The 144179-nt window shown below is 41.5% G+C and overlaps 2 protein-coding genes across 13 annotated transcripts in view; one reads left to right on the top strand and one right to left on the bottom strand.

Annotated features, from left to right (window-relative positions):
* The window catches only part of LBHD2 (LBH domain containing 2), a 22150-nt gene extending 15960 nt beyond the window's left edge, over positions 1-6190 (bottom strand). Inside the window, exon 1 of one of the 2 annotated variants that reach the window (XM_058851216.1) lies at positions 6017-6190. The gene's annotated coding sequence lies outside the window, so the exon portion shown is untranslated. Of the gene's footprint in view, positions 1-5058; positions 5110-6016 lie in introns of those variants that run through there. The other variant, XM_058851223.1, reaches the window with a different exon arrangement.
* A 46260-nt stretch (positions 6191-52450) lies between these two features.
* CDC42BPB (CDC42 binding protein kinase beta) lies at positions 52451-143810 on the top strand. Of its 11 annotated transcripts, none has more exons than XM_058832850.1 (38): positions 52451-52902; positions 80918-81009; positions 93699-93782; positions 97356-97451; positions 101840-101988; positions 103925-104018; positions 105361-105561; positions 106423-106671; positions 107628-107707; positions 108661-108827; positions 108917-109036; positions 110859-110992; positions 112670-112912; positions 114468-114578; positions 115028-115272; positions 115459-115564; positions 116059-116183; positions 116939-117044; positions 118670-118818; positions 119458-119552; positions 119640-119719; positions 122294-122383; positions 122820-122894; positions 123290-123395; positions 125752-125888; positions 126469-126608; positions 128163-128244; positions 131355-131571; positions 131961-132023; positions 134285-134881; positions 137854-137951; positions 138063-138147; positions 138294-138414; positions 138517-138634; positions 139560-139598; positions 139728-139833; positions 139926-139996; positions 142076-143810. In XM_058832850.1, the coding sequence occupies exons 1-38, from the start codon at positions 52725-52727 to the stop codon at positions 142205-142207; spliced, it is 5181 nt and encodes a 1726-aa protein (XP_058688833.1). In that variant the 5' UTR covers positions 52451-52724; the 3' UTR covers positions 142208-143810. The 11 variants fall into 11 exon arrangements, 10 of the variants coding, with proteins under 10 accessions (XP_058688833.1, XP_058688822.1, XP_058688816.1 ...); XM_058832839.1 differs by having other exon boundaries at positions 122805-122894; positions 138297-138414; XM_058832833.1 differs by having other exon boundaries at positions 122805-122894.
* The last annotated feature ends 369 nt before the right edge of the window (positions 143811-144179 follow it).

Raw genomic sequence — 144179 nt, 5'->3', positions numbered from 1 at the left:
CTACACTTACAAATCTATCATTCTTCTGGCACGGCAGAAACAGGAGCCTTCCCCTCCGTATTTCAATGGGTCAATCCCAAGTGTTTTTCCAGACCTGTACTTAAATTGTGCTGTACAGACACCGCCCACGTGGCTCTGCAGGCTCAGCCTCGTGCACAGGAGCGCCGCAAGGTCGGAGCTCCAGGCGCAATCGCAGCACACGCGCAGCTCCCACCGCTTCAGACTCCACCGCAAACAAAGTTCAGCCTTGGGCATCCAGCCCCACCTCCTGCCTCACCCCACCACAGCCCCTGGATAAATGCAAACTTTTCTCCATTCAAGGGCTCGAGCCTTTGTGTGTGTGCTACAAAGAGAAACCCCTGCTATTGATTACAAGGAGAATTGGGACAGGCCGTGCATAAGAATGGTGTTAGGTGGGAGAAGCAATGGTCTGTTGCTTGCATTTTGCAGTGGAAAATTTCGATGGGTCACAGGAAACCTTGCTCAGCAAGTCCCAATAAACAAACAGGTCAAAGAAGATTTTTCCACCCAGAAGAAGAAAGGGTGCCTTATTCAGGCCATTCTGCTGCAGCAGAGCAGGCTGTCAGCTCAGCCACGGTGGAGGAGTGGGCAATCTATGACAGAGCTACAGCTGTCAGGTGGATGAAGCCATGAAGGGGCTGCTCACGCAGGTCCATGTCCCTGCAAGGAATGTCAGTTGGCGTTTTCCAAGGCCAGACACTTCTGTGGATCCAGTTCCTCTATATCTCAGTCTTCTGTTAGTCCTAGGAAGATGGAGCTATGGCTGAGAACCACACAGGTGGTCTGGGCCATCCACAGGCAGAATCATGCCCGGTACTGTATTAAGGGTGGGACAACAACCTCAACATCTTGGCACAACCCAAAACAAGCACTTACATCAGTGCCACCCCACAGCCTTGCTTCCCTGACTGCAACCCAGCTCAGCTTTTGGACACTGCCTGTAGGAACTTGGACAGGGTCTTTGTTTCCCCTGGTTGCATGTTTGTAATGAATGCACTTTATGAAGTGTTGTGGATTCCATGGGACTAGCAAAATGTAAATCACCGCATGGACCACAGAAGATAAATGTACGAACTCCTATTTAAACCTCCCACTTCTTTTTGGATGCAAATCTCTTTCCTAAGCAACTGAGAAAAGTGCGATATGTGTCAGAGTCTGGAGATTAGAGATCTGTTCTGTTCCCTCGTTTCAGAAGCTCTTGTCTTCGGCCACCCACGCAGTACTTGAGTTCTGCTCTCCGCAGGCCAAAGCTGCCTTCCTCTCCTCGGCAGCGTGTGCTCCACAGAAGATGTCGATCTCTCTCAGGAAGCAGCGAGATGAAACGACTCTCAAAGTGGAGGAGCTGAGGCATTTCAGCATGAGACACAGCACGTAGTTTGGGAGAGCGAAAAGGGGTAGGAGGCTGCTATTTCCAGACTGTGCTGCTTTTCATCACTAACTTCATGGCGAGCTGCAGTTCCTACTGCTCCTGCTCCAAAGAAACTGCTGGGGTAAATATCACCCTTGGGAGTTCCTCAGACACTCATCTGTGGACTCCCAACACTACAAAACACAGGCTTGCAAGGGGCCCTTGCTGGCAGACAACTCTAACTCAGCCTCCTCGACTCCTGGTGTTGCACAATCAGCCATTGCAGAGCCACTTTCCTTTGACATCCCCGCATCCTGGAGCGCCACGGCTAAGTACAAACCTCGACTTCCAGTTTGCTGTAGTTGCCCAAGTTCTTACTGGCCCTCTTGGCAAAAAGGAGCTAAAAACTAGATTCATAAATGGTCAAAGATGAAGTAAAAAAGACCTAAAATGTGCCTGTGTTTAACTATCACAATTTTTAAAGCAATCTCATGATTTGGGGATGATTCAACTCAAAGTTTTTTCAAATTGTTTTTGCTATGCTGCTTGCTATGGGTGCTTCCTTGGTGGACTCCTCCTTTTGCTTTTTCGTTTCTCCTGGCTGCTTTAAAGCAGCTCATTTATTTCAGCTCTTTGATCTCAGCACTAAACTACCTGAGCTTCCTCATGGAAGATGCCACAAGGGATAGGTACGGCAGGAGAGGCGGGGGGGCAGCCAGACAGGATGCTTGGGAGATAGGGAAGGGGAGCAGACAGCCAGGAAGCATGTGTAGAGCAGCGGAGGGAGGAAGAAGAGCAGATGGGAAGAATGACTAAGCCAGCTCCTCTGAATGCTGGTAGACCTCGATATCATGGAAATCTCCACAGAGCCCTCATGGAACCGTGTGCCAAGAGAAAGTTTGGATTTATTTTTTTAACATCAGATTCGGCAGCTAATTGATGTGAGAGGAACTCATTAGGAAAACACCTCATCAAAATTAGAGATAAGCCTCAACAAGCTGTTAAATGTTTTAGAGGTATCTCTTCTGGTACTTGCTGTGCAAATACTCTCATCTGAGAACTCGCTTTTGGGATCAGAAATGCCTGTATTGAGCAGAATGATTCTGCATAGGCTTTAATTTCCCATAACCTTATGAAGCCAGCACCTTACAAATAACCATACTGTTCCTTAAGCTCAGAGCAACCCTTACTAAAGGCTTTTAGAAAGAAATGGTTGTGTTTCTGGGATCTGCTCTGGAAAATGATGAGCCTCTAATCCCTAATATTTCACGCCACAGTTGTCCCTCACCTTGCAGCACCCATGGGAATCAGTGACAGATTAAAATTGGCTTCCTGTGCTTCTTTCTACCATTCCCTAGGTATTTTTGGATAGTTCTGAATTCAAGCAGGGGAGTGGGGGGAAAAACATCTTAGAGCATCAACATAGAGTACATGATTCTCAGATGGAAATGTCATGGGAAATGGGTTGCAAAATGTTTGATGTCTTTCTGGCACTGTGAAAGAATACTCTGGATAGATTATCACTGGGCTCATTTCTAGGCAACACAGTAGGGTAAGAGGTTAGGTGCAGTCAGATAGAACAGTATTTACTTACAAGACAGATTAGTTATTTCCTTGTAACTTTGGGAAAATTAGAATACAGTGCTGTCGGTGTTATAACCTGATACAATATTGAGCATTTAGCAGAGAATTTGGTAAGGCAAACAAAGCAAAAGTGGTTAAGATTTTTAAAAAACAAGCAAACAAGAACCCACCAGAGACTCCTAAGAGAACAAAGATAATGAAGTGGCTATTAATATTCCTTCTTGGCAATTAACAGCACAACCACAGGTGTCACAATATCATAACCTAACACCAGAAATGCAGCTGGTTTTGTCCACGAATTAAAACTCTGTCACCTCAATTGAATTTCCAAGCATGGGAAGCTGCCCTAGCCCAAGATGGAGGATATGAGAACACTGCGTCCTACTACAGAAAGAATGGGGAAGATGGAGGTTGAGGACAACACACAGCCAAAAATAAAGAAAACACTAAAAAAAAAAAAAATTCAGTGTGGCTTTTTTTAATGAGTCATTAACACTGAAAGCAGATATGCATTAACGAGGCTGTGAATCTTCCTGCCAACCAATTAACATTCACCTTCTGAATCTAGAGGTCTACTAGGTATTTGCACAGAGGCAGTTTATGTTGTGTGCATGTCAGAGACTGAACTCAGCTGAAAATTCAAATTACAACTTACACAAGCTGCAGTGGTCTCAAGAGAGGAGCTGGACTTGGACTATTTTCTCCTACTCCTATGGGCACATGGGTACCAGGGGGTAAAACACTGTGCGATCAGTCAATGCACACTGATGAGAAAAGGGGATTATCCTGCTGGACCAGAGCTTCTTCCAGCCCTGGCATCTGCTCTGCAGGAGACTGCTCTCTCCAAACCATGAAGGAAAGGTGGTCCCAGACCCTGAGGACTTACAGTCAAAGAGGGACAAAGGCTGAGATGAAAATTTAAGGACCTGTTGATACCAATCAGTCTACTTCATTCTATCTGGATGTTATTGACTGGCAGCTTTCCTGGGGTTTGCAATAACAATCTTCCTCTGAAGACAGAAAATTCAGGAAATTTATTATTTTACAGAATTTTCCAGAGAATGCCCATGTTTAGGAAGCAAAAGGGAAAGACTGTTGCTGAGGCAGATACTGGTCTCCTTGAAGTCCTAGCAGAGCTCTTCCTGCCTTGAATGGCATAGGATCAAGGCTTCTCTGACCAACTTCTCCAAAACAGAAATGGTTAAATGGGATCAAACACAGGGGCACAATTTCAGAAATGAGAAAGAGCAATTTTAGCCTGTGACACTCTGGGGTTGGTACCTGATCTATGCAAAAGCCTGTTGCTTAATACAAAGAGATTATTGTGAGAAGGGAGGGAAAGTAGTAACTATATTTGTACATTATTTCTTCTGCTAAAGCAATGTACTGAAGTTGTTGAAGGAAATTCCACCTGATTGACAAATTGTTAGGCTAGAACAGGAAAGCGACAAAACCAGGTCAAGTTATTCCCTGTTTGCTTGTTTTCTCTTTGTAATCATAATGTTGACTCTGAAAACATGTTTTTTAAATGGCGTATTAATTATTGAAATCCTGAGCTGTGAGCTGGATTCTTTTTCTGGGCAAAAAATTTGTTGCTCATTAAAACTAAGAGAAGGAAAACACTGGCTTGAGCCTGGTTGTGCGTAGGCAGAATTTCCCCGCTTCACCTTCCTTTACAGGCTACTCATAAGGAGGCATTGTGCTGTGAGACAGGCAGGCTACAGGGCAGGTGTGAACCCTGGATCCTTCAGTAAGATGTGAACCTAGCCAGGAGGGCTTCATTGCTGTACTGACTGCACAACTGCAGTAAAGATCTCAGTCAGGAAAAGACTAATGGAAACAAATTTCTCTCTGTGTATTGCTTATTGTGGCTGGAGGGGTTAATGCTACATCCAGGCTAACCCAACTCCCCTCCACAACTGTAGTCATATTCAGAGATGCACAAACACGGCTCTGTACCAGATGAAAAGAAAATTTTTGTGGTATGTACATTTGGCAGATGGAAAACTCACACCCCTTGCTCTGAGTGAAACATAGTCCTCATTTACAGAGCAAAGTAGGTTCTTTCATTCTCTAAAAGTGATCGTATGTGTGGTATTCGCTACCTGATGGGAAACGCAGGATTTCAGTTCTCAGTTCAGCTCGGCTGCAAGCAAAAGCATTATTGTCTTAAACTTGTGCTTTGTTAGTCGCTTCCTCGCCTCAAAAGTTGTCTTGGAAAAAAAAAAAAGGCATAAACGAATAGCTGAGGCGATCGAAGCCCACAAACCAACAACTCCCTCAGCGCTGTGCTCATTCATCAGGATTCCTTCACACAGCCCTTTCGGCTGCCGAACGAGTTGAGAGGTGTTTTTCTAAACGAGAACCCTTTTTCTCAGTGAATTCTCCGTAACACCCTTTACTCGAATAAACAGGCGTGTGGCGAAACAAGCCACGGCAGAGGCGCGCGTTCCGCCTCTCCCTCTTCCCCGTTATCCCGCAGCCGCCCGTGGGACTGGAGCGCTTTTCCCGCTCCGCGCTCCTCCCCGCTGCCGACCCGTCCCGCACGGCCCCGCAGCGCTCCGATCCGCGGCACCGTGCTCGGGGCTCCCGTGCCCCGCACAGACCCGGCCGGACCGCCACTGACCCGACCGGACCGGCAGCGCTCTGACCCGACCCGCACTGACCCGACCCGACCCGCACGGCACCGCACTGACCCGACCCGCACGGCACCGCACTGACCCGACCCGCACTGACCCGACCCGACCTGCACGGCACTGACCCCCATCGACCCGTCCCGCACTGCCCCGCAGCGCTCTGACCCGACCGGCACCGCACTGACCCGCACGGCACCGCACTGACCCGACCGGCACCGCACTGACCCGACCCGCCTTCCTGTGCCCAGCTCGGGTCGCCGGATCCGCCACGGGGGCGCTGCCCGCCCAGGTCCCGGGGAGCTGCTCCGGCCGCTGCGGGGCTGCGAGCGGGGCACTCACAGGTGGCAGCTCTCCCCCTCTCCGCACCCCGCCCCGCCAGCCGCACCCCCGAGCCCTGCGGAGACCCCCCGCTCCCGGCCCGGCTCACCGGCGCGGCAGGCGAGGCGAAGCGAGGCGAGGCGGCAGCCGCCCGCCGCCCATGCACGGCGGCAGAGGGGAGCCGGCAGCTCCGTCAGCGCGTCCGCATCCTCCCGGGCCGGGCGCTGGCACCGCCGCCGCGGCACCTCCCCGCCCGCAGACCGGCCCCGCCGCCGCCAGCGCGGGGAAACCACTCCCCCGGCAGCGCCGGCGGGGCGGCGCACACACGGCCCGGCCCGGCCCGGCCCGGCTCCCCGCGGGGAGGGGACGCTTTCCGCGGACACGTGTGGGACCGCACGGCCTCGGCCAGCCCCGACCCCCGCACGGTGCCGGTGTCACACAGCGCACACGGTGCACAGAGGTGCCGGAGGGGTCACTCTCCCGGAGCAGTTCCCTCTCTCCCCTTGCTTTCCTCATGGGTGTCCCGAGCCCGCCCTGCAGTCAGTCCTTGTTGAGAAAAGGGATGCGGGAAGCACAAACTTTTTGGGGTTCTTTTTGGAGGGGTTCTTTTTTTGCGGGGGCGGGTGTTCCACACCGGGATGTGTTTCCCGTCCGCATCCCCGACTCGTGGCAGGGACACGCTCTGCGCTGCGCAGCATCCCGCCACCTTGTCCCGAGGGGTTGCAGGGATGGGGCTGGCAGACAAGACTGTGCCAGGGCTGTGATAGGGGCTCCCCGCTGCTAGGGGCTCACTGGGCACAGGCTGTTAGGGGACATCTGCAGCTCTGCATGTGTCGGTGATGCTGGTGATGGAGGCAAAAAACACACACAGTGGCAGCAGTGGATGTGGATACACAAAGGAGCATGGTTCTCCCCACTGCTGGGCATCCCTCCGGGAAGCAGCTCAAACTCGGGTGCAGAGGGATGCGAGGGGGACCCAGACCTGCCTCCCTCCCTCTGCACATCCAGCAATGGCAGCTGTGGCTTCAGCCTGCAGACGTGCAGCCCCCTGGGGTCCCTTTGGCAGGCTCAAAGGAGGGACATGCACCGTGTCTGCTGGAACAGGCCTTTCCTTTAGTGCCTTTTTCCCGAGAGTGGCTCTTCCAGCACAAGCACACAGGAGCACGATGGAGCAGCAGGAACACTGAAAGGGAGATGGGTGTCAACCAGGGGAGACCCTTCCAGCATTTGTTTTGTGTGAGGTCCTGCAAAACGTGTGCCAGCACGTGTGGATGGCACAGGGTGCATGGAGCATCCAGGGGAGACGGCTGCAGGTGAAGAGGAAGCAGTGTGTAACTTCTGCTTCAATCTCCACTGCTCTAACACTGAACTGTCAGGAAATAAAGAGCTCAGCCTCCATTTCAGGGTCATGCATGCTTGGCTGGTGGGGGTGAAAATGTCAGCTGCTGCTGATTTAAGGGAAGAGACCGCCTGTTTCTGTGGGCAGTGGTGGAAGGTAATTCGTTGGGCAGTGGGACAGTGGTGGCACAGCTGCAGTCAGCTCTTCATGCACCCAGGAGGGTGGATGAGAGGGATCTGTGCCCATGCCCAGGAAACCCATTTAGGAGTGAAAGCAGCTCCTTCTAAAGGCTAGTATATATATATATACATATATGTACACTCTTCACACAGGGTGTGTATCTACTGAATTTTTTCCAGTGCTGGGGTTATGGGTATGAATTCCAACCCAACAGCCACCAAGAACCAGTTTATAGTCTCTCTTTGGAAGCTGCTCTTCAACAGTCAGCTTTTATGCAGTTTGTGCTTTTTAAACACACTTTCTGCAAGTGTGTATAAAACATAGCTATTGTTTTAATCCTATATATTCAATGTATAGCTTCACTGTATAGCTCAGTGTTCTGAGAATGAGCCCCACGTGGCAATGGGCTGGCCAATTGTTTCTGACAGTTTTGTTCCCAGACTCCTGAGTTATTCTTGCCTGAGGACAGAGCAGCTGCAAGGGGGGATTTATCCTGTGGAGACTAAAACCAACTCCCCAATGACACTGGGATTGCAGGAAATCTTTAAGTAGAAGGTGTTCCTGGCACCAGCACCCCAGGGAGATGCTAGGGTGCATGTGTACCCTATCAGTGAGGTATCCTATCAGGGAAGTACCCCTTGTGCAGTGCAGGTGCAGTGCAGGATCCAGACATGGGGCTGGACAAGCTGTTCACTGTTCCACTGTTCTCAGAGAAACTGCTGCTACTGCTTCTGCCACCTGTATCTTGCAGGGATGTGGGTGGGGAGAGTGCAATTCCTCCGAGGGACTTTTCCCCTGCTTTGACTTCTACTCGCCATGAGCAAGTTCCTGCTGGTGCATTTTCCCAAGCTGCTTCATCAGGAACTGCAAAAGGCAAGGTGGAGAGCAGAGACAGGCAGTGACTGCTGTCAAGGAAAACAATGGTTTAAAGCTATTTTGAGCTTTGTGGAAACAATTTATTTTGGTTTCGTGGCCCCAAGCAAGAGAAGAGCAAGCCTCTGTCCCCACCACAGGATCTGTTTTAGTCTTTGGTGGCAGATATGCCTCAGTGGCAGACAGAGGCTGCACCCAGCCCAGTGGGCACTGTGGGACATTCTGTCTTCTGTTGGCCCCTATGGTGACCTGCTGTGACCGTAGAGTGTTGTGGGGCTCAAGATGTGTCCGTGGCAGCTAAAGTAAACATTCAGAAGCAACTAACATCTGCCTGGTGCTCTCCAAGACAATTTTGGAGTTGTGTTTCCAACCTTTGAGGTCTCAAGTGGGGAATTCACTTTGCTCCATGGACAAATTGATCAGACCCCAGCTGGGAAAGCAGAGGATATGGGTGGGATATCCCCTTCATGGGCTCCTGGAAGGATGGTTTGTGAAGCCCACTGCAGTTTCTAAAAATAGGCTGTATGGCAAAGGCTCTCTTGATGAACAGGGTAAATGCCAGTCAACCAATGTTATTCCTGTGTAACTGATCTGAACACTACACAGACTGAATTTAATTTAATGATTCATTATGCCAGGAGACCACAAGTATTGGATAGGTGCCTTTGTTAAATTAATCATGGAAATAATTACTGGCTCCAAGAGAAGGGGGGTGCATTTTCAGATGCAGATAAGACCCCATGCATGTGCCACCTCTGGGATCTTGGGAAAAGGATCTGTGCAAGCCCCCAAGTGCTAGCACTGTTGCATAAGAGGTGCCCCTGCCTTGAGCCTCAGCCAAAATCTGACTTGTTATTACAGCCAAAGACACCCAGGCTGGACGTGCAATTTCCAGAGCTGGATGTCTGCAGAAGGACCTGCACACATTTTCTGTATTTGCCTGTAGATGCAGAAGAGATGCAGCTCTCACCTTGCTTCTTTGTGGCATGTGTCCCACTGTTTCCACATGCCTCAGCAAGTCAGTGTATCAGGTGAACAGAGACAACTGCCCATCTACATCTATACATCTATGCAATATGCATCTCTTACCATAAACCTTTCTTGCCATAGATTAAAAGGAAACCATTTCTTTCACCTCTGTTGTAGGGAAATGTCAGAAGCAGGGGCAGCTGGCTCAGCTGAAGTGAATGAATCAGATGAATATGCATGATGCTAAGGCATTGTTAACCTTGTGAATTTAATGTTGTAAATTTGACCTTTCTTCTCCCACCTCTCCATCCTTTGTGGGTCGCTGTCCCTCCTGGACACACCTCTTGTTGTGAATTGTGAGATGTCACACCTTGGTGTTCGCTGTGTGTGTCACCACGTGAGTACTCTGAGACAATTAATCACTCCAGTCCCGACTGAAAATTCTCAGTCCTTCAATTTTCTCGATGCATTTGCCTGAATAATGTCCTTGCAGAGACAGGGGAAAGAAGAGTTTCCAATTCATTTGCAGATATGTGGTTATTTTAAAAGCTGTTCTTGTGAAACATCTCATAATACATAAGGTTGCATGGCTCCATATCCTGAAGGAAAACCCAGGCAGCACAGCTCTTCAATCCAAACAGGCATAAACAAGCTGGCCAATGACAGGCTCAGCTCTCACACAAATCAGGCAGCAGCTAAAGGGATCAATTCTCACCTGATACAAGGGCATTTGGGTGAGAGAATCTGGTCATACTGGGGTTCTGTTTGAAGCAGGGAAGGTGAGGTGTACTAGGCTGCAGCAAGCATGGGAATCAAAGAGGCTTCAGGTGCCAGGGCTCTCTGGGCTTCAGGCTAGAGAAATAATAAAGAATCACACAAAGCATTCTGATATTAAAAAGCAAAAGCTTACTGGAAGGAGAAGAGTTACTTTTTATTAAAACACCTGCTGTTTCTTGGCTGCAGAGCTCCTAATTGCATGTTTTTCCCATCCTCCCTTGAGGAGGATATGCTTTCCCCCTCCTCAAGCTTCATTCCATGATCCACTTGCGAGGCCACACATCTTTGTTCCTTGCTGCTGTGCAGGGAATGTGGCCCTGCCTACCCCAATGTGGGCGTGCAACACTGCAGGGGTTGTTGGTGGGATAAGATCTGCAGAGATTGCTGTAACAGGAGGCCTCCCACTATAATACCAAATGTCCATTTAAATTTTTATGCTAAATGTTGGCTATCACCATGAGCTGCTATGTGTTACAGTATTGGCTTCTCTCAGTATTTTCCTTCTCTGAATTTGGCCTCTTCTGGTGTTGGAGCAAGGTTTTATCTGTCTGAATCACTGCATTGTCATCAGATGTGGTCTATAGGCACCAGACTGTCCTCCAACAGCCCATCTCCTCACCTGGAGGCTGTGGCTGAGGGTATGGTTGCTATGGTGGTGGCAAGACAAGTAAAATGGCTTTATAATCAGCTAAAGGTACTGACTGTTTCCAGGATACTGTATATCCTAATCAATATCAGATCCAACAGACCCTTGGAGCAAAACCAGATCCAATGACAGCAGTTGGTGGTGTTTAATGTTTTTCTTTCTCCTCCAGCCCCCTAAGGTTAGCTTTCCTGCATGGGTTTGTAGCTGCAGTTCAAGGTGAAGAAAAGCATCCATCCTTTCTGGCTATTGCATCTTTTGTTTGATTTGGGCCATGCAGCACACAAAATGTGTGAAGTTACCACCACTTCTTGACCTCCTGACCTGCCAGAAGCTGAACTGTCTTCTTTGCAAGGCCTGATGTGGGTGCTGCCCTTGTGATGAGTGCAGGGAATAAGGGATCTCTTTGTGGAAGGCTCCTCCTAACAGGCTGTGCTTCTCCCCTTGCCAGGCCATTCCCTGTGGGTGGTGGGGGCTGGAAGCAATATGTTGGAAGTCACACTGTATCCCAACAGCTTGGGATTCAGAGCTGTCAAGCAGTGGCTCATTGTTAGTACAACTTCTTCCAGAATGCCAGAAAAAGAAAAGGAGACTTGAAACTTTTTATGATCTGCTGACACATGAGTCTGGTAGGAAACTGACTGTGAATCTGGAAGTAGCAGAGGGGTTTGGAAATTTGCTGCTGCTGCTCATTACAGGGTTGTTTTTTCCTACAGGTAGCAGTGTGAGCCAGAGGGCTCCTCCAATTTACATCTGGTTGTTCCAGCTGGCTTACATGGGTCTACTTTGTGGTGTAGGTGCTGCCCTGTGCTTGGTCAGCACTTCATGGGAGTGTATAGTATTTTTGTGAGAGCTCTTTATATTTTTACCATGATTGAAGAACAAATGAATTCCCTTATTAGAGAGTTTCTGACCTAAATGAGCCCTGAGGTGACTGTATAGTCCCAGGTAGGAGGCTGGGCCAGCTGTGTCCTGCAAGTTGGGATGAGTTTGCAATGTGAGATTACAGGGTAGCCAAAATGACTGCTGCTGCTAAGAAAACTTAGCTCAGGGCTGCTCTGTGTGGCACTGGGCACTTCCCCAGTGTAGGTGCTACAGTGGGATTCAATTTCAGGGCTATTCTGCGTTTTGTGATGATACTGTCGAGCTCAGAGTTCTTAACTTTTTCTTGTATCCTCACACACAAGCTGAATTATTAAAGCCTCAACAACTATCAGCATTAAAATAAAATTAACTTGAATCTAACTTAGGTTTATGGCCCTACTTAGGCCTTCTAGAGTTGTGAATGCTGTTTTGGAAGCTGCAATGCCTTTGCAATCTATCTATCTATCTATCTATCTATCTATCTATCTATCTATCTATCTATCTATCTCACACCATCAATGATTGTAACACATTTGTTTTAGGTAATCAGACTCTGCACTAATCTCCTGAATTTCTAGCATGCCCATAGATTTTCTAGCTCTTCACTCTCTTTTGGGATTTACCTGATCCCTCCAGCTGGAAGAGTCTGCCAACAGCCTCCACTTCACAGAGGGGGCCTTCACCCAGGCCAACACTCCTGGCATCTGCTGAAACAACAGATTTGGAAGCAATAGCCTGTTCCATTAGTCTCCAGGTTAGAGGGTCAGTGAAAGTCCTCAAGGTATACCAGAAACCTTGTCTAGAGACTCTTTCTCCCTTAAGGAGCCTGCTGCCCTCAACACTTACTCAATGACCAAAGACAACACCTTGAAAAAGCCCTAATTTCCAAAGATAAGCAATGTAGCTGCGTAAATGAAAAGTTGTGGGTTTCCTTAAAGGCTCTGTTTGAACATATTTTTTCCATGACTCTCCTTTGACACCATTAGATCTTTCTGGCAGCTCATTTTGGATGATTTTGTTTCAAAATATGTTTAGAAGCTTAGTTTCTAACGAAGGATAATAATTACCCAGCTAACAATGAACTTAACCAACCACCCGAGGAGTTGGAATGATTTACAGCTTTCAAAGGAGCTGATGCTAGCTTGCCTTTTGTCTTTCTACTTAATGCCTTTCTAATATTCTTCTCTGGACACAATGCCTTTATGAACTGTTTTTTCTCCATCTTTTTTTTTTTTCTTCAATAGAATGCCAAGTCCCTCCACCACCTAATTCTCTGCATACAAAAGAAGATTTAATATCCTCTAAATGACTATAAAGAACAAACCTACCAGATGGCAGACTTCATTGCTCAAGGGGGATGCAGGCTGCTTCTCTTGGAGAAGCATTTCAATGTGGTTTTGAAAGAGAGTCATTAGATGTATTCATATTTCCCTTAGTGGGGTGCTGTGATGTAACTCAGGAAAGGTGCAAGAAGAGGGAAATACATTTTGTGATCCAACAGAGGAAACAAATGGAGCTGCATGAGACGCTATTTCACTAATTTCTTGAATCTCTCTGAGAAACATGTTGACTGTGACCTTGAGCATCTCTGCAGAACTTTCGAGATGTAGTGTCTTGAGGCTATGTATGATTTTACAAACTCAAAGAAAGGTTTAAGAAAGCTACTAGCATTCAAAGACACCTTCTCCAGATTTAAAACAAGGATGTTGCTGACATATAATCAATGCTCCTCAGGAAGAAACTGTTCTGCTTCATTCTCTTTCCATTTTTCCTATGTCAGAAGCTGACAAGATTAGTTGATTAAAAGGATTTCTCTAAGAACAAATGTGTGCATCTCACTTATTTTCCAAGTATTTGGCTGAATAATTCATCTGACACATAGCTAAATCATTTATCTTTGTAGATTATCTGAGAAGAGATCACAATATTTATGTATGGACCTATTGCTCAGACTTATTTGCTAAATAATTTATTGGAATAATCTGTGCTTTGTGTCTCATTTGTGGCCAGTTCTTTGGGACATGTTGGTATTCTGATGATGTGATGTGTTTCTGTTCCCAAGTGGGTGAGTGTAACTTTCTGGAATTATTTTGTGATGTAAGTGGCTGTTATTATGAGTCTGAAATATGTTTTCACACTAAATTCACACTTGGTGAGTATTCCTTCCAGAAAATGTGTTCCCTAGGATAACTGTGGAAAGCAAACACAAAAAAAGGAAGGAACACAGTCAAAGCAAATCCATAAAAAGATTCAGATGCAGAGAAATGTGTTTGCAGGACACACTTATCTCTGCTGTGAAGCAATGCGATAAGGGAGACCTCAGATTTACAAGGCAGAGATGGTTATATGCCAACCAGCTACATATCCTGTATGGACAACTTGAGTGATGATCTGCAGCCAGACCTGCTACCAAACAAATATGACCCATAGTCACTTGTGTTCTCCTTGGGATGTAGGTTACACAGCAAATTACCAAGCAAAGCAAAGTGTAGCATTACATATCAAATGAAAGAGAAAAGATAAAAAGGGCATATTAATGGGGAGGCAACAATCTTGGTATTAAGGGTGAAGAAAATAGGGCATTTTACGTGTCTCCAAACTGACACAGTAGCCTGTCGTAATGGCCACTACCTGATATCTTGAAAGCAAGAGAAAAATTTCCATCATGATTTAGTGATCAGCTTTCACGCTGAATTTGGAGATCTGATCTCCTTATCTTTGCAAGTGCTACTGGGAGACCTGCTTGGTAACAAGAAAAGAATTCAACCTAACAACAGCCCATTCATCCTGGTGCTGTGTCAGGCAAAACCCAAGTCCTTATCTAGAATATTAATTCTCTACAGATCTTTGCTTCAAGTTGTGTTTGCTGTGCACCAGAATGTATTTTAACATAGCCAAAGAGAGGCCTTACTCTCACAGAAATTCAGTTGAACTATGTTTCTCCCCACCATGAAAAAGTAGATTCAAATAATGTACCTGTCACAATATAGTCATATAACTCCATGGGGAAAAACAACTATTCTGGATTTAATCCCAGCTACCAATAGGGAAGACATCTTGCAGTTTTCTCCCCATCTGGTACTCACATATATCCCTAGATTTTTAAGGATGTCTTTGGGCCATCTATAGAAAAGGCATTAACTTTTTTAGAGCTTTGGCCATGTCTATACAGGGATGGTGTTTTTCAGTACATAAATACATACATTGTACTCTCTACATCAAACTCCCGGTGCACCTGCTTATTTATCACAGTCTAATGTGCATCTCTTGACAGCCCTTGTGCATATGCTATTTTCTCGGTACTTGGGAGATATCCTGAGGTTCAGTGGTCCCTTCCTCTATTCTGTACTCTACAAATTTGCTGGCAGTAATTTGTGGGATGCCTTTCCAAAACTACAGGAATACTGGTCTGGAGGCGTAAGCATATTAAACCGCCGAACTCCCGTGATTCACATCCTTTCCTGACACCCATTAATGTTCCTGGCACCATTTTCAAATTACTATTTGGCAAATGGAGGACATGCTGCTAAGTGCTATGATTATGAGATTCATTAATATGGACAGAATTATGCACATGCATTTGTAGTTGGGCAGGCAAAAGAATTTGTATCTGAGGTTTCCAAAGACACTGGATACTGAGGTGATACACTGCAGGAAATGATACCAGAGGAAGATGAGATAAAATTTTGTGGAAAAGTTACATGAAGCAATTTTACTTGATGAAATTTTTGTTTTGGGGCTCACCTAGGCAGCAACAACTGGTGAGAACAGGTAATGGTTCAGAACTGGATGGTCATTGCCAGTGGCAAAGCTTTTGGATGACAAAGACCAATTAGATCCATGAGCAGAGCCCAGAGCTACAAGAAAGGAACATGAATGTGCCCATCCAAGTGTACAACCATGCCACCATTACCTCTGGCATCTTACTGCTGATCAGGAGCTCACCAGCTGGGATGGGACATCAGCTACAGCAAATGTCAGGGATTTGAAATGGGGAGATTTCTGCTCTGTCATGTCAAAAGCCTGGAAATGTGCAAGAGTTGGAGCTGGCTTTAATGACATACCCGGTCTTTCCCAGCAGGACCAGGTATTTTCCATGGGTTTTCAGAAGTTGACTGATCACTATAAATATTCACTGAGAGTAATTGGAAGTGGAAAGGTCTGTGATGCTGTCTTGCTGCAAAAACACAAGTCTGGGTGCTGGAATGGAGAGGGACTATTTGCTTCTAGAGATATGAACATTTAGTTCCTCCTCTTGTTCTGGGCATCTGGATTCAGTGTATGCTGCTTCCCTGGCCAAGGAGGCTCTTTGTTGGTGGTTTCAGCATGAAGGAAGAATTATTTAGCTTTGTGCAGAGTGGTTGCAGATGATCACTGGCATGTACTTCAGGAAGATGGATAGGAAGGAGGTGGTACTTCATGAGAAGGGTGGGTGTTTCTCATCATGATGTGCTTCATGTGATAAGTGCCTGCAGTTTTTTTGCACGTCCATAAGAAGATTTCCTGAAGGAAATGTTGGAGGAGGAATGTGAGTGGGAGCAAGAGGAAGAAATTTAATCTTTTAGGCAGATGGGGAAAGCAAAATGACCAAAATAATCATGACCACAACATATTGGATGTTTTATGTTTGATGTTTGATGTTTGAGGACAGAGTGATTTTTGGCCTATGAATGCATTGTGACCAGGGAAATGTCTTGCTCTTTGGAATATTGATAGTGTGTGGGCATGATCTGTCATTTAGGGGTTGAGCTGGATCTACATGACCTTTTCCAGTCAAATGCACCAAAATGAATTTGAATGATGAAAGTAATAAATGATGTGTTGAATAAAACCCCAAAGAATGCAGTGAGGAAGCACACAAACAGAACAGCTGCGAGTGAGATGCCTGGTTGGACTAAGGACATACAGGATCACAGAAAGGTGCCAAAGTGGGGCTGGCAGCAGTGAGAGCCCAAGAGTAGTGTGTGCCCTGGAGTTCCATGGGATTGTCCATGCCAAATCCTGTCTTCCCAGATGTTTGACTCTGCACTTCCCATCCTTCCAGGGTACCTCATTCTCATTCTTTGGCAGCACCTCAGGAAGTGCCATCTCCCTGCTGTCTCTGTAGCCCCTCTGCTGGGATGCATTCTGCTGGGACACCCTGGCACAGGTTCTCTCACATTTTTTTCCCATTTTGGTACCTGTCAGCTTCCCTGTACAGCATAATGCTTCTTTTCACACAGGTTGCATTCTACAAGTGCTAAGAGACATGATAAAACATCTAAGTGCTTATTGTCCATTCCCAGTTTCCATGGCAACCATGACAAAACATTTCTTTTCCCACGTTTCAGGAATGCCATTCACCTCCTTTCTTCCCACTCCTCAGTTCCCTTCAGGAGGAGACAATGCTCCCCCTGCTTCCTCAAGGACAGACAGCTGTGGCAAAGGCTTTGTGCTGCCCACACCTCCAGGACAGATGTTACAGGGCATGGGGCATCAGTGGGTAGCTGGTACATCGCCTTTCCCAAACTCTCTAGACCCAGACAGGTCTTGCTGAAGATGCAATGATCACTCTGGGACCACACCAGGAGCCAGCTTAGCTCTCCTTGAGCCTGCAGGTGTGGAAAGGGGGAGTCAGCTCTCTCACAGAGGAGCATCTTTGCCTTGCAGGGGTGTGCTGTGCCATCTGGGCTTTGATTTCCCCTACACAGGAGCTACAGAGCAGCACAAGTGCACTGCAAATTATCTGAGTTTCCCAGAGGTCTTCCTAAGCACTTCACAGCACCCTAAAATCTGCCTGCACCTTGGTCAGCCTGGGGAGCTCAGCTGCAGGAGCTCAGTGCTGACAGATCATCTTCTTAATCAGCTGAGTGAAATAATGAGTTGGAGGACCTTTCCTAGAGAGTTTTTCTGCCTGGGATGTATTACTGTTATACAAATGCTGGGTTTGCAGTGTGCTTCACTATTTAATCAATGTGTTGTTGGTGACTGAGCCCTGCATTGTGACAGCTGCTGCAGGTGTGCTGAGCTAACTGCTGGCAACATGGGAATGGGATGTGAGGGCAGCGAGCCTGGATAACAGCTGCAGGGGGGTGGTAGGAGGCAGAAAACCTGCAAGTCTTAGGTGACTTCATTTTGAGTTGTGCAATGCATTTGGTGTCTTCTCTTAGTTAACAAGTGAAAGGACAAGAGGAAGTAGCCTTAAGTTGCACCAGGAAGAGGTTTAGATTGGATGTTAGGAAACATTTCTCACTGAAAGGGTGGTCAAGCATTGGAATGGGCTGCCCAGCAAAGTGGTGGAGTGAATATCCCTGGAAGCGTTCAAAAAACATGGGATGTGGTACTTGGAGACATGGCTTAGTGGTGAACACAGCAGTGATGGGTTAATGGTAGGACCTGATGATCTTACAGGTCTTTTCCAACCTTAATGATTTGGCAATTCTATGTACAGGAGGAAAGAGTGTTGAATGTGAAGCAAATGAGGAGTCAATACCTGGAGAACAGAGGTTTTATATATTATCCTAGTATTTGAATACACATTATATAGTTCACATGTATTTATACTTATCTGCTACTGGAGGCTGTCTCTGTACCATGTTTGATGAAGCCGTTCTCAAGGCATTTGAGTGCATTGCTCAAATCTGGTAGGTCTCCACCTATGACTGGCTTCCTCTGCTGATGTTCACCTTGGCAGATCCTGGGGCACTTCTGAGGTGGAAAAAAAAATAAGATGCTGGGGGTAAATTTTGTCTTGTTCCTCACTGGCAACAGGGTGGTTCTGGGAAAAGAGTCTGTCACACCCCTGTTCTATCTGGCAGCATAATTTGTTCAGCACACTGATAATGTCAGGGAAGTTACCTGCAGAAATATAGTCCAGCCCCTCATAAGATGAATAAAGAGTGGGACCATTGCCTGCCCGCCGGCCTGCCAAAGTGGTCTTGCCTCCCTGCAGCACTTCACTGGCTCCAGGAGAGCCATCCCTTCCCTGTGGCTCTCCTTGTCCTGGAGGTGCTTCTCCAGATGGAGACTGAATGTGCAGCTCTGGAGAGGCAGCCTCCTCAGGCCCCTGCAGGGTCACAGGGCAGCTGTGCAGTGCTGCTAAACCTCTCTCTCTCTCTGCTCTCAAGCACTGGGAAATGACAGCACCAGAGAGCTGGCTCCTGGTCAAGGTGTCACTGAAGCTGTGGTGTGCTCACACAGTACCAAGGAGGTCAGTCCTGATAAGCAGCAATCACTTGGTTAATGTTCAGAAATGTAGCATAGGTGGCAACGTTAGTACCAGAGCTGGCTGAAGACCAGGAATTCTGGTTCACCACAAGGAACATTTTTCTTCCTTCTCCCTCCCTCTGAGTTTCAGGAAATTGGGGCCAGACCCTTAAACACAAGGCTTCTTAGCCCAGGAAAAGACTTTCCAAATACACCTTCCTGATTCCCCAGTTTGCAGTATCCCCAGCCCAGGGATGTTAGGGATCCAGAGAAAGGCACCCCAGAGCCTTGGCTGAACTTAACTCATTCTATACAAGACATCCAAGTCTTGAAGAAAGCAGCTGTTGACCTGGAACTTTGCTGGAAAGTTTCCAGCCAACCACAGTTTGAAATGAGCCTTCAGTGAAGCCAAATGGCTTCACTGGGAAGTCAACCAGCACCTGTTCATGGAGGTTTCTTATGGGTCTTTGGCATGGCAAACAAAAGGCCCCAGGTGCTGGCCATCATTTCTGCTCTTCAGTCATCGTCTTCCTCCCTGCCCCGGTGCCAGCTGCTGCCCTGGCATGGCATGGAGGGCAGGATGCACTGAGGGCTATTCCCAGATATGAGGCAGGGAAGAATAGACTGCACCACTTGCAGCACCATCCTCCCCACACAGTGCCATACATTTTCCATAGCCCGATTTTCACAGAAATAAAATATCACCCTGCTCAACTGTGATACTATTTCAGACACTTAGAAATCGGGGGGAAAAACTAAATAAAAAGATAATTTTAAGAACATAAAAATACTGTATTAAGGCCATAGGGACAGCACAGGTGGTCAGATGAGACACAGAATCAGATGTACTATGGACTGAAAATGGCTAATCTTGGCTAATCTCTGAAGCCACTTGGCTTCAGAGGAAGAGAATGGTCCCTGTTTTGATTTCTTTTTTTTATTTCAGGCCTAGACAGACAGCAAATTTGGTATGGACATGAGCAACATGAGAATATCAGGTACTTTTTGTGAAGCTGTCCGTCTGGTAGATCATCTCCTTAATAAAGGTTTTGTGGAAGGAACAGGAGGTACAGATGTGTTGTTTTGCTTGCATAACAGGCTCATAAGGGTGTTTAGGATGAAGTATGCTACAATAGATGTTCTTCATCAAATTGCCAAGATGACCAAAATCCTGAGAGCTGCACAGCCCTTCTGTACATATTGATGGTCATTTCAGTGGTGGTGTTATAGACAGTCTACAATTTGCCTGCTTCCTCACTGTGGGACATTTACTGCATGGTTTTATTCCCTAGATGTTCAGTGTACAGAGTGGGGAGTGGGAATGATCCAAGGTTGGAGGATATTAACAAACATTAGTTTGGATCTTCACTCCTATAGTTTACAAGTAGTTCTTTGGAAATGAGCCTGACGTCCTTAGGTTTATTGAAGGAAAGGTATTAGAAGAAGGATTTCCAAAGAAGGGCTAAAGAAGAGGTTGGTTACACAACTAATTCCACATCATAGCCATGAGCATCTAATCTATCTCCCAGCCATTCCTATTACATCTAAATAGACCTGTTGTAATGAAGCATTGAGAGGTGAAAGAGGGGGTTAATGTACTACTCTGTCACTGCTGAATGTATCATTTACAACTTGATGGAGGTCACACAGGAAAATAAGCATGGTTGTCTCAGTTGATTCTTCAGGGCATGTCCAATGCTGAATTTTCCTGAAATCTGCAGATTTTGCATTTGTTAAAAAGCTGCATAAATAATGCTGAGAGAAGAGATTGTAATGAACCTGTTATGTAGGCAAAACAACACATCTTGCTTTTATTTAACACTATACCCTTTTTACCTGGGGTTTACCTTTCTGGTGTGATCTGTTTTCCTCCTCTCAGCTAAAGCAAAGTAATAGCTACCCAGGGGCCAGTGAAATATATGAATGGGGCTGAGTTGGAAAGGGCAGCCCTACAGATATGCTGGATTGGGCCAAAGAACAAAGTGAGCAGATTAGGCTATATAAATACTTAAAGAGCTGTAATTAGGACTAACATGGCTTCACTCCCAAGATTCATTATTATACATTCACATTGCAGAAAAACAACTAATCATGATCTTTCTCCCCTTGCTTTTTCTTATGTTTTTGACAGAGTGTTTTTCACTCCCTAAGGTGTTCCTGGCTGGCACTGCTTCCCTGGGAGAGGACAGGAGATTTGTCATGGCTTTCTGTGAGACCAGGAAAAAATCCCAGAAAGCTTTCATATAAAAGCAAGGGAGAGATGTTTTCTCTGGCCCAGGCATCACCCTGTGGTGCTGGAATCTGGGGCAAGGAAGCAGAGGTTTTCCCTGCATGATGAAAGCTCTCATCCAAAGCCCAGCAGGACTTGAGGAGCCCTTGCAGAGGACACCGTGCATCCCAGTGTCACAGTCACACAAACTCCCTCCTCATGTTGGGATGACTCCAGCTCATCCTTGGCTTCAAGACCATGTATTTGTGCCTCCAAGGCTCAGCTGTTACAACTGCCCTCGAGGCTTGCAGTCTCACAAGCTAAAAACACTCCAGTTGATACAAAGCACAATATCCTCTTTGCTTTGCAGCACACATTTCTGTGAACACCTCACACCACAAGGCTCGCTGTTGCCTCAATGCTCTATAACAGAGCCTAATGCAAGGCTCCTGGGATGGAGGGAACAGTGACACAAGAACCAGTGGGACAGCCCGTGGGCCGGGCCACCAGGGCAGCCATCCTGGGGTTTGTGCTCCTTACAGTGCAGCTGGAGCTCACCACCTTGGTGTCAGCACCTCTTGGCAGGGAGAGCACAGCAGACCAGTCACTGAAGGAGTTGCCTTCTCCTCCAGGAGAGCACTGAGCTGTCTTCCCCAGAAGAAGAGGGTGAATGAGGGTCAGAGGTTTTTTCCAGATTGCCCACAAACAGACCCTGATGGAACACACCCATAAATTCTGTCTGCAGCATCCCATGAAGGGCTGGCCTTGGTGGGGACCAGCCACTGCAGGGCTGGTGGTGTGGGCTCAAGGCATACATGCGCACCACATTTTTAGACCTCCAGCTTTTCTAGACATAGCATTTTAATTATCTGTTTATGCCCCTTCCCATCATGCACAAAGATAAGTTTGGATGAGATTTCCATTGAGAAAGACTTACTGGTCATCTGACCCAAGAGAAGGACAGAAATAAGGTACACTGGCCAGCAGCCTGCACCCAGATACACTTCTCTGGATGTGGCCACAGAACAAGAAAATTCTCATACAAGCACAGGGGAGAAAAAAAAAATAGAAAAAAAATGGAAAAAAGTAAAAGGAAAACAATAGAGGAAAAAAGGTTGTTTGCTGCCCTACTCTTCCCTGTGGCTAAATTAATTGGGTCTTACCCCTGCTGTCTGTATGCCGGCAGTACTCCCACAGCACTGACTTTAATAGGAGTGCAGATTGCAGGATCAGGCCCACGGTGTCTTGGAAAAGATGAATAATAATCACTATGTGGAGAAATACTGCAGTTTGTAACTCAAAGAACACTTTAAATCTGCTTAGCAATTTGTAACGCCCACAGTAGCACACTGTGTAAAGCTGCAGTTATGAGACAAATCACTTTTCCATTAAGCACTGCTCCAGGACGTGCCTTATGGCAGCACACAGGGAGCAGAGAGAGATGGAGGGGAGGGGAACACTGTGCATGAGGTGGTGCAAGGAGCCAAGAGGTTTGCTTTTTCCAGCAGCAGCTGTGTTATCCCTTTACAGTTATTTTCTGGGCTTGCAGCAATTAATCCCCATACAGCCTGACTCCAATGTCCATCCATCTGCGGACCGTTGTGCCGCCTCTCACATCTAACCATCTCTCAGTACTGATGACTTTCCTTCAGCAGCGAGCCTGGAAACAGCAAATTATATGAATTTTTTCAAATTACAGTATTTTTCCCAAGTCCAGATCTCAGTGTTGTTTGATGAAGTCTGACCTGGCCACCCAATGTTCTGCCAGCAGTTATCTGACCTCACCTCTGCCTGAAATATCATTCTGCCAAGCCAAAACACAACAGCAGAGCTATGAAAGCTCATTTTGAGGGCCTTCCTCTTTCTTACTTAAGCCTTTGAAATCCTGCTGATCTTCTGGAGGCAGAGAACATCTCCAGATGCAATGTGTCCTCATTTGACTTGGGGCTGTTTCACACTAGCAAGAGGCACTGAGCTGCTTGGGACAGGAATAAGTTGGAGAAGGTCCCAGTGCTGACCACCACAGACTGGTTTAACTGGTGCATTTAACCCACCCTTGCCAGCTCTGACCCTTTTGTCCCCAAACTCCCCCACACTGTCCAGTTATAATTTGATGAGTACCAGATGATGACAAAAAGCACCAGCAGAGACAGCACCTGAACCACAACCATCAGTGGCAGGAGGCCACTTGCAGCAAATTCTTCACCGAAGGCTTGGGCAGGGCTGGGTCTGAAGTGCCATGAGAGCAGAGTGGCCTGCTGAGGACAGATCTCTACTGAGAAAAAAGACCTCAAACATACTGGAAGTAAAAGTGTGGTTTGAAATGCAGGGAGAAGGAGGACAGTGAGCTATCTTGAAGCATCTACACAAAAGTACAATGACATTTAAGCCTGTCGAGGCCAGTGGGTAGATCCAGCCAGACTGGGGAATTAGAAAAAACAGCCAGGGTCTCAGTGCAAGTTTTTATCTCATTCTTAGAGAAGGTGTTTGGAGACCTTGAATGAGAAAAAAGGGTAGCAAGATAAACAGAGCAGGCAGCTGAATCCCTGAAGAATTTAAAACAATGATCAAAGGAAAATGCAAATGAGGAACCTGCCCCCAGAAAGTCAGAGGAAAAAGATTCATAGCTCAGTGGTGGGAATCAGGTAATAGAAAAGGTATTTCAGCTTCTCCAGGGAATCCAGCCTGTCCCAGACCAGAAAAGCACATTTGTGCTGTAGGGAGAACACGGGCAAGGCTTAACAGATAGGCCAAGTGTCCTTCTGCCTAGGTGATGGGAAATGCTGCAGGTTCTAAGTGGTGGATCTAGGATGGCATGGGAGATATATGAAAAATAAGATATTATATGTAAAGGAAAAATTATTCTTGGCAAGGATGGTTAAATGATGAAACAGAAGTCAAACTTCCCCAGTTTTCTCTCAGACTGGGGGGATCTGTGCTGCCATTGTGAAAGTGAGGGGTTCTATCACCCTGAAACTAGAGCCTTCTGATTGTTCAGAACATTGTTTATTTTCCTTTTTGATTGTTTAAAATATTGTTAATTTCCTTTGTTCATTTTTCTTTTTTAAAGGAGAAAGGGTGAGATGTCGTCCTGAAACTTAAAGCCTTCTGATAATGTTTTCATAGTTTTAGTTACTTTCCCATGAAAGTTCTATAAACATCAGTTGTTTATCACATTCCTTCTAAGAAACGTCTTTTGATGGACGTTTTGCATGACCAGTGTACTTGGGAAGGTGGTAACTTAATTATCCAATCCCTGGTCATTGTTGAGCATCTATAAATACTGGAGTCAGAGAATAAAGTAGCCTTTTTCCTGTTCTAACACTGAGAGATGTTTGTGTGGATCATTTTGTGTCCTTTAGTGACAGGGTTTTACCAGCCGCTGGGCAATGCATCTCCACTTCCAACAGAGCAAAAGAACCTCACTACTTCTTGCAAGCAGTCAGATATTTTTACTTTACATCCCAGATCAAGACAAGTTTTACTGCTGGGTTTGGGTAGTGATGGAGAGAAGCAAGAGCATTTCATACACTCAAGGTCTCTCTCTCTTTGCAGACTTCATTCTGCCGGCCTCAGGAGACAGTGTCTGGCCACAATGTGTTTCAAGAGTGAGCCCCGGGTCATGAACCCTGTAGACCTGACTCAGAGAAGTTAGGGAAATAAAAATTAAAATAAACCCAAAAAATAAAAGTGGAAAAGAAAAATCACACACAGAATCACAGAATGACTAGGTTGCAAGAGACCTTCAAGATCATCGAGTCAAACGCAGCCCTAACACCTCAACTGAACCATGGCACTGAGTGCCACATCCAGTCTTTTTAAAAACATTCAGGGATGGTGACTCTTCCAGCCCACCCCAGACAGACCATTCCAGTACTAATTCCAGTAATCCCATGACACAGACTAGTCCTCAGTGACACCAAACATCTGATTTCAAACTGGTCACACCTTGCTTATTGAAGCATGGCCAGGGTGCCTTACCTTGAAGCAATCGGTCACTCAGGGCTAAATACTCCAAACACATCACATTTGATCATTATTTCTTCAGAAGTACCTTGATGTTTTCCCTGTGGGACAAAGATCCTACAGAACCAAATATCACGTGCACAAAATATACTTCCCTCCTCCTCTATCATCATAGTGAAATCTCCCATCTCTTTTCTCCCTTGACCCGCATTTTTGTAGCAGAGTGCGTACTTTCAAGTGAAGGAAAGAAAATGAGGAGCAGCTGTTTGATGGCTACTGAACAGCCTGGGATGGCAGTAGCAGCCTGGGCTGAGAAGGATTAATGGGCAGCATGCACATGAGGAGGTCAGAGGTGGCAAATAAATGCCATTTATCAGAGAGTTACAGAAATAAAGGAATGAATCACATTGCTCGCATCACTATAGATGAGGTATAAATAGAGTTAATCAGCACTGAAAGCACATTAACTCAAGGAGAATTATTCATGCACTGCAGGTGTTATCCCAATCTCTGTCCATGGAAGTAATGACTGAGAGAAGTAATTGGTGTCCAGCCCATCTCTAGCCAGCAGCTATTGCCCCTTCTGGACTGAATTAATCTTCCAAATTGCTATGCTGCTTTACAACACATATTTCAACATAATGATCTTTTACTTATTATTATTTTTGGTAGCTTGTGAGTTATAGAGATTGATAGCATCCTTTGCAAAAGAAATAATGAACCCAAGGAGAACTGATAATTCAATGAACTTTTGAACTGCCTCCGAGTCACCTCTCTGGGACTTGAAAATTATGATGTATTATTTATTCAGCCCTGACTGTGTCTCTCTCAGTGTGATAGGAAGCTTTGGGAGAGTAATAACAACACAGGCTCTGTATACTTTCCCTCAATGCTTGCTAGACAGAACCTGCTACTAATTTGCCTTTCAGTAGGGGCTGTATTTTACCTTTGTAGCCACTTTTTAAAACAGCAATTTCTGTGTGTCGGTTTCAGTGCATGCTCAAGGGCTCCTTTCTCTCTGGTGAGCTGAGCTGCTGCTTCCCAGCTGTGGCACAGGAGGGTTTCAGAGCCCTCACAGGGAGGCTCACAGGCACTGCTGTCCTTCCCTGCTCCCTGGGCCAGCATCACCTCTTACCAAAGACTTCAGCAACACAAGACCTCATCCCCAGATAAGTATCTCCTCTGGCTCCAGATCTCCCCTGAAAGGTGCTCAACTCTGTAACCAGACTCAGCAAAGTGCTTAAACAGAAGCTTAACACAAGCATGTGCTCACCTTCCTTGAGAGCTTAGAGCTCAAAGGATCACCCCTGGGTAATTCCAAGCCCCATTTATTTCCCAGTGAAGTTACGAGTTGAAGACTTCAGTGGGTGCTGAGAAAGCAGCTTTTACCCACACCATCAATGCTGATTTTTCTCATGCTCTCCTCCTCATCCTCCCTCCACGGTGTCAGGGAAGATGCCGGCTGTAGGGCGGTGACGAGACCGTCCCCAACCCTTTGTGCCCGGCACCGGGAGCGGGGCCATAGCGACGGGGCTGTGATGACACCACTTTGCGATGGCAAAGGCACATTTCTCTGAACATCTGAAGCAGAGCAGCAGGAGGAAGGGGGGCGAACACCAGCGGCGTCCACCTCTGCCCCTAATGTCGGGTTTAGCCTTTGACAGCCAGCAAAGGTTACCCACAGAATCTTTCCCTCGGGCACTATTATTATTACATTAAGGCGTGTAAACGTGTTGTTAACCCTTCGAGGGCCAGCCCCAGCTCCGGGCACCCCGCGGAGCCTCGGCGCCTCCCCGCGAGGGCCGGGCGGGACGCGGGGCTCCGCCGTTCCTTTGCTCCTGGCTCCCTCTCGTGGGCCTTCCCCGACAGCACAACTCCGGCCACCCCGCAGCCCCTGCCTCGGGACCCCGGGACCCCTCTGCCCTGCCGGCCGTCCTGCGGCCCCGGGTGGATGGGGTACACAACCGGAGTTCGGGCTGCCAGGAAAAAGGCAGCAGTTTGAGTTTTCCGGGCAGTGTTGGCTTCACAGCCGCCTTCATGTCCCCGGCAAGGGAAATTTAACGTTCTTGCCTTCATGACTTAGCACCAGTTTCAAGGACAGATATGCTTTCTCCCAAGGAAAAAGATCGTTCATGGTTGTCGCTTCTCTGTCCTTTCCTGCGTTTCCTCAAGCTGAAGTCTGCAGTAGCTGTATTGCTGGATGTGTTGCTACTGTTCATTTTGCTGCTGCTACCCTGTCCCATGGAATTGAGCCTGCTTGTCCCTGTGGCATCCTCCATCTACCCTGCAACCTGGTTTAAATCTTCATCTAAGTCTTCAGTTTGCAGCACTTTCAGAAAGCTGTCACCTTCCTCTTTGTTCCCAGCCTGTCTGCAAGCTCCTCTGCTCCTTCCTCACCCACTTCACCCCAGCTTTCACCTCCCTTTTCACCAGCCACAACCCTACGCCTGCTTGGCAGCCCTTTCCCCTCTCTTGCTTCTCTCTACACACCTTCCAAACTACCAGGGCACACTCAGCACTGCTGTCTGCTTCTGCCAGCTGACCCCCTCCTTTCATCCCTGTGAAGCCAAAACATCTGAAAATGTGCTCATTGTCCTTCACTCCTCTCTTTTATTCTTTCCCCTCATGTTTTCATGTTTCAGTCACAGCTGTGTTACTTACTCCATAACTCATTCTCAGACATGAAGAGTGACAAGCCCTGACACCCAAAGTATGGGTGAGCATCAGGATATCCCTGCAGCTCCAGGGCTGTGAATTAGGGTCTGATGCTTTGCTGTATGAACTCAGGAAGGTAACTGAACCTTCCCATACCTTTCTTTCCCCCTTTAATCCATTCTTTGTATTTCAAACATAAACTGCTCAGTGCAGGACAATTTATTAATCTCTTGGTGGTAAGGTGTCAGATTCAAAGAAGTCCTATTTTTGTAAAATTGAAATCTAAGACCTGATAAAATTTGAATCTAAGGCCTGATAACAACACAAATAATAATAATAATAATAGAGCATATAGCATTTCTGAAACAGTTCTTTGGCAAATGGATATTGTGGAATTGAAGTGATGCTTTCTAGTCTTTTAAACATTAAACACCCACAAGCCTGCAGCTGCCTCCAGGCCAATTTATTTCAATTCCACCTCATTTTCCTGGGAGATACTCCATGAGATTTAGTGACAGTATGTGACAAAGGAGCTAGAAAATGTTTTGGTGTAGAACAGCTACTGAGCCATCCAATATGCTTGATGTGCTTTATTCGGAGACATAAGTCACTAGGTACTGAAAATTAATGGAGAAATATACCATTTGGTGATGTGTCTGCCTTTCTCTTCTCACTGGTTTGGTTCCTTTGGGCTTACTAGAGCATTTAGCAAGGAGGAGCACGCCCTGCCAATTGATCCAGGAGCTCCTCTGCAGCATGGTACAAAGGGTGTAAGTGAAGTTGAAAACACATGTTCCTTCTCTGTGAGAATCACTGTTTACTTGTCACTTTCTCAGAAAATTTTGCAAGGATTGTGTGTGTTAGAAATGTCTGAAGGCTTTGGAAAACAAAGCAAAGCTAGTTTGAAATGGTATCATTCAGAATGGAGGGTTTCCCCATCATGATGGAACTTTATTACTAGATAGCAAGGTAGTTCACAGCTGACAGAGAAAATAAAGTTTGGTGTCCCTTTGGTCTGGTCATCCAAGTCTCAGTAACATCAACTGCACGTGAGCTGTCCTGGTATCATTCAATATTTTGGGTTGGGACTGTTAAAGGTCATCCAATCCAAGCCCCTGCAATGAGCAGGGACATCTTCAACTAGGTCAGGCTGCTCAGAGCCCTGTCCAACCTGACCCTGAATGTTTCCAGGGATGGGGCATCTACCACCTCTCTGGGCAACCTGTTCAATTGTTTCATCAACCTCACTGTAAAAAAGGAGACAATACAAGGTGCTGGACTGAGGGCAGCATAAACATGCCTTTCCAACCACCCTAATGAACAATCAAAGAAATGCAAGAGAGAGGTAAGATAGACAAACAGAAACACTCAGCTTTCTTTCATAGTCCCTTGGTACTAGGCCTTTTTCTCCAACAGATCCTTCCAAAGCACCACTGGCACCAGAGGAGAGCTGACCAGCGCAGCACCAGCCACTGCCCAGCTGCTGCCATGTGCAAACCCTTTCCACTTGAAGCAGAGCTGGGATCTCTCATGAGATGCCATCATGAGGTGTGAAAGAAGATGCTGCTCCTGCTGCCAGTGCCATGTGTGTGAGATATGTTCCCAGTGCTGATGGCATGGGGTCCAGCACAGAGCTGGCCATGTCAGGGGGCTCAGGCTTAAAGCAGAAGCTTGGCTCCCATGGAGTCCAGCCTCCAGATTCCCACTGCAGTCAGCAGACACTGGATTTGACCCTTGCTGGAATAAATGCACTGAGGCACAGACCCTTGCAAGGCCAGCAGCAGCCAAACCCCTTTCCTTGCTCTTGTTCCTGATGCTGACCATCCCCTATCAGAGCCCCATGTGTCTCAGACATAACAGAAGGTGTGTGACATTTGTTTGCCAGAGAGATCAGCTACTCATGTTGCTGCCACCTCCATCCTGGCAACCTGCAAGCCCCTTCCTGACACATTCTTTTATCAGAGGGTTAAATGCTGGACAGTGGTGTGGCCATTCAGTGCAGCTGAAGTTTGGGATGTGCTGCTAAATGAAACAGCATGTAACCTCTGTCTGCCAGTACCCATGTCCTTTGTCTTCAGTAGGAATTATTTACTGCCCAGGAGCAGCAATGAGGAGCTGGGTGTTGGTCTCACAGCTGGAGGAAGGCCTAGGCTGAGCTCTACCTTTTGATTCCTTTGCTGTTGGATCTATTTTTATTCCAGATGAGCAGATATTCTCTTGATGTATAATAGAAATGAGTGAAGACATAGTTCTTACTCTAGGATGAGTCTCTGTGGATTCAGGTTTTTGATCAGCAGATGAAGGGGCAGACAGGAGGCAAAGAAAGGGACATCACAGGACCATAAGGGTCCTGAGGAAGCCTTGCCCATCTTTGTGCTGTTTCCATCAGTGTAGGAAGGGGAGAGATTTTGATTCTGCTCATCAAAGATGAAGGCAAGTAAATTAAATTCATTCACTTCTCATTTGGGCAGTAAGTTTACTCATTCCCCACCAGTTGCCTGGAGCCCCAGGCAGGATAAAGTGCTCACTTTTATTCACCACGCTAGCACTGATCCTGGTTCAAAGACAGCTTACTTTACTAACAGAGGTTTTTTCTCTTTATTTTTCAACTTAATATTACATAAAACATCTGAACAAAGTTCTGTCTAGCCTCTGCCCTAAAGAGGACACCAGCTGTACTTCAGGGAGACACAAGCACATGCTTTCCTTGCCCCACAGCTGTGGGATTTTGTCTATGGCTGTGCACTGAGACCCTCCTTGGTGGCACCTCTGAACCTCCTGGTGTGCATGCCACCTTCACTGCATCTTGGGGGCTCCTTGGGGGGCTCCTTGGGGGGTCATGGGGGTGAAGTGCTGTGCAAACACCCTCCAAGGGACAGTCCCCTCCCACCCCAGGTGCTTCATGCTGAAGGACAGGACAGTGGAGTGCAATATGCAACAAAGCAAGAGGGCAGTATCAAAACCAGCCCTTTTGCTGCCCATGGTTGAATTCATTTCCATTTGTCCTCATTCACCGCAAAACCTCTGCTAGAAAATTTTTGAGATGATTTAAGAGAGACCCCTGCATTCAATAGGCAGATTTGGGAAGGGATTCCTAGTAGCTTCTGAGGGGGGAAAACAAAAGTGTAACCACAAGCAGCAGAAGACCACAAATCAGCAATCAATATTGCCTAACCACGGGAAGAAAAGTGGCCGGGGGAGACAAGGCAGGGTGAATGACTTCAAGACAGAGCCTGGGGTCTGGTTGGAGGAAGGCTTCTGAACCAAGAGGGAAAATGGCATGACCTTGATGTTATGCCAATCTTATGATGCAACACAAAAGTTACCTTTCCTTCCTTTTAAAACTTACGTTTTCTTATTTGCAAGGGTAAGGTAGGGAAAGTAAACTCTTTTGGCCTACATCTGGCAAGCTGTAAAGCTGAACCATCAAATCTATAAATGTGGGGCTACTTAGGGAAGCTGGTGGCTGCAAGCTGGTTGCCCTTCTCATCCCCACACCCAGGCTTGTGCTCACACTTCAGCTTGCACGAAACCAGGAGTGGCATCGTGACTTGGTCTGCAGCAAACCTGAGTGCTGGAAGCTCTGACACTCCCCAGGGACTCAGGGCTGCTGACTTAGAGCAACATTTGCTGTTAGTCAGATTGGAGAAGTCCAGTCACAGGCAGCAATGTGGCGTCTTATTGCTCAATTAATTCATCTTGTTTGTTAACTCTTACAGAGGGAGAAAGATCCTGGAACGACAGAGCCTCTGACAGGCAGGGAGCAGCCAGAAGCCCTGCCAACACTGTTCCTGCTGGTGCAGCTACAATGCAGGGCTGTGGTTAATATCCTTATCACAGTTAGAGGGCATGGTTATGGTCTTCTGCTGCAGCAAGCAGGATCTTCAGCATTAAAATTGGATTTAAGGGAGGGGAAAATGGCACTTTGGAAAGAGGGTTCTGGCTGGAAATTATGGAGAAATACTATTGCAAGCTCCTGTCCCCTCCCTGGGCTGCTGCTGCTGGGGTGATTTATGAGCTGGTTTATGGACTGAGACATGCAGGACTGATTGCCTGTTCCTCTGCAGTGCAACGCAGGCGGCAGCCAGCATCAGCTGAAGGGGGGGAAGCGCTGCTGTGCAGTCCCCATGGCTGGGAAGAGACAGGCCCCCACTCCTGACCCCCAAGAGACCCACCCTGGGGTCCTCCTCCAGGATAACATACAGTCACAGTAGTCATACCCTGGCTTCTCACAGGTAGTCAGGGCTTGAAAAATCATATTCACAAGACATCTGCAATATTCAAGGGGTCAGAACTGCTCCTTTGTAAATCAAGTGCAGCTACTAGCTACATCTTCCCAATCAGAGTTCCCAGGGAAAAAAAGGCTTTTTGTCTGGAATTAATGTTTGAGAGTTTGCTTTATAGTTCAAAGTCAATATCTTTAAATGCTTTGCAAAAGAGCAATGGGAGAGAAAAGCTCTGCAAACTGGCCATGCATATTAAAAGCCTCATCCTTCAGCAGTCTAAAGCCAAGTAATAATCCACTCAGCTCTCACTTATTTCAAGCTTTCATTGCTTTTAAAACAAAATCATCAGAATATTTGGAGGTATTAGACAGTCCAGTATCTCTGACTGAACAGGTCACAACCTGCAAACTTTCCCAAGGCTCCAAGTGTGGCTGGTGTGAACATCTCTCACCTTCTGTCGCTGTGCAGGGCAGTCTGTTGGGAGTGCAGCCTGTGTGGGCCAAGGACAGCTTATGGGATCAGATCAGTGGCATTTTGTTCTTGTCTTGCTTTGCCACAATAAACACAATCATTACAATCAGCATTATCACGCTAGCTATTTATTATTGTTATTTGATTTACAATGATAATTTGCATTATTGAATGAGAGCTTCTTTCTATTCCAAGCAGCCAGGCTGCCCATTTGAACCGATTCCCTCTTCCTAGCAATGGCAGTGCCGGTCCAGCTGCCTGCCTGCTGCAGACACCAGCAATTTCCTCAACTGTGTGTTTCCTCACTTCACTTACCCAGTAAATGGATTTTCACCAGGAAGCCAAGGAACAGGTAGGCTCCCACACAAGCCTGCTGCAGTTGCACAAATGTGAATGGAGAGACACAGCAAAGCCACGATAAAAAACAGGGAGTTGCCTGGGACAGGTACAGTCCCCAGGGAGGGGAGAGCCGGAGGAACAGAGATTTCTTCACCCTGGCTGTGTGCAGGGCTGGAGGAAGGGAGGGAGGCAGGGAGGGAAGGAAGGGAAGCCTGGCTCAGGGCAGTGGGCCTTGGCTCAGAGCCCTGTTGCTGTAGGGACAAGGGAAGAGGGCTGAGGTAAGATGTCACCATCCCCTCACTTACCTCATTTATTTGAAAGGGCAGCTGATGACAGAACTGCGAGGAACATTTGTCTATGACTTTATCACTGGTTTCCATGGAAAATATTGTGTCACGGGGGAGTTTATTAATTCAAGGCAGGAAAAAGCTATAGAACCAGAGAACCTGTGTAACAGGACTGGGAAAAGGCAGGTCAGGGACTGCGCCTGTACCTTTCCAGTGGGCTGTGCACATGGTCAGCGTGTTTGTACGCTGATACCCCAGGCTGCACGGCTGCCACAGACAAATAGGGTTTTCAGCAGGCTACAATGACAAGGCCACGGGTTATATTCATAAATCCTCACCCTTGCAACGCCTTTCCCCCCGATCAGCCCTCTGGGCTCGCAGCACCTCCCTCAGGCAGCCCCCGTTCCACAGCAGGCCGGCACGGCTCCGAGCCCGTGGCACTAGAGGGCACTCGGGTTATTTTTTCCACCAAGCCTTGCCTATTAATATTCATAACATGCGCCGCGCTCTTGGGGCGGGTTGGCAATATTCTCTTACGGCAGGAGAGGGTTTTTTCAGCTGTTTGCAGGGAGCGGGAGCGGTCACAAAGGCAGCTCCCGTTTCCCGCGGGGACGGCCCGGGGGCTGCCGGCGGCGCCGGGAATGGGCCGCGGCCGGTGTGGGCCGCAGCGGCCGGCACGCCTGGGACCTGCTGCACCTCCGAGGGGTACCCGGGGACCGGACGGCTCCTGGCGTGCTCAGTAAAGTGTAGACTCCCAGCCTGCCGGAGCTTCAAGTAAAATAAGAGCACTGACATATCTGAAGCTAGATGCCCAGTGAAGGATGAACTGGCAGCGTGGGGTTTTGTTTTCTGCCTCTGCAGCAGATTGCTAATGCAGCGGTGAATACATTTCTGCAGGGGGCTAGAAAGGATCCCTCAGAAAGAGAAGTCCGTGGTCCAAGGGGTTGCACTGTGTGCCTTGCTTGGACGGGCTTTTTCCCTCTATTTTGGCCTGACACTAAGGCTCCTGGTGTCCCGTCCTGACTCTGGTGTCCCCAGCGGAGCAGAGGATCCAGCCACTGCCCCACACGGGCATGGGGTACAGCTCCAGGGAGCAAGGCTGGGAGAGAGGAGGACAGAGAGGGTCACGGCTCCTGGGGTCACCCAGCTGATCGGATCCTCCCTGGCTCAGAGGATACACAACCTGTGGCAAATTCCCTGGTGCCTCCTCCATCTACGGCTCGAAGCAAAGCTTGTGCCTCCCCACCGGGTGCTGGAACTGGCACACTGCTGTCACAGGAGGTTGGTCTCACTGCAACCCTCGAGCCTTCCCCAGCAGCAAAACACATGCCTCTCCTCCGATGAAGCACATTTCTCTCACACAAACCGCATCTCATTACAGTCATTCTTTCTAAGCTGTAACTGGCATTCAAATCGAAGCTATTTCCCCATATTTACTGCCACTTTATTTGTGCTGGAGTAGCAGCTAGAGGCTCTGATTGGGACCCCCTCGTGCAAGACATAATGAAAAGATGGTCCCTGCCCCAAAGAGCTTCCGGTTTAATTACAGAATGAGCGACAACAGATGGATGCCCCATACAGACAGGGAGGAGCACAAGGTAACAGGGAGACAATTATGATTAGCTTAATAACCCATGGTCACAGTACAGCAGCTGCCTGCCATTGTCACTAATTGTCACTCCAATTGTTATGAAACAACTCTTTCAGTTTAATCTCAAATTGTTCTCTGTCTCCCAGGGGCAGAAAACCCAGATATTTTCCAACACCTTGTGCCTCATCTCTCTACAAAACTGTCCCACCAATCCTGAGAATGCAAGACAGGTTGCCCCAGCAGTGGTGCTTTTACAGGTTCCTCCCTGCCCGTCTTTGCTTCCCACATGTCCCTGAAACATGACAGCTGTTTCTGTCCCCTCCTCTCCTGTCCCTGCCTTGTCTTACCATAAAATGGATGGAGGAGCTACAAAGAACTGTGCTAGCGGGAGTGCAGAGGCATAGCACCATGCACCCAGCTCACACAGGAGAGAGCAGCAGGAGGAATCTTACTGCTGGAGGTCTGGCACTGTCCAACCACAGCCTGAGGGTCTAGCCCACCTTTCTAATTTTCCCTGTCTTTCTCACCACCGTGACTCAACTACATGTAAATTCTCACTCCCAGCATCCCTCCATGCTCTAACACTGTGACTATTGCAGTGTAAGACCAAATGGCTGGCCCTTTTGTTATTGAAGTAATCGTCACAATTTACATGGTATTTAATTGAAAACTACTACCCCTCTGTATCCTTCTTGACTGGGTATTTTCTGTATATTTCTGTGTACTTTCTTCTGTGTGTTTTTGTGTCTGCTTCCAGATTTTGACTGCTTGGATTTACATTTGAAATATTTCCAGGAATCTGGCTTGTCCATGTCACACGCAAATACATGTGCACATATCTCCATGCCTAAAGAGGAGGTGAAGTAGGGGGCACATCTGGCCACCCAAATTGGATTTCTGCTCTGACTGAGCCCTACTCAAGCAGAGGAAGACTCAGGAGACTGAGGCTGCTCTTAAGCCTTGGCCCACCAGGCACAGCTGTCCTGCCTCCTCGTTTCTACAGCCACCGACCATCATCCCTTTGTGTGCACAGGAAGGAATCCTCGCAAGGTGAGCTGGCCATGAGGTGCCTTGGATCGTCCCATCTCCCTTCTCCACATCTGTGTATCTTACCTCAGACTGGGATAAATGGCCTAGTGGGTTACACCTTGGCCCTCAAGGATCTCCTCTGGAGTGGGGTCATGAGCTCATGTGACCATGAGCTCTCAGTAGTGTCTCTAAGGAGCAGAGCTGTGAGCATTGCCCTTGCTGGCTGCAGTGGTCACTGTGTTACCGGGACCTCAACCCACGCTCTCCCCCTTCCAGGGGCTTGTTTTAAGCTTTGTTTTACTTTGCTGTTCTCCTCAGGCTGAAGTAAAAGACACCTAGGGCCTAGGGAGGGAGGATGCACTGGTGTGCACCACAGAGGGCATGGCCCCGAGCTCTCCAGGGCTCAACGGATTCCTGCAGCACCAAACCTGCTGCTGCAGTGTGGCAGTGACAGCCAGCAATGAGGAACAGAGGCTGGGCTGGCATCTCCTGCTTGTGCTCAGAGACTTCTCCAAAACAGGTCCATAAGGCTCTTTCAGCCAGCACAGCCCATGGGGAGACAGGAGAGGCTCTGGTGGCTGGGCCAGTCTGGACTCAGCCAGGTGAGCAGTGGGCTACAGCCCACCCCTGCATGCCAGCACAGTGTGGCAGCCACACACACCAGAATTTCTGGCTGCCATCACTATGCTCTGCCAGAGGCCTGGAGAGAAGGGGATTGACAATTTACCAGGCACAATGGAGCCTGGCCAGCTTTGAGGGAACTGATTGGAAGCACTTGCACTAAAGCAAAGGTTAAGCTCATGAGTGCTACAGGCAGCTGCTGGACAGGCCTGGCTGTGTCCTGCCTGTAAAAGCCATTTCAGGGTACTCCATCCACTTTGTGGTGTTCTAAAAGCAAGAAATAAGTTGCTTGGGCCTTCAAGTAACTCAGATCACTCTCTGTCCTTGGATACTCACATCAGGTCAAGCGTGAATAAATTGTACTTGCTGCTTTCCTAGATATATTGCTTTTATTGGAACAGCAAACTGCCAGGTTTACTAGCAAGCTGAAGAAAATCTCTGGGGTTTGGTTTATATTTTTATCCTGAGCATTAATAACTTGTTATTTATTCCACTATTATTAAAAAAAAAAAAAATATCCAAAGATTTTATGGCAGCTCCTGCTGAGTCATTTCAAAGTGGAAAAACTCCTTCAGTAAAAATGATCCCACGACATTTGTTAGCTGGGTTATCTGGGGTTGCATTCCTTTCCTTCTCCTACCTAGTAACTATTGACATGACAAGTTCAAGGAAGGTACAAGATAAGGGGTAAATGTAAATTTAAAATAAAGCCTTCTATGTTGAAAGGTGGGAACTGTATTGCAATCAATCCGCTGCTACTGTTTTCCTTCTGTTGAGGTGGATATAAGTCAGGGAAAAAGAAGATGCCACACAATGTGGTGATGTGCTCTCTGCAGCCCAGGCTGCTGAATGAGGTATCTCAGGGCCTTAAAGACCATGAGAGTTGGAAATGATTTGCTGGCTCATGTTTTGCACCATCTGTCCCAGCAGTTGAAGTACCTACAAAGTGTACTTAAGCCATGATATGTTGCCAGCACTAAGGCTGGTGTTCCTCAGCCTTTCAGCAACTCTACTGATGGAAAGGATTACAGAACCTGCAGAATCTGTTGGTTTTACTTTATGTTGGGAATGTGGAGCTGGTTGAACTTGCCAGCCAGCCTAGCAAAAAAGGTGAAAGGCATCAGAGGCAATAAAAGGCAAGTCAGTGTAGAACTTGCAGAGTTCAAAAATACTTGAACGAATCAGTGAGGCAATATTCCATAAATTGCAGTAAAAAAAAAAAATGCAGTCAAATAGAGCGGGGGTGGGGGAAACCCAACATAAACATGTATTAGGAAGAAAGTATTGTTGTTTCTGAAGAATGCAGTAATCTATTTGAGACAGGTCTTGGTAAATCTGTGCTTCAGTGCCTTATTTGCAATGATGAGACAGATGATGTGAAATGATAAGAAGTCTTGCATAACTAATTCACTGCAATATTTCAGAGCTGTTAGTGAGATGATAGTAAGAGAAAATAGAGAAGACATTTTGTGCCAAGATTTTTAAAAGCACTCCATAAAGAGAAAAGTTAAAGATTAATTGACTACTGGCTGTGGTATGATAATGCAGTAAAGCATTGAGTTAGATAGACAACTGGCTTAAAAGCAGCTTATGATGGGAGGATAGGATGTGAGCACCAGCAAGCATTTGATTTTAAGACTTTAATTATCTGTAATGTCTTGTATTTTTAAATGGCTGGGTTGGGATATTGAAATATTAGTTACAAAATTTTCTGGTTAAGACAACAGTTGGATTTAATAAGCAGGAGGGGAACTGGTATGTGTGCAATACAGCTCTGCTCTGAAAGGTGACTGTGAAAATTACATACTGGAATTTTTTAAACATGGTTATATTTCATGCAAAAAACAAATGATAGTTTCATAACCACCTACTCCACAAACTGAACGGGATATCCTTGAACGTCACTGGGAATATTTGCAGAGTTGGGTGCTTCTCAATGTGAATCAGGGCATCAGTCTCTAACCTGAAGCCAATAAAGGAGAGGTGGGTTTTAAAGTTGATGACTAATGTGAAACAATAAATCAGGGAGAAGTGCCAAGTTGCAAATAGCACTGTCATGCAATACACTGCCAAGTATTTCTGAGTCCTATTCAGAAAAGTTTTGAGCTCACCAGTGTTGCGTGTCACTGCAATAAAACTGGGAGAAACAATGCTGTTGCTGGGGGTACAGAATGCAGAATCCGTGCCATATGGCCTGTGGTAGGTGCCTTTTACTGAGACTACAGCACAAACCAAATGCAGTCGTTCCACAAATGCTGGTTTGGGACTGTGTTGAATCTCATAAGCTGTGGTAGGTTTCAATTCTGCTTTTCCATTTAAGGAATCTTTAAGATGGAATAAACATATACTTCACATAGGGGAGGCTGCTCAGGAATTCAGCTGTTCTGGGTAGTGTGGTTTTGTCTGGGTAGTGTTTGAGGCTGAGTGACAAGTGATGAGAGACAGAGAAGAAACTCACAAGCCATCCAGAAAAGACATAAGAAGATATATTAATAGCACAGCCTCAGCAGTCAGGGAGAGAGTACCCATCTTGTGTGTCCCTGTGTCTGTCCAGCCCGAATCCAGAGAGATGCTCATTCAGATCAGGGCACTGACTGAACAGCCTTCAGGGATGTCAACAGTATGGACTTGGACTATCTTGAGTCCTATGTTTGGGAAAGCTTTGGGAAAGCCTGGCTAGCACTCTGGCATGAGGGGTCTGACTCTCTTGAGCATCACAGTTATATTTTACAAGCCTTAAAGAGCAGCTTCTGATGTTCCCACACTCTTTTGTTTTCCTCCTTTCTCCAAACTGGGAATGCAATTCAGGTCACAGTCAACCCTTCTATTATTGTTTCAATCCCCCAAGCCAGTAAAAATAGCTTGTAAAGCCTTTAATGTTATCTCTACCACCCATTTTTCAGTAATTCTGCAGGAACACTCTGCGCCCTGCTCCCTTGTTGGGCCTGAGCCTTCCAAGTGTCTTTTGCATCTTGTTTTTTTTCCTTTTTTTTTTTTTTTTCAAAATCCTGCTGCAAACAGCTCAGCTATCTGGAAAATGGCCACTTACTCTTCACCTTTGCCCACTTCTCTGTTAAGAACCTCATTAAAGTGTTCCTCTGCCTTCCTGCAGTTGAATTCTTTAGAACTAAAAGCTTCCATTTTTCTTCTTTATTGGACTCACTCCCACTTCCTATCTTCCCTTCACTGCCACTTTTGTAAAATGCTCACATGCTGTTAGGACTCCTACTCTGCCCCATCATGTCCAGAAAGCCACAAAAGAAATATCTTTTGCTTCATCCTGTCGGCTTTTTGTACCCACTTTCAGCAATATCATATGGCTCTGCAAGAGGTTGAGCTGGATCTTGAATGCAAACAATCAGTCACACAGCACATTAAACCTCAGCTGCTTTTGTGTCATCCTCCCCATGTTGGGTATGTCTTGTAGATACCAGGATCTTTCACAGTTCTCATACAGCACTCTATCAAACCCGCAAATTCTTAGCATTTCTGTGATGTCCCTTTCTAGATCTGGGTTTCTCAAAGCCTCTGAGGTATTTCTATGGCTGTTCTGCATCTGCGTCTTCGTCATGCAGGTATTTATGCTATCAGCATTCTTACGAGTCACAGTCAGAACTCCTCAGGAGCCTGGCATTCTGGGTTTCTGATTTCCTTAGCAACTGTCTCCTGGTTATGTGTCTGGTGCTCTCCCTCCACCAGTACCTATGGAACCTGATTTCTACCAAATTTGGCAAAAGCATAGAAATGGCAAAGCTCATCCTGCAAGTTCTGTGTAGATGGGTGATTTCATAGAGGAGAGTGAGAAGCTGCACTTTTACCCTTCCAGAGAGAAAGGCAAGACTGCCTCCAGGCCTTACCTTCTAGGTCTGGCAGCCAGCACAGCCAGGATCCTTGTGGCACTCTGTTGGGAGCCCACAGGAGGTAGGTGGGAAACAGAAAGGGAGCTGGGAATACTGACATGAATTAGAAGGAAGTGGTAAACACTTCGGCATACTCCAGGGCTGGAGGACGGAGGCATGGGAAGCATGGGTGGGAAAATCAGGTACAGGACTGAATGCTGGACACAGAGCAGTTCTGGGGGTGCTGCTATGGAAACTACACAGAGAATGAGTAGAAGAACGATGGTTAGTACACAGAGCACAGATCCACTGGAAAAAGGTTCCTTAGTTCTGCAGCTCATGAATACTCTCCATCCTGGGTCACTACTGACAAAGGCATTGACATGGTAAACAGTGACCTGATCCCTGGAGTTCTGCGTCATATCTCTAGGTGTGGCACACGTAGCAGATCTCATTCCCTTGTAACTATTCACAGCCCCAGGACTCTTAAGATGTGATTGGTTTCTTCCTCTATTTTAGCACTTAGTTCTCTTGCCCATTTCTCATGACAAACTTGAGAAAACTAGCATGTATCTGTGCAGTTCTTAATGGGCTGTTCCTGTTTTTTCATCATTCACTTCTGCAGTTACTACTGACAAAGCAGATACCATGCTCCCTTTTTTATCCTGAAACAGCAAATTTATTCACTGAGGGCTTCCAAACTGGTGACTGCTAATAACCCAGGCTCATCATAATACATGCTCACACTGCATATCCAGCTGGCTTGCTTCTACTACAAAACAGTGGCTTTGCTCATTTTTAAATGAGAGTATTCCAGCTCTCTCAATTTTTGCATGGCTGTGATACTCCTCTGGTTGCAATGTCGTGTTTTGGGGGATGGCCTAACTACATAGGATCAAAATGTTCCACATTCCAAGATCCACTTGAACATATTGTTGTTAGGTGATTTCCCAATGTGTATTTGAATTTCATACCAATCAGGGCTTTTATAGGAGAGATGTTCAACATATGCCCAGCCTGCAGTCTAAAGAAGCAGGCTTCTTCACCTGACCACTCTCATTCAGAATGATGAGGAAAGGAGTTTGCAAACAAAAACTGTGGAAGGATTAACTGTGTGCCCATGGGAATACTAAAGCCCTTCTGCAGGGTCATACACTAGCTAAAAAGGGCCATTAAAACACCATTAATGCAAGCAGCATTAGAGCTCACACTTTGCGCTGAATGAGGCCCACAGCCCTGCCTTGGGGTAGTGAAAATGAAGCAAACCTTCACTGGAGCCTCAGGAGTTTTCTCAAGGGGAAAGGCAGCAGGCAGGAGGAGGTGCAGGCAGAACAGGACAAGCTGTAAACTTGCAGTGCATCTAGGTCTAACCTGAGCTGCAGCCTGGTGACTGCATGCCAACTGCATTAAAATCATAGAGGGATTTAGGCCGGAAAAGATCTTTCAGTTCATCAAGTCCAGTGGTAAACCTAGCACTGCCAAATCCACCACCAATGTCATGCCCTGTCCCACACACACAGGACAGCTACTCACAGCTAGAAGGGAGATGGCCACTCTGACCATGCTGTGTCTCACCAGCCAGGCACGTTAAATATATGAGCCTGCCTACATGCCATCAGGGACAAAATCCTGGAATAGCTGTCCACCCAGGGCTCAGAGTGGCTCAGACCTTGGGTTGCTGCCCCAAATTCCTGTGTGTGCCTCCAGCCACTGCTATCCTCATGCCATGGCAGGGGCCCAGCAGGACCCACAACAGGAGCTGCACACCACCTTGTTCAGCGGTGGCTCCTCCTTGAGGAGGCTTTCGTGGTAGTAAGACACCAGATGGTTTTGGGGCAAGATAGATGGGTGGACATGACTAGTGAGGACCTGAAGAGGTAAATCCATCACTTAGCATAGTGCACTCTTTGTCAGGCTCAGAGGAGAGACCCTGTCAGCTCTGCTGGGCAGCATCTCTGCAGGTTCCCTAACTGTGGGGCCTCGCTCTAGGGCTGATATCACCTCACTCCTGCCCAAAGCCCATTTGCCCCAGAAAAAAAGGCAATTACATAAATGAGCAATGCTTCCCTGTGGCACAGCAGGCCGAAGGTATCCTGGGCTGTGTTGGGAGGAGCATTGCCAGCAGGGAGAGGGAGGTGATCCCCTCTGCTCAGCCCTGGTGAAGCCCAGCCTGGAGGATTGTGTCTAGCTCTGGGCTCCTCAGAACAAGGCATACCTGGCCACAGAGGAAAGCGTCCGGTGAGGGAACCCTAAGACAATTAAGAGACTAGACCATCTCTCTTATGGGGAAAAGCTGGGAGCCTGTTCCACCTGGAAAAGAAAATGCTCAAGGGGATCTTACCAATGTGTGATAAAATAAATACCTGAAGTGAGAGTGTAAAGAGAATGGAGCCAGACTGTTTTCAGTGATGCCCACTGATAGGACAACAGGCAGTGGGCAGTGGGAAACCTGAGACTTTCCTCTGAACATCCAGAAACACTTTTGCTCCCTGAGGGTGACTGAGAACTGGCAAAGGTTGCCCAGGGAGATTGAGGAATCTCCACCCCTGGAAATATTTTCTCACCCCTATAAATACTGCCCTGGGCAACAGGCTCTAGTCCTGCTTGAGTGGGGGAGTGGGATGAGATGATCAGATGACCTCCAGAGGTCCCTTCCAACCCCAACCACTCTGTGATTCTTTTACAGAAACAGTGAAGAGCATGTGTAGCACCTGGACTTTTAAAAAAGGTGACTTCAGCTTTCTACTATGACAATGAGTGATTACATTTGGAAGCTGTCCCTGAGATTCTCTTGAGCTGAAGCCTGCTGTGAGTACTTTGCATTTACTCTTAGAAACTGCACCCAGGTGGATGGTTCAGAGAACAAATGTATTTAAATTAGGCATGTGGATTTGCATCTTAATCATGTTATCATGATTAAGTAGTACCTCAGCATTACCTGAGGCAACCATAGACTACACACCTAAACGAAACCTGAAATAGTCAAAGCCTTTCTGCTTTACATATGTCAGAGCAGATTTTCACATCTGCAGGGCAAATCATAGATTGGCAAGCAGCATTTTAATGATTGAAAGAGACAGCCTAGTCTGGGACGGGCCCCAATTAACTGCAGTAATGATGAATGCTTTGAAATAATGTATCCTGTTCCTGGACGATCACAAAATTAAATTTAGGTCTTGTCCTCCTCCTAACAATCAATAACAAAACCTCAGGGTCAGATGGACATCAGTGGATTTCAATGAAGTTATGACCGATTCTATCAGCCCTGGGGAGTTTAGTTATTGACAGAGTGAGTCTCTGCAGTTTGCTATTGACTCCAATGAAGTCATGGCAATTTACTGTAGCTGAGGATCTACTGTCCCCACCTCCTGCTTAATATCAAGAACAAAAGCAGTATCCATTTAGAATGGAATGGAATGGAATGGAATGGAATGGAATGGAATGGAATGGAATGGAATGGAATGGAATGGAATGGAATGGAATAGAATGGAATAGAATAGAATAGAATAGAATAGAATAGAATAGAATAGAATAGAATAGAATAGAATAGAATAGAATAGAATAGAATAGAATAGAATAGAATAGAATAGAATAGAATAGAATAGAATAGAATAGAATAGAATAGAATAGAATAGAATAGAATAGAATATTTCAGTCTTTTGGAAGGTACCCATAGTGATCATGCAGTCCAAGCCTGTTCCAGTGTTTGACCACCCTCTCAGTAAAGAAATGCTTCCTAATATTCAGTCTAAATGTACCTGATGTAGCTTTGAACCACTTGTGGTTGGTCACTGGATCTCAAAGAGTCGAATCCTGCATCTCCCTTTCCACTTCCCCTTCTCAGGAAGCTGTGGAAAGCAATGAGATCACCCCACAGTCTCCTTTTCTGCAAGCTAGACAAGTCCAAAGTTCTTAGCCACTCCTCATAGGACAATCCTTCCAGCCCTTTCACCAGCTTTGTTGCCCCCCTCTGGCTGCATTCAAAGACCTCACACCCTTCCCTTAAATTGTGGGGACCAGAATGGCACACAATATTCAAGGAGATCCTCTCAGAAAGAGGTCACAACTTCGTGTTCTTCTGCATTGCCCAGTCTGAGCCATTCAGCCTGTGGCAATGGCCACTGCAGAATCTTCAGGTTTAGAAAAGTCCCCATTTCTCCATCACAGCTAAGATTTAGAGCAAGTGATAACCACAGCAGCTGCCTCCTCATACTCCATACATCTGCTCTTATATCTCATGTTGGGGAAGCAGCTCTCAAACCCGAGGCTCCTTGGTGTTTTTCCCATGGTGCTTGCTGGTCAGAAGACCCCCTGAAATGGGACTATGGACTCCTAGTACCATGTGGTAATCACTGCCTAGTCTTTTGCCTCTGAAAACAGGGCTTTGATAAAACATTTGTGATGCCATAAAATGGATTTTTGACACTGTCACACACCCTAGCAGATGCAGCCTCTATCCCCCATGTTAGCAGGAATCTCACCCACACCTGCAACATGGTATTTGGTCTTGTCTGGGAAGCTGAAATCCCAACTGAAGCAGCTCATCGTAGATTGAATTTTCAGAATTTCAGGTTGCTTTAAAATATGAGGAACATTTCAACACTATATGGAGAAAGCTAAAAAGGGAAAAAGATTAAAGAGCTGGGGCTGCAGATAACTTTATGTTGCCAGGAGTGCTTGAGGGCTGGCAATTACAGAGCTGGCTGGAGACCTCTGTGGGACCAGCAGTTGTCCTTTCCTTCTTCACTGAAGCTGAAGAGCAAGCCTTGTTGCTACTCCTTCTGAAACCAGGGAATGCCCTACTAGGGGTATTGCCAGTCATCATACAGCCTCCATCCCCAAATTAGCTGGTGCATGTCCAACTCTTCAGGATCCTCCCTGGCCTTTTGTCTGCCCTTCTCCTTGATTCTGTAGACAGTATGAACTCCACAGACCTCTGAAAAGTCCAGGTGTGTGCCACTGGAGGATGAGTAACTCGTCACTCTTTGCAGAAAGAAGGGGATCAACATGGGGAATGTCAGAGAGCGGGCCCTCAGCAGAGATGCGGGAAGTGAGCAGATCAAATATTTCTGGTGGACTGGCAGTGTCTGGGAGCAGGGGAGTCAGACAGGGCATTCACCCTTTCCTGCAGTGCTGTGAAGTCCAGGTGTCTTCTGAAGTGGTGTCAGTGTTGTTACAAATCTTTATAATTGCTAAGGTGTGAGACAAGAGGAAGGGCTTTGGCACAGCTCTGTGCTGTGGTGGGGTAAGTCTGCAAATCCAGACTGAGTGCCTCTGGATGTGCAATGGTGCAGTCAAGATGAGCCTGAAGCTTGGCTGAAATCTTTATTTAGAGCAAATGAATAAGAACAAAATGTCTACTTCGCACATTGTCAGAAAAATCACTTTGTTTTTGGAAGAGGTTTCGTTGAACAGAAAAGTGAGAATTATTAGGAGCAGTCTTTCAGGATATTTGATGCTGATGCTGGTACAGTTATTTTTTCACCGTCCCAGGATACTCTGAATCAAAGCCATTTTGGTCCCACCAATGCCATTCTGAACAGTGCTCAGAAATTTGTAATAAAGAATTATCAGCTGGGAATGGCTTGCCAGGTCATTATTGCTGAAGAAGTAAAAACATTTTCCTGCATAGTGTCTCCTGCTGATTTTAGGGCAGTGTACAACTGCATTTTTCCTGCATGCTATTTATGTTCTGCCTGTATCTTAGAAAGAGATTGGAATATTTTCTGATTTCCACTTCTCATTACCACAAAATTATTATCTATGGATTGTCCATTGTAGAGAGGGAACCAGGGAAGAAAGTACAATAGAACTTGCTCTTTATTTTGATTATGCATTTTCTGAAAAATCAAAGAGCACTTTGTCAGAGAAGAATGAAGTATGTCTTAAAGTAACATTACTTAAAATGCAAAATATTTCATTCAAAGCAGATTAGTTCTATTCCTTTTAGAGAGATTTAGTTGTGCTTATCTCCATGGGAACACTACTATTAAAGTCAGTGACAGATTTTTAAAGGTTCAAGAGAGAAGATGGAAGTTTTATTTTTCATCTCCTATCATTCCTCTCAAGACATAAAAAAAATTAATAACATGCAGTATTAATTTAAAATGTGGTATGAATAACACTGCTACTCTCAGCAACCCAGGAGAACTAATCCTACAGATTAGCTAAGAAAAAGGAGGACATTTCTATCTATTTATTACACATCACCTAAAACTCCCCTTATTCTCTGCAGTGAAGAGTATGACTGTCAGCTTGGCTGAACCACAGTGCCAGAGCATCTAGCAAAATATAAAACAGCCCACAACACAAAACCAGATAATCCTAGTCTAGCGTCAACCCAGGCACAAAAAATTGCCTCCAGCAATGATGCTTTTCACACTTTGTACAAAGATTGATCTGACCAAGTCTGGCAGATGTGAAGTTGCAGTAACAAACACTATTAAATGACAAAATGGCAGCTATACAGAGAGCAAGACATGGTGCTGTGGCTTGCAAGATGTCATAATTGTTGACAAGTATTTGGGGTTTTTAACATCATCTCTGTACCACTGCTTCTACCTTCTTGAGAGAGCCATAAAGTTTGAGCCTAAGGAGGGTTTTGTGATTCGTTTTGTCATTCTTTCAACACAGCCTAAATAGATTGGATCATTGAGCCAGTGTTTTCCTTGGGATACTGTGGACTTGAAATCAGAACTGAAATAAAAATGAGCTGTTGTCTTGCCTAAACATGGTGATGACATTCTGTTCCAGATGTCCACTACAATGACTTCATCTAAACCCCTAGTTCTCTACACTTCAGTCTTTTTCAGAAAAACACTAGGAGGAGGAAAAAAAGGCAAAAACAAGAAAGAAAAGAACAAGTGATCTCATAATGGTTTTGATGAAAGCAGCTGCCCACTTCAGTTAATGCTGCACTCAAAGCGTGAATGGAATGGGAAGCCTTTTAATTTAATGGGATCCATTTCAGGCTCCTCATATTAAACTGCCTATAATCAGGAAACATATAGATCAGTAAGACCAGTGGCTTCCTGAAACAGCAGCAGAGAGGCAAGATCCCTTCTTTCAGGTGAACTGATATGGGCTGAAATTATTGAGTAGGACAACTACATGAGCATGAAAAAATAGATAAAATTATGTGTTTGGGAACCTGCTGCAGCTAGACTGGGGGAAGTGAGGGATTAGCATGGTTCCTTTGCTTATTAAGGCATTCTGCTCCCTAAGTCCTGCAAAGCAAACCAGTCAGAAGTGACAGTATCCCTAAAAGCCTCTACTAATACACCTAATAAATTATTTCTTCTTTGTTTTTTGTTCTTTTTAAGGAAATATGCAGCAAGTACAAAATCTTTTCATATCCTAGTTTGTTTCACCTTCAGTTCAAAATGTTGGGTTATACCATCACTAAAATCTAGATACTTACAAGAGCAAAACAGAAGCACTGCCAACAAATGCACCAATGGCAGAATGCACTTAACAGGAGGTAACTTGCCAAACAGTTTGGTTGCTCTCTTTTTTTTTTTTTTTTAAATTTATGTTATGGGAAAGCATTTTAGTGAGACTTGGAAATGACCAATGACTCTCAGCCTTTTCCAGCACTTTCCTGTGATCAACTGCCCATTGTTTCCTCCCACTTCACTCATCATCATGTGCAAAGGGAAGAGCATTAGTCGAACTCCTTTGCACAGATATTGCATTAGGGAGAGCTGAAGCAGACAGAGCTCCCTGGAAGCTGAAGCACAGTTCTAGCATTCACCAACAAAAGAGCAGAGACTTTATCTTCTTTGAGAAATTTCCTATGTACTTGCCACTGTGGCTAACAAACCAGTGGTGAGCTCGCTGTTGCTGTGTTTAATATTGACTGCATTAGCTCAATGTTCAGGTTTACATGGTGCAATGTCATCAAAGACAGCCCCCACTGATAGATTATTTTTGGCTCCCAGTATAGATGACAGCTGTATATTTACACTGCATTTGGCAAGAAGGGATTTTTTAGAATATTGCCAAATACAAACAGAGCTGGAAAGGTGAATTCCCTAAAAAATAATTACAGGAAGGAAAGTCCATGATAACAACAAGATACAAAGCAGTCGTGTGACTTTTAGGCATGTTTAACTCTTTATTATATTCTACCTTTGGAAGTCATTACTATGAGCTTTCTCTGATTTCAATTTAATTATATTTTGCATTATGGATCCTTAGAAAACTCCTCCCTTGCTGCACATTAGTTATCTCTCTCAGTTAAAAATTTAATCTAATTTCCTTAATGAATAGAATATATTTAGGTCTTCTAGCTAGGTCTTCTAGCTCTTTAGACTCTCCCCTTTGCTTATTACTATAAAAATAATTTAGGTAAAAAACAAATAAAATATTGCAACTAGGTGCTTTTTTTTTCTTTTTCTAGAATTATCTGTCCGAATGTAAAAAAGGAGATAGCTGCAACTTCTCCACTTTTTATTTTTAGCATGGTGTTTTCCTTGTTAATGAGCTATGCTTGCAATTTCTATCCATACTCTATATTTCTTAATTTTCCTCAATTCCAAAATGATCTGGGGGTGGATTTTCCTGAAGTCATAAAGCAGTGACACAGCTATTTCCTGTTGCCATCAAAATTCTGTAACAGAATTTCTTCCTCTACAAGTTACTAAGTTACTTGGAGTACAGCCAAATCCAAAACAAAAAAAAAAAAAAAAGACTTAAGTTGATTGGGTTGATCGGATCCATAAAAACTTTGCAGTAGCCAAGTGAACTTGGTGCCTTGAGTTCTGCAGATCTACAATCATTCCAGATAAGTGAGAAAACTAAGAACCTGTTCAATTGCCAAAAAACAAGCAAACAAAAAAAAAAAAAAAAACCCAAAAAAAAAAACCACTTAAAAATTTAAAATGAGATCCGTTCCAGAAAAAGGAGCTGTATTTTTCCACTTAAATATGCCATAGGAAAAGGGAACCAGTAAGATGGATCATTTAATTCATTTTAGCCAGATCACATTTATTTTTAGCCTATGGAATTGGCACAGATGAGTAACAGAAGCAGAATACCTTCAGCTACAATTCCAAGTTTACATACAATTCCTAGTAGGATTACCAAATGTCACCTTTTAGCTCAGAAGAGTTTTTTGTAGCTGAAACTCTTGCTGTGAAAACCCAGAATTATTCACAATGCACACGGCTTTTAACTCTTTGCAAGGGTTTTTTAAAATAAAATTTCAGCTAATTCTGGGATACCTGCAGTATCACTCATAAATAATCCTGCACGTGCTGGTCTGATGTACTGAACCTTCCATAGCTGTTAAAGCCGGATTCAATATCATCTGTCACCCATCTGTCGTTTTCCCAGCACTGGACCCGGTTCTTCACTGCTACTGGTGCAAGTCAGGAATAGCTCCTGAAACCCCTGAATTCTGCTAGTGCAAAACACACCGAGGAGACTGGAAACAACAGAGCGATTGGTAGGCAGAGATGGCTATTTCTTCACCGAGCTGCAGTCTCCTTTATCTCTTCCTTGCTGAAGGAGGTGATGATAATCACTGCAGGAACAGATAAGAAGAGCAAAGACAGATATTGTAACAGGATCTCTGTTCTCCCCAGCCATTACTCTGATCAACTGCCTGAAAATTACTCTCCAAAGTGGTAATAAGCTGAAAATGTTAGGCTCTGCTTTTAAATAAAGCAATAGCACCAGAAGAACAATTGTGATTGTTAAAATACCAAGGCTCCTCTAAATGAACATATCTGTGATATGACACAGTATGAGGTCAGATGAAACAACTGTAACCAAGGAGGAACACGGTGAGAGAACAATGAAAACTTCGAGATCTGCTGAAAAATATTTTTTTTCAAGTGGATGTTTGCAGAAGGAAATAGAAAGATAGAAGTTATTCAGGAAAAACAAAACTATTTTAGTCTACTGTGGGTTTCCTTTGTTTTAAAATTATAGGTTCTCTGTCATTCACAGCATCTTCTATCGACTTACAATTTTTAGAATTAACAGGTTCCAACATGCCTGTGTTTTCTTGACCCAGGTACTAGGTCCAAATGCACAGGATGGTATTATTATGAACTGAATAGCTTTCAAATGCAATAGATTATCTGCTGTCAAAGAGATATCAAACATGCCTGAGGGCCAAGGGATCCTAGAAACAAGTATGTCTGTAATCAGCTGCTGGTCCTGTGTGTCACATGGGAAGCAATATTTTCTGCTCCACAATAAAGACCCCACCGCTCTGCCCGGGTGTGCTCCTGACCCTTGGGAAAGGGCTGTGCAGCACTGCTCGGGTCTGGCCTTGCCATTGGCCCTGGAGGTGACAGATGGGAACGTTCAGGCCTTGCAGCAGTGACTGATATGCCACGTCTGACCATGAACAAAGCCCAGTCTGGTTCCTGCTGCCAGAGGCAGGGTGCTCCCAGCCCAGACAGAACCAGCACTCGGCTGCCTCCTTTCCAGTGCGATGGTTTTGAACACGCAGCACTCCAACTACCTGCCGGGGGAGACAGGCAAGGAAACAGCATCCTTGCCAGTTCAGCTTTGCATCAGGACCTGACTGGCTGCATTCCTACAGAAGTAAACTCCCATCCCAAGCTACTCAGCATCTTGCCTTGAGGTGATGCAGCTTCCAGAGAGAACAGTTCTCAGAATAAGCTGTGATGGGAAAAAAAGCAGTGCTGTGGAAGGTTTTGAGTGTCTTACACCCAGCTCCCTTCTCCCTCAAGGGATCAAGGACAGCAGCTGTGAACACACAGGGCTCTTTTTGCCTGGGCTAGCTGTTGCTGGGGAATAAAGTCCTGTCACCAGGGAGGTTCTGAAAGGTATAAAAAGCCACAGCTTCCAGACACCATGTCCTGCTGCAAAGCTGTGCCTACCCGACCAGCCCCATGCCTGTTGCTGCTGAGGCAAGTCACAGAGCACGGAATCATGACCAAGGCTGGGAAAGAGAAGGCCTCTCTCCAGGTGTGGTAGGAGAATTCTCCCAATGGCACAGCATCCAGTGAAGATCTGTGGGGATGGTGGCCCTGGGGTCACCACATCCTTTATGGGAACTCATGGCCTGTCATGGCCAGGTGTGGGGCTGGGTGGCTCAGGCAGGCTGCCTGGTCCCCAGTGCACCTGCCTGACCGCTGGGGAGGGGACTTTGTCCTGGAGTCCTGTTGGGATGGCACAGGCCAGGGCACACACACTGGACACACATGTTGTCCATGAAATGTGAATCATTACCTGGTATGCAACAAGCCAAGCATTGCACACTTGAGAGACATTGATTATTTCAGCATTGTGCAAGCCTGGGTGCTCAGTGGTATTCCACAAATCAAGCACAAGCCATCAGAGTTTCTGCACCATTATTCATAAACAGAAATTCAGAGTTAGCCACTTCCCAAGCTCAGTCCCTCTGCTAGGATTGGTTAGTCATTTCCATGCAAGTTACATAACCCCAGCTAACTTCTACATGTGGTCAGAGAAAGGGTCCTCATCTGGGCAGGGGTCTTTTTGAGCTGTAGGTGTGATCTTTAGTATTATACTTAAGATAGTTCAGCAATAGGATACATGGACCTTGAGTATTTTGTCTAAGTTAGCAATGGAGCCCCTGGAGCAGGTGCAGTAGAAGACAGCAAGGATGACTGGGGGACTGGAGCATCAATCTTATGAGGAAAGGCTGAGGGAACAGGTCCTGTTCAGCCTTGAGAAAAGACAACTGAGAGGGGACCCCATCAATGCCTACAAGTATCTGCAGGGAGGGTGACGAGGGGATGGAGCCAGGCTCTCTTTGGTGGTGCTGAGCAACAGGACAAGAGGCAACAAGCAGAAACCGATACACAGGAAGTTCCACCTGAACATGAGGAAGAACTTTACTGTGCAGTGACCATGCACTGGAACAGGTTGTCCAGAGAGAGTGTGGAGTCTCCCTCAGTGGAGACATCCAAGAGCCATCTGGATGCCATCCTGTGCCATGTGCTTTGGGGTGCCCCTGCTCGAGCAGGGGGGCTGGACAAGACACCCTGTTGTGGTCCCAGACCCATTCCAAGTGCCCGTGATTCTGCACATGTAGACAGACACCAACATTGTGATGTGCTGTGTGTTTAAAGCTTGTTAGTGCCAGCATGTCCATGAGTGAGGGATGCTGCCTGCTGCCTGTTCTCTGACTAGGGCTCCTTTGGTGTGCCTGACACACAGGTCTTACACCAAAGAACCTCCTGACTGAGGATAACACATACAGAAACAGGCACACACACACAGACACAGAGACACAGACACACACACACAGACACACACACACACACAGATGAACACACACACACACACAGACAGACACACACACAGACATACAGACACACATACACGAAAGTGCCGACACGGACGCGCAGCCCACGCGCCCTCCGCGGCGAATCTGTCGCTACGGGGCGCCGCCCGGCCCAAACTTCCTGTGCAGCTTCGCGCGGCCCTGCCCACGTCGGAGCGCGCGGGCGCCGCGCGGTGGGCGTGGCCGGAGCCGCTCCGAGGGACGCGCCGGGCCCGGGGAGGAGGAGCGGGATCGGGAGCGGGATCGGCCCTTCCCCGCCGCCGGGGCGAGGCCGCAGCGGAGCGGGGCGGGGGGTGGCCGGGTCCGGCCCATGGACCGTCCGTGCCCGAGGCGGAGCCCGTGGAAGAAGCCGCTCGGCCGCGGGAGGTGGCGCGGGGCGGCTGAGCGCGGCTGAGCCCCGGGGCCTTCGCTTCGCTTCGCCCCGTCCCGTCCGTGCCCCGCGCCCGCCGCCCGAGCGGCACCATGTCGGCCAAGGTGCGGCTGAAGCGGCTGGAGCAGCTGGTGCTGGACGGGCCGCAGCGGCACGACAGCGTGCTGAGCGTGGAGACCCTGCTCGACCTCCTGGTCGGCGTCTACGCCGAGTGCAGCCGCGACTCGCCGCTCCGCCGCGACCGATACGTGTCCGACTTTCTCGAGTGGGGTGAGCCCGGGCGGGGGCCGCGGGGCCGGGTGGCGGGGGCTGTGCGCGGTGCCCGTGAGGGGCGGCGGGCCGGTCGGGGGCGGCCCGGCCCCGCAGTGCGCTCCCACCGCCGCTCCCGGCAGCGCCGGAGACGCCGCCCCTGGATGCGGCGCCTCCCTGGGGAACACCCCCGCCGCCAGCCGGGCCTTGACCCTCCAGGTCTCCTCCCTCGGTCCCAGGCGAACCGCTTGGCAGCCGGCAACAGGAACGGCAGCGGAGTGTCCTTGGCCTGAAACCCTGCTCGGCTTAACCCGAAATGTCAGGCTAATCCAGTGCTCCTCGGAGGGTTTCCTACCTGGGGGAGGGGAGGAGGGGAGAGCACCAGGCTCAGGCTTTGAAATATTGCTCTGCTGCTTTAGAGAGGGCATGTGTGTGTGTGGCTCGAAGAAACAACAGTTCCCGTTCATCATACAGTCTTTTTTAATTTGGCCATGCCCCCCAAGGACAGAGTATTTCTAGGCAGCCTTTCTAAGAGCTTTGTTTAATGGTTCCCTACTGTTAAGCAGCCTGATAACGAGAGACCTCCAATAGTCCGGAGCGTGCTGACGAAAGAAAATGTGGATACTTTTGATGGCACTTAGAATAAAAGTTTCCTATCCAACGTTGTTTAGTCAAGGCTGTTGACTAGAGGTATGTGGAGAGCAGAGATCCTTCCCTACTGCATGTCTAAATGAATTTATGTTAAAACGGCCATGGTGGCTGACTGGTTTATTCAGCTGAGTAAGTTATGAATAATAATGTATGACGAAGGTGACTTAACTTCTCCATGGAATAAGAATTGGATGGGAGGGAGGAGAGATCATCGCTCACGAGAATGTTGTCCCGTTTATCAGCTGTTCCATGCATGTACAGTTAATTAGGCTTTAAAAGAGCACTCTTAAAAAATCAAAAAACAACAACAACAAAAAAACTCAACCAACAAAACAAAGGATTTCCTAAGGGAGAGGGAGGGGCAGATTTACTTCAGTAAATGCAAATGTGTGTCTTTAGCACTAGAGACCAGAGCACTAACATGAAGGGACAGCTGGTTCTCCTTAATTTCTGTGGGGACCACCACTCTTTGTCATACACTAACAAACTAAGAGGATTCACTTCCTGGACTCTTCTATTGACGTCAGTAATGCGATTGCCAACTGAATAATTAACCACTTTATCACATCTGCCCCGCAAGGCTGCAGCCTGGGGAACATTGATTATTTGTTTTGTCATGGGAGCTTTGTGTGTCTTCTGCAAAGAGCATTCAGGGTTTTTTGTTTTCAAGCTGATGGCTTGAACGAGTGAGCACCAGTAAATTGTTAAGTGTGATAGATCAGACTGCAGCATACTTTGAAAACTGAAGTTGGAAGGATTTGGGGCAGGCCAGAGAATGATATGCTTTTTCTATAGCGCTGCTGGTGGTTTTGTCTTACTGATTGATCCCAGCGTTGTCATTTTCTGTGTGATGGAGAGGCCGATTATCCAATTGTTTATAAAATCGCTTCTTTTAATTCTATTTATTGTGTTCACTGAATGTGAAAAGGTTACTGACTTGATGAAAAGTATAGCTTGCAATAAAAACAGTGTGTAGGTTTTACTGCAGTGTGGGATTACCCTGGTATAACAAAGTGCCTATTCAATAAATAATTGAAATGTATGTGAGCTACCATCTGGTGCTGCAGAGTAGGGATAAAAGTTTATAATCCAGGCTCTTGATGGTAAGGGGGTGGGCCTAAGTCTGTACTGTATATTTGTGTTCCATTGACAAGGGATACCCTTAAAACCAATTATAGTTGATACAGTGTGTTCCTTCCTTTCCTTGAACTTAAAAACAAATGAGTGCCAGCAACGAGACACCTTTTATCTGTGTCCTAGTGCCCTCACAGTGTGTTTCCACTGACAAGGAACTTGTTTCTGCCTCCAGCTAATAGGGAAAATATCATGCCAAACATGCTAATCTTCCTTATGTCATGATGTATCTTAATTACAGCCTGATTTGCTGTTAGAAGATATTCTGGATTAATGTGCACAAGTTTTCTGTGCTGTTATGTGTCTGTAGAAGCATCAGAGTGTAGTTAAATATTTGGGATATACTTTGAAGATCAGTGTTTCTTTATCAACTGGAGACGGACGGAATTTCCTTTTGACAAAATGGAGACTTACCAGTGGCAATGGAAATAAGCTGCATAGGTATTAAGTTTCAATTCAGATGAGCTATATAACAAACATTTTTTTACAATTTCGATTTTAAAACTGGGTGTGAGGTATCACACGTGTAAAACTCCCTTGAAATGATTCAGTATGGCTAATAGACTTGCTTGCCTTCTTAATTGGCTAGAGAAAATAGAGTTCAGGCGTGGTAGTTGAGGCAGGGTTTTTTTCTGGCTGTGGGGTGCAGAGGAGATTCTGAGTTGTGTAGTGTAGCTGCTGGATAGGGATATCTCTGCTTTCTGACAGAGCATGGTACTGCTCATACTCTGTAGCTGGTGGGTGCTGGGGAAATGAGGAGTCCAGAAAATTAAGTCCCATGTTCATCTTGTGAGAGTTAATCCACTTCCTCTCTATTCAACATCTGTGGAAGCCTTGTGCCTTACCTGTGAAGGCTGATAAATTCCAAATGATGCATCCCTTTGCTTCTGTCCTATTTAATTCCTCTGCTGCTTCCTGGTACCCCTGCCACAGGCTTATGTCTTCAAAATTTTCTTCATATTTGCTAACTATAGAAGAGCACAGGGTGTGGTCCTTTGCCTTGAGGCAGCTTGTGGCTTCCATTGCTTTACAAATCTTGTAAGAATCTGCCATTTTAACCTTGTCAATTTCCCATGGTGAATGGAGCTTTCAAACAGACTGTTCTTTCCCTATATTGGATGTATAATACAAAATACCTTTACGCCAAGTGTCTTTGGAAAAGAATTAGCTGAAGTGCAAGTGAGGAGTCCAAAGTCCTTTTCTTCTAGTTATTTTTATCTATAACGTCTGGTGAAGAAGATCTCACCAAGCTGGTTATCACTGTTACATTGTTTATATATTAGATATTGAAATAATGCTCAGTATTCTTAGTGGGAATTGAATCCAAGTCTGTCAGGTAACAGACCCATGTCTACATGTTCAGAAAGAACTTCCCAAATCTGTGCTTTTAAAACAGTCTTTTAAACTGTTGCTGCATCTGTTGCTCCTAGAGTGAGAAATAGTGAGGAGTCCTATTTATTCTAGTTGGCCTTTGCTCATTCCTCTCTGGAAGTGGGACTGCCTGATGCTATCAGCAGGCACAGAGGAGGCTGCATGGCCTTTGGACTTACTTGATGGACACCGGGTGCTGCAGTGTGGTATTGTCCATACACTGCAGAGGGATGTCCCAAGAGACACTTCCTGCAGAAAATGTATGCTGTCCCTTGTTTACCCTGACAAGGACAGAAGTACAGGAGTGCTGGAGCAGCACAGTCACAGCTCAGGTGTCTGCACCACCTGTCCTTTAGGTTTCAGGTACAGCGTGTTCCTCCCTGTGGAGCCTCTTGCTCTCTCATACTGAGGCATCTGAGTCTTGCATAACTCTGTGCTAGACTCGCAGGGCACCTTGCTGGCTGGCATCACTTCTGTGCTGGTTTGACATCACCTTGTTTTTCAGGAGTTATCTTAGCTGGCTGGTGCTCACTGCTCCTTCCTTCCAGTCACCAGGGACTGGTGCAACTGGCTGCTCCATTTTTGGACAGCTACTTGTCACAGTTTGCAGCCAGTAGTCAAACATGTTCAGAGGAGAGTCTCACAGGAATGGGCCCTATTTGTATTCAAAATGATCCTGGTGCTGCACAGCCTCTCTTGCTTCAGCCTTTGTTTCTTCTGACCCTATTTCATACTGCTGGCCTGCTACAGAGGGCAAGATGGCACATGTCCCCATACACTTCATTCAGTGTTGTCTCACTCCCAGACTAAGTATTGGCTGATTCTCTCTGTGACAGCACCTCAAAACCCATGTCAGAGTAGTTTAGACTGACCTGTGTTTGGTTGGTTTTTTTGTTTGAAGCAGGCTCTTCTGTGGACTGTTTCTCCTCATTTGTTATGAGCTGTCTGATTGCTGACTTACCTTCTGGGTTCTCAGTTTTTGCAAGGTCTGCTACACAGCTGAAATAGTGTTCTGCTTTAGGATGGTGGTGGGAATTTTTTGTCTCAGTTCTTTTTTCCTGAGAGGGACTTTAAGGACGCTGAAGCTATGGGGAAAACAAAGATGATGCAGATGATTAGCACAAGTAGGCTAGCTTGGCACCTGCTGCTGAGCTCTTGAAGACAGTCTGGCATAATAAGACAGTGGATGCTGTTGTAGTAACATCAATACATTCACAGTCCGGACTAGAGGAGAGAAAAAACATACACACAGGGTGCTCAAAGCAACCTCTAGCCTAGCCCTGAACTGCCACTTTTGGGAATATATTTGTTGCACTTGAGTGTGGACCATGGATGGAAAAAGTCATGCACAGAACATTGACCGGGATGGGCTGCTCTGCTGGTGCAGTGATTCACAGCTTTAGGTCGCTGTCAGGACTGGTGCTTCAAGTTTGGACCTTGCCATTTGGAGGGGCTCTGTGAGCTTTGCACGTTGACTCTGAGGCCTAGTCTTTCCTCCTTCCAGTTCTGCTTAAAGAGACACCTTAACCTTTCAGATAAAAAAATACCTAATTAGGGAAGGGATAACCTTGCAGACTGGCCTTTCTGTCAGGACAGTGTGGAGCCTGTCCTCTCAGCCTGGGAGCAGTTGTGTTAGAAGTTACATGGGAGCCTGAGAAAGGGTCTTTCCAGCCTGCATTAGAACATCTTCTAGGCTAGCTGCAGGGTTGACCTAGTCCTCTGCCACAGGTACTGCTGTACTAGAAAAAGTACTAGATAAAGGCAGGGACACAATGTGTAGCAAGTGTGCTGCTAGCATAGGAGGCAAAACTATCCTTAATTGATTTGGAGGTGACCTCAGAGCTGATGGACTTTCAGGATTGCTTATGAGGATCTGTTGGTCTTTCGGGGTTACACCAGGAAAAACTGTCACTTGATAACATGTCATATCTCTTGACTTGAGGGCTTAAATTCTTCTGTTCCTTCCCTTTGGCACTCCTCCCCCATCCCCTGCTTGCAGAAATACACATAAAAATCCAGGAAGGGACCTCAGGCTCTGCCAGCTTGTATAATGTCCTTCTGTGTGCAGGCAGAAGCTGTGCAGTGAGTGATAAGCCTGTTGGGCACATGTATGAAGTGACAGTGGTTGGATAATGAAGACAACTGATGAACAAGAAAACTGAATTTCAGATTTTGGCTAAGTTTCCTCTGTATCATCCTCTATCCACCAAAGCCTGTTACAATCCCTTAAACTAGAGCTAGTGGCAGGAGGGTGTGGACTGAGGGCCTGCTGGGCAGGGTACAGCTACAGGTGCCTTGCAGATGCTCTGGAAAGGTGAGTGGTGGGAACCATGGGTTTTTTTGTGCAGTGTGGATGCAGCTAGATCTCTTCCCTGCTCCTGAAGGATTTCCTGTGGTCACAGATGAGGCACCATAGCTTGGATCACCTCCTGTAACGGGGTCGTAATGGTCATCTGGCAGAATAGTGTGACCCTGGCTGCTGAATCTCAGCTACCTGCATTCCCTGCTTTGATGAAACTGGTTTTGTTCTTTTCAAAGGTGTATCTTAGGAAAAATTCAGATTGAAGTAGCCCAAACTGCAGTGTTAGCTTTGACAGCATTGTAGTTTGGGCTAGTGACATGAGGGCATGTGGTTAAAATCCTGCTGCTGTATGATGATGGACTCTTTACGGGACATCTGTTTTAATCTGTTATTTTTAGAATGAGACAGAATCTTTTAATGACTTTTTCTGTAAAACTTCATGCTGTGAAGCATTGACACTGAATGCTGCAGTCATGTTTTAAGTCGTGGCAAAGAAACATGGTCTGGAGGATGAGAGGCCATTGGCATGTGCTGTTAAAGTGACAGATGGCCTGGGTGAAGATTGTCTTTTGTCCCATGGAAGGAAGTTGGTATTGTTTTTCTCCTGTGGATGAAGGTGCTAATAAATAGCACCAGTCTTTAGTTAGGGCTTGAAGAATTATGTGGTATATTGAAGGCTGTGATCTGTATTTTGCATTTAAATTTTATCTATGGAAACTCAGAAGGGAGTAAATAAATCACTGATAAGTTTGTCTTCATACAGGAAAGTCTCTGTGCAGCTAGTAGTTTCTCACTGATGGTACATGATAAAGCGTAAGGTTGTAATGCAGATGTAAGATTTCATAAGCATTCATACACGTAACTTTTTTCTATCTTGTTTCACTTGCAAATCTAAATTATTTTCATATTGATTTTTCACAGATAATATTAAGATACAATATTTTGCCAAAAAAATTACTTGGTTTACATCCTCAAAACTTGCATGGCTGTCAAGAGTTACACATTATCAGTGGAAATGGCTTGGAAGTCAGTTTAGTCAACAGATCCACTACAATGAACTTTTTTATCAAATTAAGTTGAACTAATCTATTTTTGCAAACAGTTAACGTGTGGGAATGAGTCAGTTTCTTCCACACCTAATAGAACAAATGATTTTAACTGTGAATCAGAACTGAAAAGACTTGTTTCATTAGCTTTTTTTAGCAAGTTACTTCTACCTTTATGGTTGTATATTAATGTTTTAGGTTCTAGGAATGTTGATCTCTAGTTGCAATTATCTGGGAACGTTAAACTACAGATTCTTTAAATTTAAAAAAAATTACATTTTTTTTCCCTTGCATATAATTTGAGGCAATTCATACAAGCTGGTTTAAGATGAGTATTACAAAAAGGAAGAACTATAATACTTAACATTTGCAAATTTATCTGTGCCATTAATAGAATGTAGTGCCTAGGATTATAAAAAAAATTATGGGTTCATCTTTTTCATTACCAAAGTCTGAAAAAATTATTAGGATGATGGACCACAAATAAACTGTTTAGAAAAATAGAAAGGACTTGTTAAAGCTTTTAATGTATTTTTGCTTTTGATAATACTTTCTATAGAGTTGTCATTTATTTCCTAAGTCTTTCATAAGGTTTGCTTGAGAGTTCCAATATATCCTTGAAGTTAACAAAGGGCTTGTATCATGCTCACTATTATTTCCCACTGAAGTGCTAGAGGGTTTTGCATTTTATTTTATTTAATAGTATTAATTTATTTTATTTTTAATATTATTAGTTTATATTAATATTTTATTAATAGTTTTAAATATTTTTTTAAGAAAAGGGATTTAATTTAAAAAATTCTCCAGGTCTGAGAATTTTTATGTACATTTGCTCTGTGGTTCAATGTGATCTGCTCATTTTTTAGCTGTCTCCTAGCACTTTTCTCATCAGCATATGCAGATTGCCAGAATGCAGGCTTTCATTTAGAAAGATCTTGTTCACTATAATGAATGTAGCTTTCTTCAGTAGGAAACTACACACTGTTTTCTTAAGCCCTGATTTTGCATAGACCTCAGTAATCATGTCTGTAGATATACTTAGAGTGCATTCAGATTAAGTGTTTGCATCCATCATTTTCAGCTGAGGCCTTAGGCATCCTGAAGTGCCTGAGATCTTAATTTCTATCATTCATGTCATCAGGGTCTTAACACTGAAATGTGTTATTACTTAACCAAGGCCTAAAGCTTCAGATGTGATTAGTACCTCTGGATACCCAACCTAAGACATCTATAAAGGGGTCTGAGCTTTAGAAAGTGGTGGGGATATCTTTACCAAGTATTGAATCATTGAAACTGTGTAGAATTTATTAATCAGATGTGCATTAGCGAAGTTTGAGGTATGGTTCTTAATTTAAGTGCAGTGCCATTGAGGGGTAAATATATATAGCTGCCTTTCCCCAAAAGGCCGAGAAAAGATCAGAAGCAGCACCAATTTCAAATATATCCCAAATTCTTTTTGTAATTGTTCTCCAACATAAAAATAAACATGGATAATTGCTTTGTGAAGTCCTGCTTGGAATGTGTTTATGCCTGTTTAGTGAGTTGTGCATACTCAGGGTTTTGGAAAAGTCAATACAAAATTCTGTCTGGACTTCTAATTCAGCTTAAACCCGAGTTATGTTTTTCTAATGGTCATTGAAAGATTTGGTCAAAGGGGAAATAACAAGTAAGGCTACGCCTGTTTTTTAAACTCACTTGAGTAGGTATATGGAAGTCAGTCTCAAAAAAGTATTGCAGCTATTCTGGAAATATTGTACTTTCATTTGGGACTGTGTAGTTTGTGGGATGTGGATTCATTCTTTTTACAGGAGGTATAACCTTGCCTAAAGCACAGCAACCACTATAGAAGTATGGGGGGGGGTCATATATTATGATTTCCTTGCCAGTAGTGGACCCTTAGCCTAAGAACTAAGCTATATGGCTATGAAATCTCTGTCCTCATCTGCAGAAGTACAAGGTTTCTAGTAATTGCATGGTATTACTGATGGGACATCTGGGATCTTTTTCCCACTCTTGAGGAATTCCTCTGTCCCTGGTTCCCCCCACTACATCAAACAGAGATTTGACATGTATCTTTGGAATGGATGGGGATTGTCTCCACTGCCTTGCACACCTTAAGATTTCTCATGTTGTTATAACATGGCTTCTATGTTTTTCATTTTGCACATCCTTCCTCAAAAGTTGGCTTCTTCACAGAGCTTTTCTATGAGCTTATTGCTGCCTGTGTGACTTGTGATCGATACAGGAAGCTGGAGTGTTCAGAGTGCCTTTTATTTAATTACAGTATTATATACTGTAATTAAGGCAGAGTAGAAACAGCAGGCAGGTGGCTTCAGGCATGAGGATCCTATTATATAATTTTGAAATATGTTCTCAAAGGTTTGCTTTTTAAGATGCGTGTTTAGATTTAGCACTTTTTCTGATGGAATTGGTTAGGTTGTCATGTGTTGTTTCCTCCACCCCCATTTCTGTGTATAGTGGCTGCATGGTTGTGGTCTGTCTCTTATGAGCCCTGAGAGATGGACACACAGTGTGCAAGCTCTGCAGACTTTGTTCTACAGGCTTCTGGCCATTTTTGGACTCTGGATCTGAAGGAGAATAAGCAAATTTTTCCTATTGTTAGGTGTTTTTCCTATAGTTACTAGTACTTGAGTAAGAAGTTTGTATTGAAATTTTTAAATTAAGGATTTATGTTTCTGTGTCCAGTCTGTGATTGCTTGCATTATGTCAGCATGAAATGGGAATGTGATATCTGGCCACATTTTCTTTCTTTTTAGTTTGTATGCTCTTTAAGCCAAGGAGGGAATCTCAGTGTTCTCCCTGTCAGTGGTTCCTTTTCGGGTGGTATTGTTGCCCTGGAATGCTCTCAAGTTACACATCTTGAGGGAAAGGACATTTTTGTGACTCAGAATCATGGGATTTCCTCCAGGAGACTGTGAGAAGAGAACTTTTACATGTGCAAGATGCTAGAAGTGATCTAGAGGTCCTAGTGGAGTTATGGGTAGCTAGGAGCTGGTAGATATTGGGTTATAAGTGCAGAGGGAAGGCTGGAGCCTGTGGTATTTAGAATTTCTGCCTTTAATGGGTAATAGGTATTTTTCCTAAACTCACAGCACTTCATCTGTCAGAGCAGACTTTCTGAGAAGTTGCAGGTCAGCTGTGTCACAGGGAAGAAGCAGTGCACATATTTTCCTTCCAGACCAGCTTTAACTAGTTGTAGTAAAACCCCTTAGGTCATGTGGCATCATATCACTGTGGAGAGGAGTTAACTTTAACCATGTTAACTTCCTCTGGTATGTAATTGAAGATTTCCATTACCAGTTAGTTCAGCTTTTGGTTTCCTGAACAGTTGATATTTAAGTTGGGAATAATGTCAATATACACACAGATGTTTTTAAACTGTGGTTCTTCTGGCCTGGTACTCCAGATAACGTGGGACAACACAGTGTGGGGATGCCTAACTGGAGGCTGTATCAGGCCCACAAACTGTCTTTATCTTACCCCTAGAAGTATTTACTGGTTATTAAGGCAACTGAACTCTGGTTATCAGTCTGTGTTTGTTATTGTGGGCCAGCAGGATTTGCTGGATTGGATGTAGTGCTGTACCAACAGGGCTATACTGAGCAGGCTTGACCCTGGCAGGCATGACCTAGTCAGGTTTATGTCTGTGGCTAGAAATAATCAATCCTTGTGCATCCTGAAGCTGACTCTGATGTGAATTGTAAAGATAAAAGCCCTGACATTTTGGGAAGCAGGGAAGTGGGAGATTTTTAATTAAGAAAATTAAAAACTATTTGTGAAGAAGCTTTTACTGCCCATAGGAAAGGGCTTTGCAGTAATTCAGTGTTAAAGGTATGCATGCATTTGAGTGGCTCACACCAGGAGAAGTTGCCCTGGTTTATCCTGACAGAACCAAGGCTGTAGGTTGTCTAGGTAAAGACTTCCTATTCTTGTGGGTAGTGTTAAACATCATAAAGATTGTGTTTAATGTTTCAGGCATGTTTTGAGGGTGGGGATAGCAGATACTACATTCCATCCTCTACCTTTTGTATACAGCATTATACTTCCTTCACACTGTGGAACATCAGAAAATCTGTCATGACAAATGCAAAGTCTTGCTCTATGCAGCTGTAAAAGCTGGGGAATGACCATCTGGACAGCAGCCTTACAGAAAAGGATTTGTGGATCCTGGTAAACAATTAGTTGAAAAAGTCAGTGATGCATCATTGTAGAAATGGAAGCTGTCTATGTGCAGGACTGCATCTGGAAAGTGGAGCCAGCAGACTGAGGGAAGTGGTTGTTACTCTCTTTACACCACTCTTCCAAGGCTACTTCTCTAGTACTGTGTCTAGTTCAGGGCTTCCCAGTACAGAAAAACCACTGGGAGCTGAAGTGAGTCTGGTAGGCTGAGGTCCTGAAGTACACGAGATGCAACAAAAGCCTGAGATACCTGGATCCATCAGCCTGGAGAAGGGGAATATCATCATTATCCTCAACTGCCACATGTGTGGTTAGGGAGAACACAGAAACAGATGTTTCCTGTGTGCACTGCCAAGAAGGACAAACAGTGGACACAGGCTATGGCAAGGAGGATTCTGACTCTTTGTGAGTAAAAAATAAATGTACTCCTCCTGAGGATGCACTAGAAGAGTCACCAAGAAAGGTGAGAGGCTCTTTCTCCTGTGAACAAACTTTAGCTGGACAAGGCCTTTGTCACCTGGTTGAACTTTGATGTTATCTCAGATTTGTGTAATTGGATGGACTCTGATGTTCAGAAGTCCCTTCCAACCCAAATTTACTCCGTTCAGTATACTTTTTTTCCTGTGTTCACAAATGTATTTAATATCATGGCTGCTCTAATAGAAAACAGTTGTTCTTCATACTTCTCAGAAGTAAAAGCAATATGTGAAATAGCATCTTCTAATTGTAGATAAAGTAGTTCACACAATATTTTTTTTTTATAGTCTCAGGTAGTTACCTTGGTTGGTTGGCATTTTACCACAGTCTGAACATAAGTATTGACAAGCTTGTAACTAGGTTTGTAAATGAAGGGAAACTAAATTTTGTTCATGTTGTTCTTTCATGTATTTAAAGAAAGCACCAGTTTCCTTGTTCCTGGCAGTGAATTGCCAAAACAGGTTTTAAGAACTTTGAACCTATATTTTATGTTTAGTGCTTTTTCTCGAGTGTGGTTTCCTTATGTCTAGTTACCCTTGATTGATAGATAAAGCATTCCTCCATGGAGCTGTCAGAAGAGCCTGCCAGCCCTGAACGACTGTAAGCCTGAATCATCCTTTATGAAAAATACAGGTTTAGTTGTTGTACTAGATATGTTCCCATATCACAAAGGATCTCTATCTAGTAATATACTTATATCTGACACTGTAAGGAGTCTGGCTAAGCAGTTGCTAACAACAGGGTGAAACAAATCTTCTTCTTATGAGGAAGATCTAATGGGAGATACTAACTGGGGTTTTTTGTTTCCTCTGTAAACTGAGAGCTCATATGACTTACATGAAGTTGGACTTGCAGCAATGATTTTAACACTGATATTCTTGATTGATGATAGTGGACTCAGCTAACCAAAATGCACACCAAATTCAGTGTTTCAAGATCACATAGGTATATGTAAGTGCTATCAATGATGAGGATAACAGTATACAAATGGGAAGAAACCTAAGAAATTAATCCTTTACTGATGGTTTAAACTTAGAAGGTATCCAAAGTGGCACTTGTCTTTCCTTGAAATGAATTTATATCTGTGTCTTTGAGTATTTTGCTTACAGCAAAACTCTTGGAAAATAATAAGGTTCTTCAAAATTCTCCTATTCCTAAATGCTTGGAAGTTTAGTAGATACCCTTCTCAGAGAACATATATTGTCAGCTATGTCGTGAAGGCATTCATTATGAGCACTATATAATGTAATGGTCCACTGCCCTTCTGGGGCAAGGGCTGTGTCTGTGAGCAGTTTATAATGTGTGTTCATTTTTCAGAAGAAACTTTTCTCAAAGTGTGTGTTTCAGATGCTCTGGTACCTGCACATGGGCAGGTAGCTTGGGAGAAAAAGCAGATAGTGAAGTAATGGCAATAACTTTTCTTTGTGGACTGAGATTTGCTGCTTAAACCTACTGAGAAACATCATTCTACTCCTCTTATGCCCTCATTTCCTCTTTCATATAATTGTTCAGAGTCTTAATTTCTTTCTTGTATTTAGAGAAGGCACTTTGCAGGGATGTCTTTAGAACAGCAGTGCATACTTGTGCACACATGGCAGCAATGACTTTTTGTGCCAGTGGCTGTAGTATGTCATTGTGCACATTGGTAATGATAGCTCTTTCCTCAGGTATGTACTTGATAACTGCAGAATAAATAATACAGACCTCATTGGAAAATGTGCTCCAGTAATTCACCTTCAGAGCGCTGTGGGTGACAGCTGGTGAAAGATAATGGATTATCTTTCTGCAAGAGGAAAGCATGGGCAAGACCTACTTCTTACTTCAATCTCCTTGCCCTCATCTCTTCCTCCCCCCTTGTGTCCCATATAACACTTAAGAACCTGTCCCCTCCATTTTCTGAGGGACTTGGGTGGAGATTGCTGGTTATCACTCTTGTGTTTAAAAAATAAAATAAAAAAAATTATTTGGCAAGGAAGTAAATTTAGCTCTGCATAACAATTCATGGAAGAGGAAATCAACACTGTCTGCTTGTAATCTTTTAACACATACCCAGAAATAGATTGTTGGAGAGTCATAGTATTTGTTTTAAAATTTGTAGTATTGGAATAAAAAATAAGCAGGTCTGTGAATTAGAAAGGAGTGGAAAAAACATTAATTAAAGTCCAAAACATTGGTCAATATACTACAAACATTGGTCAGGCCAGATTTTCCTAGTGCTTCCAGAAGTTCCTGTACTTTAAGGTAAACTTTGAGATTTTTTACTAAAATGTCTGTTAAGAAAAATTTTGGAGGAGAGATGGAACTGATGGTACTCAAAGAAAAATTTCTTATATGAGATAACACAGGTTCTTACTAGACTTGGGGATTTTGATCTGTTCTAACATAAGAAAGGTGAGACTCCAAAGTGACTTCTTGGTTCCTAAAAAATGCATTCCTTAGAGAGTGGCTCTTCAGAAGAGTCATTCCTTGAATTTTGATTTCATGTAATACAATTGTAAATGTTCCTGTTTTTTTTCCTTCCTTTAAAATAGAGCTGAATAGTCCATCAGGAGTCAGTTTTTGCCAACAATTGCACAAACTACGCTGCTATTGTAAAATTTCTTAGAACAAATTGGTATATTTTTGTTCCTGTGTAAGAGTAATGACTGGTGCAGTCTGAGCAGAGTAATAGAGAGTGACAAAGTGACCCTTGCTGCTCACGCAGATAATACAGTGGAGTAGTTTAATACATGACTGTTCCTTCTTTTTTATCATGACTGATACTTGTTTTTATGGACCTAGTGTTTCAGGTTTTTTTTAATGATGCTTCTGTGGACTTTTTTGAAAATTCAAATTATATGGGAAACAAGAGTTAAGCTTCAAGAAATTATTATAAAAGTGAAATTTTGGGGCTGTTAAGGTATAAACAGTAGGACAGTTGCCAGAAGTATAGTCTTCAAGGCTTTTAACTCCTTTACAGACAATTTTGGTCAAGAAAAGAGCAAGTATTATAAGCAGAGTCATCTTTACCCCCCATGCTGTGGGGTATTTGTGTCCTGCAGACCATTGCCACAGACCTGCATTGTGTGTGTACCTGCTCAGGAGAACCAGACTGAAGCTGTATGTTAAAGACCTAGTGAAATTACCAAGAGATTAGAAACATTTTTGGTAAATGTCATGTCCTTGCTTGATTCACAGTGGCAATCCAAAGGTGGAATAATGTATTACTGAACAAGCACATTTTTCATGAGGCTGAGAAAAAAAAAAAAAAGAGCCCTAAGTGACATATATATTGAGTATCTTATGTAAGGTAAAGGGGGAAAATATACAGCTCTTCCAGATTTTTATGTTAGAGAATTCCAAGGAACTTTATGGAAGAAAAGGATTTCATAGCCTCAGCTCCACAATATTAGTATCAAAACTGAACCTAGCTTGTCTGAACTACAGTATCAAGGATGAAGAGTTTGACAGTCTTTATAAGATTGTGGTTTGGGACTGAATGTGTTTTTAAAGTGAGTCGATGCAAGTGGAAAATATTACTGAAGAGCTAAAGCAATCATGAAATGGGCAAAATACCCAAAGTTTACTTAGATGACACTGGAGACAAATTAGTAAAGGAAAATATTAAGTTCTGTATGGAAAAAGAAAAAGGAATGGGGTATAACTAAAATTTTACGTAAGAAAGTAGAAGGGCAACCATTTGGCTTTTCTCTGTGTAAATATTGGCTCATTGTCTATTTGCAGTTACACTGAAGTAGATTAAAACATTTTGTAGATTGACTGAAATTCCTTGGTGTTCTGTTTGTGGTCACCTCTTCTGCTTGTGGCCTCCTCAGAGGCCAAGTACTATGTCAGAAGATTTCTGGAATGAAGTTAATGTATCTTTACTGGTTCCTGCTCTGGAAATGGGAACTTGTAAAAGCACATCTACGCCAGTAAGGTTTTCCAGCTGCATCTGTACTGGCATGCAGGCGCTCACCCTGGTGTTGCATAGGAGCTTCCAAATGTTTGGCTGTTATTTCTGAGTATGAGTAAAGAAAAGGTTGGTAGCCAACAGAACGGAGCCTGAGGTATAGATGAAGATTTGAGATTGCCAGCCTACTACAAGGTTGTTCTGAATGTCTTAGTACTAGATTTTCTGTTTTGAAATCAATACACCTGTCTAGATGGGCTGTAAATGAGGGAAAAAAAATGAATTCTCTGCTTAAATGCGTGGAAATAAAGGAGAAGATCATGGATGTAGTGTTTATTAAACATAAATGGCATGTGGGTAATGTTACACTTTAAGTGTACAAAACTGAAAACTTATATTTAAAACTGTGATCTTGAAAGCAGAATGCTTTAAGATACTGCACCTGATATAAAAACTTTCTGGGATGATCCTCACTTGATATGCCTATCTTGAAAAACTGAGGAACAAGACATAGAGGTGAGACGTGGTATTTGCAATTGTGAGTACAGTGATTGAACAGATTTTTGTTCCCTGCTGGCTTTAAGAATATGTAAGAAAGGGAGAGCAGCTAGAACCCAGGGATCTTGGCCTGCTGCTGATCATGCTGGAGTGTGCAGTAACGGGAGGTAGGATCTGGATTGGAATGGTAGTGTGGAGGATATAAGATTCCAGGAGCCTGCAAAGGGATTGGGAATGCCTGGAAGCATGTCCATTAAACAGCATGTCATGTGGGCTGGCAGTTTGTTGAGAGTTTACCTAAAATCATGATCCAGAAACTGGATTTAAGAATTTCTGAAAGATACCACAGTGAAGATGTTAGGAAAAGATGGGCTATAAATACTAAACAATACCAAAACTCTTCTTTGATACACAAAATACTGAGATAAGGGGAAAGAGCTTATTCAGTGTACTGTACATAAATTACCAAAAATTTGGATATGAAAGCATGATAAAAATACAGAATGAGGGGGAGAGAAGAGGGGAGAGCTTCATCCTGCTTGTACTAGAGAAAGCTGAATTTGTGATGCTTGGAGACTTGGAAATGTCTCTAGGAAGAGGCTTGGGGTCCTATTTTTAGTTTCCTGTTCTGTATCTTTGCATACACATGTGATGTTAAAGCTCTTTAGTCATGTTCTAATTCAGTTAGATTTAAAAAATTCACTCTTAACTGCCCCAAGATTTGCTTCCACTAACAATAACTTTTTCATTTGAAGGAGAGTTTAAAAATTTGAACATGTGTAAACTGTCATATGTCTAAAATTCTAGATTATAATTTATCCAAAATGTCTTGTTTCATGGGTATTTACTGTATGTTAAAAAACCGAACCCTGCTTTAAATGGATTTTCTTTTCTTATTTAATAGCAGGTGTAATGGTCCTAGTCAGTTTGAAACTTCAGAATAATTAGCTGATGCTAACAAGTTGATAACATAAATGGGCAATATTCTAAAACAGAATTCTGCAGGCTTCTTGGTTTTTTCCATTGGTAATTAAAATTGTTGGCTTTTTTTTTTTTTTTTAGCCATGAGCACTTCTAAAAAAAAGTCTGTACTGCTAATGAGCCATTATCATACAGTATGACTCCATTTTTTGAAAGGTACATCTAAGGCTGGGGCTAGGATTTTCTCAGTTTTCCAGTAGATTCTCCCCACCCCCCACTCTTGGTAAAAATTTAGACCTTTCTTACCCATTTTAAATTTTAACTGTATTATGTGGAAAGCCTGAGAATAGATAATAGACAAATTTTGAAATATGCTGAGGCAGTGTTAGACCTTAAGGAAAAGTTGCACAGTAAAATTAGAAGCATGTTGCTTTATCTGGATAAAGTTTTCACCATGCATTGGAAGGCTGAGAGATGTATTTCTCTTCCCTTTTGACTCTCTTTACATCCTGTCTGAGCAAGTAATTTGTCTGGAAGCATCCTGATAGTGCCCTCTGGACATGTGCTTACCTTCTGAGTACCCCAAACCCAGTGCTTTTTCTGTTACAGGCAGCTGGCCATGCTCCTGATGCCCTGCTTGCCCTGAAGTTTGTTGCTGTGACCTTTGGCACTTGAAGTCAGTGAAAATAGTGCTGCTGCAAATGGTCTTCCTCTTGCTTGTTGCCAGCCAGTGGTATTGGAATGAGTAGCCCAAGACAGAATAGCTTTGGCTCCAGATTCCTGGTCTAGAGGGGGAACTGAAGAAGTGAGAATATTTATAATAATAAAAAAGCCACTCTGAGCCATCCACTATAATGTGTAGCAGATCTTAGAATGGGACTTGTTAGTGTTCTCTGTGAATTTAAAGACAGTTCCTCTCTTCTCTGCTTCTGAGTAACTTGAGCTACTCCAAGGATTCTTGTTCCTGGTTACAGTAATTGCTTGTCGCATGTCTTTGTGGCCTTTTCCTACAGCAAAGATCTGACTTTCAGTGACCTTTTAATTAGATCTCAAGCTCCAGGCAAGTTTTGAAACAGCTTGAGTAATGTCTGAGAAAATGTCCTCCTGCCCACTGCCATTTAGAAGGAAGTGAAGAGAAAGATGTGCCACACCTGTTCTTAAAGTAGCTGTTGCTACCTGCACTCTTGAAATTATAAAACAGCTCAGGGTATTTATATGTGTAGTTTTGCAGCCTTGAGCCGTCCAAAAAAAAAAGGGAGGTGCAGTTCTGTAACACTGTAAGCTCATCTAATTGTCCCATCCCCTTAGTCTTGTACTTCTTAGTTTATGGTGTTGATCTCGTTGGGAACTGAAGTGTCAGGCAAAAGGTAATTGTCATTTGGCTGTGCTCCCTTAGCCAGCTTTCCGTGGAGCTCCCCGTGTTAGCAGCAAGGCGGCCACCTCTGCAGCAGCTGGGCACGGTGCAGGCCGGTGTGTGGGCAGCTCATCACACCCTGTGCCACTTCACACAGTTGCTTTGGAAGACATCTCTGCTCCTTTACCCTCCTTGCTTGTGCTGGCATAGCAGCCTCTCCCGACCTGTCATCGATGATGATTCAATTTCTTCAGCTATAGGCTGATTGTTGTGTGTCCTGGTAGCTTGGGATCCTGCTGGTTTAGTGAGTAGAATCAGGTCAGTGAGGTGAGACCAGCTGGATTTGTTGGAGCTGATAGAAGGAAGAGAGCTGCTCAGTGGAACTGCCCCTCTGGTCACAGCAATTTGCCACAGTTGTGTCATTGAGCTACTTTACTCTAAATTTATAAGCAGAGAAAGGGATGCATCATAAGGTGGATTTCACTCATGTCACTGTAAGTGCATTTGTGTAGGGTGCTTTGGCAAGAACTTACTGGAAGCCTCTAAGTTCTAAAACTAAAGGAGGTGGCGTGTGGTAAATACAGCACCAGTGTAAAGTGTAAATTGTTATATAATGCATGTATTATGTTTATAGTAACTTGAGAGAAAATTGGTATATATCTGGAGAAAAAGAAAGTGCATTTAATTTACTGCAAGTGATTGATAAAACAGCTTTATTGTTACGTTTTACTTCTAAGATGAAATAAAGCATGCAGTCAGGGACTAGAATTTTACTCATACATTGATGATGTAAGTGGTGGCTTAATTAATGTAAGTGTATGTATGCTTATATCAGCACAATGTGGTCATCAGATTGGAATTGTTTTATTTCTTAGGATGTGCAAGAGGTGCTGTGTCTGATGAAATTCTGTTTCATCCTATGTTACTGAAATTTGGGTTACTGAAATTTGGGTGAGCTCAAATTTGAGATTTTCTTAATCTCTACTTTGAAACCATTTGAAAAATACCAATTTTTTTTCTAAGCAGTCATTATTAGGCTATTCTACAAAAAATTATTAATTATGCTTTTAAGATTTTCTCATCATGCAGTAAAATAAGTGGATTTTAACAATATTTACAGTGTTATGAAATAAAATAAATGGAATAATTGAAATTTTACTGTTTGGAACTAGTGATTCATGTAAGCCCCCAGAAACAATTTTTCCATTACTGATGTGCTTCAGTATGTGATTGCCATTTGCTGTGGCTTAAATGGCCTCCAACACCTGCAAAATCTGGCCCTGAACTAGGAGTACAGAAAAATTGAGGCATGAATAAAGCTAAATTAAACAGATACTGCATTCTGTGGTGTTTCTTACAAAGTTTTGACATGTGTTTTGGAAGAGCCTGTCCTAATGTCCTAACCAGAAACAGGCTCTGGTACAGACACTTCCATGGTTGCTGTGCTCCACACCACATTCACCTCAATTCTGAAAGCTGTTTTGCCCTTCTGCAGCCCCATCCTGCTCCCTGCCTTGGGCTGGGGCTCCAGTGTCATAGCTGTATGGGAGTCACATTGGGTGAGGGGGTGCAATGGGATAGACAAGTTAGCTTTTGCCTGGAAATGTTCCTTGTTTGACATACCACATGAAGGCTGATCATGATCCAAACATAAACTGGAGCTTGGTGAGAAGGAACAAGGAGGAACTCATTCAGGAGTAGAATTAATTTCCTGGGTTGAAGTGGTCATGTAGCTCCCTATTCAGTTGTCTCAAGTGTCTGGGATGTCAGACAGTCCCCAGGAAAATCTATATATGGCTTGATATACCTGTGTTTTCCAGGCTGGGTACTATCATCTTGGGGAAAATAAAAGGACTGAAGATGAAGCTTACAAAGGCATTGGATATCAACTGTTATATAAGAGCAGAAAAGTAACTTTACTGTGGAATAGTGTATAGAATTTCTTTGTGTTTTGTTAGCAAGACTTAAGAGGAAGGAAAGTACCATCTTTGGAAACCTTGCAAAATTTGAATAGAAGCAAGATCCATTTGTTTCGGTGTCTGCAGGAAGTGCCAGCTTGCAGACATTGTTGAACTTCTGCTCCAATTATTTTAGTCAGTGACAGTTCTAAGGCTGAAGAGGCTGATGGATCACTGGGGAATCCATGGCTGCTACGTAGTCTGATGAAAGAGCTGGGAATCTCAGGGAAAAGGTTAGAGAAGCATGGCAGCTTTTATTCTCCCAAACAAACATGGCAAGTTGGAAAGGGGTGTGAAAAACTGGACTACCAAGTGCAGTCAGGAGCACTGCTTTCTCTAGGAGCTTTCTTCATTCTCCCATGAGAGTTGGGCTAGAACTTAATCTGAAACTGCTGAGTATTTTCTGAAATGCCCTTATGAGTACTTATAAAAGTGCAGGTTTTCTTGTTCAGTCTTTCTTCTGGCTTAAAAAAGTCTGTGTCCTGGCAGCAGTATTCTGAAATATATTTTGTGAAGCTTCACCAGGTTTGTGTACACAGTAAGTCACTTCTGGCTTTCCCTAAGTCAATGCTACTCACAGTCACGTTGCTCTTCAGTGTTAGTACTAACAGTTCCATCTTCCAAGATCAACTTCAATATTAATAAATAAATAAATAAGACAAACCCTGCCTGAATTTGTTCTAGAAATCAAGGTGTAATTCCCTAAATTTGGATCATTCAGTGAGAATAACATGAATAAAATGAGAAATTAGGCAATGAGCTTCACCCTCTGAAACCGATGTAAGCCCCCTCTCCTTGAACTTGCATCCTTTGTAGTACTAGCACACACCATGGTCTGATTGGCATGTGTTTTTTATTTTACCCATTATTTTTCCTTTGGTAAAGAAAGGTCTTGCATATATATGAGTGCAGGAAATAGTAATTTGGTGCATTTCTTCAGATGTGTGAGCCAGCCTTTACTTCCTCTCACCTGCTAGAAGCCCTGTTTAGCTCAGAGACGCTTGGTGGCATTGGCAGGAGGTAAACTGGCAATGTGTTTTGTCACTTGGACTACTGGAAACCATCTGTGTGTTCTTCAGTACTTGTCTGTACAATCCTGGGGTATTATCTTGGATGTCCTTTCATTGTAAGCATGGAAAGCAGTGAATGGGCCGGGCAGGCAGATAGCCAGCTATGAAGTGTTTGTGGTAACATTCATCAGCGAGCTGGCATATTGCTGCTGATTGAGTCCTTCTGTGTGGCACTTGCTTCTGGGGCTTGCCACACAAAAAGAATAACAGTGAACATAATGGTGTTTCAAGGTAAATGCCTTGCTCTTCTGCTGGCAAATTTAGCAACACTAACAGGATCAACATCAGAGCTACTAGTTGGTATTTTTCTCAAAAGCATTTCCCAATGCCATTAGTCTTTAGCTTGGTGATAAATTTTTCATGCAGTTATTGCAGACTAATCTACAAATTCCAAATGCTAGAATCAGTTCTTCTGTAACTGATAAAGCCAGTTAAGGAGCAAAATGCAGAAATAAAAAAAACCCAGTCTTGGTTTATCCTGAAAATTAATGATGTTTTTATCTTTTTAGACCTTTGACTGGTTTTACATGTAGTTATTGAATCCAAATGTTATCCAAATTCATGTTTCTGTTAAGTGTCGGCATGGTATCTGATTGAAGGTGCTCAGATGCTCTTTTATGTATGTCAGAAAACTTCCATTAAATGAATCAAAATCCATAACTGGCTGCAAGTGGATACCTTTGTGCAATAGTTCTTCAGAAAGCTTAAAGGCTTTTTAAGCATTTGTATACCAAAGACTAACAATTTGATATTTAACTTAATAATCAGTTACCACTTTCTGTCTTGAAAAATCAGCCTCAAGAAGACTCAGACTTTCTTGCTATTGTGTTAGTGTATGCCTGTTTTTACTGGCATACAGTAATACTTTTAAATAAAAATACAGTGATATTTATTAAATAATATACAGCAATTCAGTTATAGAGAGCAGTACCAGCCACTGTAAAACTGGCTAGCCTTGTCTGGGGAATAAAGAGGGCTCCGACAGCGTGTGAAGCAGTGTTGTGGCAACAGGCTGTTCTGCAAGGTCTGCAGACACTGTAAGAGGTTGTGCTTCTCTGGTTTTAAAGCCAGTGGAGTTTGTGTCATTGTAGTGATAGCCAAGAGTCTTGCACCACTGCATTGGTCCAATGAATGTTGATGAGTGATGAAGGACTGGATCATTGGGCAAGACACAGACTAAGTGAAGTGTGTGTATGTATGTCACAAAATCAGGAGGGAGGGCATGGCAGACGTCAAAGGCCCAGCAAAAAATGTGTCAGAGAACACAGAATGTGTTACCTTTGACTTGTAAACAGCAGAACTTTGATGAAATTTGTCTTCCTGTAAATTTGTATTTATCAGCTTTACTAGGCTCAGTGGAATAACCACCTGCCCTTCCCACTGCGTGACTTTCTCTTTTCTGCTGCACACTCCCTTTCTTCCCTCTCCTGTGCAGTATTGTCCCACTGTCCCTGCGTCACTGTGGATAGTGAGGTATGTCTGCTTTGCACCTGGGTGTGTGCTGGCTGCTGGCTAAGCTTTGGGTGACTGCTCTGTTTCTGCTGTCACCTTTCCCTTAGTGGAGGTGATACTGTGGATGTCTCCTATTCACTACCATTTTTTAAATAAAACTTGTAGCAACTTGGTATCTTTGGACAACTTCAGTGAAATTTGGTAAAGGGGTTATGAAGGGTCTTTATTTTGGGATCAAAAGGTACTAGGTGAGAGGAATGGCCTCAGATTGCCCAACAGTGTGATCACACATACCTTACTTCCTTAGGAAACAAGACTGAAAAAAAGCATTCACAAAGGTAGACAGTGAGAGGAAACAGGCCAGCACAGGAAAAGGGAAGCAAGGATCTATATTTGGAAAAATTAAAAGTGGAGTCAGCATAGGATGGACGAACTAAAAAACTTTGCATTTCCAAAATACAGGGGAAATTTCACAATCTGATACGAGAGGATTGTACTTCTTTAAAACTCAAGTGTGGGCTGTAGCAGGTATTTATCACCTCAGTAAGCAGGTTGGGGCTACCTGGGTGTGGGTATCTCCCAAGACATGTATACAAGCACTAACTTGTTAAACCTGCCAGCCTGCTGTTTTAGTAGCAATATCATAGGAGCGCTGTTTCTTTGAAAAGGGTGCACAAAGGGCACACAAGTTACTTGATTTCTAGAATGTAAGTTAAGAGGGATGGCTGAGGGAGATGGTAAAATTTGCTGCTCTTTCATGTTCTTCCTCCAAAGAAAACGTTTTAAATAAAATACTGTATCTGTCTGGTGGGAGTATGGCTCCACAGACAGTTATCTGTGTCATTTTGTTTTTCCCTGACATTAATATTTTGCAATTCACATAGTTTCCTACCACAATGTTTTGTAGAGGGGATGAGGAGATAAAGGGAGCATGGTGGCAGATGAATTTCTGTCTGACCAGATAGTTTGGACATACCTTCAGGGCAGATCCACGTGAATATGGTTACCATGTTATATAATGACTTAAACCCCAAATCACTTACAGGATCAGTTCCAAACTGTGAAACTATCTGGTGTAGGCAGTCTGTTATATGAATAGGTTGTCCACAGAAACCATGGAGTCTCCATCCTTGCAAGTTTTTGAAAACTGACCAGGCAGAACCATGAATAGCCTGGTCTGAAATCAATATTGACTGTGATTTGAGGAGGAGATTGGATTAGAGGCAAGCTAGTCCCTTTCAACCTGAACTGTGAGTCTGTGCATTACTTTCTTGCAGTTGTCACATTTATTTAGGACTTGGAGCTGCCAATGATACAAAACATCAAGTGTTCTTGAACATTTGGCAGCCTCAGCTAAGTGATTACCTTGACACTTTTAATTTTTACCACATTGTAGGTGGGAAGAGTTGACCTCTTATTTTTTGAGGGTGATGTTGACAGCAGTTCTGTTCTTCCCTGACCTGCTTTTAGAAATGAGAGGAAATGTGACATGAGGCCATCATGCACCCATTCCTGGGGTAGCAGTGCAGAGTGCCCAGTCTGCTGTGTCAGATCATCTCCACTGGCATTTCCTGCAGCTTTCAGTCATTCTGAAACTGCCTTCCAATATTTTCTATTAGGTGGCATAATACAGATTGACTGCAGTGTAGATGCACCAGCTTTCAAACCTAAATCACAAACCTATTTACCTGTGAGTAAAACATTTAAATTATGTTTTAAAATTAGCAAAATTGATGTTTTCTTTTTGTGTAAACAAAATATCCTAATCCCATCTATCAGTGGAAGAGGAGAATATGATCAGAATAGAATTTGTGTGTGGAGAATAATGTCTTTCATATGTACCCTGGTTTTCAATGAGGAAATAAATGCTGGCATTTCACTTCTCATTACGAATCAAAACATCAACTGTTACTGTTTTGTATTATTTTCTTGAGAGCATACATAACTTGGCTTCTGAAAATTAGTTGTTTGGGTTTGGTTTTTTTTCTTTGCCTGGTGTTATAGAAAACACCCTTCTTCCAAACAAAAATAAATACAATAATGCAAAATCAGCTTGAGAGAAAAGGCAGTGGTGCATACAAAGATACTGCACATAGAATGTCTATCCCAAATTCTTATTACATCCTCACAGTCATGAATAAACAAACTCTTGCAATTACTTGGAGCTAATGTTACCCTGACAACAGTGTGTATATATAACAAAATTCAGTAATCACTGCCAACAAAACCCCCAGTACAGCTAATGCTTCTGTTTGCCAGGATGAAATACTTTCATTAAGGATTAAATCAACTCCAGATCGTAAGTTCTGCCTTCAATATTAGGATCAAAAGTAATTATTCATTTGAGTATATGGAGCTGAATTTGGTTTGAGTTCCCTGTTTATCAAACAGTGATCTGTAAAGGGAGAAGCTGTATCTCTTTTTACCAGTTAGGTAGTGATAAATCACTTGGCACTGTTCTGGCAAGCACAGTGGGCACAGTCTGTCTCTGATGCTTTTTGCTGCAAGTTTCTCATCACTCAATTTTGCCAGTTCTGTGCATGGTACTGATGCTGTTCCTCAACTGCATATTTGCAGTTGAGGAACAGCAGCCTTCTGGGACAGCTGCAGGAATCCAAAATGGAAATAAATTTTATTTAACTTACTAAGATAAATTATGGAATCCAGTACTTAAATGCAGCAGGTCACATCCTGGTGTAAACAGGGTTCAAAATACCAATAAAGTATATATCAGTTTAAATAAATTACTGGTCTGTTGCCTCTTCTGAGCTCTGATCTGTCTGTATCTGCTGTTGTAGTCTCTGTGATCATGAGCATCTGTTGACACTCAGTTTTATTTTCAAGTTATATTTACTTTTAAGGAATCTTAGATGCTTTGAGAAAGAATTTTTCCAGTTCAGGGGAAGTCCTGCCAAGTTTAAAATTTTTCCGTACATTCAAATGTTCATGTTCGGTGCTTTCTAAGACCGAGACCACTGAAGCTGCATTGTTTCTGAACACCAACACCTGCTAAATACTAAAAGGAAACATTAGTTAAGTGCACAAATGGCTTGTAAAAATAGTAACTTCCCTCTAGAGTGAATATTTCTTTTCATTTACATATGTTAAACCAGTTGATTTTACTAACTAGTACTTCAGTTGACCAACTGAGGTGGAAAAAGCAGGACCAACCTAGGACTCTTGCAGATTTTACCAGAAATGGTAGTCAAGAAAATGAGGGCTGCTCGTCTTCCTTCTTCAAGGATACTATTTCTAGAAAGATGGCAATAACACCCTTCCTTGCAGACTCTATTTCTTCTGTTTATTGAAACTTAAGTATGTGCTCTGCTTGATACATCATACTTACTAATATTAAAATACAAAACTAATCAAATCTACTTGCTCTCACAGTACTTTATGCATTTCTAAACTGAATTCCAGTTTTAGTGGTGTGAAGTTTGATGCACTTCCAAGTGGGGAAATTTGTAGATGAAATAATAAAATATTTTGTCGCCAGTCAGCAGAAATGTAAGATATAAAGGGGTTTTTTCTGAGTGTACAAGACACCTTGAACTTTATTAGGTTTGCAAGTTGGTTGTGATCAATTTACAACAACAGGGCTTTTTTTTACTTAAATCAATTATTTTATTGTCCGGAGAAGTTGTGGATGCTCCATCTCTGGGAGTGTTCAAGGCCAGGTTGGATGGACTGAGCAGCCTGGTCTGGTGGAAGATGTGCTTACTCAGGGCAGAGGGATTGGAACTAGATGATCTTAAAGGCCCCTTCCAACCCAAATCATTCTGTGATTCTCTGATTTAGCTATTCTGTTTACTTAGCAGAATTATTGCTAAAATTTGCTATTTATTTAAAACAAAAGTTATTATTGGGTTAGTGTCCTCCATAAATAAAACACTAGATTTCATGTCCCGTTGAATTCTAGTAACAGAAGCTGTTGTTCTGCAAAATTAGTTCAATGACCAGCATTCTGTAGTAGCAAACCCATACTTAATAGGGAAACTTTCATGTTTATTTCTTGTCTGCATTTGTGTTTCCTCCATCTGTGTTCATTTGATGGGAAGGAGGTGAGAGAACCTTGCAAAACAGTTGATAATACCACTGCTGACAGCTGGGGTGTATTACTTGTACAGATGTCTGATTGGACTGGTATGGGTCTCTAACTGGTTTGAGGTGGAGATGCTGGGGAAGTTCAGTGGAAATTATTTTGGGTTTGAGGTGATAGTCTCAGTGACCTTGTGGTGAAGGAAAGTGTGATTGGCATCCCTGCCAAGCTGAAAGAGGGGGTCTAGCAGAAGATCTAGCAGTGTCTCATTCTTTAAATTTCATACTTTGGGTAGACAAGAAACTCTGAGTGAAAGGGATGTTACTTCTGGCAGAAGTAACACCCTCCTAAATACAAAGAAGCAGCATGGCTGTTCTTCAGTACAGCTGTTTCTTCATTATTTGAGCAGTTAACGGTTTTTTGCTGAGAGGTTTTCAGGCATTCTTGGTTAGACTTCATAATGCAATTTTCAGTCTCCAGACTTCTGTATCTCTGTGTAGTTTTAATGTTTGATTTGTTTATGTTAGCATCTGAAATACACCATCAAGGCAGTGACCCCCTCTTGTAGGAATTCTGTTTGGCTTATAACTTATTAGCTTAATCATAATGTAAGGTGAGGTAAAACAGGAGTCTGAGCTGAATAACAAGTAGCAGTTCTGTGATGTTTTATTCAGTTGCAGTAGGAAAAAATACATGTGTTGGAAAACTTTGGTCTTTTTAGTCTAAGAGTGTTTGTGATGAGGTGAAGAGAAGCAATCTTTTCGTGCTTAGTTAGAAGAGTAAACTGCTGTCGTGCTTGTGCAAACTCAGTTTGCTTGCACTTGAGCCATTTTTTTCCTTATTTTCCTTATCTACTTTAGAGTAGTGACTTGTAACAAATGTTCTATCTAAATAGTGATCCACATGCTATGATATGCCAGAAATAAATAAAGTATTCTGAATGGGATGTGGAGAGGAGAAAACTGACGGATATGCAGGCATAGTAGAATTTATCCACCAAATATTTTGAGAAATGTCTGTGACCACCACACAAATAAGTAAGTGTAAGTTAGTTAATCACTGAACATCTTTTTAGGCTACAGTCCTTCAGTAGTTGGTCTAATTGAGATCTAGTGAATGTTGCTTAGCAGAAAAGATAGTTCAAAGCAAAAACCTTAAATTAGCCACAGATCTTGTGGGAAATTGTTTCACTGCTGTTGAGTAGAGACAGCTATCTCTTCAGTTTGGGTTGTTAAAGCCTTTGCTGGTACTAGCTGAAATAGTAAAAAGTAAAGTTGCATTCTGCTTATGAAGAGAATTAATCTAGTGCCTGCAGGGTAGGACAGATTGTCCATAGGGTTTGCCAGTAATAGATGAGCTCTCCCTTTCACATGGTCCTTCACTGATTCACAAAACACTAAAGAAAGAGAGAAAATCCTTCTGAAAGACCACTTTGCTCTATATTCTTACTAGCAGCAAGACAGAACCATTCATGTGATTGAACTTCTAAAAAAATTTTAATTGTTAATTAAACAGTGTAATTAGCTTTTTTTCCCCCTCTGTAGTTTTAATAGTTGAAAATCTGGTATTGCTCTGGGTATGCAATGAGTACTTTTGACCTCCAGTTTGTGGGTTGGCTTGTGATGTTTCTTTTTATAATTGAATTTTCTCTTTTTTTTTTTTGTTAAACAGCGAAACCATTTACAAAATTGGTAAAGGAAATGCAGCTCCATCGAGATGACTTTGAAATTATAAAAGTGATTGGAAGAGGTGCATTTGGAGAGGTAAGAGATTTTTACTTTCAGTTCTAGTAATAAAATTTCCATTGTTTGTGCATCTGATTTCTTGTTATAGTTGACACCTGAGGACAAAAGGTTCACACAGATGTGCTAAAATACTTCCAAATGTAGGATAGCTAGGTACGTAATGCAAGGTCCCTTTGAAGCAGGTTATTCACTGTCCAGGTGTGTCATTTCTGTGACTGGCTTTCTGACTTCACTGTAGCTAAACAAGTGTCTCTTGGATGTGTGTATGAATGGGGTGGTCCCACCTAGCAGCTGCACAGCTGAATTTGGGATCTCTTCTCCCACTTGCCATATGTACTGCTCAGTGCTGCTCTAATTTAACACAGAGCTGGGCTGCTTCTATGGTAGGAGCGCGGAGGCTGCTCCACCCATCTGCCTGTCTCTGTAGCAATCTGGTAATGCAGAAAGACGCATTTGGCTGCCTCAAAGGCTGTTCCCTGTCATCTTTGAAGATCAAAGGCTGCTGGATCTGTTTTTTGGACAGCAAGTTGAGTCATGCTGGGATGATAGGAACGCCTTGTGTTTTGAGGACTCGCCAGTCCCAGGACCCTGGACTGAAGCGTTACTTCTTAATATGTTTGATGAAAGTCTCATCAATCACACAAGCCTGGTAGGGCTTGCCACTGGCAAAAGCATTCACGGGCAACAGGCATAGGATACCTGAGACTTCTGGAGAACCTCAAAGACAACCTTTTCAGCTTTTAAAAACAGGTAACTAAAGTCATAGCTGTCAGCAAAAAAAGTTATTAACTAGAGAATTTCTAGAAGTAAAAAAGCCTTTGTATTTCTTTCAGGAAACTTCTTTGAAGTAGTGCCACACTAAACTGAAACGCAGAGACTGCCATTAATGGATCTCTTCAGCCCATTAGCACTCGGCTGCAGCTTTTGCTGCCGGTGGCTAAGGATAAGCTTCCTGATCCCCATGTCCTGTTGTCTCCACAGAAAGAGCAGGACTCTGCTGTGCCAGGCATTCCTTCCAAGCGTGGTGTGCTCTGGACACCTCAAACTCTTTCATGTAGGGTTTGAATGTGGGACAAGGGTAGCATGCAACAACCAGAAACTCAGCTAGAGAAACACCAGGACCATACTTCACCTGAGTTCACAAAACAACAAGGTTTCTATGTGCATATGCACTTGGTAGTGGATGAAGTAATGACTTCATGTCCATGTAATTTTAAGCTACTTCAGAAACTGCTTTTGAGAAAAGTGGACACCTAAGACAGAAATTAATGTTTCAAGAATATCTCTTCATGTACCATCATCTAATGGTGCAGTACCATGTAGTTTACATGTAATCATCATGAACATAGCTGCTGAAGGAGGTGGAGCATTTTAATATAATGACCAGATAAGCAATAACACCTTCCCCTGTAAGACAAAAGTTCACTTTCTAGTGGATGTTGAACTTGATGAGTGCAATATCTGTTATAAAGAAGGAGGTGTTATCTGAGAGTAATGGAAATACTGCATGAAAATGACTTTTTTCATTTGAGTGATTCACTTGAGTATTATTTGAACACGAATTTTAGAAAAAAAAAAAAATTACTGTAAAAAGTTTGTCAGGAAAAAGCAATAATTGGAAAAATATTGGTTAGGACTGAGAGCTACAAACTTAGTCCAGAAAAGAAGTCTAAGGAGGGAGGTTTATGAGTAGATAAAAGGCCTAAAGGATCAAGACAGTAGTAGGTACCTGTCTGCCTCTCTGTTAGGGTTTTGGTTCAAAGCAGTGGCACAGTTTCGAAGACAATGCCCCCACCTACTGCATGAGGATTTTACTCTCCATGAGCTGGGTTTCTTCTGGAAGAAACTAACCAGAACCTCCATTCCAGGTGTGCACCAAATGGCTTTTTGGATCCAATGACTGCATAAGAATCAATCACTGTGTTTGACTCACCTAACAGCTTCAAAGCATGTTTCATCCAGGAAATCAGGCTAGATACAGTCTGAAACAAAATTCCTGAGCTGCATACAGTATAGATGGGAAGGCTCAGCACAGGATACTTTGATGTTCTGCTCTTGCTGTGCCAAATGACTTGCTATAGTGACTGTGACCACTGATATCTAAAGAATTTTAGATTAGTGTTTTGGCAGTTTGTCTTTTGGCAGGATTAGAAAAGGTTTCTGGATCTTTTCAGAACTAGACTTGTGATTGCTTTAGCTATCAAGAATGGGAGCCCTTTATAGTGACTTGCAGATGGAGTCAGTGTTGGGAATGCCTTCCCACAGTATAATATTCAAGGAAAGCCTGTTTTCCAGAGTACTTGTTCTGTTCTTTTTCAAAAGTTGTTCTTCTCTACTTAAGGAATTGACCAGCTGGAAATCTCAGTACAACAGCAGATGAAGCATTTATATGCATTTCAAGGGACTTTGGTTTATATTTGCTAGGGAGGTTTAGGATGACCTTTCTTAGCTTTGGATCAGAGTCTTAAGGTGCATAAAAGATACAAATTCTGGGTAGAAACTTGTGTTAATAGTGTTTGGAGTGCCAGAATCAACAATGTGTTTCATACTCTTTTATTTGGAAAAGCGTGGAACTTTACAAAAGCAATTCACACGTCCCATCCCCCAAAGTGAAATGAAATTTCACGGAAGTGAAATGAGAAAGTATCTTAATTTCATCCTTCTGTTAGAGCTGTGAGTGCTCAGAAAGTCATTGGTGTCAGTTACATGTCAATATCACATCTTGTTCATCTAGAAAAGAATCCTTTGACCCTTGTGTATACCACACTGCTATAATTGCTGGATTTTATAGGTATTATAAAATAGTAATTATGTAAAGGTTGACATTCCATAATAAGAAAGTGAAATATAGTTTCTTGAAAGGAACTGGTGGCATCTGACTTGTATAAAACAACACTTGAGCAAACTGAATGGAGGAGCTGTGAGTAATTTTTCCATAGTACTTTCATACATACATGGGAACTATATTGGAAATTACTTGACAGGCTTTATGTGCTAAAAATACATTTTAAGAATACCTATAAAATATTTGTTTAAATGTATAAAGAAATTAATCAGAATTAAATTGCTATAATTGCTATAATTGCTGGATTTTATAGGTATTATAAAATAGTAATTATGTAAAGGTTGACATTCCATAATAAGAAAGTGAAATATAGTTTCTTGAAAGGAACTGGTGGCATCTGACTTGTATAAAACAACACTTGAGCAAACTGAATGGAGGAGCTGTGAGTAATTTTTCCATAGTACTTTCATACATACATGGGAACTATATTGGAAATTACTTGACAGGCTTTATGTGCTAAAAATACATTTTAAGAATACCTATAAAATATTTGTTTAAATGTATAAAGAAATTAATCAGAATTAAACTAAGCATGTTCCTGTTAGAATTAAGTAGTTTAATTTAAATACTGAACAGCTAAACAAGGTAGACTTCAAAAAGGATGAAAATTTACATTCCATTCTTCTCAGTTTAGCTTCTTTGGATTTTTTGGAGAATGCCAGCGGCTTTATTCTTCCCAAAGAACTTTTGCATAAATCAGTAACTTTGAAGAAATACAGTTTAAACAAAATAAAAGCATGATATTAGTTATTAGTCAGGATCAGTGGTCAATTTTTGCCAGAAAACACGTAAGCCAAGGAAGAAAATGTGGTATTTGACCAAAGAGAGGATTGAGAGCATATGTGAGCTTATCCCTGGGAACACAACTACAGAATCTGTATCTAAGGCAGGTTGATACAATCACCAAAACACATCTTTACTGGCATGTCACTCCCTTTCCCTTTCCCTTTCCCTTTCCCTTTCCCTTTCCCTTTCCCTTTCCCTTTCCCTTTCCCTTTCCCTTTCCCTTTCCCTTTCCCTTTCCCTTTCCCTTTCCCTTTCCCTTTCCCTTTCCCTTTCCCTTTCCCTTTCCCTTTCCCTTTCCCTTTCCCTTTCCCTTTCCCTTTCCCTTTCCCTTTCCCTTTCCCTTTCCCTTCTTTCCCTTTCCCTTTCCCTTTCCCTTTCCCTTTCCCTTTCCCTTTCCCTTTCCCTTTCCCTTTCCCTTTCCCGTCTCCTCCCGTCCTGTCCCTTTCCCCTTCCCCTTTCCCCCTCTCCCCTCTGTGGCATGTCTGAGAAAGCAAGAGGGAAAATGTTTCTTAAATTCTCATTATTATGCCAGGAGAGAAGCAGCCTAGCTTAGAGCCTAGAGATTTCCTCTGTAGCCACCTTCACACATAAAGGAAGCCAGCCACTTTGCAAGCAGGGTGAGCTGAATGTCTGAATATCCCTCACAGCAGCATGTAAGGTTCTGACTCAGGAAGTCACTGGCTTGAGAACATAATTTTTTTTTTTTTTGAAGTTTCATAGGAAGAAAAGTTTGAAATGTGAGTGCATGACAGTTAGAGTAGCTTGTAATTGAAATGCTAGAAGGAGGATAAACTACTCATGGTTCTTCCTCATCTCCTAGGCTGTATTTGCCTGGGTGTATACCCAGCTGGGTGGAATATTTTTGTGAGTTCCTAGTGTTACTTTCAGTTTTTCATTTTCCGGGTCATACAGGCAGGTAACTCATGTACAGAGGGGCAACCTCCACAAGGAACAAAACTAATAATAAGTAAAAAGCCCCCTGAAATAAAATCAGAGGTCAAGTGGTTTTCTGTTACCTTATTTCTGTTTTCCATGAATAAAATGACTGCAGAAGCCTGTGTTTGTAGACAAGAAAAAGTATTTTGTGTAGCATGAAGTTTTTTATGAACTACACAGAAAACACACTAACTACACAAGACTGAAAATCACTTTTGCAAACTACACAGAAGTGAAAACACAGTCTTTAGGAGATTTAAGGAATATCAGCATAGAATGCAAAACTCTTTCAGATTTTCAACCTTTAGAAAATCACACCAAAACAACAAACCAAAAAAGCAGTCCATCTGTGGTTTGAAGTTTGCTTGTGCCTGACCATTCCTTTCATCTAGAAACACCGTGGACTGTTACTTGAAATGAAATGATGTCCTGAGAACCTGTGCTTGGTGGGGTTGTGCTTACCTGTGAAACTCAGTTCAGCCTGAGAAGTGCTTTCTGTGTTCTTGGTATTTGGCTGCGCATGCCAAAGGAACCGGGAGCAATTGTGCAGGGTGAGAGGGGTAGGAAGAGGACACTGTATATGGGGACTGTGGCTCTAAACCCTTGCATGTGCTTCTTTGCAAGGTTCATCTGCCCTCAGTGGTGTATGTCTTTAGGGTCGCGTGTCCTCATTTTGTGTAAAAGACCATTTAAGTACACTGATGTAGATCAACACATTCCAGTCAAAGAGCAGCTTTTGAAGGAAGAATGCTTCAAAATGTACCTTGTTTGAGAACTTGGATTGCGTAACATGGCTGACACCTCCTGGAAATTTGGCAGCGTGGGACTGAAACAATTGTTTTCCTTCCCTTGTTTGTTCGCAAGGATTTCTTGAATGAGCAATGCTTACTGTGGTTCCAGCAGAAGGGTGGAACTGCTTGGTCTTGCTTAGCACAAAAATAACTAAAACTCTTAATGTGCCCCACCTAAGTATTACTGTTCTGGATGGATTAGAAATACCTTTTCATGTAAATGCTGTTGTGTACAGACTTGATCTGTGTAGTGTTCAGTAATAATACGTCACCTTAACTTGGGATGCTTAGTCAGAGTGTCACCTGGGATCAGCAGACAGAAAAACGTGTTTCCTGAAGAATATAATGGCTGAGAGAGAATAAGACTGATCCCCTGTGTACCACAGGTTCTGATCACTGATGTAGTTTCTAATGAGAGAGATACTGAGGTTGCAGTGAGAGTCAGAAGTGAATATGTAAAACCTAAGCTTCCTGTGGTCAGTTGTGCTTGGCAGCAAGAGGCAGAGCTCTTTGTGCCCTTTCCACCTTGTAATCACAGCTGTAGGGTACTGAGTTCAGTGTTTTGATGTAATTCTAGAAATTAACCTGGGGCACAGGAGCCTATAGACTGCAATTAAGGCTGTCTCACCTATTCAGAAGCTTTGGTGGTTGTCTTTAGGTGTCCAGCAGGGACTATACCTTCCTACATTTTAGATTAGCAGAATTCCAAAGTATTGCACACCATATAGGACTCTTTTCATTCAACTATTCAAAGAGTCAAAGAATTCAGAATACGATGCAAAAAAAGTATTTAATTAGCTCTGCTTTTCTTTAATATACTCTTCATGAAAAAAGAAAATTAAATCAAAGCAAGCTATTTTCTGCTGTGGAAATGGAAGAAGAAAGAAGCTGCTTTGTTTTGAAAATGCTTCAAAAGAGCTGGTTGCTATCTCAGTCCTCCCCAGCTCTGTGTTTGTGTGGCAGCAGCAAGTAACTATGGAGACAGGCAGGTTACAAGGAGCTGGAGAGACACACGCAGTTCATTGTGGTGCTGCTGTGAGAGCAGCCATTTGTCTCTGCAAACCCCCCGGTCCTGAGGAACAGCTTAGGTGCTCTTTGGGGCCTTTATTCTTCTTCTGCGGAATCTTTCTGGCTGGTACTTGTAAGGGATTTCTTATTTGCACAATATGAAGATATACAAGGCATGCTCAAAAAAAACTGATTTTGGTTTGGAAATCTGCACCATGGCATATGAACTCTATCAAAAGACACTCTGGTTTTTAAATTTATATGTAAAATAGACATTAAAAAACTGATAGAGCAGCCCAGACCAGTTTTTCCTCAAAGATGCAGTATTAAAACTATCAACTGATGAGCTCTATATTAAAGACTTTTTCCTATCTGAAAGTGTTAGGAGGATAATGTAGTTTCTGCAGTGTTTTTGCTGTAGCTGGTGTTCAAGATATCAATAGCATGAGATAGAAATAGTAGAGTAAAAGTGGCATAAACAAGCTTTAACCAAAGGAAATGAAATGTAATATTAAATTATAAATCTGGTAATAAGACATTATGAGTAAATTGTTTACATCTGAAATGACATTTTGTCTCTTCTCCCAGTTGAAAGGCCTGACTAAAATCTCTTCTCAAATGTGTAAAGCCTTTCCAAGTTCCCGTCAAAGGTTAATTCATGGTATTTTACACTGTTTTATCCATGTAATTTTATTGTCCGTTAGATTGAGGAGATCTTTGATCATCCACTTTCATTGATGTCCTTCCTTCCATTTTTATTTTTACATAGAATCATAGAATGGTTTTGGTTGGAAGGAGCTTTAAAGAGTCTCATTCCAACACCTCTGTCGTGGGCAGGGGACACCTTTCACTAGACTATGTTGGTCAGAACCCCATCCACCTCAGCCTTCAATAATAACAATAATGCTTTTTTTTTTTCTTTTTTTAGCAAGTAAGGCTTTTTCTATTCCCCCAGTAGTAGAATGAGAGGCTCTTTAGTTTCTTGATCACCTCAATCGTCCTCTTTCACACCTGCTCCAGATGAAGTTTATTTTTCTAAGGTGTGGCTGTGTGTGGAGTTTCCAGTGAGTTTGTATTGCAAGGTAGTAATGTTTACCCATCCCCAGTGGTGTGTATCTGCCTGTGAATTCCAGACTCAGTTTGCCTTTTTTCTTAACTACCTGCCATTATGAGCTGTTTGAACAAGTATTATCATCTATATGTCTGTGTTCCTCTTCTTTTCAGCTGAGAACATTTTGCAGTCGAGTTTCACTTTATTCCTGTAAGTCAAGTCCTTAAAGATAAGTTTTACTTGAAAGTTTAAGGTGCCATGAGCATGAATAGTGTTGTAGTGGGTTTTTTTTTCTTTGCTTTGAAATTAATGCCAGCATGATTTTTAAGAAGTATTTGTTAGCTGTCTTAATTGTATTCTGGAAAGCCGGTCTTGTATTTAAATGATTTCTGCACTTTATTGCACCATACTTTCTATTTACATAAAAGAAAACTTGTAACTTGATGCTGCTTACTAATGCTGATCATGTCACTCAAAGGGCAAAGTACAGTGGTGGGAAGTTCTGTCATGTCTGTAAAGGATGATTTGGCTCAGATTCGCACCCTCTAGATTTCATTGGAACACTGGGAAAGGTGGAACTTGACCCGGGATGGCTTTGCACAGTGCAGCCCTAAATCTCAGAATTGAGTGGGTTTTGAAGATCAAAACATAGCAAAATACTCATATAAAACAATTCAAGAAGCGAAATACTAACTCTTGTTGAAGTCTAGAAAAGCTACTTTAGCTATATTTGTTCTTTATTTTCTTTTATTGCAGTACAAGTGAAACAGAGCTTTGAGACACAAAATACAGGAAAGAAATGGATGGCAGAAGCAATACAAATCTGATAGGGTGTTGTGGCTTGTAGTTACCACAGATGGATCTCAGTTATGCTTTAGCCCCACTTGTCATACTTTTTTTGACATAAATATGTCTAAAGTTGGTTGAAGTGTAGGCACTAGGCTACATTCATTAGGCTTTCTGAAATCCTTGAGGAAGCATACTTGAGCTTTATTGCAGTTTTCCTGTTGCCTCAATCTTGAGCAGGACAAGTCATAGTGATGCTAATCAAATCAGGTCGTAAACAATCCATACAGGCAGGAAGGGGGGTTATGGTGATTGGGGAACCCTTGCATCTGCCATTTTTTCCTTGTCACATTTTTAAGAGGTAATAAAACAGAATTACCTAAATATCTACCAGACTACTCTGGGATTGTTGAGCATTTGGCCCCCCTGCTTCTGCATTCCAGCCTGGAATTATGAGATGCAAATTGGGAGTAAGTTTTAATTTCCTTAGTTTGAGATGGGTATTAAAAGTGGTAGTTCTGGGCCAAAGGTGTGTGGGTTGGTTAGCCCATGTCCCACCCCTTTGGCCAGGTAGAGAAGTGTAGGGAAAAAATACAAGGACAGAGCAGAGCTGAATTTTCAGTTTCCAGTGGCTGAGGGTTCAGGGACTCCCCAACCCACCCCTTTAACTCAGTGGTCAGTAGTCACTGATGTCCACACTGCAATATGTGTTACTCAGGTATTAAGCATAAATTTAAATGTATTTAAATACTTTCTGAATACTTAGGTGGCCACGGCAGCCTGTGGCTAAGTTCCAGAACTTTTGTGTGACAATAATACTTCCTTTTTGTTAACTAACTCTGTACTAACTCTTGTTGCCTTTTTTTTTTATTTGATGCTTTTCAATGTCTGTGTTACGAGAAATGGCAAATTATTGTTCTCTGTTCATCCTCTCCATGACATTCATGGTTTCCTGTGTGTCTCATAGCTGTTACCTCTTCCAGGCCTGGAATATTTTAGGCTATTACATCTTCTTGAGAAGCTGTTTTATCATACCCCTGCTTGTATATTTTTTTTCCTTTCATTATCCTTAGCATACTTTTTTTTGGGTTTTTTTTGGTTTGTGGTTTTTTTTTTTTTTTTTGGTTTTTTTTGGTTTTTTTAAAATTCTAATACAGTGTAAATTGTCTTAAGCTTGGAAACGTAGAGTGAACACCAATAAAAAATTCTGGTCTGTGCATAACATGAGCACTTGTTCAGCCAGTAGACTTTTAAACGCTGAAGACAGAAACTTGTTCTTAAAGCAGACATTTGTAGCAGCCTACAAATGTATGTCCTTTGGAATACCTCTGAATACCAACTGAATGGTTTTTCCTTACATTAGTAGATGTGGTGGATCAGTATGTAGGATAAAACCCATCATATTTAAAACCTGACATCTTGCATGGTTAGCACAACTGCAGTATAAGAGGCCTCTGTTTGATCTCATAAAGTGGTCAGTGTGGTTATTGTAACTGAATTTAAGGTATGCCAGAGAAGGAAGAATTAATATAAAAGTAAGAAAAAACAACTCCACTGCAGCCTCTCAGAAAGAGACAAAGCATTATATGACAAAAATAAACTTAGAAATGCTGCCACCTGATGAAGAAAGTAAAAGAAAGGTAGCTTGAGTAAATGCTGAGGTATTTTAAGAAAGGATCTTTTCCAATATTGTAACAGTATTCTTCCTTATAATGGCACTGAGTTTTTCAGGGCATAGTTTCATTTGTGCTTCCCTGTTTAAGTTCAGACATCAATGAAGTTTGAGTTATGCTTTTCTGTTTGTTTTCTTTTAAAAAAAAATAAAAATCCTAATTATTTGAATTGGTTGGGAAGTCAGGCAAAAATTCTGTCCACTCTGTGAGATACCTTCAGCAGGACTAAGATTTCTTTCTTTCCAGAAATAAAATTCATGGGGAATTACCTAATTTGCTGTGTGGTTCAATGAATTTTTCTGCTGACATGAGAAGCTGTCCCCCTGTCACCCTTATAACTAAAGCAGCAGTATGTTTACTGGTGCCATAATTTGATAACCACTTAATGTGAAAATATGAGTCAGCTTTCTTTTTATGAACTATACTTTTTCTTCCACAGAAGACAATTATCTTCCTCCACAAAGTTTAAATTGGTCTTTTTAAAGCAGTCTTTTCAGTTGAAAATAAATAGCACTAATATAGCTAGTGACTGGGGAATTGCTAAATAAGTCTGTCCTACAGATTTGGCATCCTTTCTTCTTTTTCTTTCTTCTTTTTCCAGGCCTGTTTCATTTGCCGCTTTGTTCTAACATTTGCAGAGCTCCTCAGCTGTGCCTGCCCTCCATGATGCCAGGCTTCCATTGCTCCTCAGGACTTGAGCAAGCTCCAAACTTGTGATACCCTGCAGTGCTTTTGGACAGTGATGGCATTAGATGAAGTGCAGTGGATGTCTATCTGGGTTCTGATTTGTGCACTGTATCTGTACTTAAATGGCTTAGTAGTTCTAGTGTTGTGATGTTACGAAACTTGAATGTTGCTACACCAGGGCTCAGAGAGCTATGCTTGCAAATTGCATCAGCCCCAGAGCATTGGTTCATTCCTCTGCAGCAGGTAACTTTCATGCTGCTCAGTTCCTGTCCCTGCACTGGAGGTGTGTGCATTTCCTGAGTCACCATGTTCTGTCTGGAGCAGTTTAAAAATCGTAGTGGGTAATGTTAGCATCTTGCAGTTTCTCAAAAGCTGTTAATGTGCTGTTTGACTTACAGTGTGCCTTCAGCTGGATCAGGGTAATGACCCAATTAAGTGAATGGAGAGAGGTTTTTACAATTACTTTTAACTGTGATGAGGAGAGGAGCAATGCTGTTTACATTTAAGGCCATTACTGAAGGTCAGTTGAACAGTTTCATATGTGCCAAGGAGCCTCGTGTGTTTGGTTGAGACTTTCTTGCTCGTTCTTCCCCTGCAGCATGAGCAGTGTCTGTGGGAGGTGTTTCTAGGCCTGGAGACACTGGGGTTGTAATGTAGCTCTGGATATTCCACTTCACTTAGAGAAGCTGCTGCTTAGTGCTGTGCCTTTCCCAGCTGTGTCCAGGGCCAGATTCCCATGTCTTTCCTGCAGTGGTACCTTTTTTCAGAGCTGTGTGTCTGTTACATGACTGTGCAGGTCATGTATACAAGGTGCTGTCACCCACTACGTGACCTGGTGAGTGGAGCTTCACTCACTGAGGTGTGGAGGGCTGAGCTGTGTACCTGCAGGGTGAAATTTCTGTGTAAATGTGAATATCCTGTTCTTGTGGTACTGGAGAAGCAGTAGTTTCCCTGCCCCTCACTTGGAACTTCTTTACTGTTAAGGTGCAGAGTGATGCTGTGTTTCCCTCTTCCCTCCTCAGGACTTAAGACTTTTTATAATGTTGCTCTGCTTGATGCACTATTCCAACCTTATTTTATAGTCAGCAGCTTCTTAAAGCTGCTGTGGCTGAAGCCTTTCTAGGTAAGAGTTTTTAAGCAACAGAAGAGGCAAGGTGATGTCATTCCTTTTCACACAGCTATTCAGAGCTCTGTTGGAAGCAATGAAAGCTGGTTGGTTTTCTGCTTCTGAAATAGAGATGAGCTGAGAAGCAGTAGAAATAGCAGTAGAAATATTCAAGCAGACCATAGTCCTGTGAAAATGTTGCTGTATTAGTCATGATGCCTGTTTTTCTTTTCCCAACTGGAAGAACTTTGTGGAAATGATGGTGTTACCACAAGAAGAATTAATTTTGGTCTTTGAAAATACAAGTCTTTGTCAAAATAAAGTCTTTGAATTCCTAAGCCTTGAAGTTTTTGTATTCTTATTTTTTTCTTCCACTTACAGCTGTGTGCAGAGCTACTGTTCATAATAGATCAGTGTAAGCAAGTCTAATACACAAGATACATAGTAAAATGCTGTAAGCAAAATGGTGAATAAATAAATGAATATTTTTTTTTCTTTTAAAATATCTGTAAACGGTACACAAAAGTATGCTAACGTGCAAATACCTTTCAAGTTTCTGAGACCTGAAATGTGAAAACAAATTAGTCAAATGTAGTGTACTTCTATTGACAGCAGCCTTTCTTGTTTTCTCAGGCTGCCCTTTTAAATGTTGCCGCACTGGCTGCAGGCATGACTACAAGCCTCACTTGTTTTTGGGAAACAATGCAGCTTTACTACACATCTTCATATGAAAAGCTTCATGCTCCTCCTGTATCATCCCCTGTGTACTTCATCATGAGCTCTTGACCACACATGGTGCATCAAGCACGTAGTAGTAATGTTGGAGGAATACAGAAGGAGCAAAGACTCAGACTGTAGTTTATCAATGTGTCAGTTGATCACTGATGACTCCTTAGTAACTTTAATTTTATGGATTTGTGAACATTAAGCTGTTTGAAAACTGTATTTCTCTGACCATGCTTTTGTGTGATATTGATCTCTTTAAATACTGTATTTTCTGACCGTGCTTCTGTTAAATAAAGGTATCTTATTATTTCAGGTTGCAGTTGTTAAAATGAAGTGTACAGAGCGCATTTATGCAATGAAAATTCTAAATAAATGGGAAATGCTTAAAAGGGCAGAGGTAAGTAATACAGTTTTTTAACACAGAGAATTTTTAAAATGGCATTAGGAAGATTACACTGAAGCTCTTCCAGATTAGGAAGAATTATTTCATGAGTATAGGAGCTTCGTTCTTTTCTCTTTTTTTTTCCCCTTAAGCTGTTTTAATGCAATCAAGTCTGACAGTCCCTTCCAGGCATCTGTTGTTCTCAACATTACTGTGTATTCATTTACCAGACAGTCTGCCCTAGTTCTTACCCTGAATTTATTGGCCAGATTTTTGTTTACAGTAAAGGCAAGTTAAAGACTACATGAAAGCTGAGATTGGTGCTACTATGGCATTCACAGCTGTATACAAAAATGTCATGTAAAAGGTCTTTCTTCTCTTCCATTCAGAAAGCATGCATTAAGGAGCTTTGCATCCTACAGTTTGTAACAGGATTTATATAGCTAGTAAAACTATAACTAAATATTTTTGCATTAGATTCAGATTGTAAAACAAAAAGTGTTAAGAAGGTAAATCTGTTTAAGAAGGGTTTTTTTGGGAAAAGGAGGTGTACACTGTCACAACAAATTGTGTGAATGTAAAGGCAAATGGCTACTTCACACATTAGGAAAAGATTACTGAGAATACACAGCGGGAAGCAGCTTTCTAGGATAGGTATTTCTAGGATACTTGCTCTTCCTTGGTAGAGGAAAACCTTATGGCACATATATAATATTATGTAAATTAGCAGATAAATGGGCAATAGATTTCAAGAGAAAAGACATGTAGTACATCAGGAGTTCCAGCAGTTCTGTTCAGGGGTGAGCAATAGCAGTTTTGCTGAGGTCTGAGCTTGCTGACCCTTCCCTGTCCCATTCTTCTGTTCCCTTCCTGACACCTCCCTCCCCCTAGCCTGCCCTTCCTAGTCCCTCCCTTCCTTTCAGTGAGTCAGTGCCAGGCCTTTTCCTGTGACAAAATCTCCTCCCTCTTGTTAAGCCCCTCTTCACCACTGCCTTTGCCTGATTTAGTCACAGTCTGTCCATCCATCCATCCATGCACTTCTCTAGAGGCGGCAGCAGCCTCTGCCTCCCAGCTCTCCTTTGAGCTGTCAGGAGATTTCACACCCTGGGCTGTGCTGCATCAGCGGTTCTGCATTAAGCCTTTCTCTGTAGGAGGGAAATTTGGTGCCCTTTATACGCAGATTTCAGCTGTGTTAATTCACTGGTCAGTACAGAATTATTTTAAACACAAATGTTTGCGGGGGTCTCGCAAACTCTAATGGAAATAGCGCTATGCTGCCTTCAGTCATTTTTAAAGTAATTTCATTAAGTGGCTTAAGGAGATGCAGCTTTTGCATGTAGAGAAGACAGCTGTTTACAAATTGCATTCTAACCATTCAACTGACTTGTCTTACCCTCCCAGGCAGGCATGAAGGTTGTATAATGAGCAATAGGTTTTCCAGTGCAAACTCAGGAGAAGTAACAGTCTTTCTGTTGATCTTCTCATCTTTCTGCTGATTTTCCCCATCTACAGAGGACAGTAAAGGAGCTGTCTTCTCTGCAGGACTGCTTTGTCTTTTCCTGATCAGTTTGCTCACTTGATTTGCCTTTTCTGGATAAGCAGGACATTACAACCTGCATATCAAGTTCATGCAACATCTGGGTGTTAAAAATTTCCCAAATGTGGTAAAACCTTTTAGATTTTTAAATGAAGACTGCAAGAATACAGTAGCCTTTTAAATTGAGAGTTCCATTGAAAAAGTAGACTTCAAGTATTTTATTAATTCACCGCATCTAATATTATATAAAATTATTATTATTATCATTATTATTATTATTACTACTACTGGGTTAAGAAGCATGTTGTTACACTGGTTTGTGTTTGTTGTGCATGACATTGAACATAGCAAAATACTGCTTATTCATGTACTAGCTGCAAGAAAATAACCCCATATGGTTGGAAGCCACTAAAATAAAGGACCGGTTAGTGCCTATCACCTGACATCCATAAACGGGTTGGAAGCAAAAATAGGCATGCCATTTATGTTGATAAGGACCATTTGTAGTCGTTGTTCTCACAGCAAAATACATAGTCATTAGTGTATTACTGTTGACAGTTCCAAATAAGTCCTGACTGGCTGATTAGGTAGCCTGTCATGCTTTTTTCATGTCACGTCTCAAGGCCTTTTAAGCTAGTGTAAGCAGAGAAGGAGAATTTTATGCTCTGAATTCATGATGTAGTGTTCAGCAGCATTACTGGGTTTTCAGTGTTCATAACATTCCCCTGCTATTTGAGGTTGCACAGTGAACTGGATCAAGGGACTGATGTCTTCGAAAATAAACAAACTAGTTTTCTGTGTTGGCAGCCTCCTCACATCATGGTGCCAAGAGAGCTGAGAAGTGCTGTGCTCTGGTGCTGTGGGAAGGGGATAGGATTACTTGGAGCTGCTGTAGCTGCCAGCCCTTTTTGCAGAGTGCTACTTTGGCCTTGCATTCATAAACCGTTAAACCACTCAGTTGGCATTTAATTACAATTTAGTTCTCTTTGCACCAGTGATTACTAATTTACAATGTGACCACAGCATGGTCTTCAGTAAAAATGTAGACTGAATTTTGCTTCCTTTGAGGGGAAAATAGTTGGAGATGAATTGCTAAGGTGCAGTCAGTATATGATAAGGCTTGGGCTTCCCAGGCACATTTCCATAGTACATTTTCTAAGACATCTGAAGAAGTGGCAATGACAAAAAACAAAAATCAGTTCTTTTCTAGAACCCAAACACTTCAATCTGTAGCTATCAAATATGCTGATAATGCCTCTCTGGATCGAGAAGAGTCCCAAGGTCTGTTTCATAATAGTTCTGATCCAATAAAAACATTAATATATTTTTATTGGGGAGTACTCGCTTGAAGTTTATGAAAGTTGGTTTTATGTAAAGATGCTGGGAAAACCTGTTACACAGAGCTTGCTTCTCTGAAGTGCTGCAGTGTGCCATTTGAAGTAAAGATTATTGAAAATGAAAATGTGTTATACTGGACAAAGATAAGACAGTAATAGTAAAATATGGTTATTTCCGATAGTGTGTTAGCAGTGTCTGGAACTGGGACTGTAGTGTAATAAAAGTAGACATGAAACGGTTTTCATAAAGGTCTTTATCAGAAGAATCAGACTTACTTTCCTAGAGCCATTATCTTTCTGCTACAGATGGCGACAAGTTATTATTTTTTGACTTTTAAAAATATTTAGTAAAACAAAGGTTTATCTTTGACCCAAACTGGTTTGTGGGCTTTTTGGTGTTGGGGGGGGTGTTGTGTGTTGGTGCAGAGGTTTTGGATTTGGGCAGAGGAGAGGGGGTTGGTGGATTTTTTCATTTGGTTTGGGTTTTTGGTTTGGTTTGGTTTTTTAAAGTCGCAGTCGGGATTAGAGTGACTGAATGCCTGACTGAAACCTGCAGAGATTCCCTGGCATGTCACTTGTGTAGACTGAATTCCAATGAATAGAGACCTCTGTTCAGTAATTTGAAATAATCCCATAAAACATCCATATATATTCACCCTGTGAAAACTGCTTGTTGTTGTTGACAATGGCTTTTCTCCCCCTCTCTTCCTTTAGACAGCTTGCTTCCGAGAGGAGAGAAATGTCTTGGTGAATGGAGATTGTCAGTGGATTACTACATTGCACTATGCCTTTCAAGATGAGAACTATTTGGTATGTTTGATTAATCAGGAAATAAAACTCTGGGTTGTGAAATAACTTTATTTTTGGAGTATTTTAAAAACATTAGTGCATTAAATCAATCTACCTCATGCCTCACAGCAGTGTTTAAACATTCTTGTTTTCTCCTTGAAGCCAAACTTCAAAGGGAATGACTGTAACTCCAGGAGAGTGAAAAAGTTGTGTAGGACTGTAGTACATAGAGATTCAGTTAAGCATCTTAAATTAACTAATCTCCCCTTGCATAAAAAAATGCCATGTTCAAATTTAGTATTTTGGATAAGGTTGCTATTAAGTAATCTGAGATGTGTTAACTCTGTGAAAGTAAGAAATATTTTATTTTAAACATTCACAGTGTCTTTTAAAGCAAGATTTTGTTTTAAACTGGCAAAAGCAATTTAAAAGTTTGGTATTTTAAAATCATTAGGGTAAAAAAAAAGCCTATTTCTTACAAGTATTTCTATAAAGTGTGTTTTTAAATTAGCAGATTGGCCGTCTCAGTAATTTGAGAGACTTTAGCAAACATTTATAAAGAAAATCTGTACTCTTGTGACATTTCTTTGTGATTGGTTACTAGAACTGTGACATACAAGCTCTGTTTGCTCTAGTCACAGAATACAGCAGAGTACTGGTTAAGAGTAAAGTCCGTAAAGCCCCAGTATTCTGCAATGTACAGAACCATACAGCTTCCCTGTGACTACTTCAGGCTGGGTTTGAAAACCTGCTGTTTCTGTAACATCTGACATTGCTGTAGTGTCAAAGTTTTCATCTTCTTAACACTTCACTAACATGGTAGCAGGTCAAGGATATAAATAAGAGAAAATGTATTGATAAAAGACTGCCAAAGAGTTCAGGAACTAAGTAAGAGTTAGTAAATACTCCCAACACTTCCACAGATGCTGAGACAAAACATTACTTTGTCATGTTTGGAGTATTTTTAGAATAACAAGCAAACAGTAGGAAAATAAGATGTGACTACATCTTAGGCCCTCATTTACAGGCTATTTCCGTTGAATGGTTTGTGATAGGTCCAGATTTTCATCTCTCACAGTTTAGCTGTCTCTGGCACTGCCTCATGATTTCAAATCAGTTTGTAGTTTCAAATTCTCACAGAATCATCCTTCAGACTTGCATAAAAAGCATCCAGTTTTGTATTTCCAAGTAGCTTGTAAGAATGGAGCTACCTAAGGAAAAAGTGTTAGCTGTGTGAGATAACAAGCAATAGCAAAGACAGCATAGAGGGGGGATCTTTTCCCAGAGTTCTCAAAGGTGTTTAGATATTAAAGTTTCACCTGACAGCAGAATGTAGACATCTGATTTAAGATCCAGTATCTAAGAAGGCAGCAGTTCTTGTTTTGCTTGACAGCCAAAGTCAGCAGATGCCCAACTTGCCTGAGGTCTGCTTCTGCATGTGCATTGGAAGGTGCTGAGATGCTGCCTTCCAATTTGGTCTGTTACTCAGAAACCATCTCCTGTAAATGTAAATGTCTGGTGCTTGCAGATGGAGTGGATCCACAGCTCAGTCACCATTGGAAATGATGCATGAAGAAAAGGTGAAACACATCAAGAAATCAATTAATCTGAAAACCTGGACAGAAGGTTCTCTTCTGTACCATATAGTACTTGTCTAGGGGCTAAAAGATCTCTGTTCAATTCTCTTTGGAGCTTGAAGTTTATAGCTATGTTTCCTCATCCTGTAGAGTGCTGCCTTGTTACAAAGCCTGGGCAGATTTGGTTTACTTTTTAGCTGTGCTGTTAATCCATGGTCCTTGCAGAATGGAATACTCAGCTGGGAACTGTCCTGGGGTGACGTCCCTGCCACAAAAAAGAACAAAACAAGAACAGACTGCAGAGCTTGGTTTTACAACCTGGTCCTCTGCAAGAGAAATCTCTAGGTTCCAGTATTTCCTCCCAGTGATGTTTGTGCATCATATCTAGTGATTCTTAAATACAAAATCACATAAGCTAACCCTGAGCAGATGGAGAGCCTTGTGTTTTCCCCTTGTACTCTGCCTCCTCTGGCTGTATGATAAAGGGTTCAGAATGAGACAAATAAAAAGTAAGATACTAATGTAGAAAAGTAGTATCTGCCTTTGGAGAGTCTAAAAGTACTTAGAGTTTTGTTCTCTCCCTTTAGTATTAACAGAGCATTTTATAATGCAGAACCTAAGCAAGAACTACAAAATTTTATGAAATATATATGTTCTGGAGTTAATTTTCTGATTCTGCTCTTGTAGTTTAAAAACCTTTCAAGTAAACGCACCATGCATTACTGTTTTCTAAACGGCCAAATCTTAAAGGGAAACGTGGAAATGCTGCATAACTTTTTTCTGGTTCTTAAAATGCTTTCGTAAGAGATAGCCTGTGTCAAGATGGGTTGAATAAACCTTTGGTGATTTAGCTGAAGCAGATATGATGGAAGTGAAACACAGTCCATGAATATTGAAAACTTGTATGGAACTTGAAGTTCTCCATCTCTTCCAGATTCATATCTCTTAATTTTCTTTCCCAGTCTCATTCATAAAAAAGGACATACGTGTATTTGACTGCCATCAGCCTCTCAAAGGCTTCTGGGTACTCATGAGAGTATTTTTTCCTTTGATTTCTAACTACTCTCACCATTTGATGTAGTCACTTCCCTGGAAGAAATGCACTACTGCTAGATTTCAGCATCAAAATAGCTTTTATTTTAACCCCATAAGAAGAGAGAAGCACCTCCTGGAAAGCAGATCATTTTGAATTGAAAGATTAATAAAGTTCTGCTTCCTCATAGAGGAGATCTCACCATCTTTCTGTGATCCAAGTGCCTTCCTTCGTGGGTCACCTGAGTTTGTGTTGCGTTATAAATGCTTAGGGAGCTGACAGAATTACATTACCTTGTCTCTGACAGGGAAGACATTTCGCTTCCCACAGAAGGTTCTATATAAAGTCCCTTTTCCTTGAATTTGAGAGAAAATACTTCAAGATAATAGCCCTTTTAGAACATCAGTGGTTTCTGTCTGTAGCATTTTGTTTTCAAACATAAGTGTTGCAAGTGTACAATGTTCAATATATGTTCAAAGTTCCTTGGAGCAATACTCACAGATTGATTTATGTGATCATTTGATGATCACAACATAAGTGATGCAATTTGCCTATCAGATTAAGCAGTACTTTGAATAAAATAGAAAAAAATACCAAAACTTGTGGCTTTTGGAGTCGCTCTTTCAATCCAAAAGATAGTGAGGAAATGGCTAATATTGCACTTGATGTTCTTGGCACTTCTCTCTTCTTTAATTTGCTTCTGTCGTGGAAGATGAATCTATGGCAGGAATGATGGGCTCTAGTTTGCTTTACTTTGAGGAGAAAAATAAGACGATGGCTTTGGAAACTTAATTCCAGGATAAGCAAAGTTAATCCTAAAACCATATATCAAATCATCTTGGGAAACATGGAACAAAATGGCTCAAGACTGGTAGTACTAGATGAAGTCATTATACTTGAAGTGATGGTCTGGATTTAGGTGGATATTGCTAGGAAATACTGAAACATAATCCTTGTTTTGTATAAGGAACAAATAGCATGCCTGGGTCCTTTTCTTTCATGTCACTTTATCAGTATTGTCCTTTCCATGGATAAGATGGTGCCTGATTGGCCTAGGAGTCTGTTTACTTTTTCACTGAAATATATTTCAAAGAACATTAATCTTGGACTTTAAAATTTCGCACTTTAGTGCCCCTGGCTTGACAGTGCTTTTGGCTTGTCATGGGCATCCATGTATAGTATAGTAATGTCATGTACAGTGACATCAAACTCTTGCCAGCTGTGTTATGTATCCATAATGTGGAATGTGCTAAGATGAGTATCTGAAGACGTTGATGTGATAAGTGCCAGGAACAACGACTAATATTGAAATGGTACCAAAACTACAAGTAGTGATGAAATGTGTATTTTAGACTAAGCCGCATCAAGTATTGATTTTAACTATACTTTTTTTTTTTCCCTCTTTCATCATGCTTTGGAAATTTTCAGTTTAAGAGTCAATGACATACATTAGTTTTGGTGATATTAGGTCATTTTCTCTGTGGTACTAGTTAAGACAGAAATAAACCTATCCTGATTTACTTCTTTGTTGTTGCCATATTTTATTTGGGGTTTTTAATTGTAGGAACTAAATGCTGACGTGCCATTCTTACTGTGATTATTAAAGGAATATGATACCTTTTTATACTAAATAAATAAAAGTAAAACAGAAGACCACCAATTTCCACTACTTTCCACAAGCAAGGAAAAAAATGGTGAAAGGGTTTTTTCAGGGGTTAACTGATGAACTTCTTTTTTTTTTTTTTTTTTTCTTGCCAGCTGTGTCTCAGTACTTGATTGCTTTATTTCTCCATTTTCAGTATCTAGTGATGGACTACTATGTTGGTGGTGACTTGCTGACACTTCTCAGTAAGTTTGAAGATAAGCTTCCTGAAGATATGGCTAGGTTCTACATTGGTGAAATGGTGCTTGCTATACATTCCATACATGAGCTGCATTATGTGCACAGGTAAAATGGCTTCTCATTTGGCAAAAAATACATGTATATATGAAGTTAATCCCAGATTTACTGCTGTGTATACAAATGCATACAGTAGCCAAAGGCAAACTAATATAGATACATGCTTACTTTTTGCTGTATAATAGCTGTAGATACATTATTTTAAATACCAAGTTTTAATGGATTGATATCAGATGCAGTGACATTTATCCAAATAACCTTTTAAAGTCTGTTCTATTTTTAATCAGGGCTCTTGACTTATTCTCAATTCACTTACTAAATATTTATCTGCCTTTGTCGAAGCAACCTAGAAGTTTGAAGCAGTTTGAAATGGTTTGAACTTTCTACAGATGTTTAGACATTCTGCAAAATTTATGCACAGTAAGCCCATGATAACATCAGTGCATCTACTTATCTGAGGTCATTCTCGAACAGCTTTTGTAATCAGTGGGCATGTGCTAATTGTTTTTGCGCACAAGATGTGTATTCTGAATCAGTGGCTACCATCAAGTAAACTAAGGTTGTGGTTGGTAGTAGCTGTACAGTTAAAGTTTAAAAACCATAGGGAATTCTCAACTATAATGCTTTGAACTATTCTGATTGCTTTTTGATTGCTGTTTTAAAAATTGAAAAGATATTTAAACCCTCTAAAACTCCTGTGAGTAAATATGGACAATACTTGGGGATTTAAAAATGTTACAGCCTCAGAGAAGTTCACCAGAGGCACCATTGCACCAATTTCCAAGGAAGGTGGCCTGACTTACTGAGCAGCTACATCTCTTCATGGGGCTGAATGAAGGTCTGTTGTGGCAATAGGAGTGTGTGGCTCTGGGGTCAAAACATGTGCTTTGAACAGGTCATGTGCCAATGCCCAAGAAATTACTGCTCGGCAACAGGAATGGATTAGGAGGAGGCATGATTGCTCTGGAGATGGATTCAGAGACCCTTTGAGGGCTTATACGACCTGTTAGCTGTAGATAGGAGACAGTGGAGCTCAGAAAGGAGGCATTATGCCTTTCTGAACAGCAGTTCTGGTCCCTGAGGCAAGTGAGAGCTGCATGCCAAGCAGAGATTGGCTCATGCTGCAAGTGCCACTGTCGGCAGTGTTCTTTAAAAAACAAACAAATTAGCGTATAGTTGTATATTAGTTTTCATAGTCCCCTGCAACTACTGAGCTTGACTTGTGCTTGTGAAATGTGGACAATATCTGGAACTGAAATATATGGAATAAGTTTAATAATGCAGAATTACTAATGAATATGTTGAGGAAGTGTAGTGACATAGTCTAATTTTCTCAACACATATTTTTGTGTATTATCACAAGTAAATATGCATTTAAATTTATGTAGACAGGCATAGATTAGCATTTATTATTTTGTATTAATACTGCTAATGAGCAGCAGTATTAGTGACATTTCAGTAATTAATTTCAGAGCATTAGCCCTTGGTTAAATAAGGTTAATTCAAGTTTGTGTTGGAAAAATGTATCAAGCTGGCAGGATTTTTATACATATGTAAATACCCTTTACCCTTTGTTAAATCTGTCACTGTTTTTCTCACAAATGTCAAGTGTGAAGCTGGAATTCAGCACCTTTAAAATCAGCCATTGTCAGCTTCCACATCTCTGTAGCAACATATATTAAAGCACCTTATCTTTGTTTACTCCTAGTAATTCTAGTCTCCTCAAAGATTAAACTGGAGGAGTTGTAGTTTTTAAGCTTTTCAACACATGTAGTGGCATTTGGAACTTAAAATGTGAAAAGAAACGCAGGTTTTATGGGGCGGCAAAACTGTTGGGTTTAAGGTTGGTCAAGAGGAGAGAGCCATAAATAGTACCATAAAAGGAGTTTACATCAGTGGTAAAATTCTATGTTATTTTGATTGCAAATCTTTACAAGCAGAGCTAATACTGTATGTTTAAATCTTTCAACTTCTATTATGACAGGGATATAAAGCCTGATAATGTTCTTTTGGACATGAACGGCCACATACGACTGGCAGACTTTGGGTCCTGTCTGAAAATGAGTGAAGATGGCACAGTATGTATGAAGCAAAATTTATTTGGGTCGCTGATAGTAGGACCTTCTAAATGAATTGCTGGTATTTAAGAAATTAGACCTCATCAGTGTGCATCAGGGATGTGATAGATTGTGAACTTTCTGGCATCCTAAAAATTGAGCAGACAGTATAACTCAACATACTTAAATGCATTTTTGAAATCTTCATCTCTTTGTTTTCCAGGCTGCTGACTTTTTAAGTTATTTTTTGTTATATTTTTCTGCTTTTCATTTTTTCTTCTAATGACCATTTGAGTCCAAGGGGGAAGGGTGAGTGACCTGCTACACCAGTTAGGCACACACAGATGTGGAGTCATCATCCCTGTAGGTGTCAAAACAATGTGTAGATGTGACACTTGGGGACATAATTTAGGTGGACTTGTCAGTGCTCAGTTAACAGCTGGACATAATGATCTTAAAGGTCTTTTCCAACCTAAATGATTGTCCCGATTCTATAAGTAATAAGTGGTTTGTTTTATATGCTTTTGACAAATGGAACAGCAACATGATGGTAATTGGCCATCTTATGCAGCAGATTGGATTTACCTCTCAAAGCTGAATTGCTTGTGACAGATTTTGTTTGTTTTGCCTCGTTTAGGGCACTTCCAGGGGTGCCTGTCCTGCCAAAGTATGGCATGCAGCATCCTTCACTGGTTTTGGCACAAACTCACATCTTGTTGATGTTCTCTATTCATAAAATGCCTGTCAGAACTTTACCATAAAAAATGCAAAATGAGGGAGCCATTAGAATTTAGAACATATTCCTAGAGATTAGTCTGCCCTGATGGTCAGTGCTTCCCTACTACTTTTGCACAGAGTAAATTCTCTACATTATTCCTGTAGTACATCCAGTTGCACATAAGGCAATAAACATTTGACTGATTTCTGACATAATAAAGCTTGCCCAATTTGTTCTGTATCTTCAAATCAAACTGTAAAATTCAGGGTTAGGACCTGATCTCCCTACTTACTCATTTTTCATTTCAACTTCTGGGCAGCAAATTGCAGTTTGAAAGTATAAACAGACACAAAGGCAAAATATATTTTGTCTTTCTACTTTCACAATATCTGTGATTATTTTGGGTTTCTACTGTGTTCAGAATAAAACGTATCAACTGATTTTATGTAGCAGTAGAATGGAACTTAATCTTTGAAGTCTTTGTTACTTTTTTAATATTTTCTTTGTTGTGTTGCTATGAATTTATTAATCTATTCCTTCTTCAGAATCATGTCGTGGTGTTTATCAGGAATACTATTGTTTGAGTAACACAATTGCTGAGAGAAACTGGAAACTTAGCAGCATTATGTTTGCCTTATTTTTAAGGTACAGTCATCAGTAGCAGTGGGTACTCCTGACTACATCTCTCCTGAGATATTGCAAGCGATGGAAGATGGAATGGGGAAATATGGGCCTGAGTGTGACTGGTGGTCACTGGGTGTCTGCATGTATGAAATGCTGTATGGTGAAACACCCTTCTATGCAGAGTCACTGGTGGAAACCTACGGGAAGATTATGAATCATGAAGTAAGAGCTGTATTAAATCTCTTGTGTTCTGAGTTTATGTTTACAGAGAAACTTATCACATAAAGATACTGATGTAGTTGTTTGCTTTTTCTCAGTGTTTTAGATTGATGTGTAGGTTTCGATTCAGGTTTTAGGAGTGCTTGCTTCTGTGAACTGCAGAAATTTAATTCTTTGACAAATTGAAATTTTTCTCTAAATGCTGATTTTCTTGTTGGAAAATCTAAGCAATCATCACAAAATCAAAATTACTCTGATTTTTTCAGTCTAGAGTTATTTCAGTTGTTAGTGGTAATTACAGTTTTTGGATCTTATAGTTTGCCTATGATAATAGACATACGTTCTAAATGTAGATTATATTTTGACAAGAAAAACAGGTATTTAACCTATATTTTGGAAAAACATTCTTAAATGTGACAACATAAAGAATTGACTAACATCATGGGATTTTAAGAGTTGAAATTGATTTTATCATGAGGAGTACATCTCCAGGAGATGAGTGAACCTCTGGCTAAGAATACCAGTTTGTCTTTACTGTATGATCTTTAATATATTGTAGTACAAAAATCCTGGTATGTCTTAAAAAAAAATGGTGCATTTCCTAATAGAATTATTGTAATCACAGGTCAAACATACCTATTTTAAAGAAATTGAAAAATTATTTCTTGTACTTGAAATCAAATTTAAGACAAAAAGTCTGTCACTGAATGTATTGAATTGTGCTCTGTCATTGATCACTGTAACTAGAACAATATTTGACTATTCATTTCCATTTTTATTGGTGTAATTTATGGCTTTTTTGAAACTAGTTGAATGTTCTGGAATTAATTCCCTCTCTAAAAATTTATCTGTTTAATTTTTTAGGAACGATTTCAGTTTCCATCCCATGTTACAGATGTATCTGAAGAAGCAAAAGATCTTATTCAGCGACTTATCTGCAGCAGGGAGCGTAGGCTGGGACAGAATGGAATAGAGGATTTTAAGTCTCATGCATTTTTTGAAGGACTTAATTGGGATAACATCCGAAACCTAGAAGCACCTTACATTCCAGAAGTTAGCAGCCCTTCAGACACCTCAAACTTTGATGTAGATGATGATGTACTAAGAAATCCAGTGAGTCTTCGTTTTTAAATATTACTAATGGAAGTATGGATCTTTGCTGCACTGTAAGGTAGTAGTGAGAGCTTACTCCAAAATAAAGAGGTGAAAAATATGTCACTCCAAGTGTGAAAAATTCAAGTTTTTCATCTCTTTGCATTTTGTGTTATCAGAAATCATGAACTGCTTTTTTAAGTGGTGGCACTTGCCAGACTGCATTGCTGTTATATGGTCAAAGTTAAAACATATTTAGGTAGGGAATAAAGCCCCTCAGTTACCCTTTTAGTTCACCTTTACAAGGAGCTAGTAGTTGGATTTATGCCTTTTCAAAGGTGAAAAAAAAATACATCTTTAGAAATACACATATATTCTCTGTGAGGCTTGCAAGCAATGCTGTCCAATTGAGAGGACTCATCCTGCTAATTCTCTGCTGACTTAAAAAGCGGGAGGTTGGTTCTTGGAGTAGGGAGCATTGGTGTTCAACTCCTCCATTCCTGTTGTCTTGTAGCTTACAAATGTGTCAGGAGGAGTAGAGAGCTTTTGTGGTAATTTGTTCATTGGCTTGTATTCCAAGAAATTCGGAGCTTTTGGCACGTTTTTTGATTACATGTCTGACAGTAACTAGAACACTAACACTAACAGCATGTGTTTTGGTGCCAGGTCACTTTTAATTAGGAACTTGAAATTTTGGGTTTCCTTTTACTGGCTGCATTGTGCTTTGAACTTGTTGAAATGCTGCCCTTTCAATTGCCAGTTCAAGAGGCTCCGAAATTCAAGTCATTCTATTAGGCGACCTAATCTGAAATAAAGCTTGTCCAGGGGCAGTGGAGCATAACTGCCAATTGTCAGTTGGTGTATTAAGAAAAATCTTTCCATTAGCTGTCTCTCTTCTAGCTGTTGAGGCTCAGTGAAATGCCTTTCACTCTGTATGTGTTCTCTCTTGGGTTTTCATGCATGTTATTTTCATGCAGGAAGTGGTGCCACCAAGTTCTCATACAGGCTTTTCTGGATTGCATTTACCATTTGTTGGGTTTACATACACAACTGACAGGTAAGCAAAGGATATTTGGGAAACTTGTTTCCCAAATGCAGCTAATTCCTGGGAATTGTCATTTTTATAGACAGTTTGCTTTCCATAGGTATACCTGTTGCCAAACCCTTATTCCTTGTTGTTGATTTTTTTCCAAATGTCTGAACATATTTTGATCCTGTTTGCCAAGATTAGGTGCTGTTGTATTTAATATTTTTTCTATTTGAAATGAAAGAAAGTTAAGGGACTAGATGTGTCAGTTGCAGTTTCTGCATTGAGAGGCTGAGTGCAAGTCTTGTCCATACTGGACATCTGCCAGGAGTGTTCAGGATTTTCTCATGGCTCCACTGTCCTGCTGGTAGACCAAGTTAACACAGAGGGCTCTGAGCATGGACGAAGTGGCTCACTTTGCATATCTTTAAAACGGCCTCCATCTGACTTCAGAGAGCTCTCAAACATTTGCTTGTGTCTGATATAAGAGTATTCTGGCCAGTTTATTATTCCATTAATTCTCTTTGCTAGGGTTTGTTGCCCCATGAACCTAAAACATGCATGTCATCCTTCTCACAGTGAGGTCATGTGCCTTAATTTAAATCCATCTTTGCCATGCTTTAAACTAAACTTTTGGGGTTGTACCTCAGCTATCTCAGTGCAGGTACACTTACCTGCTTCCATTTCTGCCAGGTACCTTTAGGCTTTGGCATGGGAGAGTTAACATTTTCAGTCATATAGGCAGTTTGTGAAGGTATATCTGCATCACTGAAGTCCTGCATGCAGGTATCTTAGTTCTACAGCAGCATGCAGAGTAGCTAGGGAATAATAACTTTACCCTGAGAATTGTCTCTACAGTAACAATTACTGCACTAATTGTACTGTAAATTTAAGGTGCGTATTTGGTGGAATCCCAGCATGTCCCAGCTATAGACTGCTGTGGGTATTTATTAAAATGTCCTAACTTAGGTATTTCTTTTCAGTTCTTTATCTGATAGAGGCACTTTAAAGAGCGTGCTGCAGTCTGACACTGTAACCAAAGATATGGATGTACAGCGAGATTTAAAGAACACTTCACAAATAGAAGGCTATGAAAAGAAAATACGGAAATTAGAACAAGAAAATACGGATTTGAACAGAAAACTGCAAGGTTAGTGGTTTATATTTGTTTGGATTCTTAGTTCTGCTCACTGGAATATATTTTATTGAAAATCTTTTCCTTTCTTTTTGGATTTTAAGAATCTACACAGACAGTGCAGAACCTCCAAGGTCCAATGTGTGTTACGGCAAATACAAGCCGTGATAAGGAGATTAAAAAACTAAATGAAGAAATTGAACGGTTGAAGAACAAATTAACAGGTAAGCCTCCAGCATGGTAATTATAGTAATGCAATTTACTTTGCAATAAGTAGAATTAATGTTCTTGAGGTATTTAAAAAACAAAGGTTTTTTTAAAGCCTTGTTCAATATTAAGAGGCATTTAGGTTTTTTCCAGATGAGTGCTTAACTAGTTCTTCCACTTGCTTGGCTTGATAGCACGTACTAGCATGGGAAGTCCAGAGTGTGATGAATTGTGAAGATGGATTTAGTTAAATATTTTGTGTGATATTCATTTTCCTAAAAATCTCAGGAGATTCTGTTCTTACTCCTCCATTTGGGGAGGAGTATTGTGTTGGAGAGGTTTTACTTGGAGGCAGGTGTAAGAGGCAGAAGTCTGGTTGCTCTTTAGTTACTAAAAGGAGTAGATGGGGGGATGTGTAGTAGTAGTTCACATTTAAATATTTCTGAGCTTCTGCTCCCTTTGTGTTTCTGTGTTTGGTGATGCATTAATTAGGAAGCACTGAGCGCTGCAGAAAAACAAATACTGGCATCTGTCCCAAGGGAAGACTGACTCACCCATATCACTGAAAATCTGTTGCTTGACAATGCTATTAGTTTATCCATGCAAACCTCCTGTTAGCACCTAATTTTTAAGTGGGAATCAGTGATAAAGTGGTAGTTTTGAATTCTAATGACTTGGCTGAGAGTTTTATAGAGGCCTGTATAGTGTGAGTTCAGATGCTGAGTTGCTGATGCCAATTTTTTTAGAATATTTTTCCCCATTTCATTTGACAATATACCCTTTTTCTAGGTGTATGCACTGCAAAAATCAGCTCCACTCTCCAACATAGATTATCATTCCAAAAAAAGCTGTTCTTGTGTATTCTGAAATTAGGTTTGGATCACAATAGTTAGGTTAAGATTCTACTTTTGCATTCAGGTTTTTCTAGAAATAAAGATTTATTCTTTCAGGTTTATCTAGTTCTTCAACCAGTGATGTCCCGTTAAATATAAATTCTAGAAGTGTGTTCTGAATTAAAAAGAAGTAGCATTAGTTCATATAGGGTGAGAGGACATTTTTTCTGAACTGAGGAAGGGAATAATACTTCAAGCATTACAGCATTGCTTGGGATCATGAACATTCTCCTGTTCTGCCACAGATATCAGTGGAACTTGAGTGAGACAATTATTCCCTGTGAAATTTCTTATTTATTTGTTTAATAGAAGTAGTAATTAAAACCAAATAGAGAATGGCAGTTCATTTTCTTAGAATTAGTAAGACTGAGCAGGAGTATATAAAGGTGGCTATGTTGGGTTTATTGCACTTAAAACCAATAATTTTAAATCAAATTTCTTTAGTTGTCCTTGAAAGCAAAGTGAGAACAAGCTGCCAGGACTATGGGCAGTCAGGTCTCCAGGTTACCTTGTGCAAGATGGTATTTCTTTCCCAAACTATTCATTAGTTCTTATCTAGAAAATAAATAGTCCTTGCGTGTCTTGCTGGATGCACTAATGACTATTGCCCTTTTGTTGCATACTGAAAACTTTAGGAAACACATTACTAGAACTGGAATTGGCACATTTCAAGTTTATTTTAGTATTTTCAAGGATTAGAAGTTGTGTTCCTCAAAAACAAAGCCTTGTGCTAAGTTTTTTTTCACTTAGAGATCACAATCTTTGGGACTGAGAAAAAATTATTTTGAACCAGATGTCCCAAAGTTACTTTAAACAGTCTAAAATGGTGGGAATAGGAAAGAAGTTGATTTTCCAAGCACAGTGATGCCAATTTGCATGTGTAATGTGGCTTGTTTTATTAGTGTTAATTTGGGACCAGTTACCTTTCATATGTATTAATCTCCAGATATAAGTAAACTGGAAGCTCAGCTTGCGGATGCGGTGGCTTTTCGACAAGAACATGAAGACTCTATACACAAGTTGAAAGGACTAGAAAAGCAGTGCAGAGTCCTGAGGCAAGAAAAGGAGGACCTTCATAAGGTATTGATCCAAAGATAGATAATTTTAAAAATGGTAATGTGAAGTATTTCTAGAGCAGTTACGTTGTGATTGCAATTTTAGTGTTTTAAATTCTGCTTTTCAAAACTATGCAGAGATGTTAGGGAACCTGTTCAGCAGTATAATAGCTTTCCAAAGTATCACACTCTCTTTCTTGGAAGTTGATGGGTTTGTTATTTCAAATGTGTTCTGCTAGATGAAACAAACACCTAAAGAATGGTTTTAATTAAGCTGTTTAATTATTCTTAATTGTTTCAGTAGAAGTCTGAGGGCAACCAAGAGAGACCTCAGAGCTTTGGGATGACTTGTTAAGGGATCAGGAACACAAGTATTGTTCTCCTTCATTCTTCCAGTTTCAGGGAATGATGAGGGAGGAAACAAACCCAGCAGAAAGCTGGCTGGTATCCCTAGCAGAATTATGGGGTTTTTGACCATGGGTCACTTTACATGACACCGGCCCTGCTGGTGACATTTGGTGTACACATGTCAATTTAGGGGAAAAGGATGTTTGCACAGAAGTTAGCAGGACTCATGGAAAGGACCCATTTACTCTTTTTTTATACCAAAAGGTAAATTATTCCTCAAGGCTAATGTTGACTTTCATGTAATCATTGAGTTTATTTGCTGCTGTGTAAATTATCCCTTTGTTTGCTTCCTAAAATTACCAGTATTTCAGTTTTAAGTCAGCAACATATTTTGTAGTAAAGTAAATAGGGATTTGCATATACTACCTACCACTTTCAATAATAGTAAAAAAAGATACCTGTATTGGAATAAGTAGTTTTGCAAAAGTCTACCAGCCATATTGGTCCTGAGCATTCATATAGATCCAAAAGTAATCCATGGGGCAGAATTTCTGGGCTCTTTGTACACTAGAATTGAATAGTCTCTCTTCTGTCGGTTAACCACCAGTAGATGTTATTTGCCAGAGTGTACGAATAGCAGAGAAGGTGGATCTGCTGCTTCTGGTCTGAACAAATGCTTTTTGGGAAGTTTATTTTCCTGCAATGTTCCTACTAATGGCAGACTATACAAAATCCGTTGTATAGTATATATTTATTTTGTTGTGTCATTCTGCTCCTTTTCTTGTTTTTTCCTCCCACTCTCAAATGATTTTATGTCAAACATTCTATTTGTATTTTAATCCTGTTAATTTTTGTTAACTACTTTCTGTAAAGGAAATATTTTTTTATACTTCCAATTAAAGTATTAAGAGGTTCACAATTTGTTTTAAGAAATCTTCCTCAGTTTTATGAAAAATCTCACGTTTGCTGTAGTACAGTCAGTGCTGGTACAATTTATTTGATGTCTCTCCCGTATCTGCTGTCTGCTAAAGCATTCCTTTAAACAAGGTTACAAATGTGCATTACATGGTGGCAATCTAAAATCAATGAGGTGGCTTTGTGTGGTCACACTTAAAAGAAAGACTTCTGGGATACCAAAGGTAGCTTTGGAGGTGCCACACTAGAAGCAGAGTAATGACTGGTTTTGTATGTCACTGCAGCTGCTTAGTTAAACAATTGTGTAAATTAAGAATTAGAAATCTTTAGTAGTTATGTGAGGTGGTCAAAACAAGCTTATGTAGTTTCTTTCTCCTTGGAAAAAAAATATATGGAGTTCAAATAACTCTTTTTTTATTATATTTTTTTTTTAAACCAGCAACTTGTAGAAGCCTCAGAGAGATTAAAGATGCAGTCCAAAGAGCTGAGGGATGCCCACCAGCAAAGGAAGCTGGCTGTGCAGGAGTTCTCTGAGCTCAGTGAGAGGATGGGAGACCTGCGCTCCCAAAAGCAGAAGCTGTCCCGGCAACTCCGTGACAAAGAGGAAGAGTTGGAAGTGAGCATGCAGAAAATCGATGCTCTGCGACAGGATGTCCGTAAATCAGAGAAGATAAGAAAAGAGGTAGCTTGATAAAATCTCTAGGACTCGCGTGTTGCAACTGCTGCTTGCCCAGTACCTCATATGTGATTGTATTGAAAAATTGGGATAGTCATCTGGGGATATTCGTGGGGTTTTTTATTTGCAGTCAGACTGATTTGAATCTTGAGGAAAGTATTCTTGCTTGTATGCCCAGTTTATTAGTTCTGGTGTTTTGATTCTTGTAGAGTCTTGACTCACAGTCAGCTTGAAACCTATAAAGCTCAGTGAGTGTCTTCATGTGTTCTGAGGCTGGAGTATTCTGACCTCATTGTTTTTTTAACTGAATGTTTCTCTTCAGCTGAAGGGAGGAATAGTGATACAAAACTAAATATGTGGTTTTCCTTCCTCTGTAGTTAAGTCATAGTATCTGTAATATCTTTAAGCAAGTTAATTTCCAATTAGTATTCTAGGCAATTTATAGTTTTACATGAGATGAAGTGGATAGCCAGAAGAGGGCATAAGAAAAAACTACTGTGGTTAATCTGGAGTGTTTTAATCACTGAAAAATCATCCTGTTTTCGGTATTCTCTGGGTGAAGCATAGAAGAGAAATTCAAGAGTTCTGTAAGCATTGCTAGAAAACTTCTGGCAAATTGAAGGGTAGTCTATGAAAATGTAGTGGATAATGAAGTTTCTAAGGCTTTTATCCATGAACAAGACATGATAGTTGACTGGAAATTGATGAATTGCTGTGGCATCTCATCTCTAGAGTAGAGTGCAGCAGGCTTTCAAGTGTTGTTGCTAATGCAGTTAAATACTTTCATGCAGAGCTTTAAAAATCTCCTGTCTTTGTTCTTAAAAATTTCTCTCTACTCCCTTTCATAACAGTTGTATCAATCTTCTATTCAGAACACGGTGTAGAAGTTCATTATCTTGTCTCACAGTTCTAGCTACAATCCTTTTAAAAACAACTTTGCTGGTTTAATTTGAACACAGAAAAACAAATCTTACTCTTCCTGTCAGGGTTTGAAACTATGCTGCTATTGCTTGAATTCCAGCAGTTGCCTTAGTTGCCGCTAAATCTAAATTGTCTTTCTGATAAACTTTCTGAAGCCAGTAAATAGATGATCAAGCTTATTTTGTTCCATAATTGCAGAGTAAAAATATTCATGTTTATATTTAAAGTGTTTTGCAGTAATTTGGTTCAAAGGTTGATATTTTTAAGCTGCCTTACTTAGGTACTGAGGCATGGAGCTGACCTGTAAATGTGGGAGACTTTCTTCTTTCTCAGCTGCAGTGTCTTCCTCATGCCATTTCCTTCTCTTTGCTGCAATAGAGGCTGTGCAGTTGTGCCTGAATGGGCTTGATGTAGTTCACATCAGTACAGTCATAAAATAATAGTTCTGTGCATGTGACAGATGGATGCCTGACTCATTGAAGGCAAAACAATTATCATGACATTCTGAAATGGTTGTTATACTTGTGTAACTTAAAATAGAAATAAGTAAAACTTGCTGCTAGGCCGTATGGAGGAAAGGAAGTTAATGATACAGATAGTGTTATCTTGTGTTGAAATGACCTAAAATGACTCATTGCAGTTGGAAGCCCAACTTGAAGAAGTTGTAGCAGAAGCATCAAAAGAACGCAAGCTCCGTGAGCACAGCGAGGTTTTCTCCAAACAACTGGAAAATGAACTGGAAGCTCTAAAGGTTACATGGTTTTTGACAAATATTTACTCATGGCCCAGAAGCTGCAATAGTTTGGCTTGCTCAGCTGTTGATACCAGTGGGAGACTTAAAAACTACAGCATTACTAGAAACCTGACTTAACCTGTCCAGATTTATTTGCCTATTTTGCTTGAAAGCCTTTAATTTCTGGGTACTAATGTCTTGAAAATACTCAGTTTATATAAATTCTAAGCAGCTACTAAACCAATATGATCCAAATCTGTTACCTCTGCAAGCCATTTCAGCCCCTTATTCAGGTCATGTAAGCAGAGCAGTCACAATGCTGGTGGACCGATACCTTTTGAATCACTTGCTACCCAAATGAAAATTTTTCCAAAGTGCCACCAATTGAACAATTCTGACTTTTAAGAATATTCTCAAAATATAAAGATCATAGCTTCTCCCTGATGGTTTCTCCTCTTGTTCTGCAGTTGAAGCAGGGAGGCCGGGTAGCTGGTGCCACACTGGAACATCAGCAGGAACTTTCCAAAGTTAAGTCTGAGCTGGAAAAGAAAATCTTATTTTATGAAGAGGAGTTGGTCCGACGAGAAGCATCACATGTATTGGAAGTAAAAAATGTAAAAAAGGAAGTACATGACTCAGAGAGCCATCAGCTTGCACTCCAGAAAGAGATCATGATATTAAAGGATAAATTAGAGAAAACAAAGCGAGAGAGGTAAACTTTTGGGCATGCTTCCCTCACTATGGATTTCTTTTTGTTGTGTCTATGTATTGCATTGCATGGGTGCCTGTGCAGGCTGGGATCTCACTCTAACTCTGTTTATTCCATTTTGAAAGTCCCAGTCTACAGGTTCAGCAGTGTGACAGTATAAGTGTTTCTATTTCTTGCCCTTCTCTTTAGGCACAGTGAAATGGAGGAAGCAGTAGGAACAATGAAGGAGAAATATGAGCGCGAAAGATCTATGCTCTTGGAAGATAACAAAAAACTAACAACAGAAAATGAGAGGGTAATTATTTCAGGAAACACAAATTTTTTCTTCATTAGTCTCTGATGTTGAAGTAGTGTACTCACTGATCAGAATAGGATCTGTGAATGTTCAGGCACTATCTGAATTTTAAAAATGTCATTTTTGACATATAAATACTAGAGATTTGGCAACATAGTACCTTTAGCATCTTCGTACTCTGCTCTATGAGGGATTGATTCCCACAATTAAGAGGACACCACCCTTTGATTCTTCATGAAGGCTGCAAAGAGGGAATCATTGATACACACTGTCTGCCTTCCTGGTGGTTTACAGTTAAACCTTTTTCCCTCTCTACCATTTTTGGTTTTCCTTTGTTTTAGATTATTTTGTGTGAACTGATAGTTTTGTAAAAAGAAGCCCATCTAGATAGCCCAGGGTGTTCTTGTTGGTTCAGATTCTAAACGTGTGTAGGCACATACATAAAAAGTCTGAAACTGACCTAAGTCACAAGTGAAACTAATCTCTTGTTTCAGCTCTGCTCCTTCGTGGACAAATTAACAGCACAGAACAGACAGCTGGAAGATGAGCTCCAAGATCTAGCAGCAAAGAAAGAGTCTGTTGCTCACTGGGAAGCTCAGATTGCAGAAATCATTCAATGGTATGTGCTGGTTAGAGATCCAGATATGGCCACTTTCAACTTCTGAAACACTGATTGGCTTTTTTTTTTTCTTTTTTTTTTTTTTTTCACATAGCTAGGCCTTGTCTGTGTCTGAGATCAGCAAAAGCATGGTACTTCTGAGTGTTGATTTTGTTAAAATTGCCAGATGCCACTGAAACAAGTACAAAGCAGAGTCCTGGTGTCAGCTTTCTTCAGTCTCTAAAGTGATTGTTAAGTCATCCAATTTGAAATATTTTGATAAATTCATTCAGGAGGTTGGCCATGAATTAAAAGATCAACCTTAACATATAGAAACTCACTAGGTGTACTGGACAAGCACTTAGTATTTCCACTCTTCTCCCCTATATAATTCACTGTTTTAGCAAGCTGTGTGCAAGAATTTCAGTGTGCAAAACAAAAAGGACTGGAAGGTAGCTCTTATAAAAATGGAGCAAGTAATATGCAGATCATTTTCACATAACAGTGAATCTCTGCAGAACTCTTGCTAATGGCAAAAAAGAAGTTTCAGTTTCCCTGGAAACTGCCACAATCAAGAAAATCAGATAAAAGAAAAATCTAAAGCAGACAATCTGAGATGTATTCAGTTTTCTGTTGCTGGGAGAGTTTTCCCTGCTCTGTTCATTCCTGTTATGTCCCTAAACCCAGTGCAGAAACTCTGATAATTTGGTGGTACAGTATTTGGTGCTGTGAGCCATGAAACTGCTAAATTATGGGTTTTTGTAATTGCACAACAGGGTAAGTGATGAGAAGGATGCTCGTGGCTATCTCCAGGCATTAGCTTCCAAGATGACAGAAGAACTAGAATCATTGAGAAGTTCCAGTCTGGGGTCACGAACACTGGTAAGGAAATAGGAAACATTCAAGACATTCTGGGCGTGTCTGAGAAGCTATAGTTTTGTAGCTAAAAGAATCATTCTTCTGCTCTGCTTTGTAGTACTTCATAAGCTACTGCTTACAAATTCAAATAGGTAATCTATCAGATTGATAGATTGATTAATGATCAGAATTTGATAATTACAGGGGGCAGTTGTTTCATACCAATATCTGCCATCATAGATATTAAACACTACAGAGGAGAGAAGAAACAATAACTTAAACAATCAAAGGGGAGTACAGAAATGTACCTTACTATGTTATGTGCAATTGAATAATTGCAGTGAGACAACAAAGTAAGTTTTATTCTGTGAAAAAATGCTCTCTGGCTTATACCAGTACAAACTAAGGACACACAGAGCATGTGGCCTTGTTTACATACAGAACAATGAAACCTTTGTGCCACAGTTTTCCCATGCAGTAGTAACATGAATTCCCCAAAATTTAATAGAAGAGCTCTCATAAAGAAATACGTTTTCAAAGAGAAAAACACCTGCATAAGGAAAGGAAGAGCCATTTGCTCAGGAGCCCACATCCCTACTACTGCCAATCACCAGTCTGCTGTGAATCTGTCTGCTGTAGGTTTATGCACATGAGAATTTACTCACCCCTTGCAAACCTATGAATATCAGAATAAGAGAAAGTTTTATTTCTGTGAGTTGACATTCATCTGCATCATCAGGAGACAATTACAATATTGAGAGGTTTAATGGGAAGAAAGATTGGATCAAATGCAGTTTGCATTTTTATCTTAGCTACTGCCAGAATAAAGAACACTGCCTGTTCTTTATATTATAACTGGTTTTGTAACTTCTACAGAACCTGCTCTAAGGCAGTTACTTCTTAACATAAAAAGGGCTTCTCAATTTTCATGACTTTTATTTGCGAGTTCATCTATGACTAGAGAGGCATTCATTAGGGAATATCAGAAATGTAGTCCACACGGAAAAATGCCTGGAAAAGCTCAGAATATTAGCTTTTGGGGTAGTAGGGAGGAATTGCATGGTTTATGCTAAAGTACAGCATACGTTACATGTATGTAGTATGTTATATGTATGATAGCATATATGGTATATGCTGCTTAGCAAGCGTAAGACTTGCTTAGGCAAGTATTCCAGGTATCTTGGGCATCTCAAGACCCAGATTGTTTCTTCCTTTTTTAATTCTCATGGTTTTGCTACACTTGGTATGTTTTATGTTAGTATGTTTCAATTAAATGTTGACATTTATCTCATCTTTGGAAGTCCATTATATCCCTGTGCAGGTTTTACACTCAATTCTAGACTGAATAGTGAAAACTAATAATTTCCACTGGGTTCTGTCTGTTTGACTTCCATGCTCAGTGATCCAGCACAGCATTTTGATTTCCAGAATATTGTGTTAATGGTATAACCAATATTAAAATTGCTCATTACTTCATTTTCATGTCATGAAGACTGACTATTGACTACTTTTTATGCAGCAGGTATGCTGTTCATAGCTGATTAAAAGAGCATTCTCTGAACCAGTGTGAAAGCTAATTTATGTCTTTGGACAAGAACAGAAATATCCTTAGACAGTTGATAGTAATATCCAGTAACTTACTGCAACAGGATCCACTTTGGAAAGTGCGGCGCAGTCAGAAGTTGGATATGTCAGCAAGGCTGGAATTACAGTCGGCCCTTGATGCAGAAATTCGTGCCAAGCAGCTAGTTCAGGAAGAGCTACGGAAAGTTAAAGATGCAAACATATCTTTTGAAAGGTAATGAGGGTTTTGGTTCTGCTGGGGGATTAATGTGCTGATCTAAACTGCTGATTAGAATAGCAGCAACTTCCTTAAAATGGCCCTCTTGTGCCTGGGATATTGGACTCTGGCAGAGGGATCCCATTCTGCACACTACACATTTATTACATAGTCAAATGAGAACTGTTAAAATTTCTTCAAGTAAACACTTCACTGCTATACTGAGTTACAAAACTTCGGCATCTGAGAAAAAAGAAGTGTAAGAGCAAATTCAAAGCAAATTCAGTACCTTTTCTTCGAGTAACTGGAGAGTTTGACATGTTCTTGGGAATGAAAAGTCAAAGTTCTCTTAGAATAATTTTGTTTAGCAGATACCTGCAGTGATAGCAGAAGTCTTAAGTATAGTGTTAAATATCTAGTCAAGTAATGAGGTGTCTGTTCAGGGGAAAAGTAATTATCCTTAAAAGAAATCACTTAAAAAAACCCCCAATGCCCCTCAGAAAAAAACAAAATTACACCCCAAAAAACCCCAAACAAAAAAAACCAAACAACTTTTTCCAATAATTTGAGATGTAGCACCAGAAATTAACCTTGTGTACTGGCATTCCTGCCTTTGAGACATTTCAGATTACATTTCAATCATATTTTTTACTTTAGTAAATTAAAGGAATCAGAAGCAAAAAATAGAGAACTGTTGGAAGAGATGGAAGGTTTGAAGAAAAAAATGGAAGAAAAATACAGAACAGATTCAGGTAATTAAGTTTACTGTGTTCTAACAGAGTTCTAACGCAACCTGTGATGTTACCTTTTAGCTAAGCCTGTTCTGCTTTTGGTTTTAGGTCTCAAACTTCCAGACTTTCAAGATTCCATTTTTGACTATTTCAACACCTCTCCTCTTGCACGTGATTTGACTTTCAGAGTGAGTTATTACATAAAATAACTACAAAAATGAGATAACCGAATTATATTTTTATTATGTAAAAGTAACTCTTAGGCACTGTATGGCAGATTGATATCTTGCATATTAGCCAAATCAGCATGGCACAGAATTGGATGCCCAGTAGGTGTCAAATTGCTTGGCATTTTGTAGAGAAGCTCACACCTCTGGGAAGTATTCTCAGAAGTTCACTTTAATTATTTCTCATTCTAGCTCCTTTGTTTAGGTTAATCTCAAACATTTGCTAAATTAAACATATTCAGGGTTTTTCGAAAATGCTGGCACACCCTGTTACAAATAAGGAACTAAATGCTTTGCAGTTGGAAGATGCTGGTTATTACAAGGAAAAGTTCACACAGTTCAAAGAGTGCTTAAACAGATATGTAGAATTGTTGGCTCCAGATCTTAATGGAGTGGTTAGAGGAGAAGAAGCTGGGAAGAGAATCAGAAGACCCACAGATGTTGGTATAAGTTTATCATGACACACCCTGTGATCCTTAGAAAACGAATCATACAAATCACAGCTCCAAGTAGGCGTTTCACTTTAAATGATTTGTGCATTCCCTGAGGAAGCAGCTGTTGAATGCAACATTGAATCACATTTCCTTACTTCCTGAACTCTTGATCCTTGAAGATTTTTCTGGGTTTTTTTTTTTAACTTTATTTTGCAAAGTGTAGACAGTCTTGTTTTTTTAGGATAAAACCAAGAACTTGAACTGAAACAATCTGTTTATGAAGTGGAGTTCAAGGGGTTCAGGTTAAAAACTCATCAATCTGGTTAGATTTTCTGTCCAAGATGTTACTCTCTCTTTTTTATTTTTCTATTTTTTTTTCAGTTCTCACTGTTGCTAAAAACAAAAAGCCTATGGACATACTGTGATATTTTCATACAGTTTGTGTATTTGCTGTTCCCAGTCACAAAATGTCTATGCTGCCTTTCTGTTGAAGCAGCAAGATGTGCTTTATGGGTGACCAGGAGGGGAGAGAGAGATGCATGATATATGCTACTTTCTCAATACTAACTTTCATCTGCTGACCTTGATACTTTAAAACATTGCTTTAAAAAGTACCAGATAGATGTAAAACAGTAACATGTAAAATATCAAGCCCATAAGTAAATAAGGTTCCATTCTATGGACCCTGAAATAAATACATATTCTCTACGGAAACGCAGGTGGCATTTTCTGATGAGTTACATTAAAATTGCTGATACTGTGCGTAGTAACTTACATTACCTTTTTTTTTCTTCACATGTACTTAAAAAGATATTTTGTATCATCTGCTTTGGGGTTAATTTAGTTTGAATGAGTGTCATTTGGCCATATAAAATACTTTATTTAGCTAGTCAACTAATACTCTATCTGAAGTTTTCCTGTGGGTGATAAGCAATCGTTTTTATCCCTCATATCTGTTACAACAAAGGATTCTGTTTCTTCTTCGTCTACATCTTCTCTGCTAGCCTTTTGGGAAGAAGTAAGTTTTTGTTAGTAGTTATGTGTCCTTATTATGTTGTGACCTGTCTTAGTAAGAATGGCCCTCTAAAACTAGATATTTTGCTTCCTTAATTTCTCTGTAACTTAATCCACTAAACCTCTTTGAGGCTTACTGTTTTATAGTTTGACTATCTATATAGCTAAAGCTGAATCACACAGTATTTTGAAGTTGTTTGTATTACATAATTGTGCAATTTGATCTTAAATGGCCCAGCCCTTCCAATCAATTTCCAATGAAACAAAAAAAACAAGTATCTGAACAAATTTAGTGAGCTAACTGAACTTGAGACATCTTGCTGTCTAAACTGGCTGGGAAGTGAGTGATTCATTACTTGTTGCCTTTAGTGCTAATTACATCATTGATGTGAAGTCTAATCTCATGTTTGTTAATCACAGTTTTCGTGATGTCCTGAGAGTACAGTAATACAGGATCTTACTTCCACACCCAGCTGCTTTAGCTCTGGAATTGTAGCATACTTCCCCCTTGTGCTGGCAATTAGTAGTTGCTAATTTAAGTGTGAAATTAATAGATGGCTTGTAATGGATGCTAGCTTTAAATGTTAGTGAAATATAAGACACTGTGATTAAGTAGACATGATACTTTTAATGACAGAGGCAATTCATTATCAAACAACATTTTAAAGATTGAGTATTACTACTTTAAGATTTTTTTCTTGTGGTAGACTTGCTGGCTTCTGTATGCTAGAAAAATCCTAGTGTAGCAAGCTACCAGGAGAAATCAGCTATTTTAGGGATGATTGCCAAGCTACTCAAACATCATTCCATACCTGCAAGCAAGAGATTAGACACAGCCTTGCTGGGAGAATACAACTGTTAGAGCATTTATGCTGTCTACTATGAGATTTTGCATTTCAGTACTTCCAGTTTTTCCATCAGGTGTCAGGGTTTGTTTTGAGGAAAGATCTTTTTTCAGAATGGATGTTAAATGTGTGTGTACTTCATATAGAATTCTGCACTGGGTCTTGTTTCCATTTTGTTGACACGAGGATACTTCATCAGATATGTGGTATCTAATCTAACATGTTTGCTGTCACTTTTGCAGACCAGCTCTATTAGTGAGCAGGAAATGCAGGGTCCCAAGTCAGAAGTTTCACCATCTACTTCAGTTGTAACTGCAGAGCAACAACAAGAAGTAAGAGACCCGTTATTTTACCCTGAAGAGTAACTCACCCAAAAGTCTCTCTGTCTTGTTCACAATAAATACATACTGCAGCATTCATTATGACGAAGCAGGATTGAATGCTGTGTATTTGCAATGTCTCAGTGTTAATTGCACCTGCTTTGAGGGCAGTTGCAAATGAAACCTTTTTGTTGGCTTTGTGTATGTTGATGTACCTCATTTTCATGTTTTCTGTATTGCTGCTTGTTTGTTAGTGTGCAGGCTTTCCTGTGAGTGCTTTAAAACACAATCTATTTCTATTAAATCAGAATGGCAATGTATACAATGATTAAATTTCTGATAATTTTCAAAAAGGAAAAAAAAATCAGAACAACAAGCTTTGCCACCCCAATCTTGAAACAAATTCTTGAAGCCTTATTTTGCTCAATTACAGTTTCTTGTGATTCAGGAACCAATTCGGCTTCAGAGGATGCCTGCTGCTCCTTCCCCCACCATTCAGTCCATTTCTCTAGCTGTACCAAAGGTAGGGGGATGTGCTAACCTTATTCTAAAGAACGAAGAAAAAAAATCATTTATAAATTAGCCCTCTGTGTTTTCTTGTCCTGTTTGGGTTTGTCATGTGTGTGTTTTTGTTAGACCTGTGTTTTTAATCAAATGTTTCCACATGCATATCAGTGGGTTTTGTGTTGTTGGAAGGGATGACAGAACATGGTTGTAGTTTTGGGTTTGAGTGTCTTTTGGAGTTGGAAATAAAACTCTTACTGTTGTCTTGCAGCAACTGCTACAAGATGGATTTACATAAGAGAAGCCCAAGCTTCATAATATACACACTGATATACTGGAGGGTGGTGGAGGGAGGTGCTTGCATTACTTAAGTCCAGAAAATTAAGTTATTTTTATCTTGACTGTATCTTTCAGCCTAAAGCTCACCAGCTCAATATCAAGTCGTTCACAAGCCCCACTCAATGTAGTCATTGCACCTCTCTTATGGTGGGATTAGTTCGACAAGGTTATGCCTGTGATGGTGAGTTGATGAAACTTTTTGTAAATTTTCAGCAAGCTCCTAAGAAAAAAACCATCCCAGTGTATTTTAAGACAACCATTTCTTTGGGGAGGGAATAAAAGAGAGGAGTGGCTGCCACTGGATGATTTTCCCTTCTGTTGCATCAGAGCATATTCCTGAAGTCTCTTTAGAAGAATGATGATGTATGATGAAGTATGGTTTCCTTGCATATTGTTAATTAATTCTACTAAAGTTAGTGCTGCTGGAGTGCAAAGGAAGGGGTAGGGAAGGCAGGACTGGTTTCTTTTGTTTTACTAGAGAAAAATGCAGAAATGATCTGGTGGCATGAATCTGATTATGTCTATTTTATTCTGGTCATAAACCCCATATGCTGGGAGGATGTTTGCTCAGTTATTTGGCCTGTAGCCTGTCTTGCTGTCCATTAGTTTTATTTAAAATGCTTTCTCTGAGGCATATATCACTACTGAATTCCATGTTCGAGTATATGGAGGTATTTTCATTTGAAAACACTCACTGTATATTGATGAATATATGAACTCAGTTAAATAGGCCACAAATTCATGTAGTATGCATACTACAGTATAAATAAGTTTATTTCTGTGCCCAGCTTAGTTCTTGCTAGTGGCAGCCTCTCCACTGACACCCGCAGTATCATATGCAGATTGCCTCATCTGCCCTTCAGGGCTTTTTTCCTGGCAGATCTTCTGGTGGCAGTTCTTCCCCAGGAGGACCTATCAGTCTGCCAGCACTTGCCCTGGGGCTGCCTTTTGTCTCCTGTTGCTGACAGTTCTGAACTCTTGTTTTGCATGTCTTCTTGCAAGCTTGAAACTGTCTTTTTCCTTTAGTGTAGCTATCAGCTTCACTCTTCTTTTGTCTTGTGTATTTTGATTAAGCTCTGCATCGTTAGTTTTCCATTTTGCCTAATCTACAGCAGTTCTTGATTGCTACAGAAAAAACTAAAATCACATTGATATAAAAATGGAGATGACTCTAATAGAGCAAAACTTTGCCAAATGTTCCCCTCTCAATCACTTGCATTTCCCAGTTCCTCCTCTTTCTCATCCTGGAGACTATGGTAAAATACATCTACACTTAGAGAAGACTGGAACGGACTCTATCCTGTGGATTTTCCCTGTTCTGTAACTGGTGTACAGTCCCAAATAATCATGATGCCTCCTTAAAGAGCTGAATTTATTACCTGGTCCTGTGGAGCACCTACAGTACTTTGTGTGTATGACTTTTTGGTACCCCTGCCCTCCTGGGAGCAGACAGTAGCTCAAAGAACAAGCCAGGCAACCTGCTCTGGGCTGTCCCCTCAGGTATCATCAGGAGGAGGTTTGTTGCCCTGTCTGTGGCTGTAACAGAAGCAGGCTGTCTCCAGGTTTTTTGGAATCCTTTGACGCTTCATAATTACAGAACAAGATGCACTTAGGATATCTGCCAGATTCCCACTTCTGAGAATATGGTTAGAAGGAAACACAGGACAAATCAGAATGTCGTGCCCCTCTCTTCCTGCTTTCCCAAGCAGGTTTTTGCTGGTAGAAACAGGAGAGCAAAATCTCTGTGGAAAGATCTGGCCCCTAAGCTGTGGGTCAGTTGCCTCGATATAAGACATTAACTCATTCCACAGTTCTTGTGGTCTGTCTCATGTGAAGTGGCATGTATTATGAGATTTTTCTGTGTACTGTTTCTGTGTGAAGTGCTCTGTAGACAAGACCTAGAGACCTCTGTCCCTTGGTGGTGCAGCATAAAGTGGTGCAAATGGTAAGAAAGCGTGCAATGCTAGTTTGCTCCTTATTTAAACTTACTTGAACTCTGGGCAATAGATGCATATGGCTCTTTCATCATGTAGTATTTCAGTCCTTGTCCCTGGTTTCTGCTTTATTTATTCTTTATTTACATCATATCCTGTGTTTAATAATTTAACCCTTTCTGTTTTCTCACCAGTTTAATTTTACTTTTTCTTTGCAGTGGTCTTGCATATGTGGATCAAATTAAGCACCTATTAGCACTACCCTGTAATTTTTATTCCCCCTTTATTAATGCTGTTTCTCTTCTGTGACTGAGTTAGTTGGTGCTTAACACCAGCAAGCCTGCCCAAATCATTTTCCTTGAAATGTGGACTGAGTTCCTGCCCTTTATGAATGTAATAGGCTAAAAAGAGGAAATAAAAGCACTTTGGAGAGTCTCATACAATATCTAGGTGTGTTCACTCCTTCAGCGTAGCAAGCTATTGCAATATTTGACTGCCAGTTTCAGTGTGATTAATTGATTTGCTGAGTGTAGACTATGTGAATCACCTGTTATTATTGACTCATACACATATTTCACTGTGAATTTTCTCTTTTGTACTTAGTGTGTTCATTTGCATGCCATGTTTCCTGCAAGGATAGTGCACCTCAGGTCTGCCCTATACCCCCTGAACAAGCCAAAAGGCCTCTTGGAGTAGATGTGCAAAGAGGAATAGGAACAGCCTATAAAGGTTATGTCAAGGTAACAGACTTTTCTTCTTGGACAAGAAAAAATACTTAACTTCACTTACAGCTCTACAGCTTGGAACCTCTAAGTATGTTTAAGCACATCTTCTAAATAGTGCTAAAGCCTTAAGGCTCTGTGTGCCACTCTGTAACTTATTTAACTTCTTTGCTTTAAATGTGGGAGAAACACTTTGTTTTACTACAAGAGCTGAAGGTCAGTAGATTAGTAGCTACAATGTTCATAGGCAGCGAGGGGAGAAAAAAAAGAATGGTTTAAGAAAGAATTCTGTTATTTTTGATGTAAGCAAAATATAAAAGATAAACAGTCCTACCATTTTGGCATTGGTGAAATATCTAAGCCTAATATCTTTATACAAGTCTTAATATATTTTTTTAAGTAGTAACAAGGAATGGCTGAACTTAAAAGAGAAAAAATGATTGCTTGATTACGTGGTATTTTTTCATCCTATTTTGAAGGACCAGTAGAATGTGCTCTAATTCCATTGGTCTAAGTGTAAGCATTTTCTAAATCTCCTGCTTTCTGTGTCTTCTATATGTAGCTTACACATAATAAGCAATCAGTTATTTACCTGCAGGTCCCAAAGCCTACAGGAGTTAAGAAAGGATGGCAGAGGGCTTATGCAGTTGTCTGTGACTGTAAACTGTTCTTATATGATGTGCCTGAAGGAAAATCCACCCAGCCTGGAGTTGTGGCAAGTCAAGTCTTGGATCTCAGGTTTGTATTGTTACAGCAGAGTAGAAGTCCTCTCTACTTTTTTCTTAACAGGAGTGTTTATTCCTAGTACACAAGAAATTACAATATTTTGAGAGCTCTGGCCTAAGACGGTTTGTGTATTCTGTACATAAACTGAGTTTAGGCTGATAGAGTTGGCTCAACAAGAAATTACTTAAGTAACTTTACAATCACTCACACTGCAATCACCAGTATTTACAGTATTAGCGTGCTTCTTCCTGGAATTCCATGTGCACCTGTAAAAAGCAAGTGTGTATTGGTAGATTGCTTTTCCCATGTACTTAGACCTCCACACTGAGTCACAGATCATCCCATAGCCAAGAAGTTCAGGAATGTTAAAAAAATTGAAGAAGTCTGCAGAAAAGCACTAACTAATTTATGCTGAAAGTGGCTCTGACCCTGCCTTTTAACAGGAATTATTATTTCATGGGGAACCATCTGAACCAGTGAACACTGTCTACCAAATATCTGAGACGTAGGTTGATCAGAGTAACCAAGGAAGTTTTTTTTATTTCAATTTATGGAAATATGAAGAAAGTGTAATACCTTTGAATGTTACAGCACCTTTGTACCTGTGTAGAATACAAAGTTTGCATCCACAAGCAGCTTGATTTATATTTTTTCTAGACAGCAGTACTGTGGGGTTGCAGCAGTACTGCTGTGCTGTTCTCACACTCGCTGGGAACTGTCAGTGTCAGCTCCCTGACATGCTGGCAGCAGGAGCAGGAACGTGGAAGTATTGCAAATAGCAGCATTCACATCAGTGCATTGCTTGAAGCAGCTCGGCCAGATACCATATACCAACTGTCCCATGCTTTCTCTGCTTTTTGTAGCTGTCCCTTTGAGGCTGTCATGTGAGGATTCTTAGATCTCTTTAATAGATGTTAACCACCACAGCTATGAATTCTAGCATGGGCAAGTTTCAGACATTAGTGTCATCTTTGCACTAAAATTGGCAGTAATAATGATCAACTTGGTCAAATTCAGTTTAACAAGGCTAGTGTAGACAAGCCCTGTGGGGTGGAGCACTCTGAAATGCAAAAGTTGTTCTGATGTCTGTTTATTTTACTGTAATAGAGAATTAAATCTAGCTGTTTTGAAAATCCTTATTTGAAACCCACAAACTATAATTATGTTGCCAAGAGCTTTTTATGTGATTTTTCTTTTTTTCCAAAGGCCCCTCTCTTGCTACACATTGAGGTATGAATTATTAATTTCTAACGTGTCTGCTGGGCTGGAAGAGCAATATTCTTGCTTCTAATTGTAGAATAGGTGTGGTTGGGACACCAAAACTACACAAAGCCACCCCGCTTAACTTCAGGTGGACTGAGATACACATACCAGATGCTGTAGAGACATAACTGAGGCTTGTGAATTGTTTGGGTCAAGGATGGTTAGAGCATAACAAAGCAGTTGTGACCCCTGTGCGGTGTTAGGAGATTGCAGCCTATTGAAACAGTGGTGATACCAATTAGATTTTGCTGAGTAATCCTCGTGTCTGTTGTGTGTGATGATCTTATTCTCTTTTCTCACTAGAGATGAAGATTTTTGTGTGAGCTCTGTCCTAGCATCGGATGTAATACATGCAACTCGGAAAGACATCCCTTGTATATTCCGGGTATGGCAACCAACTGACTCTTACAGAAAATACCAGATACATACCAGTGTTTTGTTTTGATAATGGCATATGTTGTCCATATCTGATGCTGATTATGTAGAAGTGTAAGAATTTACAAGGGCTCTGCTGACATATGTAGACGAACAATATGGTGCTCCACTTATAGGTAAACTGTGAAGAACAGAGTTCTCCTTATTTAGCTGCTTCCTTGTATATGAAGTTTGGTGCTTTTTTTATTTTCCTGATTATAATTCAGTATATTTTCTCCCTTCTTACATTGGTATTACCAGATTCTATTTTTTCTTGCTTTGCTTTGGACTCTTGCTTTAGGAACCAATGCTGTAACAGAATATTCTGATACTGATCTAGTTTCCTTAATTTCATGTTTAAGTATAGTAGAAAAAAAAAAGATAAAATAATGAGCTGAGCTATAATATCCCCTTTTAGTGTATGTTCTATCTCAATACTGTATTTAGTTTTTAACAAGAGGAACTTAATTCTTGTGTTTTGTGTGAATCATATTAAGTCTGGAATTCTAAAATTTATGAAGGAATGCAGTAGTAGCCAGTATCTATAGCCCCTTTACATTTGAATACAGAAATTCACTGTCTTCAGTGTCTCTGGTCTTCATCCCTTTAGAATCAAGTCAGAAAAACATGGAAAGCAAAGAGCTGTCAGTCAATCACAGTCCCTGTATTTGGTCCTTCAGGATTTTACTTGGGAATTGTCTTTGCTCCTTGTTTGTCTCTGTGTCTCTACTTTTCTGCTTTTTTGTAAAATTATTTTCTGCAGTGAATTTTCATACTTTGGTTTACTACTACCTTTACCTTAAGTTTCCTCTTGTTTGTATTTTGGTTTTTGGGTTTTTTAGTTCCCATCTGCCTGCTCTCTTAAATTAGCAAACATGGAATAGTGTAGGAAAGGACATCTGAGGAGAGAAAGCATGGTAGGCAGAATGATGGTTCATTCATTTAAAAACAAGGTATTCATACAGTTCAGCCTGCCTGACTTGTTGCTCTAATTTCTGCCTGCAGTTTTTAACTGAAAGGTATCTAAATAATAAAAATAATTTTTGTCAAATATCTCTGTGTAAAAATACTTGTGTGGATAGAAATGACGAAGTATCTCTATGGTTTCATCATCTTGGAAGCTGGTATGTGAATATATCCATTTAGGTAGGGCACCAGAGAAGTTGCTGAATTACACCTCTTTTCTCAGTTCTGTGTCCTCCTTCTAAAGCAAGAATTTCTAAAACTGGAAACCACTAAACCTGATGGGGAGAGTCTCCTCTCAGTTTCGTTTAGCTCTAGATCTGCATCTTACTGACACAGTCCCATAGAGTAGCTTGTACAGAACAGTTTAAACAGTTAATTCACATCATCTGTGTAAAAATGTGGTCCTTCTTTTGTGCATGTCATTGCACATAACACATGATGATGTTGGTGGCCTACAAAAGACAGATTATAATTTATTCTGGATCTTCTACCAGCAGATAACAATAACAGAATGCTGCCAAACACTAAAATGTTCCCACCTCTGAACCACCATGAATTCAAGAACAGTAAGAATTCGTCTCAGATTCAAACATTTCTCCTTGGTAACCAGTTTTTAAACCTGGATGTTAGGCCATGCTGACATTCAGACACCTCAGTCTTAAGTGCTGCCATCAACACACATTTTTAATAATAGTGTAAGAGTTCCCTGTAGTGGAGTGCTTCCACAGCTTAGCAGTTTGAGTTAAGAAGCCTTGAGTTTCTTAGCAAATAATGTATTTTTGTATGATGAAGAATGCAATATATATTATGATCAACTACTCACTCTTTTTTTCTTGGATTTGACTAAATGTAAGTTGCCAGCTTCAAAAGACTGAGTAATACATGGTGGTACTTCAAAGGGAAAACCATTGCTGGAATTTGGTTTTGTTTTGTTTTCTAAACATATTATCCATTATGTCTCCATCTGTCTTTAAAATATTAGTGCTTAGTTAGAGTTTCAACAGGAACAAACCTTTATGCAGAGTAGTAAGAGCTATAAGCAATAGCAACTATACTCAATTTGCTCCCTACCTCCCTTTACCTCCACCTTCATCTTACTTACGAATTTCTGTCTTTGACATCCTATTGTCCCACATGTACTTTCAGATACATTTTATCTTTGAGTGTTACTGTTTAATTCACTCTTCCAGGAAGTGTGTGTTGTATTACCACAACATTCATCCTTATGGTTTTCTTATAACAGCATGTAGGCTGAAGGTCTGATATTCCATGTTATAGCCTTCAGATTTGCACTTTTACATCTTTTGTTGCTTTTTTCTGTTTAACTGTTGTTACTCAAGAGTCTGTGTTGAGGGCTGATCCTGGCTGTTGGCCTGTTTGTCTGTGGCTGAAGTATAGTTCCCATGATACCATAAACCCTTCAGTCTCTTCATGCAGTACAAAAACCCAGAATGTTAAAAAATACTGCATGCATTCTTCAAGCAACATAAGTTCCTGGACAGTTTTTCTGTTTAGAACACATTCTGCTTTGAGATCTAAGGGAGGATTTAACTGAAAATGAAGTGAAGCCATAGTGATTTTCTTTTAACAAAGGGATGTGGGAGAATGCAGTACTTCAGTCTCAAATATTGCTTTCCTCCAGAGCATTGAATGCAGATATGCTCTTCCTTTGGACAAATATTTGGAAAATTAGATAACAAAATCAAAATCTAGAACTGATGATAGCAATGCCTTTGGGTTTAAATGCATCTGGTTCATAAAGCATGTATGTTGTCTCAGCAAGTCATGGGTGGTTGGGAGGGAGGGATCAGGACAAACTATGGTTCAGAGCAGGAAAGAGCCTTTTACTGCCATGTATTGATTATTGTAGCATTCCTTGCCCATATTTTTGGATTCAGAATATTTAAGCAAGACTGAATACTTTTAAACAAAGCCACTGTGGCTTGTGCAGGGGTTGTTTTTTTGAAGCACTGTGTCTGTATTAGCTGTGTTGTCTATGCCCCTTGGGTACATCATTCCATTGTCATGAGAAAATGTAGTTTATTTTCACAGTTCTGTGTGATAAAAAGGACTTTTATTACTCTAACTAATTTCACTGTCTCTGTCTGTTTAAAGGTGACAGCTTCTCTCTTAGGTTTGCCTTCAAAGTCATGTTCTCTACTGATCCTGACAGAAAATGAGAATGAAAAGAGAAAGTGGGTTGGAATCCTAGAAGGGCTGCAATCTATCCTGCACAAAAACAGGCTGAGGAACCAGGTTGTGCATATTCCACAAGAAGCCTATGACAGTACACTGCCTCTTATTAAAGCAAGTTTAGCTGCTGCTATTGTAGGTATGTTTGTTTAACTTTTATCAGCATGTGAAGGTTGTTGGAACTTTTAGATGGGCTTCTGTAATGAGAGCACTGACACCTTGAAATAAATTCCTCAGCTGAATTCCTTCATAGGAATTTAATAATGGGCAAAGAATGCTAATCTTGCATTGATATTCAGGTTTCTTCATCCACTTGAAGTAAATAATACTGTTGAGTTGTTCAGCAGGTTGTTTTAGCAATATGGTATATAGCATGCTTTTGACACTGTGTGAACTCAAGCAAAATTGATTTGCTGGTGAAAACCTGTTTGTGCAGAAATTTTTTCAGCTGTTCAAAACAAATAGCCTGTTTTAAAGATAAGACCAAGCATAGCTGAATTAATGGCCTTTTTTCCCCTCTTGGTTTAGATCGAGATAGAATAGCAATTGGTTCAGAAGAAGGACTGTATGTGATAGAGGTGACCCGTGATGGTAAGTTAGGCCATAATTCATGCAGTAATTACATATGAAATAATGAGCTCCATAACTTTTACTGCTGCTCTAATATAGGTTGCACAACAACCTTTCATGTATAGTAAGTATTAAGCACTCAGTTAATTGATGAGAAGGAAGAGTGAATGTGAGATATAAGCACTAATTTGGTCATTATCGTTACATTCAGTTGACTGGCTGAAATTAAAGGTGTGAGTTACTGGGCATATTCTGACAAATTTTCACCTTAGCTGTGTTCCCAGAGCAGGTATCAAAATGCTTCAGCACACAGAGCATGCACAGCACACTCAAAGTTCATAGTCTTCCCTTTAGAGCCTCCATGTCTCATCTGCTTCTTCCAGAAATTTGGTAACCATTCACATTCTCTTGCAGACTGGTGCTGTCCAAAGAAAATGTGTCTTGGGGTGCTAGTCTTGTCAGTGATTTTCTCAATTCATTTTTCTGGGTAATTTAGTTTGTGGCTATTTGAATGTTGTATTTTACTCACACTAAAGCTTGCATTTTGATGTAAATAAAGCAGTGAATACAGATTTTTAAAGACATACTTGACTTTCAAAATAAATTATATCAGGGATGTGGTTTTGGGTCAAAAGAAAAATGTTATTGCTTCTTCTTGTTTAGAATAAGACATTGCCCACTCCAGGAGAAACTGCTTTATACATGGAGACAGCAGATATTTGAAATTCTTTTTAGCAGTAATGAATGCCATTCCTTTGAGTAAATTTCCAGTGATGACCATTCATTAAGTAGTTAGATATAAACATAACTTGAGATGCAAATAATTCCAGGGATTCCGGTACAGCTTCTTGCATAAAAAAAGTTGTCATTTTAATTTGAAAGGTCATTTCATAAAGGAACAGTTATCTGCATCACCATGTCATATGTAAATGTGAAAATTAATTACCAATTTTGGTTTTAAGTTAAGAGATGTTTTGGAGGAGTTTTCTATGGCCAGTTCTGTGCATTAATAGATTTTTATAAATTGTAATCTATTTCTCATTTTATGGCAGTTGTAATTTTTAGTGTTAAGTAACTGCCAGCTGTTTATATCAACGGTCTTTGGTTAGAATATTTCTTAGTTCTTGACAAATAAGCTGGAGTTGGAGCAAGGAAGAAAACCATTTATCTGGAAAAGCCAGTTATTTCATAGAATGTTTCTTCAGATATTTCATCTATTTATGCAGATAGGGGTACACCACAGCAACACTTTGTGATTTAAACAGCTAAAGTCTTATTGCCATGTTTAGAGAATTTGGTAACTTTGGCTACATTACTCAACTGTTACTGAAAAAAAAGGCAAAGAATTTCCAATTAAGAGTTTTCTGTTTTATTTTTTTAAACGACAATTCACAAATATTTTTAATGCATTCAGCTAGCAGAAAAATTAAAGTTACAATTTAATTTAATTGGTTTATGCTTATTAAGTTTGCTAGTTTAGAATTGCTCTTCTGTTTGTACCCCATGAAATACTCACTGCATTCTTGAAAGTTCTTGTATAGCCAAGATCCCCAAAGAGCACACATTGTACCTAACCCCCTTAGCTGCCTCTAACCCTGCTTTAAAAAAAAATTAATCAAACAGTAAAACTCCCCATGGGTAGCCTGACTAGTCCTTGCTCTGAGAAGGGTTTTCCTGGTGCCTGTCCTGAGCCTCTCTTCCTGCAGCCTAAGCCCATTCCTTCTTTTCCTTTCCCCATCACATACAGCATTTTTTTTCCTGTCGGTATATGTGTTTACACCCCCTTACTGTACTGCTTTTGTATCTGATGAGAGGTCTGCCAACAGTACAGCATTTTGTGTCCTCACTTACCAGGATTAAATACTTCATATTTCTTAACTTTATTGTTCTGCTAATTTGGTCTTCCTCCAAAATTTACTGAAGATGCTGATGTTTTCATGGAGGTGGGACCCACTTCTGAAGATGCAGCATCTTGCACTGTACAGATGGTACAGATGCAATTATATAAAAAAAAATTCTCCATGTATCCTACATGTTAAGCAGCGTTTTCACACAGTGTTGTTGAGATTTTTTTGTGAATAGGGAGGGTTACAGGAATGCTTTGTTTCATTGTTTGCTCTGAGAATTAATAACAGAGAATCAAGCCTGTAGTAAGTGCTCCTCTTCACCTGGTATGTGTCTGTGTTTAGATTAATTTTCAGGCATTACTATGTAGCACTGCAGTGTTTCCGGGCCTGGTGATTCTCCTGTGTAACTTATGGCAGCTCTTGTTTCCTTTGCAGTGATTGTCCGAGCTGCTGACTGCAAGAAGGTGTACCAGATAGAGCTTGCTCCCAAAGAAAAAATTATCATCCTCATCTGTGGTCGGAACCATCACGTCCACCTTTACCCCTGGGCCTCTCTGGATGGGTCAGAAGGGAACTTTGACATTAAGCTTGCAGAAACTAAAGGCTGCCAATTGATTACAACTGGAACACTAAAGAAGAGTTCTTCTACTTGTTTGTTTGTGGCTGTCAAACGACAGGTTTTTTGCTATGAAATTCACAGAACTAAACCTTTCCACAAAAAATTCAGTGAAATTCAGGCTCCAGGAATTGTACAGTGGATGACAGTGTTCAAGGACAAGCTCTGTGTTGGCTACCAGTCTGGGTTCTCTCTGTTGACCATCCAGGGAGATGGACAATCTATAAACCTGGTAAATCCTAATGACCCCTCGCTTATCTTCCTCTCACAGCAGTCTTTTGATGCCCTTTGTGCTGTGGAGCTCAGTAATGAGGAATACCTGCTTTGCTTCAGCCATATGGGAGTTTACGTCGATTCGCAAGGTCGAAGGTCACGCATGCAGGAACTAATGTGGCCTGCAACTCCTGTTGCCTGTAGTATGTATATGTTTTTCTGTTGCCATATCCCTGTTGCTGCTTTACTTGTCAGAAAATACTCAGCATTGTATTCAATTGTGCTTCGGTTTGTCTTTGAATATCAAGTTTAAGTTTTGATGAGTTAATAGACATATGGTTCATCCTGGTGGTAGTGTTGGACTTGGAGATCCTGGATGATGCAAGAAATGCGCCGTCCTATTACAGGACACAGAAGAATAAATAGTGGAATGCAAAATAATTTCTACAGAGAGTAGGCCTGGATGCAGGACAGTGCAAGACTACCTGTCTGTGAAATTCTATAAAGGTTTTTGTTCACCTAGAGAATATAAATGTCCAGTTGCCTGTAGGGTGTCTTCTGTGTATTGTACTCAAAGTACAGTAGAAAGCTGAAGAAGAAATGGAACTGCAAGTCTAAAGGTTCATAATAGAGAAAAATATTCTCCATTTGGTTTTAATTTTAGGTTGACAATATTCAAAAATAGTATAGGTGAGGGCAATATTTGAACCACTCTGTTTGTTTCAGGAGCATTGGTTATCAGCTTGGTAGAACAGAGGTACATGCAGAGCATTTTTCAGTATTCAGTAGTCAAAGGCAGTTGATGATAAATCTGGTATTTCTATTTGAAGCCAAAATAGCAATTAAATTTTTTTGAATGATTGAAGGCAAGAAATAGCTTTTTGTTTAAGCAGTACAGCAAGGAGTGAGGTGTATGTTGGTTTGATCAGGCCAGGCCCTAATAGGAATTTGTTTAATTTTATTTGACTTGAACTGAAATTGTTTGCTTACTTTACTCTGACCTAGTTCTGTACAGAAGTCTGAAGCAAAGTCCCGAGGAAACAATGTAGTGGCAAATTTACTTTAAAACACTATTAGCTAAAACTAATGTTTCCTTTTCCTTAATCAGCTTTACAGATTTTTGCATTTCAGCAAACTAGACTTGCTAGTTAATGGTTTTGTCTGTTATTATTAGAAGTGTTCTTACTGTAAACTATTTAATAACATTCTTGTATGTGCAGTCCTGAGTAGTGCTGGCCTAGGGCTGTTTGTATAGAAAGAGCAACATTTTCTGCTGCCAAAGGAAATGGAATTACTTCCCTTTTCATTAGACTTGCCTGCCGTCCTCAGTCCTAGTGTCTGTCACTAGTGATAGTGGGTTTTTTTAACTGTCCCATCAAGAGGTTGTAAAATTACAGAACAATTTGAGTTGGAAGGGATCTTAAAAAGATCACCTCCTTCCAACTCCCCTGCCATGGGCAGGGACACCTTCTGCTAAACAAATTTTCTCAAAGCTCCATCCAACCTGACCTTAAACACTAGCATGGGTGGAACAGCTTCTTCCACAGCTTTCATGAGCAACTTGTTCCACTGCCTCACCATCCTCACAATAAAAAATTTCTTCCTAATATCTAGTCTAAACCCACTCTCAATTTAATGCCATTTCTCCTTGTCCTATGACTCCATGCCCTTGTAAAAGGTCCCACTCCAGCTCCCTTGTAGCCTCTTTAGGTACTGGGAGGTGCTGCAGGGTCTCCCCAGAGTCTTCTCCAGACTGAGAACAGCCCCAACTCTCTCAGCCAGTCTTTTTAGGAGACACCAGCAAAGTGGCAGTGATTTTGCTGTGGTAAAGCACCACGTTGTAGAGAAGTTTTGGGACAAAACAGACTTTGTGTCTGGGGTATTCAGTGTCCTCGCCCTGGGAGAGGGCAGGGCGAGCACTAGCACAGCTCCGTTACCCCGGCTGGCCTGTTGGGGTTGCCCCTCCACCACCTGGTGCTGGTGTCCTGTGCTGAGCTGGTGTGGGTGTCCCAGGGCTGCTTGGCTCCCCTGCAGCCTGGTGCAAAGCCTTGGAGCCAGCTGCTCTGGAGGCTGGAGCATGGGCAGGCACACTGCAGGCACTGACACGGCTCTCTGGGAACCACTTGAGATCTGGTCAAGCTCATCAGCTCTGACTGGCAAGTGCCAGCCTTGGCTACAGATGGTGTTTCTGCCTGATGCTTGGTTCTCCCTCTTGATTTGAACATCCAAGCCAACTAAGACTGCATGTAATAAATGCTTGACCATTAATCACTTTTCTGTTACATTTTTATGATAGCTGTCCAAGGTATTCTTTTAATGCATTTAAAAAATAGCACCAAAACCGTACTTCAGTTCTTTTAAGAAGATTCTATGATGTGTTCAGTATCCTACTGGGTTATTTTCATTTTGTTTATTGAAGCATCTTCTCTCAATTAAATCCCTTAAGTTTCTAGTAACTGCTTTTTACATCAGGAGACAGTCTTTACAAGATCAGAAGCATGTTGATACAAAGCTCTGGAGTTCTCTTCTTTTTTGACCTAAAATAAACTTGTCTGCTGATGCCTTTTATGCTTTAAAAAAAAAAAAAAAAAAAAAAGTTGAAAAGAGAAAATGAGTTACAGACTTTAAGCATTTTTTAAGTTGACATTTTTCTATCAGCTTGATGAAAGTAACCCATACATGAATATCTAAAGCTAGAAAATTGTAAGCAAAAAGAGGAAGGAAATTGAGAGCAGATCTGCATCATGAGTTCATGACCCAGCTCACAGATGGTGGCTTTCTCATCTCCTCTGCACACAGCAGATGTATAGTTAGGTTGCTGCTTCTGAAATGAAGTAATCCATAGCAAAGATAGCTGCTCAGTTCCTACCACCTAGGAAACTTGTATACATCTAAAAACTTCAGATGCCATTTTGCAATTTCATGAAATGGCAATGTGAAATTTTAAAAAATACTGAAAGGGTCAAATTTAAATATTTCCATGATGCTGGTAGTTGTCATTAGTAAATCTATTCTCACAAAAAATCTATTTGAAAGTGGGACTCTGAAAATGTGTTTTAAAGTGTATCTTGCACGTAGTGGAAAACTTATAACTATTGAAATCTGCTCAAATATTTGTCAGTTCTGGACTAGTGAAATGACATTAGGGTTTTCTGTTTGTTTTCAATCAATGCAGGTTGCAATTCTTCATATGTAACAGTGTATAGCGAATATGGTGTTGATGTGTTTGATGTTAACACTATGGAATGGGTCCAGACTATTGGCCTGCGAAGGGTAAGTAATTTTCTTTGAATATTGAACTTAATGGGGTTGCTTTCAAATGAGGTGTTTCTTCACAGTATATTCTAGATTTGAGGTAATTCTCTGTCTCCTTCCTCAAAACAGATCAGACCATTAAACATGGATGGCACACTGAACCTCCTTAACTGTGAGCCGCCAAGGTTAATATATTTCAAGAACAAGTTTGCAGGTGAGTCCTGAGCAAGGGGAGAAATGGGGAACTCATTCTAACTGGTTAATTGTCACCATGTTACCTTTGCACTAGATGAAATTTATGTTGAATGTGTCCGGGTCAGTGTGTACCTCTGTATGTGAAATTGCTTTGTGCTATTGCAGCAGGAGCTGGCCTCAGTGTACCAGAAACATCTGACAACAGCAAGAAGCAAATGCTTCGAACCAGGAGCAAGAGAAGATTTGTATTTAAGGTTCCCGAGGAAGAGCGGTTACAGCAAAGGCGGTAAGAATTTATTTGTAAATTTGTAAAAAATCACTGAATATACATGATGACATGCAGAGAGACTGGGAATGCTAATAGTAAAAATCACTCTTGTTTTTTTAGGGAAATGCTTAGAGACCCTGAGCTAAGGTCAAAGATGATTTCTAACCCAACGAATTTCAACCATGTGGCTCACATGGGACCAGGAGATGGAATGCAGGTCCTCATGGACCTCCCACTGGTAAAATACATTTATAAGGGAGGGATATATATGTGCATTTGTTCTTGCTCACAAAAGACATGAAGATGAGCTGGATGGGCTCAAGTATTATCTTTGTACCGAATTCTTCTTGAAATCCTTTTGAGAAAGGTGAACCTTCCTGTTGTGCAGTACTTCTAAATCTTGTGCAAGGAAATACTGTTAGCTGACTTATGAATGAGACACTGAAAGACAGATATCACTGCCAGGAGCTTGTTAGTAGTTTTGTATATAATCAGTCTCTCCTCCTTCCTTTTTCTTGTTTGTCTTCTTAAAATAACAGAATGAATTTCCTTTCCCCTCATCCTCTCAACATTCTGCTCTTGGTATCACCTCCAACAGGCTTTGAGCACGTCTATCACATGAGCCCTATCTCTGCTGAAATCTCTCTCCAGAGTGACCATTCCTCACTGCAAGGCTCCCTTCTGCTTTCTTCCTCTTCCTGTCCCTCCTCTGCTTCCCTAGCAAGGGTAGGAGTAGCTACAAACTGTTAGGAACTGGAATATGGTATGCTTGTGGCACTTCACCAATTCTAGAGCAATAACGAGGGGAAAAAAATAATGCTGTGGAGGTAACTAAAATGCATGTGACTTGCAGTGCTTTATAGCATTAATTTTAGTTTGTATTTAACTAATACAGCATTTTATGAGCTATTTTAGTGTTAAATCCACAAGAGGAAGATGTGGAGGTACACTTTTATGTTCTGTATGTACCCTCTGTCCTACAGCTGTTAGTCAGGCTTTCTCTTGTCTTTCTCAGATAGTCCAGATGTGGGTCAGGCATTTGTCATTTCAGCAGGAGGAGGAAAGAAAGCAGAGCTGTTAGTACAGTCCCTTCATAGACAGTTTGCTGGCTGACAGGTTCAAGTGGCTTCTGTGGGGCTTAGTTCTTTCTCTGTCTTTCTCAGGGTTTGTGTCTGTTACTGAAAATATGTGGATGTGGTCAAGTAAGTTCAGTTTTTCTACCAACACTGGGTTGTAATAGCTTCAAAAGCACAGTAAAGTTATCACGAGTAACAGCTTCTCATTGGATAGCTTTTGTTGCTGACTGACAGGGTGTTTCATTTCAACTGTAGAGTGTCCTGCCTCCTGCCCAGGATGAAAAAACCTGTCCATCTTCAGCTAACCTGTCACGGCAGCAGCAGCAGAGGAACAAAACTTACATCTCATGGCCCTCATCAAGTAAGGCTTGGGAGCAAGCTGGTCACCTCTGAGCTGTAATCTGTGATATCAACAGGAGCTGTAAACTGCCTTTTGTCCTTCACTCTCTGTAGGTGGCAGTGATGTGGGAGCAGCCATGCCTTCCCGAAGTATGTCTGACCCTGACCAGGAGTTTGACAAAGAGGTAAAGCAGCTTCTGTAAATGGAGACCAACGATACCCTGTTGACGTAGATTGTTCTCTTTTTCCAATAAATTACATTCCCAAGAACATACTTAATAGAGACATTTATGGAGATGTTTTCTTTCCACAAGTGTTTTTCCCAGTCTGTAATACGTGTGTCCAAGTTAGATACACCATCACAAAAGCAAAGCTGTGAAAAGATCTTCTTATGATGATATTTTAAGAAGTACTATGTCTTGGATTAAGCTTTATAGGCAACGGAAATTTGACTAATTGATGAGATGTCCTCAAAGCTCCTAAAAATGTTCTCTGGGATATTAGCATAGAATAGCAAAGTAATATGACTAGTTAAGTAATTTTCTGTGCTGCCTTAAGGAAGACTTTTTGTAATGTAACTTGAGAAGGAATCAAATTTATAACACAGAAAACTGCTTTTAGCGAGAATAAGAGTATGTGCTAGTAGTCGCCAAACTGAAAATGTCCTGGCTCTACAAAACTGATGTTCCTGGATCTGAACAGAGAAGATACATGATTTTTGTATCTGTTATTTATCATGTGTTTTCTTCCAAGCTTTGCTACAGTCCTATCTGTGCAAGGAAAGTGTTAGGAATTATTCCTGGGAGGCAAAGTCCCTGATAAAGATCTTTTATAGTGCTTTTGGTACCCAACTGCAGACCCATATAATGTTCTGAATCTTGAAGCATGTTTTGGTGAAGCCAGACTTTTGCTGGATGCCTTAGCACAAGCCAAGTCCAGAGTTGTGATCACACTTGTGGTCTTACTTCCTTTGTCACCTTCAGTTAGCCATTAAAAGCACATGAAAGTGGGGATCTCTAAACACAGGTGTTTTTGAAACAGTCTTGGTTTTCAAAGGTGGTTATGATGGACAATGTTAGTTATTCTGCTCACCCTTCGCAAACTCCCATTATATTCCATGCTCTAATGGTAATTGTTGTTTGTAGGCACAAGTAATGATAGATTCAAAAGGGATTTTTTACATTCTTTTCTCTTTTTGGTAGCTCTTACAATTTCTTATGGCTTCTTAAATTTTAAAAAATAGTAGTTTGAAACTGGTAAGCGGCTCTAATAACACCTTTCGGCTTTATACTGTTTCCCCCATGACTTTTGACTTTATGAACTGGATCATGTTAGGATAATCTTGTTAGAGATTATCTTACTATTGTTCAAGCCATGCAAAATCTTCTCAACAGCATTCTTGAAGGATGTTACCTTTCAATCTATTTACTAATAGTATATATCTATTGTTGGCTTTCAATCTATTTGCTAATAATATATATCTATTTGCTATAAGTATGTATTTCCCTTTCTTGAAAATAACTTGTTGCAATGGTAACAGGGGTTTTTTGTGCAGTATTTCATTAGCTGTGAATGTGTGCAGTGCTCAGAATTGTAACACACCAAAATAGTGGGAAACTTGCCAGCCATCCTGTTGAAGTGAGACCAGCCTGTGAAGGCAAATATCCAACAACTAATCTAACACTGGGGAAATAACTGTGGATAGTCTTTATTAGATATTGACGTAGGACGTACCCACTAAGTATATTCTGTTTCCAGATCTCCAGCCAGATTCTTGGCAGCCTTCACTCGGTTGTGAGGCACTTCACAGGCTTGTTGCTGTTATGTAAACAGTTCATAATGCTTGTTTCCTTCCTCCTCACCAAACTGAAGATGATTTGACCATGGTTTTTGTATATTTACATGGGCAGATAAATCTGCTTCTGGGCTATAAAAACTGCCTAAAAATTGCAGGCTGGTAAATTCTGAACAACAGTGAGCAGATAGATGCATTCCATCAGGAAAACTTTGCAATGGCTAAAGGAGAGGAGACAGAGATGTAACAATTTCCACATACTTTACCATAATTCCTGTTGCATCAGAAGTTCACCTTTGGGACTGCACTAGAGCCTGTTGATGGTAATGGAAGTACTTGCTTGAATGTTTAACTATGGAATTAATCTAATGCACACTGCTTCGAAGGTGTTGCTCTGCCTTTGAAAGCTTTTGAGTGTAAAGAATTCACTTCAAGTAAACATAATTTTTTTAATGTTTCTCATTAACAGCCTGATTCAGACTCCACCAAACACTCTACTCCATCTAACAGCTCAAATCCAAGTGGTCCCCCAAGTCCCAACTCTCCTCATAGGAATCAGCTTACGCTAGATGGACTGGACCAGTCGACCTGTGACGCGTAACGCCACCGCTCTCGCCATTTCTGTCATCCACTACTCCATGGTGTTCAACAGCAGGGCAAAGCTGTCTCAGATGCTAGTGCCAAGACTGACACAGACTCTCTAGTGTTGCACAAGAATAATTATATATCCAGATTGTAGATACAAACTATGGAAATGAAGAAAATTCTTTACTAATAGCGATTGAGCTCTTTACGCAGAATTGTTCACTGCTCAGTTACAGTTGATTCCTTTCTGCACAGCTGTGACACAGTTTTATTGCATAGGAGCATTTAAGGCCACCAGTAAATAGTCTTATTCTTATGGTGAAAGAGAAATAGAGAGAGTTACTGATAATGTTGCTACAATATCAGGAATATTATTTTTCTATAGAATGATGTAATGTCTGATTAGCAGGAAATCCTTTTAGACAGAATTTGGACTTCTAAATAGGAAATGTGAGCAGGTCTAGTTACATCCTCAGATGAATACACTTTTCCCTTTTTCCCGTAACTGTTTTTTTCCTAAATCTTAAGGAGAATGGTAGGAAGCTGTAGGTCATTTCCAACATCAGTAGAATCACCAGGAAGTCAAAGAAAAGCTGGTTATAGTTTTGTGGCCTTTAAATTCATTTAGCCATTACATATACAGCTGCATAACTGTCTTTCTATCTTTCTACCAACTTTTTAGTCTTGTACATAGGACTACTGACAGTTATCTCTTTACCCATTCCCTGCTTTTAGTCCTCATCAGTCATTAGTCAGGGCTTTTAAAATACTGCTGTGAAAAGAATTTTACTCCTAGTTCCTGCCTTTCTCCTCCTGAGAAGCTGTTTCTCCTGGGATTTTGGTGTGAGGACACACTGCGCGGTTTAGCTAGCAAGCCTTCTTGTGGACGCATTGCCCTCGGAGTCTGCTTGACCCAAGGGACTGTATCACACTAAAACATCAGTCTGTTCATTGGTTACCAAAGTGGAACGTGAAGGATGTGTAACTGGGGGTGCTGCTTTTCTCATTAATTGTATCCTCACCTGCATGAAGACCCCATGATTATTAATCAAGTATTGATCATGTAGAAAAATGCACAACACACTCCTGTATATTTTGCAATGGCCCATGTGCGGTGATGTTTTGCGTGTATATTTAATCTCATGCTTCCATGTATTATACATTTAGTACTCAAGGATTTGTGACCATGTTTCATTAAAAGCTTGTAATTAATTCAGTGGCTGGCATATCCAGTTTGTCATTGTCACACTAGTGTGCCTTCTGTGCCAATTTTATGACAGTTGGATGTCACTTATTTAAAATTCAGTTTAAATGGGCTAATGATATACCAATGGCTAATGTTCTTTTCTGAAACACTGTATAGGACGTGCACTTATCTTTAGTTTAAACTGAGTGTTCTAGTCAACATTTAATCCTGTTACGTTAAGTGTTCGACAGTACTTGCTCTTTTTCTCAGATTCTTGATAAAGGGGCTCAGTTAGAGCTGGACACTACTGCTTTGGGGGTTTTCTGGTTTTTACTTTTTTAATGTAAGTCTAAGTCTTTGTAATTATTGAATTGTGAGAACATTTTTGAACAATTTACATGTCAATAAAGCAGAAGAGGGAGGTTTTAAAGTTTATAGTTGTCTGTCTTGACATCTGAAAACAATCTACCACTGACACTTGGCTCCAGTCTCATCATAAATTCACTTTGTTCACATGGACATTTGACATAATCTGAAGATATTTTGAAGGTCCATACCCAAGCACTACAAGAAAGGTGCATATTGCTGAAGGTGAATGAGTGTTCAGAAGCAGTGGAAGTCTTTCTGGCGGAATACAGTGCTGAAGTTTTGTGCCCTCAGTTTGTTTTAGAGTTGTCATTTCATTGACTTGCTGACCCTATTAATTCCTTTTTAAATTATTTATATGACTCGTTACTTACAGCTGAAGCATAGTAAGGAGGCTGCAAGGGTCTATTCATGCATCTTAAGTATCATAGAACAG

Source organism: Poecile atricapillus, chromosome 1 (assembly GCF_030490865.1).
Source record: "Poecile atricapillus isolate bPoeAtr1 chromosome 1, bPoeAtr1.hap1, whole genome shotgun sequence".
NCBI lineage: Eukaryota > Metazoa > Chordata > Aves > Passeriformes > Paridae > Poecile > Poecile atricapillus.
Note: the sequence above shows the minus strand (reverse complement) of the source record. Positions and strands in the feature narration are given on the sequence as shown.

Bases quoted from the DNA above. Each gene is read 5' to 3' on its own strand.
- CDC42BPB (XM_058832833.1), top strand. From the start codon at position 52,725: ATGTCGGCCAAGGTGCGGCTGAAGCGGCTGGAGCAGCTGGTGCTGGAC. The intron at 123,396-125,751 runs GTGAGTTGATGA...TTTTGTACTTAG, and splicing joins ACAAGGTTATGCCTGTGATG to TGTGTTCATTTGCATGCCAT. The intron at 128,245-131,354 runs GTATGGCAACCA...GTCTGTTTAAAG, and splicing joins ACATCCCTTGTATATTCCGG to GTGACAGCTTCTCTCTTAGG.